Source organism: Dermochelys coriacea, chromosome 1 (genome assembly GCF_009764565.3).
Source record: "Dermochelys coriacea isolate rDerCor1 chromosome 1, rDerCor1.pri.v4, whole genome shotgun sequence".
In the NCBI taxonomy this organism is placed as follows: Eukaryota; Metazoa; Chordata; order Testudines; family Dermochelyidae; genus Dermochelys; species Dermochelys coriacea.
The window spans coordinates 295943339-296087517 of record NC_050068.2 but is presented as its reverse complement, the minus strand read 5'-3'; the positions used below and the strand labels follow the sequence as shown (position 1 = coordinate 296087517).

Genomic DNA, 144179 nt, shown 5'->3' with positions numbered 1-144179 from the left:
CCTTTAATCATTCTTGTGGCTCTTCTCTGAACCCTCTCTAATTTATCAATGTCCTTCTTAAATTGTGGGCACCAGAACTGGATACAGTATTCCAGCAATGGTTGTACCCAGTGCCAAGTAGATTTAAAATAACCACTCTACTCCTACTTGAGATTCTCCTTTTTATGCATCTCCAGATCACGTTAGCTCTTTTGGCCACAGCATCAAACTGAGAGCTCCTGTTCAGCTGATTATCCACTATAAGCCCCAAATCTTCTTCAGAGTCACAGCTTCCCAGAACAGAGTCCCCCATCCTGTAAGTATGGCCTACATTCATTGTTCCTATACGCATATATTTACATATAGCTGTATTAAAATATAATATTTGCATGCGTCCATTTTACCAAGTGATCCAGATCGCTCTGAATCGGAGACCTGTCCTTTTTATTATTTACCACTCCTCCAATTTTTGAGTCATCTGCAAACTATATCAATGAACATTTTATGTTTTCTTCCAGGTCATTGATAAAAATGTTAAATAGCATAGGCCAAGAACGAATCCCTGTAGGACTCCACTGGAAACACACTGGCTTGATGGCGATTTCCTTTTTACAATTACGTTTTGAGACCTATCAGCCAGTTTTTAATCCATTTAATGTGTGTCATGTTTGTTTTATGTCATTCTAGTTTTTTAATCAAAATGTCATGTAGTACCAAGTCAAATGGCTTACAGAAGTCTATTATGTCCACGCTTTTACCTTTATTAGCCAAACTTGTAATTTCATCAAAATAAGATATCAAGTTAGTTTGACAGGATCTTTTTTCTCTAAACCCATATTGATTTGCATTCATTACCTTACCCTCCTTTACTTTATTAAATTTTATTCAGTCCCTATGTGATTCTGATCCTCACAGTTTGCATAGCATAAGAATTTGCTGCGGATGTAGAGACAAAGTCACATCCAGCATTTTGGGCCTTGCAGAATTGGTCCCTAATACTCTAAGAAGGTCACAAGATTCTTAGTTATGTGTGCCCAACAGATTACCTCATTTTAACATTATTATATTATTTGTTGAGTGCCAATAGTTAAGTGCATGGTGCTTTACAAGATGTAAAAAAAGACACAGTTCTTGCCACAAGGGGCTTATGGACTAAAAATACACCTACAGTAATTGCACACACAAGACACTGAGAATTGTGCTAATTTGGGGAATTTTTTGATTTGTTTAAAATGGAGTGGTGACAGCAATTACTGGTTTGGGTTAGTATTTGTCAGCCTTGTAGAAGAAGCAAGGTTTAGTCCATATCTGCGCTACAAGAACCCGGCTAGTTATACTGTTATCTGAACTGTTAACAGCAAACATAAAGTTGTGCTATTCAGCAGCTTTTTTTTACAACACAACCATCTCATGCATTTTTGTCCATGTTTCCTGTGTTTGAATCAGTTAATTTTGGGTAGCTTTTTCCATACTGTCTCAGTAGGAGTGAAGGAGCTCAGAGGACACGCCTGCTGAGTGGTAGAAACAGCACACATAGGGCAATGCACTCTGATGTAGCACAGAGAGCTGGGAGTTAGGCCTGGCTATCCTAATTATAGAGACATGGTTAGGGTTCTGCCCCACCCAAAATGACTGTTACAACTATGGGCAGTGGGTATAATAGGCCAGGGGAGGCTAAGCCTCCCCAAACTGCTTCGACGCGCTGCCTTTGAGAGTACAGACGCCTGGACCGGGGCCCCTCCTGCACTCCGTCCCAAAGCTGTGCTCCTGCTCTTCCTTTGTGGCCCCACCCATGCTGTGTCTCTTCCTGCCCACGCTACTTCTCTTTCTCCCCTATGTGGAACAGGGGCGGGCCCTGGGATGGAGCAGAGGTGGAGCATGGGGTAGAGCGGGGCCATGGGCCAGCCTTCTGGTGTTCAGGCCAGCCTCCCCAAATGCCAGAGCCACACACTGCCCACGGTTACAACCTGGTTAAATAAGACAACTATGTGCCAGCCTTGGCTGCTGGCAAGGGCAATGATACACGATAAGTAGCCATGATTATTAATAGAGTATTAACTTGAGGCGTTTGGATACAAGCAGTTGTAACTGACCCCACTGTAGGGTGTTGCTGTGAGTAAGACTGGCACTTTTCAACTTGGAAAAGAGATTACTAAGGAGAGATATGATAGAGGTCTATAAATTGACTAGTGTGGAGAAAGTAAATAAGGAAGTATTATTTACTCTATAACACAAGAAGTATGTGTCAAGGTTTCTTCCCCACTCTGAACTCTAGGGTACAGATGTGGGGACCTGCATGAAAGATCCCCTAAGCCCCTGGCACGACACTCACCCAAGCCCCCCCAGACAGCTGCTCAGGAGGTCCCGCCAGGATAAGCCCCCCCCGTCCCCGGAGTCAACTCAGTCACCTGCCGCGGGAGAGAGGCTGCCATGCACAACCTCCTCCTACTTCCTCCGCAGATGCAGCAGCTGCCTTAGACTGCCCCGGCACCACACCCTTGTAGCCAGCAGCAGTTGGCGAGGGACCGCAGTGCAAACTGCATGGGGCAGCCACTCACTGGCCAGGGCGGGCAGGGATGCTCTGGGGAAGGCATGCGGGTCCAAGGGAGAGATCTGGCCCCAAACGTTGGTGGAGCCAGGCAGAGAGGGCCCATATAACTTGCCACCCCGAGAAGGGGATATGGAGATAGGAGAACATGTTCCTGAAATCATAGGAAAGGGGCAGGATAATGCTAAAGGAAGGAGGACAAAATAACAGCCTTTCCTGCCTCAGAGGTTAGGATAGTTCCAACTTTAAGCTCTGAGCAGTTGAGAGTGAAGGGATGGGGAAGCCCTTTTGTCTGTGCATTTAAACGTGAATCATCAGCCTGAATTTATCACACTCAAATTGGGGTGGAGCTTCCCCAGAAAGGTCAACAAAAATTTTGGAGACTGACAAAAACTGACAAAAAATTATTTTTTTTTAAATGTCATGATTTCAGGGATCTAAATCATGATTTTTGGACCCTTGAGGTTGGCAGTATTGCACTGTCTCTTTTATGAAGATACAGAAAAATATGCTTCAGATACTGGGTAGTGCTTCTTAGAATGACAGTCGTGGAGTTGAGTGATGTTGACCACCAATGTATCCATCAGCCAGTGAACAAAGGCACCATTCATTAATTATTTTTTTCTCCAATTTTTGCTACTTATTTAAGCGATGAACAATTTATTTTTGCTGTCGGCGTTTCTAATAGTCCTGTTTCAGAGTAGCAGCCGTGTTAGTCTGTATTCGCAAAAAGAAAAGGAGTACTTGTGGCACCTTAGAGACTAACAAATTTATTAGAGCATAAGCTTTCATGAGCTACAGCTCACTTCATCGGATGCATCCGATGAAGTGAGCTGTAGCTCACGAAAACTTATGCTCTAATAAATTTGTTAGTCTCTAAGGTGCCACAAGTACTCCTTTTCTAATAGTCCTGAATGTCTTCTACTTCAAAATAATTTAAATGTATTGGCAATGAACGCTTTCAGGTTCAGCTTTGGCTTGTGTGTACATTTTAGGGAAAAATTGAAACTTGTTCTATATAATATTTTGTTTATAGCTATAGATATAAAGATCTGAGACCTGATTTCTGCGGAATTTGTGTCAGCATAGCTTTTTAGACTGTTTTGAAGACCTAAAAGTTGTTTGCAAACTCATGAGTAACCAAATAAATAGTCCTAGAGTCCATGTGTACTTTATATTCCAACAAAACACATCTTGCACCACACTAGTCAAATTATTTTAGAGTTACAGCATTTTCTATCGGCTCCTTCTTTCATAAGTCCTTTGGTTGATTAAGAGATCATGGTATTTTATTTTTGTGCAGCATATCTTTGCTTGCATAATTAAATAATGAATCACTCAAAATTACTGATTATATATGTTTGAATAAAAGGAAGTAGAGATGCTAAGTCTGAGTCAACAGATATTCAAATGATGAGGAACACTAGCATTGTGCTATTTAGAGGCAGGCTAAGACCTGCATACAAGAATTTTGGTAAAAACCTGTGCAAAATGTATTCCAAGACTAGAACCCCCTCAGTGAACTGGTTTCTTCAAAATATTCACAAGAACTGATATGTGCTAATAGCTATGTTTTTAAAATGTTTAGTTGTAAGTTGACCGGTTTCCTCTGCTTTGTCTCAGTGCTTTGTAATAGCCCTCTCCAATCTCACATCTTTTTTTTGTCTTATGTACAAGATGACTTTTTTCCAGCAGAAACACTTCATTTTTATTTTTTTCCTTGTGACTTATAAAAACACACTAGAAGATTCTCAGCTGCTACTTTGGGTACCTTGATGTTTTTTTAAACAACAGTACAATAGAAGAAGAAGAGCCTGGGGGGAGGAAAGGGGGGAGCCGGGAAAGCATCAGCAAAGCTCCAACTCAATAAAGCTGAATGGATTGGACCTTTTCCACCAAAATTAGATCCCTTATAAATAGTTGCTTCCCTCCGTTTCCAACCTCTTCACTACCCTGGTGAAAAAATTGGCTTTTTCTGGTCTCTAAAATTGCTTCTGTATGTAGTACAGATATTAACAAGCCAAGGGAAAAATGTTGAGAGAAGGAGTAAGGAAAACAAAGAGCTGTATTAAATATATACAGAATGGCATCTAAAAGTACTGTCAGCACCAATTCATGCTATAAGCTAAGTTGTGTCCAGGAATCGGATCTTTGTTACATTATTACTAAAACAAGGAAATAATTATATTTTTCTATCTGGGGAGCCAACAAATACTTAAGCGTGATCTACTATTTCTCTCTTCTTTTGGAACACTGTCATTCCTATTCTCTTGATTCTCTCTCCACACATTGTTTGACAATTTTCCTCTAGCTGGGAGGATGAAAGGCCAGTTTCCGTTCCGGTGTCTCCCTTTAGTGCTGCAGATGAATTCAGCCTTACCTCCGTCCTGACTCCACTAGTCAGAGGCAACACAAGCACTCCCCTCTAGGCCTCTGCAGGCTCTGCTGTCTCTCTACAGGCGCACTCCAACCTCTGCGTCCTCCAAGCATCCCTCTGGAGTGTCCAGCTGCTGATCCGCTGAACGCGCCCAAAGGAACAACACACCCCAGCTTACCAGTTACATCGCAGATCACTGCTCTGCTTAACTCACAGCCCTCAGATATGTTTATATTGAAATTATGTATAAGATTATTTCACAAAGTATGGAGATGCAAGTGGAAATATTGGAAACAAATGGTTACATATAACTAAAACCATAACACTCATTCTGGCACTGAGACTTAACTAGTTCCTGTCGTGTCTTATAAAAAGCAAATCTGACCCCAAATCCTTCCCGTGTTTTATAGCCATGCCTGGGTGTGATTTTTCTGTTCGTGAGACAAGTCACGCTGTCAGTTTGCTCCATCAGTGAAAAGATCCTGGATGTACCTCTGCATGCAGTTATGCCGCCCTCCCTCACCCCCCGCAAACATCCATTGTCTTTACTTCTGAACAGGATCCCCTCCTACTGTTTACAATGTGCAGCGGCAGTCAAAAAAGCTAACAATGTTGGGAATCATTAGGAAAAGGATAGATAATAAGACAGAGGCAATATGATATTGTCTATATAAATCCATGGTATGCCCACATCTTGAATACTGCGTACAGATGTCACCCCTTCTCACAAAAGAGAGATTCTGTAAAGGTACAGAAAAGGGCAACAAAAATTATTGGGGATATGGTACAGCTGCCATATGAAGAGAGAGTCATAAAACTGAGTTTTTTTTTTTAAGGGTAGAAAAGAGATGATTAAGGGGGGAATATGATGGAGTTCTATAAAATCATGACTGGTGTGGAAAAAGTAAATAAGGAAGTGTTATTTACTCCTTCTCATAACACAAGAACTAGGAGTCACCAAATAAAATTAATAGGCAGCAGGTTTAAAACAAAAGGAAATATTTCTTCACACAAGTCTTTTAGAAAGACTAAACCCGCAAGGTACACTAGGCCATAATAGCTCTGGTCTTACGCGTAGGGATACTTACCTGCACGCAAGGATAGCAGCCCATTGGCTGTCCTTAAGATCCGCAGTGCATGTGCTACACACACACGACACCAGAGTGGGAGAAGACTGATATATCTGTTCGGAGCAATTGTCTTCATGAGGAAGGCCAGCCAGGGAAAGAGCAGCTACCTGTTTGTAGTCCCATCTACAGGATCCTGTTGCCTCCTGTCCTGCTGTGTCTGCGAGCATCCATGGTTCCTGTCATCTGAGATGGTATAGTGACATTTTAGTAATCCTTTACTCTAATAATTTTAGTAATCCTTAGTTTGGTTTAATAAATCTTTTCAACTGTTTTTCATTTTACTCCCATTGTATGTTTTCATTTGGGACTGTAACAACCCAATGATAGATGCAGGATTAGGTGAACACCCTCAGCTGGCCCGCCCTCTGCCGGGACCCAAGAGCAGCAACATTTGAATTTTTAGGCGTCCCTAGAATGCTTGTGCCCCTAGGCCTGTGCCTAAGGGGGGAGCTGACCCTGCATAACATGATTGTTCTGGGTTTCAGGGAGGAACCTTTTCATTCTGTCCACCATAGAAAGGCATAGTTGTCAAGGTCCTTGCATTATAACCTTTTTTAACCTTTGAAGCATCAGCCTATTAGTCTGAAATAGAACTCTCACATCAGAAACAATAGGCAGCCTCATTCCAGCCTATACATGAAAATTTTGGGTTGCAGAACGGAAATAATTGAGCACTCAACTGTCCAGTTTGCACCTGCAAATAACTTGTTTCAAAGTCCATTTTCTTTCCCAATTAGGAAAAGTATAGGTATAACACCATTTGTTTTGGCCTAATCTATCCATAAGCAAAGGTTTCCCAAATGGCAAGTCAAAAGGTTAGCTTTAAAATTCACTTAGGCTGTCACTCAGTGAAGCACCCTTGTTTAGTCATTCAGTCAGGGTTAATGTCAGCTGCATTTTTATACATCAGAATCTACTTCCCACTGTTATTTAAGAGGACATATGTACAATTTAACTACAGTGCAGCCCCTTGATTGTAGATTTCAAAAAGGCAATGTGGGAATTTGCTTCAGTAGTAGGCTATTACCTCAAATTCAAAACCGCTATCTTAGATAATATAGTGATGGGTGCCTAAATGCTAATGGGGCTTCACAGATATAACTGAGAGAAGGTTATGGTCTACGAGACTTTTTTTTTTTTTACTGATGATAATGCCTGAGAGAGAGAGAATCCCGCTTGACTGTCAGTTTCTTGGGTGAGTTTGCAGGAGATGGCAGTAGTAAAAAAATGTTTTGCCTTGCGAGCTGAATAAATTTGACGTGAGGTAATGGAAAAACAATAAGGCTGAAGTAAACCCCACAATACTCTTTTACAGTGTTACTTTTTCAGAGGATATACAACTGCATTTTAATGGACAATGTTTGAATGAGCAATCAGATCAGAGATAGGGTTGCCAACCGTCCTGGTTTGGCCAGGAGTCTCCTGGAATCAGTCTCGATTCCTGGAGGCTATTGAAGCCAATCTGTGAGATTTTAGGCTTCTAAAAGTCCAGTGGGGCTAAGGCAGGCTCCTCATCTGCCCTGGCTTCGTGCTGCTCCCAGAAGTGGCCAGTATGTCCGACAGTGGCTACTAGGCAGAGGCACGGCCAGAGGGTTTCCACGTGTGGCCCCCCGCCCAGAGCACCGACTCTGCAGCACCCATTGGCTGGCAAGGGGGAGCTGCAGGAGCAGTGCCTGCAGGGAGGGGCAGCATGCAGAGCCACCTGGCTTCCCTGGAGACTGAGCTGCTGCCGGACATGCCGCTGCTTCTGGGAGCCACCCAAGATAAGCGCTGCCTTGCTGGAGCCTGCACCCAAACCCCCTCCCAGAGCCTAAGCCCCTACCCCAGATCTGAGCTCCCTCCCAGAGCCTGCACCCCCTCCTGCACCCTAACCCCCTGTCCCAGCCCAGTGAAAATGAGTGAGGGTGGAGGAGAGCAAGTGATGGAGGGAAGGGAGCTAGAGTGAGCCGGGACTGGGCTTCAGAGAAGGGCAGGGCAAGGGTGTTTTTGGGTTTGTGTGATTAGACCGTTCACAACTGTAGTCAGAGAAGAGAAATTTCAGGTTCATAACATCTAGATATCCTGGAACTACAATATCAATTCCTCGCAATCCTTCGTATATTCAAAGTAGACAAACTGTGTGGCCGGCTCTTGGATAAGACCATCAAAAATGGGACTCCCTCTGCTCTTTGTGAGTAGCAAAGATCCTTTATATAATCTTTTCGTATGATCAGGGGGCTTACGTAGTGGCCTTGGACAACATTTCTTTTTTTTCCTAACCAGGCTAGTTAGAGGCTGCATTTCAGTTGTGCTGAATGAATATAGTTCTGACTCCTTCGGAATGAAAGGCACTATAGAAATCAAAGACGTTATTAATAACAAGGTTGAATATCGTGGAGAAGAAAAGGTTTCCTGTCGTTAGAACACAGCGGAAACAGGATGTGAGATAATGAGCCATAATTTGTATTATACAGTATAACCATGTTGTCTCCTCAGGAAGAAATGGGATGGTTTCACCCCTTCATGGAGACACCATTCCCCAGTTATTTCTACAGAAGTTCCCATTAACACTTTATTATTATCCTAGCACTAAGCTATGAGATATTACATTAATTTGAGTATACTAAAATTACAGGTACTAAAGGGGAAATGCTCTGAGCTTTTAACACTGATGGCCAGAATGCGCATAGTATGCAAATACTGAATACAAAAGCGCTGGTTTCCTAAGTTGGAATACTCTGCACTCCTTTTTCCCCATTTTCATATATTTATCTATTTTATATTTATTTTCACTTATAAATATGCTCCTTGGTGAGACCCAACCTTTGATGTCTCAATTTCACTCCATTGAAAATGTTTTTTTTGTTTGTTTTTTCTTTTCATTTTTTTATCCAATCATAACTTATGCCTGTTGGCTGATTTAGTGAACTCTGGACTGAAATGAAACATTAGTTCATTAACGTTCTTCTTGGTGGCACCACTGAAAAGCAGTGCTTGAATAATAGCAAACTGTGACATTAGCAGAATATGGACATGGCAGGAAAATTGCTTCCTCCTGGTGTATGTAAGTGAAAATAATTTACATTTTTCACCCATGACCCCAATGAAAATACTATTTAAAAATGGCATGCCAGTGTTTAAATGGCTGGTCCCTACAACAGTTAATTTAAAAAAAATCATAGAAGATTAGGGTTGGAAGAGACCTCAGGAGGTCATCTAGTCCAACTCCCTGCTCAAAGCAGGATCAACCCCAATTAAATCATCCCAGCCAGGGCTTTGTCCAGCCAGGTCTTAAAAACCTGTAAGGATGGAGATTCCACTCCCCTGCCCCCTAGGTAACCCATTCCAATGCTTCACCACCCTCCTCATGAAAAAGTTTTTCCTAATATCCAACTTAGACCTCCCCACTGCAACTTGAGACCACTGCTCCTTGTTCTGTCATCTGCCACCACTGAGAACAGCCTAGCTCCATCCTCTTTGGAACCCCCCTTCAGGTAGATGAAGACTGCTATCAAATTCCCCCCTCACACTTCTTTTCTGCAGACTAAGCTCAGTTCCCTCAGCCTCTCCTCACAAGTCATTTGCTTGACTCCTAATCATTTCCGTTGCCCTCCGATGGACTCTCTCCAATTTGTCTGCATATTTTCTGTAGTGGGGGGGACCCAAAACTGGATGCAAGACTCCAGATGTGGCCTCACAATGCCAAATAGAGGGGAATAATCACTTCCCTCGATCTGCTGACAATGTTCCTACTAATGCAGCCCAATATGCCTTTAGCTTTCTTGGCAACAAGGGCACGCTGTTGACTCATATCCAGCTTCTTGTCCACTGTAATCCCTAGGTCCTTTTCTGCAGAACTGCTGCTTAGCCAGTCGGTCCCCAGTATGGGATTCTTCCATCCAAAGTGCAGGACTCTGCACTTGTCCTTGTTGAACCTGATCAGATTTCTTTTGGCCCAATCCTCCAATTTGTCTATGTCACTCTGGACCCTATCCCTACCTTCCAGCGTATCTACCTCTCCCCCCAGCTTAGTGTCATCTGAAAACTTGCTGAGGGTGCAATCCATCTCACCATCCAGATCATTAATAAAGTTGTTGAACAAAACCGGCCCCAGGACCGACCCTTGGGGCACTCTGCTTGATATCGGCTGCCAACTAGACATTGAGCCGTTGATCACTACCCATTAAGCCCGACAAAGAAGTTGTGTTGTTTTTGACATAGCAATACACCTGTTTCAGTTTGGGCACTACTTGGTCAATGGTAGATAGGTAGATTTCCACTTACTGATCTATTTTAAAGTAATTCAATTGGACAAAGCAGTTATTCTCTCACCCATGTGTCTATTACAGATATGGTAGAGATAATTAGGTATGTCCAGAGGTTATAGTGGAAACGATGAAGTCCTGTGCAATTAATCCTTTATGAGGCCAGCTGGATTATAATAGTAGGTAAGATGTTGACTACAAACAAACTTTTTTTGGGTGGGGGATGTGACAGGAGTTATATCAGCCTGAGTCTCTGACTTTCACCGCTGTTTTGATCCTTGTGGGATGGAACTGCTAGAAAAATTAGAATGCAGCAGCCTCCTATATGAATATACTTTTAAAATAGAAATAATCTCTTGTTTATCAAACATAAGTCTTTTTTTTTTAAAGCGATGGACCAAAACATAACAGCTTACAGCGGTTTTACATTACAGTATTACAATATTCTACTCTAATGGCATTTTGAACCGTTAGTGTAGAATATTGTAATACTGTAATGTAACTTAATATCTTTTGAATCAATATTGGTTTTTTCATCTGAGTGTCTAAAACAGCAGCTCTCAAACTTTGGGTAGGGACCCCAAAGTGGGTTGCTACTCCATTTTAATTGGGTCACATGGGCTGGTTTAGACTTGCTGGGGCCCAGAGCTGAAGCCTGAGCCCACTATGCAGGGCCGAAGTCCTGGGCAGCGGAGTTCAGGTTACAGGCCCCCTCCTTGGGGCTGAAGCCCTTGGGCTTTGGGCCCCCCACCCAGGGTGGTGGATCTCTGGCTTTGGCTTTGCCCCCCCCGGGCTGATGGGGCGCAGGCAGGCTCAGGCTTCGGTCCCCCCCCTCCCCAGGTTCGTGTAGTAATTTTGTTGGCAGGAGGGGTTGCGGTGCAATGAAGTTTGAGAACCCCAAGAATGACTTTGTACGGATCACTGCAGACTATGTGGCTCTGGGAAGAAGGATAAAGGAGTTTGAGGCACAAGTGGTGTTCTCGTCCATCCTCCCCATGGAAGGAAAAGGCCTGGGTAGAGATCGTTGAATCATGGAAGTCAACGAATGGCTATGCAGGTGGTGTCAGAGAGAAGGCTTTGGCTTCTTTGACCATGGGATGGTGTTCCAAGAAGGAGGCGTGCTAGGCAGAGACGGGCTGCACCTAACGAAGAGAGGGAAGAGCATCTTCGCAAGGAGGCTGGCTAACCTAGTGAGGAGGGCTTTAAACTAGGTTCACTGGGGGGAAGGAGACCAAAGCCCTGAGGTAAGTGGGGACGTGGGATACCGGGAGGAAGCATGAGCAGAGGAACGCGAAAGGGGAGGGCTCCTGTCTCATACTAAGAAAGCAGGACAAACAGCAAGTTATCTCAAGTGCCTATAAACAAATACAAGAAGCCTGGGAAACAAGCAGGGAGAACTGGAAGTCCTGGCACAATCAAGGAATTATGATGTGATTGGAATAACAGAGACTTGGTGGGATAACTCGCATGACTGGAGTACTGTCATGGATGGATATAAACTGTTCAGGAAGGACAGGCAGGGCAGAAAAGGTGGGGGATTTGCATTGTATGTAAGAGAGCAGTATGACTGCTCAGAGCTCTGGTATGAAACTGCAGGAAAAACCTGAGTGTCTCTGGATTTAGTTTAGAAGCATGAGCAACAAGGGTGATGTTGTGGTGGGAGTCTGCTATAGACCACCGGACCAGGGGAATGAGATGGACGAGGTTTTCTTCCAGCAACTAACAGAAGCTACTAAATCGCAGGCCCTGGTTCTTATGGGAGACTTCAATCACCCTGATATCTGCTGGGAAAGCAATACAGTGGTGCACAGACAATCCAGGAAGTTTTTGGAAAGTGTAAGGGACAATTTCCTGGTGCAAGTGCTGGAGGAACCAACTAGAGGCAGAGCTTTTCTTGACCTGCTGCTCACAAACCGGGAAGAATTAGTAGGGGAAGCAAAAGTGGATGGGAACCTGGGAGGCAGTGACCATGAGATGGTCGAGTTCAGGATCGTGACACAGGGAAGAAAGGAGAACAGCAGAATACGGACCCTGGACTTCAGAAAAGCAGATTTTGACAACCTCCGGGAACTGATGGGCAGGATCCCCTGGGAGAATAACATGATGGGGAAAGGAGTCCAGGAGAGCAGGCTGTATTTTAAAGAATCCTTATTGAGGTTACAGGGACAAACCATCCCGATGTGTAGAAAGAATAGTAAATATGGCAGGCGACCAGCTTGGCTTAACAGTGAAATCCGTGCTGATCTTAAACACAAAAAGAAGCTTACAAGAAGTGGAAGACTGGACAAATGACCAGGGAAGAGTATAAAAATATTGCTCGGGCATACAGAAGTGAAATTAGGAAGGCCAAATCACACCTGGAGGTGCAACTAGCAAGAGATGTTAAGAGTAACAAGAAGGGTTTCTTCAGGTATGTTAGCAACGAGAAGAAAGTCAAGGAAAGTGTGGGCTTTTTACTGAATGAGGGAGGCAACCTAGTGACAGAGAATGTGGAAAAAGCTAATGTACTCAGTGCTTTTTTTGCCTCTGTCTTCATGAACAAGGTCAGCTCCCAGACTGCTGCACTGGGCAGCACAGCATGGGGAGGATGTAATCAGCCCTCTGAAGAAAGAAGTTGTTCGGGACTATTTAGAAAAGCTGGACGAGCACAAGCCCATGGGGCCGGATGCCCTGCATCCGAGAGAGCTAAAGGAGTTGGTGGATGTGATTGCAGAGCCATTGACCATTATCTTTGAAAACTCATGGCAATTGGGGGAGGTCCCGACTGGACGGAAAAAGGACAACTGGAAAAAGACTAATGTAGTGCCCATCTTTAAAAAAGGGAAGAAGGAGGATCCTGGGACCTACAGGCCAGTCAGCCTCACCTCAGTCCCTGGAAAAATCATGGAACAGGTCCTCAAGGAATCAATTCTGAAGCACTTAGAGGAGAGGAAAGTGATCAGGAACAGTCAGCATGGATTCACTAAGGGCAAGTCATGCCTGACTAATCTAATTGCCTTCTATGACGAGATAACTGGCTCTGTGGATGAGGGGAAAGCAGTGGACATGTTGTTCCTTGACTTTAGCAAAGCTTTTGACACGGTCTCCCACAGTATTCTTGCCAGCAAGTTAAAGTAGTATGGGCTGGATGAATGGATGATAAGGTGGATAGAAATCTGGCTAGATTGTCGGGCTCAACGGGTAGTGATCAATGGCTCCATGTCTAGCTGGCAGCCGGTATCAAGCGGAGTGCTCCAAGGGTCGGTCCTTGGGCTGATTTTGTTCAATATCTTCATTAATGATCTGGAGGATGGCATGGACTGCACCCTCAGCAAGTTTGCAGATGACACTAAACTGGGAGGAGAGGTAGATATGCTGGAGGGTAGGGATAGGATACAGAGGGCCCTAGACAAATTAGAGGATTGGATCAAAAGAAATCTGATGCAGTTCAACAAGGACAAGTGCAGGATCCTGCACTTAGGACAGAAGAATCCCATGCACCACTACAGAATAGGGACTGAATGGCTAGGCAGCAGTTCTTCAGAAAAGGACCTAGGGGTTACAGTGGACGAGAAGCTGGATGTGAGTCAACAGTGTGCCCTTGTTGCCAAGAAGGCATTTTGGGCTGTATAAGTAGGGGTATTGCCAGCAGATCGAGGGACATGATCGTTCCCCTCTATTCGACATCGGTGACGCCTCATCTGGAGTACTGTGTCCAGTTTTGGTCCCTACAATACAAGAAGGATGTGGAAAAATTGGAAAACGTCCAGTAGAGGGCAACAAAAATGATTAGGGGACTGGAACACATGACTTATGAGGAGAGGCTGAGGGACCTGGGTTTGTTTAGTCTGCGGAAGAGAAGAATGAGGGGGGATTTGATAGCTGCTTTCAACTACCTGAAAGGGGGTTCCAAAGAGGATGGATCTAGACTGTTCTCAGTGGTAGCAGATGACAGAACAAGGAGTAATGGTCTCAAGTTGCAGTGGGGGAGGTTTAGGTTGTATATTAGGAAAAACATTTTCACTAGGAGGGTGGTGAAACACTGGAATGCGTTGCCTATGGAGGTGGTGGAATCTCCTTCCTTAGAAGTTTTTAAGGTCAGGCTTGACAAAGCCCTGGCTGGGTTGATTTAATTGAGGATTGGTCCTGCTTTGAGCAGGAAGTTGGACTAGATGACCTTCTGAGGTCCCTTCCAACCCTGATAATCTATGATTCTAACCCATGGTCTGAAAGTTGATGTGTAGTGGATTTTTTAAAATTAGGTTTATGCTCCTTTTTGCTTCTTTATGACTTATAAAGTAGGCCAGAATGTTTTTTCTTTTTTTTCCAGAATTTTATTTCCTTAAAAATAATGGGAATATAAAATTTGGCCTTCCCTGGTTTTGCTCTAGGGATGTCTCTCGCACCTTATTTGAAGTGCTGGGAAGGCTGGATCTTTACAAGACATCTTTTTTTCCAAAACGTTATTTAGTCATTGCAGTTAAATGGTATTAACAAAAAATGAAGTTTTAAGCAGTCTAACTAAAAATCGCTCCCCATCTCCATTGATCAACATTCACTCTCTTGTTTCTTTTGAAGTCGTCATCTCATGAGTTCTCCACTTACTAGACCCTTGTCTATACTATACTTTTTTCTCAAATTTTTGTGCTTTTGTAATTCCATCACCAGCTGTGAAACTTTACTTCTAACTCCATCAGTTATAAATAGTAGGAGCTTGAGTGCAAATAGGAGTCGCTGCCATTTTAACTCCCTTATCATGTAGACCTATTCTGAACCAGGTTACACAACTTGGTAGTTAAGACATCAGGAGTGGATCCACTTTCAATGTTGATAGCACTGATGGAGCTGCAGAAGTGATGATAACTGAGATTCTACTAGAGAATTTCTCTACTTTTTTTTAGTTTATGTATTTTGACAGGCCTATTTTTATCTAGTCAGTTTGACTGTTTCCGCTGTACAGTCAGTTTCTTCTGTTTCTGTGAATATATTGTTCCACTCTTGTGTTAAAGAGTTTTAAAAGGGAAAACCCAAACAACAGGAAAATGTGATTGCTGATGTACAGCCACTATCTGGGAGACTCAACAGGAGGTGTAGTACCTGAAAGTACTTTTAACTTGCATTTCTTTAAATGAATTAGATTTCAAATTAAGAAGGCCACTTTAGATAAATATATAACAATAATTTCAGCACCTATAGGGCCAAATCCCTGTTACAATGAGCAAAACTCCTAAAGATTAGAGTGGAGCCAAAAATTGGCCATATTGTTAGATAAAAAATTGTTAAGGTCACACATCAACATGTTTGCATAAGAGTTCATGTGAGTTGCATCAAAGCCAAATTTTCCCCCCTTTTGTAGACAGTTTCTTCTATATTGTATTGTATTTGAATATAAAAGTACAAGTTTAGATTGATGATGAACTTTGGATATCAACAAATTTACTGCAGCAAATCTTGGTTGCATTATTATAGTTCCTTGGCAATAATCCCTAAACAACCACAAAATAATAGCTTTATAGTCAACAGTGAGGTTGTTAGCTAATGGTCCAATGCAAAGTAAGTGCTGTTAGCAATCTAACAAACTAATTTTCATAGTAGTAATGGCAGATTTACATGAGGGCATCACTGACACAAACATTCATCAGTGATTTATATAATCAATAGTGTGTTTTTAATGGCTAATAATCAGTCTCCTCTTTAACAAGAACTAAATATCCACTCCATTAAATTTAAGTGTAATCCATTTAATATACTTTAAGAATTGCAATACGTTGTCTGTGTATTTGTCTGGTTAGTAAATAATTGTTGGCACAGACTCAAAAATGTCATTTCAAGATGCCTCCTAAATTCATAAAAATACATTTGTCTCCTTGTTTGTATTTGTGTTGGCTTTATGGAGAGTGCATGTGGGTAAAAGGATTGGAAATGAAACATGGTATTCATCCTGAATGTGGGCCCAATCCAAAAAAGACTTGTGCATGTCGGGGAGGGATAGCTCAGTGGTTTGAGCATTGGCCTGCTAATCCCAGGGTTGTGAGTTCAATCCCTGAGGGGGCCATTTAGGGATCGGGGCAAAAATTGGGGATTGGTCCTGCTTTGAGCAGGGGGTTGGGCTAGATGACCTCCTAAGGTCCCTTCCATAAGGGATTTTACACACCATGAGTTCCAATGAAGCCACTGGGACTACTTGCAGTGCATGATAATGAAGCATGTAAATAACTGTTTCCCGTATCGGGGCTTATATTTGTGGGACTCGAGGCTTTTCTTGATGGTTTTGTTTTATTTTGTTCTCTCATGGGTAAATAATAATAAAAATCCCATTCAAGTGGATAATCAAGAATACTTTCCAATAGAGGCTCATAATTTTTCATTGTTTAAATTTTACCAGTACTGCTGAAAATTATTAATACTATTTGATTTATTTAGATTTAAAATAATAAAAAGGACATCTATCCAATGTTCTAGGTGCCCTATCACATTAATTAATTATACAATACAGTGAAATCCCAGCGACATTAAAATAATCATTCCAGCGGGAACTCAGCCAGCGATAAGCCTACAGAAACTCTTTTTTCCCACCCTTTCATTGGTTTGGGAACTGTACTCTCAGCTCTCTCCAAAAACCCCATCAAACAAATGTATTATGCAGCAGCCCAGAATTCAGCAGCTAATGCACCATCACCAAATTCAGGCTATTTCTGACGCAGGGGAGCAACACCTTGCCAGCCAGCTTCTCTGTTTTGTAGTGAGGGAATCAAGCTCAGTCTGCCCTGCTGACTGCAGCTTTGGCAGTATGGCACAGGGTGAGAGGCAGCCCCTCAGGCAGGCCAGTCCCAGGTCATTTAGAGCTTTATAGATTATAAACCAACACCTTAAACTCTACCTGGAAACCAGTGGGCAGCCAGTGCAGACCCAGGAGCACTCGAGTTATATGCTCCCAGAAGATGTCCTGCTCACAGTGGTGGATTATCCAATGGGCCAATGGGGCCCATGTGCAGGGGCCCTGGCCAATTGGGGAGCCCCGAAAAAATGGGTGCCCTGTCCCCAGCAGAAATCGGAAACAGGGCGGTGGAATAAGATTGCAAGACTTCTGGTTTTCGACTGGAATGTCCAGTCAAAAAGGGACCCTGACAAGTGGCAGCATCAGTCAGCACCACTGACTGGGCCATTAAAAGTCCAGTCGGTGGTGCATTGGAGCTAAGGCAGGCTCCCTGCCTACCCTGGCTCTGCGTGGCTCCTGGAAGTGGCCGGCATGCCCAGCTCCTAGGTGCGGGGGCAGCCACAGGCTCCATGCACTGCCCCTGCCCCGAGCACTAGCGCTGCCCCCACAGCTCCCATTGGTAGGGAACCACAGAAAATAAGAGTTGCAGGGGCAGCGCCTGCAGATGGGGGCAGCGCGCAAAGCCACCTGGCCACACCTCTGGCTAGGAGCCGCCTGGAGGGACATGCCAGCTGCTTCCGGGAGCTGCCTGAGGTAAGTGCTGTCTGGCTGTAGCCCGCACCCTCAACCCCCTCCTGCACCCCAACCCCCTGCACCAGGTCAGAAGCCCCTCCTGCACCTCAAACCCCTAATTCCCAGCCCCACCTCAGAGCCTGCACCCCCAGCTGGAGCCCTCATCCCCTCCCGCACCCCAATACCCTGCTCCAACCTGGAGCCCACATCCTCAGCTAGAGCCCTCATCCCCTCCTGCACCCCAACCCTCTGTCTCAGCCTGGTGAAAGTAAATGAGGGTGGGAGAGAGTGAGTGACGGAGGGATGGGGGATGGAGGGGTTGGGGGAGAAGGTCTCAGAGAAGGGTCGGGGCAAGGGTGTTTGGTTTTGTGCAATTAGAAAGTTGGCAACCCTATGGCGGAAGTCCCTGCACACTAACCCCGGTCCCCAGCAGAAGCGCCAGGCAGCAGGGGAAGCCCCAGCACCCAGACTGCTGCTGCAGCTCCGGGACTGGAGGAGCTCTCACTCCCTATTGCAGCCTCAGGGCTGGTGGTCACAACGAGGGGACAGAGCTTCTCTCGTCTTAAGGCCGCAGTCAGGGGCTGGAATGGGGTGGGGCCAGGGGGGTAGAGGCAGAGTAGGGTGGGGCCGTGGTTGGGGCTGCAGGCAGAAGGGGTGGGGAGGAGCCCCCCACTTGCTCAGGGCCCTAGGAAACCTTAATCTGCCTCTTCCTGCTCAATAAGTGAGCTGCAGCATTCTGCACCAGTTTCAGTCTCTGAATGGTTGTAAGGCATAGCTCCATGTAAAGCACATTGCACAGTCTAATCTTGAGATAGCAAAAGCATGGATAATAATGGCAAGGTCCACATCCCAAGGAAAGTCTGCAACTTCCAAGCCAGATACAAGTGGTAAAAAGCTGACTGAGTCACTGTAATATGATTGTCAAACAGCATCTGGGGCTCTAAAATCACCTGTGAGTTGTGAATCCAAATAACAAATGGTGGACATACTCCCTCAATCAAAGGGACTGATATAACCTCCACCATCTCTGATTGCTTCCCCCACTCCCACCATCATCAGTCTTGTCTGGGTTGAACTTCAGCCAGCTCGCTCTCATCCATACCCCAGTCTTAACTAGACATTGGCTCAGGCACTAAAGTAGGTAGGACGAGATGGAGACATCCAGTTGATTGTCATCAGCATACTCTAAACATTGCACCCCATGCCTCCTTACTAACCCTCCTAACAGCCCCATAAGCACATTAAACAGGCAGGGTGATAGAATGGCTATGACATCATTTGTTGTACAGAATTAGAGTACGCAATAAAGGGAAAAGAAAATAATAGGTGCGTCGCTCTATAAAGTCCACAGCTGTAAGATGGAGAGATGGGTAGATAATATAAATGTCTCCCCCATAAATTAAGTAGAAAATATAAAGCTTTAATAAAATATAAAGCTGTGTTTCTGCGGAGTGAACATATATAGTCATTATTAATCACAGGCACTGATTTTTGGTTTTGCCTATTCATCCTGGCCTTCATTTTGAGAAAATGCTATTGAAATGCTTTTCCAAGAGCTATGGGGTTTGATACCTTTCCTCCCCAATTCCATTGGATTCCTAATAATTAAAACTGGTCGTATGCAAAATAGTTTTAGAAAAAATTTACATTTTTAATCTATACTTTTAATTTTCCAAAAATTTCAACTGCTCGTTGACTGAAAAACAGCAATTATTTTTGTGACATCCAGTTTTGATTTTAAAATTGTCAGTGATGGAGAATCCACCACGACTGTTGGTAAATTGTTCCCATAGTTAAACAGAAAAGATTCAGCAGGCTATAAATGATTAAAATGAGGGGGTTAAAATGCAAGCACTTGTTTCACCTTAACTGTTGGTGGTTGCGATTGTTCCAACTGGAACAAAACATAACGAACAATCTTAATTTTCTGCCTTGGCAGACATTTTAATTTAGTGGCATATTTCAGTACAGAAAAATTATTGCAACCGAGTTAGGAAAGCCTAAATATAAGACTATCATAAAATCTGATGTATAATAATAATTATATAAATAAAGAATATGGTTAAACTGCACTACTGTGTTGTTTTTATCTAAAGTGATTGCTAAATAACTCTTCTGTAATAACATTCATTTTCATTATGATAAAACTAGCTAAAACAGGTGTGAATTAGCAGAATTAGATGAAGGACTGGTATACTCTTATGACTCAATGTTTTCATCCAGGTGAACTGATTAAAAAAATCCTATAGATTGTAGAGGAATTTTAATGGTTTGTTTTACCAATATTTCCTACAAATAGAAAGTATACACCCAGTCCTGCGGTCCTTACTCAGTCAAGCTTCCCATTGATTTTAGGGCTCCAAAAATCAGTCCTGTATGAATGACTTTTGAAAACCACAGTCCAGCGGTATTATATGTAACCAATAGATGGCAGCACATCATTCTTTGATACAATAGGGATAGGCGTTTTTGATACAGATTGCTCTTCAAGTGCAGTATTTAGATAAATTGGTAAATTGACCCCTTATGGTCCAACTCTGCATTAAAATCAATGTGTTTGCACAGGGTATAAATCACTACAGAACCTGGAAATGTTTAACTGTTTATTACTAATATTTTTTTCTAAATTACAGTAACATTTAATATAGAATAGAAAAATAATACTTTTTCCTTTTAAAATTACTGTAGCAGCATGAAACGGTTGTCTGCTATTCATATTGTAGTTTCATTCTGTTTGCTGAAGGCAGACCCATTGTACATTACCATTTTTGTACCATTTTGATTGGTAGCTGTCCTTTGCTTTTGAATCAGTTACATGTTGATTTTAAGTAGCTTTACTTTACATGGTGCCATGTCTAAATAGACATAAGTGAGTTTGTAATTGGATGTTAGCAATCAAAGTTTCTTCCATTACAGAATAATTCTAGCCTCTTAAAATATTTACATAGGAAGCATCTATATGTTACAGGCATGAGGACTGTAGAAAACCTGAAAATAGTCAGGCAAACATAAATTCAATAGAAGTGCCTTTAATTCCCAATAAGAGTTGGGGGTGCTGTGCTCATAACCTTGCAGGATTGAGCTCACTGTGACCCTATGTATTTAACATAAGTATCATCAATTAGGATGTGCATATTTTCCAACAATTGTAAAACAGTTGGTGGAACTTTTGGCATGTGACTAACAGTCTGTTATAGTTTACACCCTCTGAAACACAAAAGCATAATTAACGTCCCACCCACAAGGGACAGTTGCTTCTGACTGACTATGGCCTTAATAAAGACAAGAGACTCAGTTTACTTCAACAATGGCTTGTTTGCAATGTGAGGTCACTGAATTTCTGGTCTTTGAGGAAGGTGCCATGTTACTATGCCAGGCATATAGTTTTGCTGTTGCAGAAGGAAAAAGAAGTAGACCACAAACAGAATTTAAGAGACGTTATCAAAATATATACAAACAAACCAACCAACCAACCTTGGGCCAGATCCTCAGCTGATACAAATCAGCCTAGCTCCACTGAAGTCAATTGAACCATGTCAATTACCCCCACTGAGGGTGGTGAGGCCTTACTTGTTTAAAAAAATAGATCAATTTCCTTTACTTGTACAGTACTAATAATACTTTATATTATTAAAACAGAATTTTTAATCTAATACGTTTTTACTAATATATGTTCTTTGCTTAATTTATCAATTTCAATCAGTTTAGACCAAGAAACTAGATTGCTAACAGTTTTACTATCTGGATTTCTTGTAGAAACACAGTACTGTTCCACTGTATATCTGTTTCCAATACTGTATTGGAACATTTAAAGGAATATTATAAGATGAAAAAAAATAACTGAATTCTTCTACTACTATTATTATAAATAGCACCAAAGGTTTCTATTACTGAAAGAGATCATAGAAAAAAGTAATCTTTCTATTTTTATTCTTTTTGTTTTATGCATTTGACAATCCTTTGGGTATAATCCGTTTCTCTGTTTTTCCTGTATAATCAGTTCTGGATCTTAAGCGTGTGCATAACTTTACTCATGTGAATAGTCTCATTAACGTCACACTCTTAAAAACAATCTCTCATATTTTCACTGAAATTAAAAATATTAAGAAATGCATGAAAAGTGGACTGATACTATCTAGACATCTGGTATTCAAAGCAAAATGTGTCAGTCACATTCCTAGTGTATAGGTTTCTACATTGCTGTTCACAATAATGGGAATGTTTTTTGGTGCTTCCAAAGAAGCCAGAAAAACTGAGTACACAGGGACAATGAACTCGCCAAGATTTAATTCCTCCAGGCCAAGGGTGAGGCACATTGCCAGGGCAGGTTGAGGAAGCTGATATTGCTCTCCTCATGCCATGTGTGTTGTGTAGACAGATGGTTTTTAAAGTCGTCTTCAGTTCTGTCAATCCATCACTTTTTTTTTTTTTTTAAAACCACTGAAATTAACCATAAAATGGACTTTCTCCAAAAATACAACTGGAAAGAACTGATATATCACTGCGTAGAACTGATCAAAAAATCAACAGCAAAAAAATCTTAGGCTTCATTCTGGATCTTCCATTATGTCTAATTTGTGTTGTCATTTCATTCACACTGTACATATTACTCCTGAGGCATTATGTGCCAAAAAATTAAGTTATGCACACTATTTTAAAATTCTGCAAATTTTATTTGTCAAATAAATGTGGATGCTCCAGAATGGCATTGGGGAGCACAGACCACTTGCTGCACAGAGGTGGGAGATCGCTGTGCAGCTCCCCCTGTCTCCTCCCTGCTCCCCAACACCTGCCGGACATGGACTCAGTGGTGAGGCTCAAGGACCAGGCCTGCCCCAGAAACACCCCAGGGCCCTGCTCCTCTCTGCCAGGTGTGAGCAGGCAGGCAGGCTCAGCAAGGCAAGATCCAAGTGTGGAGGGGTTTAGTGTGGGGGTTCCGGATGTGGGTTGAGAGGTTTCTGTGTGGGGCAGTCTGGGTGCAGGCAAGCTCCGTGGGGGATCCAGGCATGTGGGGATTTGGACGCACAGGGGCTGGGGGGGGTTCTGGGAGCAATGGTAATGGGACTCTGCAGGGGGCATCCAGATGAAGATGGGTGGGGCTCAGTGTGTGTGTGTGGGGGGGTCTGGGTTGGGGGGGATAGAGTTCAGCAGGAGGATCTCGGTATGGGGCACTCAGCGAGGGGTCCAGATGCTGGGGGAGTGGGGCTTAGTGAGGTGATGATGATCGAGGTGCAGCTGGTTGGGGCTAGGTGTGGGGGGGGGGGGAGATCTGGGTGCGGGGGGCTCATTGGGGTGGTGCTGGGGCTTATCGGGGGGAGTTCTGGGTGTAGGGGGAGTGAGGCTCTGTGGAAGAGTTTGGGTATGAGTGGATCTGGATGCACAGGGGTTGGGCAGATGGGGAAGCCTGTACAATAATTCCCTCCCCCGCCCCCCACAATGATCTCTCTCTTCTTCTCTCCCTTTCTTTAAGGTGTGTTTTTTGACTCTGTCAGTTGCTACTGTAAATATACAACAGGCCATATGGTACCCATTTTGACTAAAAATGCACAGAAGGAGCTGAAAAAAAATCTGCAAAAGAGAGGCATAGTAAATTGATACGTCCCATACCATCTGCTTCCATGAGAAACTGATGTTATAATAAACTGCAGGAGGCCTGGCTAAAAAACTCATTGTAAAGAGCCAAACCCCATTAGCAAAAGATCTCCAAACAGCACAATCTTCTGCATGGTACCAATTTTCTATTGTATTTTTCTGTGGCAATATACCAAGTAGGACATATTGGCCAGCTTATAGGGCTTTTAATAACTAGCAATGATTTTCTCTTTGTATTACCATCCAGTGAGCACTCCTGTATTTGGCTCCAGGTGCTCTGATCTTGCTAGACTTATGAATCATTCTTTCAAAAAAAAAAAAACCCTAAAAAAGGGTGGCCAGACTAAAATTGAAATGCCATTGACACCATTCCTCTTGTAGAACAAGTAAAACAGTGAGAAACTGCTGCAGAACTTGTTCTCATTAGCTAAAATATTTTCTGTATTTGCCCAAAACCTGTAACAGCTTTGCTTGAGCAGATATTTGATTGGTACTTACGTTAGTTCTTGGTGGAGAAGAGAAGTTATTAAATAACCATTTAATATCAATTGCAAGTACATGTATAATTCAGTTGTCTTATTTATTAATAGGAACATGCCACATTACATACTGGGTTTCAGATGTCTTACACTAATCCTTCAAAGATACAAAGGAAATGACTGAAAAATTCCCTTTAAAAGCCCAGTTTTATTGTGACAAAGTCTACACCGGGGATTAGATTGACTTAACTATGTTGCCCTGGGGTGTGGATTTTTCACACCCCATGTGAAGTAGCTAGGTCAACATAACCTTTTAGTGTAGACCAGGCCTTATTTATTGCTACTGATTTTATGTGGAAGGTGCTCAGATAGTACAGTGATAGGCAGAAGTATAAAACCCTAAGACAGATAGGTAGCAGCTCGTTACTAAAAACAAAAGCGCAACTAATCAGAGGGTCCATATTTTAATATAAGTAGCTTTATGACCTACCTTCAGTCTTTACTCCAGCTAATATTAGCTGATCTCCTAGATCTGTTCTCTTTGATCTCCTTTTGTTCATACTATGAAAGATGCTATGTGTGTTGTTCTGACAGAGCTCGCTTGTAAACCTTCATTACTGGAAAAGACTAATTTTTTCCATTTATCATTAAAGCTTACAGTGTGAAGTAACATGAAAGGGTCTAAAGTGTGCAGATGTGAAATGATACATAAGGAGGAAATATTGACCTGGTTTTATCACAGCAACTCCCCCTGTGAATCTGTGGGGCTTACTTTAGTGCAAAAACTCTGGCGCCTTTGACAAAAGCCCCATGTTGACATGTTTGAATTGCCCTTTCATCTCAGGAAGGACAGTTAATTTGTGTCCGGGATTAGATGTACAACAAGCGTGGAAGAGAAGGTCACATGGTGGGTTTTGTTGTTTTTGCCTGACAGATCAAAGAGAAGAAAGAAGAAGTGACAACAAAAATGGCACTTAGAAACATGGGATACACTTGAGATAATGTTAACTAAAGACCATAAAAACCTATGAGGCCCAATCTTGTAATTCCCATGCACTTCAATGGGTGTTTTGCCTACAGCATAGGTAGTTATATTCAAACCATCCCTTCACATTTCTGTCAATACTGATCTGGGGAACTTTATGCTCAGTCATTTCCTGGCCTCTCTTCTCAGTCTGCCAGAATGACTGACTGTCCGCTATAGGGGAGTTTTTGTATTGCAGACACACAAAATTAAACTAAGGTCACAAGACTTTTTCACACCATCTCCTAAATAGTCATCAGTACCTACTTGTTACTACTTACCTGGGCTTGAATTTAATTTAATTTTTCCCCAGTTTGAGCTTTGGTGGGGAAATAGATATAAACAACCCAGAACTACTGTGGAAGTTTTTTCTTTGCTATAACCACAAAGCAGCATTGTTTGTGGTTTTTGCACTAAATCAAGCCACACAGATTCACAAGGGGAGTTGCTGTCAAATAGTCCATGCTAGATAATGTAGATCTATATCTGGCTCTGATAAAACCAGGTCACACAAACAATATTTTTCCTTATGTTTTCCATACTAGAGTAATCTTCCTCTTCGTTGCTTTTTATGTCCCTGCTTGCTTGTTGATTCTCCATGTCTGTTGCAAAGGCAGCTTAGTTAATTTTTCATTTCTTTCAAAGGCTTGCACCAGTGAAGTACTAATTCTCTAGTAATGATAAAATGGAGCAAGAGTTGAAAGCTTCAAGATATTGCCTTCAAAATAATTCACAAAGGAAATCCTGAGTAGGTTTGCTGTTTCATTTCAAACACATAGGCCAGATCCTCAGGTAGTATGAATAAAGTTATTAAATAGAACTATGCCAATTTGCACCAGCTGAGGATCTGGCCCTTCAGCTTTTCCATAGATCATTCCATTCCTGCATTAAAAAGTTTGAAGCACTGCATAGTGCTTTTACCCCCCAATGCTTTTAGGGCTTGGAGACTTTGGGGGACTGCTAACTGGTACTAGCATTTTACCTTCGATTCACTAGTTTATCTCTTGTGCAGGCCAGTAAGGCCTGAAAGTTCTAACTAGTTGATGGCTGTTTAGTGTCCTATGTGAAATAAGTTAGTTGTCCAAGTCGTTCCTGGATAATTTTCCACACTTAAAAAAATCCAACACCTCACCTGGTACCCTTGTTAGCTGTGGGTTAGTCCGTGTGTCTTCAAATGCAGCATATTTTTATACGAACACATGCTTAGCTAATCTGGTTTACAGTTACAGGGCTAGATTTGTAGAAAGTGTATAATGGTTTCTGCTGGACATAGAAGGCCCCCAAGAAAGAAAATTTGCTAGGGAGAGGTTTCAGTGGCACACAGCCACTGAAATCTTCTTTGCACCTGGATGTGATAGGGGGTGGGTGCACCCCCCAAAAGCAGGATTCTGACCAGGAAGGGTGGCTTGGGGTGCAGTGGTTGTGTGTCTGTGCATGGAACTTTGATGGACCTCTGAGGAGAGTCACAGCTGCTGCCCTCGGGGATCTCCAAGGAGAGGTGGTGGCGGAATCACTGGCCATCTTCTGGGTAAATGCCCCTGTGCTGCAAGGAGCCTCACTGGCACAGGATGGTGTAATGTTCACCTCTCTGTGGCTGCTTCAGTGAATATTGTTGGATTGCACTGACCACAGTGTATTCACAGCTGTCGAAAAAGTATAAAGAAAAACATTATGGCCAAAGCTGTTTTCTAGTTCTGTTAGGAACGATTTTGTTTACTAGGTCTGAATTATTTCATAAAATACCTATAGCCAAGATTCTTCCCTTCTTATATAATTGTCCTGAGTCTAGTTGGCATCCAGATTCCCTGAAGGGAAGTGCAGGTTATTTCTAACCCTGGCAAACAGGGCTGACTCTGTGTCCCGTACAGAGAGCATTGAACCAACACACAGATGTGGACCTGTTTGAAGAGGTTTAATGTTTTCCATAGGATGATTAAAGAATCTACAGAATAGAGTCTTCCTGTTCTACACAGATCCAACATTTGTCTGGTTCATTTTGGTTCCACACAACTAGTACAGTAGTTTTGTTGCCTCACTGGGTTTGGCCGTCCCTTTAGGACGTCTCCTTAGTTGTGCAGAGTTCATGCTCTGTGTGGTTGAGAAGAGGTGAGACGGAGAGATGGCTCTAAGCTTCCTTTTGGTTCACTGGTCCTGCAGCTGGCCAGCAGCTGAAACAGCCCCCGCTGTAGCTTAGCCTGAGCTAAAATAGAAAATTAGGTTGTCTTAACTATGTCAGTCAGAAGTGTGAAAAGTCCACGCTCCTGAGTGGCTTAGTTAAACCAACTGAAATCCCCAGTGTAGATCTGCCCCCCCCCCAACTCCATCAACCTAGCTACCGCTTCTTGGGGAGGTAGATTATCTATGCTGATAGGAAAACCCCTCCTGTTGGTGCGTCTACACTGAAGTGGTACAGGAGTGAAGCTGCCCGCTGTAGCATTTTAAATGTAGATTATACTCTTAGAATAGGCAAAATTAAGCTGAAGCACTGTACAAAAGAAAGATGGACAGGTTGCATAGATCCCTCTATGTCAGCTTTATGCTGTCCAAGGATTCCTCTACATCAGGGATATGCTTAACTGTCCCTGCAGGGCAATTTTCAAGTTGTTTTGTGCTGCTTGACGTTGATGAGAATCCATTCCTGTCTATAACAAACAGATTTTTAAAATGATACTCTAGGTTATTGGCTCCCACGTGAATGTGACAGCTCTGTTCTGAGTAATAGGGGCAGTGTGCTGGGAGAGAAGCTGAGCCCTGATTAGGGGGTGGGGCCTGTCAGACTAGGGGTCTTATTAAAGGTAGCCAGCCAGTCAGGCAGCGGCACAGACAGCTGCAGCGGCACAGGAGCCAGCAAACCGAGCTGTAAATGGGAGTTTGGGGGGAAGAATAATAGCCAGGCCAAGGAACAGACGGGTTAGTGAAGGGAGTGTGTGGTGATCTGGCAGTGTTTTGGTGCTTGTTGGGGGTTTGTTTTGCTGTGGGGGTGGTTTGGTTTGGTTTGGTTTGGTTTTGTGTTTCCCGGACTAACAGGACTTAAGTGAGAAGGCTGTCACAGACACAGAGGCAGCAGTGATAGTGACCCAAGCAGTGGAAGACGCAATGAAGATGACTGGATGTAGAAGCTGTACATGATCCTGGAGGGGGTACCTGAAAAGAGTTTCGTCTGCCTGATAGAGCTGATGGAAGAGAAGATGCAGATGGAGAATCTGGTTGAGTTTAAAATGGGGTTTGAGTGGGTGATGGAGCAAAGACATGAGGAGGCTGAAGAGAAAAGCTCAGACTTGCAGATGGAAGCAGGACCAAAGAACTCTGAGGGGATACTGCTGGGTGAGGAAAGTGGACAGTGGAAGCAGGTGACTAAGAGAACCAGGCAGAGTAAAAGACAGGCCAGTGAAGGAGAAATAGAGCTCAGAAACAGGTTTGCGGAGTTGGAAAATGAAGACGGGGCACAGCAGGTAGTCACCAAAGGTGAGAGGGCAAGGAAGAAGAGAAGAGCAGATAGTCTTATAGGAAGAGGGCAAGAGTCAATGGAGAGAACACCAAATATGAGCCCCAGGAGAATACGGGATGGGTTGCAGAGGACTGCAAGGGACAATAGGAATCGAGAGGACTTGCGGCCAGAGGGAACAGGAGATAGACTGGAGAATCGCACCATCGCCAGGAGAAGGCTGGGCTATGTGACTGGGGACTCCTTACTGAGAAGAATAGACAGGCCTGAAACAAGAACTGATCCAGAGAACAGAAGGGTGTTCTGTCTGCTGGGTGCTAAGATATGGGATGTGGACCTGAGGCTGAAGAGGATCCTAATGGGAGCGGGAAAGAATCCATTGATTATCCTTCATGTGGGAACAAAGGATACGGCTAGATTCTCGCTGGAACGTATCAAGGGAGACTATGCCAGGCTGGGGAAGACGCTTAAGGAAATCAAGGCTCAGGTGATCTTCAGTGGGATTCTGCCTGTTCCTAGAGAAGAGCCACAAAGGTGTGACAAGATTGACTATCAACAGATGGCTCAGGCAGTGGTGCTATAAGGAGGGCTTTGGGATGTATGGCCATTGGGAGGCATTCATGGACAGAGGACAGTTCTCTCGGGATGGACTTCATCTGAGTAGGGAAGGAAATAGACTTCTAGGATGGAGGCTGGCACAACTGATTAAGAAAGTTTTAAACTTGGTATTCGGGGGAGATGGTTGGGAGATGTCCAGGTAGTCTCCACGCCAGATTTTTCTCTTTGAGAGGGAAGAAAATGAAGTAAGAAAGGATACAGCCATGGGTAGGAGAATGGACATAAGGAGGAAGGGCAGTGTGGATACCAATCTAATAGGTAATATTGGCGGTAGAATGTCTGTGCCTAATCAGGTAAAGACTGTGAATGAAGCCAAACAGCAAAAATTAAGATGTTTGTACACTAATGCGAGGAGCCTAGGTAACAAAATGGAGGAACTAGAGCTGCTGGTGCAAGTGGTGATCCCAGATATTATAGTGATAACAGAAACGTGGAATAGTAGTCATAACTGGATTACGGGTATTGAAGGGTATGTGCTGTTTAGGAAAGACAGAAATAAAGGCAAAGGTGGTGGAGTAGCATTGTATATCAATGATGAGGTAGACCATAAAGAAATACAAAGTGATTGAATGGATAAGACAGAGTCTGTCTGGGCAAAAATCACATTGGGGAAGAAAACTACTAGAACCTCCCCTGGGATAGTGCTTGGGGTGTGCTGTAGACCGCTGGGATCCGATTTGGATATGGATAGAGACCTCTTCAGTGTTTTTAAAGAAGTAAATACTAATGGGAATTGTGTGATCATGGGAGACTTTAACTTCCCAGATATAGACTGTGTTACCTGTGTTCTTTCACCCCAAAGCTCTTGGTAACCTTTACTCTGTTCGAGGTGGTGTCAGGAAATAAATCGGGAGACACAGCCATCCAACCGATAGATGGCTGACACAAACAGGACAACACGAGTGCTTTCACTTAAAGCTAAATTTTACTTAGTCTCAAGCACTTATACACATGTCTGCACCAGGTTAGTAAAACACCCCCAACCCTTGATAATTACCAAAGCTGAGTGTGGCTCTTGAGTGGCACAGCGGCAGCCCGTCTGCTAGTGGAGAACACAGGATGCATCCAGAGGCAGAGTCCAGTCCTGAAGAGTCCCCCTACCTCAAACTTTCCCCCCATATTTATACATTAGTAATAGAATGACATGTCCCTTAAAGAAAACTTGTTAAGCAAGCAGTTCCAATGGGCAAGCAAGAGGCTTCTTCTGATTATTGATTAACCAGGGGTGGGTTTTTCCAGAGTTTGCAGCCTTGAGGCCCCAATAGACATTCCTGGGGCACATCCTGCTCTTCTAAGATGCATGTATCAGCAACTTCAACACAAGTCTTATCAGGAAGGGACGCAGGGTCAAGTTGCCCTTTCTGTGGCACCCAAAACTTCCCCTCCCCTCCTGCCTTGGCTGACTAAGCCTGCTGACTTGGCTGCTTTTAGCAATAAACCACAGTGGTTTCAGGCACTTTACTGGTTTGCCAAAGTCTCCCCATACAACTGGAGGACAAGTGCTAGTAATAATAATAATAGGGCTCAGATTTTCCTGGATATGATAGCTGATGGATTCCTTCACCAAGTAGTTGCTGAACCGACAAGATGGGGAGATGCCATTTTAGATTTGGTTTTGGTGAGCAATGAGGACCTCATAGAAGAAATGGTTGTAGGGGACAACCTTGGTTCAAGCGATCATGAGCTAATTCAGTTCAAACTAAATGGAAGGATAAACAAAAATAGATCTGTGACTAGGGTTTTTGATTTCAAAAAGGCTAACTTTAAAAAATTAAGGAAATTAGGGAAGTGGATTGGACTGAAACTTGTGACTCTAGAGGCGGAGAAAGCATGGAAGTCAAAGTTGCAGAAACTATCAGAAGCTTGCATCCCAAGAAAGGGGACAAAATTCATAGGCAGGAGTTGTAGACCAAGCTGGATGAGCAAGCATCTCAGAGAGGTGATTAAGAAAAAGTAGAAAGCCTACAAGGAGTGGAAGATTGGAGGGATTAGCAAAGAAAACTACCTTACTGAAGTCAGAACGTGTAGGGATAAAGTGAGAAAGGCCAAAAGCCATGTAGAGTTGGACCTTGCAAAGGGAATTGAAAGCAATAGTAAAAGGTTCTGTAGCCATATAAATGAGAAGAAAACAAAGGAAGAAGAAGTGGGACTGTTTAACACTGAGGATGGAGTAGAGGTTAAGGATAATCTAGGCATAGCCCAGTATCTAAACAAATATGTTGCCTCAGTCTTTAGTGAGGCTAATGAGGAGCTTAGGGATAATGGTAGGACAACAAATGGGAATGAGGATATGGAGGTAGATATTACCACATCTAAGATAGAAGCCAAACTCGAACAGCTTAATGGAACTAAATCGGGGGTCCCGGATAATCTTCATCCAAGAACATGACTGGAGAATTGCTAACATAGTTCCTATTTAGCAATTTTAGCAAAGAAAGGTAAAAAAAAAATTATCCGGGTAACTACAAGCCTGTTAGTTGACATCTGTAGTATGCAAAGTCTTGGAAAAAAAATTTGAAGGAGTATGTAGTTAAGGACATGGAGGCCAATGGTAATTGGGACAAAATAGAACATGGCTTTACAAAAGGTAGATCGTGTCAAACCAACTTGATCTCCTTCTTTGAGAAGGTAACAGATTTTTTTAGACAAAGGGAACTCAGTGGATCTAATTTACCTCGATTTCAGTAGTGTGTGTGATACAGTTCCACATGGAGAATTATTAGCTAAATTGGAAAAGATGGGGATCAATATGAAAATTGAAAGGTGGATAAGGAATTGTGGGTCACGCTGAAAGGTGAACTGTCAGGCTGGAAGGAGGTTACTAGTGCAGTTCCTCAGGGATTGTTTTTTGGGACCAGTCTTATTTAATCTTATTACTGACCTTGGCACAAAAAACGGGAATGTGCTAATAAAGTTTGCGGATGACACAAAGCTGGGAGATATTGCCAATACAGAGAAGGTCCAGGATATCATACAGGAAGATCTGGATGACCTTGTAAACTGGAGTAATAGTAATAGGATGAAATTAAACAGTGAAAAGTGCAAGGTCATGCATTTAGGGATTAATAACAAGAATTTCTGTTATAAACTGGGCACGCATCACTTGGAAGCAACAGAGGAGGAGAGAGACCTCAGAGTATTGGTTGATCTCAGGATGACTATGAGCTACCAATGTGATATGGCCATGAAAAAAGCTAATGCGGTCTTGGGATGCATCAGGTGAGGTATTTCCAGTAGAGATGATGATGTGTTAGTATGGTTATTCAAGGAACTGGTGAGACCTCATCTGAAATATTGTGTGCAATTCTGGTCTCCCATGTTTAAGAAGGATGAATTCAAACTGGAACAGGTACAGAGAAGGGCTACTAGGTTGATCTGAGGAATGGAAAACCTGTCTTATGAAAGGAGACTCAAAGAGCTTGGCTTGTTTAGCCTAACCAAAAGAAGGCTGAGAGGAGATATGATTGCTCTTTATAAATATATCAGAGGGATAAATACCTGAGAGGGAGAGGAATTATTTAAGCTCAGTACCAATGTGGACACAAGAACAAATGGCTATAAACTGGCCATCAGGAAGTTTAGACTTGAAATTAGATGAAGGTTTCTAACCATCAGAGGAGTGAAGTTCTGGAACAGCCTTCCAAGGGGAGCACTGGGGGCAAAGGACCTATTTGGCTTCAAAACTAAGCTTGATAAGTTTATGGAGAAGATGATATAGCCTAATTTTGGCAATTAATTGATCTTTGCCTATTAGCGGTAGATATGCCAATGGCCTGTGATGGGATGCTAGATGGGGTGGGATCTGAGTTACTACAGAGAATTCTTTCCTGGGTGTCTGGCTGGTGAGTCTTGCTCACGTGCTCAGGGTTTAGCTGATCGCCATATTTGGGGGCGGGAAGGAATTTTCCTCCAGGGCAGATTGGCAGAGGCCTTGGGCGGTTTTCGCCTTCCTCTGCAGCATGGGGCCCAGGTCACCTGCTGGAGGATTCTCTGCTCCTTGAAGTCTTTAAACCACGATTTGAGGACTTCAATAGCTCAGACATAAATTAGGGGTTTGTTATAGGAGTTGATGGGTGAGATTCTGTGGCCTGCGTTGTGCAGGTCAGACTAGACAATCATAATGGTTCCTTTGTACCTTAAAGTCTATGATTCTAATAGCAATGCTGCGGTGAAACCAAAAACTAAAACAGACCCAATTGCTAAAGATTTTCCAGGAACAAAGTTTGATTGTTATAGTAACCAGAAGGCTGTAATAAAGCAAATAATGTTTGCCTCTCAATGTCCCTATTCCTGGACTTTGTTGCATTAACTTTGATGATTGTAGATTCTGATTAAAATAATCTGCCTATGTGAAGTGAGGAATTTGACCCTTTTCTGTTAATACCGGAAAGATGCCAGTTAACTCTCTACTGTAGCCAAAATTTAACAAAGATGAGTTAAGCCTGAATGTTCCTGTGCTTGTTGCTCAATAAGATTATTTATCAATTTACATCAGGGCCACACTGCCTTTTGAAAGTGCTGCTGGAAGTCTGCCAGGAGTAATAAAAAGGAACTGCTTTTATTGTCTAAATGCCACTGAATACAAGAACGATATAGACTGATGCTTGTTTTCCTTTTATTTTATGATGATCTAATTGCAAAAGATATATAATTCCTTGTTATGCCTGTGAAACCATTTCCTCAGCATCTGGTATTTTCCGATTTATCTAGACACAGAATTGGAGAATTACTAGGAGCATCAGTTTTAACGTAAAAATACTACTGGGAACCACTGCATACATCGATCTACAAAAGACTCTGTGCTCTGCAAAAGCCAGCTCCATCAGTGAACATATAATTTTCTTGCATCACAGCAAATTACAATTTGATTATGGTTTCAAAAAATGTGTTCTACAAATGTCATGACATCCGCATTCTGCTACTTTTACTGTGGTCCATGTGCAAGTCATTAATCTGATCTGACATCGTAAAAATCTCTGCATTCTCTTTATAAGTTTCTTTGTTATTGTAACACTTTGCAGTATTTTGGCCCCTGACTGCATCACACTCCTTTTTAATTGCTGTAGATAAAACAACAACTTTGTGCTATTTAACATGCTTGGTTCTCTCAAATGGTATTATAGATATCCTATTCTTCCCATTTCGGTGGTAAATTAAACAGCCAGTAACACAACTGGGAATTTTAGAGAGTTCGTATTGGAGACAGGTAAAACATTCGGCTAACAGACTCTTTGCTCTTGACTTGGTTTGAAATCTTGGTAGCACAGAAGTCTGTTCCTACTGAGAAAAAGACAGTTACCTTTTCCGTAACTGGTGTTCTTCGAGATGTGTTGCTCATGTCTATTCCACAATAGGTGTGCATGCTCGCCATGTGTACCGGTGCCAGAAGTTTTTCCCCCAGCAGTACCCGTAGGGGCGTGCCCCTAGTGACCTCTGGAGTTGTGCCTCCATGGCGTGGTATAAGGGGCACTGCGTGCTCCCTCCACCCTCCGTTTCTTCTTGCCAGACAACTCCGACAGAGGGGAAGGAGGGCGGGATGTGGAATAGACATAAGCAACAAATCTCGAAGAACACCAGTTATGGAAAAGGTAACTGTCTTTTTCTTCTTCAAGTGATTGCTCATGTGTATTCCACAATAGATGATTCCAAGCTATATCTGTTGGAGGTGGGTAGGAGTTCACAAACTCTCGGGACGGAGGACAGCCCTGCCGAACCCGGCATCCTCCCTGGTTTGAGAGACGATCGCATAATGCGAGGTGAATGTGTGAACTGAAGACCAGGTGGCAGCCCTACATATGTCCTGAATGGGGACGTGGGCCAAAAAGGCAGCCAACGAGGCCTATGCCCTAGTCGAGTGTGCCCTCACAATTGGTGGCGGAGGGAGTCCCGCCAGGTCATAACAGGTACAGATGCACAAAGTGAACTAGTTGGAAAGCCGCTGAGTGGAGATCGGCCGACCTTTCATGTGCTCGGCCGAGGTGATGAACAGCTGCGAGGACTTCCTGAATGGCTTAGTCTGCTCCAGGTAAAAAGCCAGAGCCCGTCTCACATCCAGCATGTGGAGGCGGCGCTCCTCACTGGATGTATGGGGCATGGGGCAGAGGACCGGCAGAAAGATGTCCTGACCCATGTGATAGGCGGAAACCGCCTTCAGGAGGAACGAAGGGTGTGGGTGGAGCTGGATCTTATCTTTATGAAACACCGTGTACGGGGGCTCAGAAGTCAGGGCCCTGAGCTCTAAGACTTGCCTAGCCGACATCGCAATCAGGAAGCCACAAAAGCTAGGAGCATGTGGCTAGTGGCTCAAACGGGGGCCCCATGAGACAGGCCAACACCAGGTTTAGGTCCCACTGTGGGACTGGGGGCCTAATATATGGGAAGAGATGATTGAACCCCTTAAGGAATTGGCCAGTCATAGCATGGCAGAATACCGAGTGGCCCTGCACGGGCAGATGGAAGAGCCGATATGGCTGCCAGGTGCACCTTGACTGATGGGGGCACCAGACCCTGGGTTCTAAGGTGAAGAATAAATTGGATTGGGGCAGCCACCGAGGAAACTCCTCGCTCATCCACCCATCTGGAAAACTGAGACCACTTTGCCAAGTAGGCTCGGCGTGTGGAGGGTTGCCGGCTTTCCAGGAGGGTGTGCTGAACCCCTTCCAAGTACATTCTTTCCTCCCTACTTAACCATTGAGCAGCCACGCCATGAGGTGGAGTGCCGCTAGGTTGGGGTGGAGGAGGTGGCCCTAGGGTGGAGGAGGCGGCCCCGGGAGAGCTGGTCCGGGCAGGACGGCAATGGCCACAGCAGGGCGACTGCCAGACTTGTGAGAGTCCCATACCAATGCTGCCTGGGCCATGTCAGGGCAATCAGAAGGACCTGGGCCTTGTCCATCTTTCTTTTCCAGGACCCTGCCTATCAGCGGGAACAGGGCATAGAGGAGCTGGCTTGACCAGGACAGGAGGAAGGTATCGGAGATAGCGCCCTGTCCCAGCCCCCGCCCCAGAACAGAACCGGGTACAGCTACGGTTCTGCAGTGGGATTGTGAACAGGTCCACCTGGGGAGTTCCCCACATATGAAAGTCTGTGCAACACCTCTGGGTGGAGAGATCACTCGTGCTGAGAGGAGAAGTCCCCGCTCAAGCGATCCGCCCGCACGTTCTGGGTGCTCGGCAGATGGAAGTCCTGTAGGCAGATGTAGTGGGTTAGACAAAAGTCCCCCAGCCTCAGGGCTTCACAGCGGAGGCTCTGGCCTGCCTTGCCTGTTGATGTAGAACATTGAGGCCGTGTTGTCTTTGAGGACCCTGACTATCTGGCCCTCCAGGTGCGAGTGGAAGGCAATGCATGCCAGCCATACTGAACTCCTTGACATTTATGTGGAGGGTCAAATCCTGAGCCAGCCACAGACCTTGGGTCTGAACGCTCCCCACATGGCCCCCCCCATCCAGGTCCGACGCGTCAGACACCAGTTCCAGCGATGGGGCCCTCCCCCTGAACGGGACCGCTTAGAGCATATTTCTCAGGGAGGACCACCACCTTAGGGAGGTGATCACTGACTTGGGCACTGAGAGAACTTTGTCCACCCTGTCCCTGGCCTGGGAGAACTCCAAGACCAACCAGAGCTGGAGGCTCCTCATCCTGAGTCTGGCGTGACGGACCACATACATGCATACCAACATGTGACCCAAAAGCTGGAGGCATGCTCTGGCTTTTGTCACCGGAAATCTTGTGACCATGTCAATGAGCGCCTTCAGGGTCTCGAACCTGTCCGGTGGGAAGGAGGTTCTGGCCGACGAGGCATCCAGGACCGCCCCGATAAACCCTATGCGTGTACCATGACTAACGTGGACTTGGTGGTGGTAACCAACAGGCCCAAAATGGTGCACGTGGACAGAAGGAGCACCACGTGATCCCGCACTTGCGTCTGGGAGCTGCCCTTGACCAACCAGTTGTCCAGATAGGGGAAGATCTGGACCCCCCTACGTCTGAGGTTGGCCACCATCACCGATATACATTTCATGAATATCCTGGGGGCAGTGGACAGGCCAAATGGGAGGACCGTAAATTGGTAGTGCTCCTGCCCCACCGTGAAACGGAGGAGGCATCTGTGCCCCTCAAATATATGAATGTGGAAATATGCGTCCTGCAGATCGAGGGCGGTGTACCAGTCCCAGGATCCAGGGAGGGGATGATGGAGGCCAAGGAGACCATGCGGAACTTGAGCTTCACCATGTACTGGTTCAGGCCTTGCACGTCTAAGATCAGCCTGAGCCCCCCTTTGGCCTTCGGGATAAGGAAATAGCGGGAGTAGTACCCCTTGCCTTTGAACTCCCCCGGTACCGCTTCCACCACTCCTAGGCCCAGGAGCTGCCCCACCTCATGGTCGAATAGAGCCTTATGTGAGGGGTCCCCCAGCAGGGATGGGGGCGAGGGATGGTTGGGCAGGTAGGAAGTAAACTGGAGGATGTAGCCCTGGGAGATGGTGTTGAGGACCCAAGGTCAGCCGCGACCACTCCGGGAGGAAAGTACACAACCGATTGGAGAAAGGAAGCTTTATTGAGGGTGGATCCCTAATGAGAACTGGCAGGGCACCCTGGGCATCCCGTCAAAACCGCCTTTTCCCCGCCTGCTTGCCTTTGAGGACCCAGGCTGGCGGGGCAGGCTGAGACTGCCTCTGCGGGCGCCTCTTATAGTCCCGTGACTTCTTATAAGCAGTCTTGTATTTTGAATGGGTGGCCTGAGTGGTAGTCTGCTGCAGCTTGAACTTAGTTTTAACCAAAGACGGAACATAGAGACCCAGAGTCTGGAGGGTCGTGCGGGAATCTTTCAGGCCATGCAGCTTTGTATCCATTTGTTCTGCAAACAGAGCTTTGCCGTCAAACGGGAGGCCCTGCAGGGAGGTCTGCGCCTTGCTGGATAGCCCCGAGAACAGGACCCATGATGACCATCTCATGAACACCGCAGAGGCCATGGACTGCGCAGCCGTGTCCGCTGCATCCGAACCCTGCCTGCAGGGTTGTCCTGGCAGCCGCTGTGCCCTCTTGCACCAGCACTTCGAACTCCTTCCTGTTGCGATCCTGGAGGGAGTCCTCGAACTTGGGCAGGGAGCCCCACAGATTGAAGTCATACCGGCCTAGGAGAGCCTGGTGGTTCGCCACCCGTAATTGGAAGCTCGAGGACGAATGCATTTTCCTTCCAAATGAGTCCAGCCTCCTTGAATCTTTATTTTTCTGGGTAGGAGCCGTTCCCTGTGGTTGACCTACTCAATCACCAGGAGTTAGGAGCAGGGTGGGTGTATAAGTATTCATGCTTGTTGGAAGGAACAAAATACTTGCATTCTGCTCTCTTAGAGACGGGGGCCAATGAGGCCGGGGTTTGCCACAGGGCATTTGAAATTTTCTCCATCCCGTGGAGAAGTAAGGCCACCCTGCCCGGTGCCAACGAGGACAGCACATTAAACAGGGAGTTGGAGGGCTCCTCTATCTTCTCTGCTTGGAGGTGGAGGCTTGATGCCACCCTTTTTAAGAGTTCTTGGTGAGCCCTAAAGTCCTCCTCTGGGACAGAGGGAGGAGGGGCCATAATCGCCTCATCCGAGGAGGGCGAGGAGGCCAGCGTGGTACTTTGTGTGTCCACCGGCACCGGAGGGTCCACCACCTGGACAGTCTCTGGGCATGGTGCCGAGGATGTACGTCCCACCGACTCCTTCCTTGGGGTCTGGAGAGACAGAGGCCTATGGTCCTTCTGAGGGTCCGGCCACCGAGTGAGCACCAGCTGCATCGGGTGCCACGGTGCCTACTGGTACCATTGGGCTGGCCATGGGGCCTGGTGCCAATGCTCCTGCTGCAGCACAGGCGGAGCCGGCTGATTGGCCTGACTGGCGTGGCCCTCAATGGACAACTACAAAGGGAGCTGGGCTGACATATGACCTGCCGCTGTCCCTGGACCGGGAGAAGCGGCGGTGCCGACTGCGAACCCGACGTGGAGGACCAGTACCACTGGTAACAGCTGCACCACAATCTGCTCCAGCGGGCGGACCTGCGATGGCAAGACACCAGCGATGGAGGCCCGGGGCTGCAGAGGCAGTGCCAAGATGGGGCCCTGGAGCGGGACGACAAATGGGAATGATGTCAACGTCTGTGCCATGACCAGCTGCGATAGCCCCTCCTAGACAAGATGATCTTAGATGATCAGAGTGGTCCCTTCTGACCTTAGTATCTATGAATCTATGAATCTACAAGGACCTTTGGCATTGTCTGCCTCGGTCCCGCTGGTGTTCGCTTCAAGGCAGAGCAGTGCTAAGAGTCCTGATGGGACGGAACCCAACCAGACAGCCTGGTGGGGGTCGAGGGTGATCCATGTGGACTTTGCCCTGAACGGTCGCTGGGCGGCAAACAGCATCGGGAACGTTCCCTCGACTGAGACCAGTACTGAGCTGGGGGCAACTGCGGAGATCCCAGCTGAGGCTTGCCTCTGGAGCGCAGGGCCGACATCGGCGGTCCTCCTGGTACTGGCATGGATATAACATCCCGGGCCGCTTGCAGGGCCTCCGGTGTGGAGGGCATCCAGACATCCGGGGAGGCCTGCTCCGAATGGGCCGGGCTACTCCACTCGACTTGAGTCAGAGGCCTAGAGGCCAGTGGGGATCAAGGCTGCCCGACATGGGTCTAGACTCTGTCCCAGGTTTACTCCAGTGCCGCAGCAAAGAAGGCCTCTTCCTAACCGCCTTGGTGCGACACGGGGACGGGGAGCGGTGCCGACTAGTTGATGGCGCCCAAGGGTCGCCACACACCGACACTATGGTGCCCGGTGCCGACTTGGAGTGGCACACCGCAGCCGGGGTTAGTGCCGACTCCATCAGGATAGCCTGGAGGCTAATGTCCTTTTCTCTCTTGGTCCGAGGCTTAAATGACTTGCAAATCTTGCAGCGATCACTGAGATGGGTTTTCCCCAAACAGCGTGGAATACACATGAGCAATCGCTCAAAGAAGAATGGAGATTTCCTATGTGTGGTCATTCTATTAATCATTCATGGAAAAATAAGGGCTATAGACATACATACAAAAGGCCTCCTTGGAGTTATTCTGTGACATCCGATGAAGTGAGCTGTAGCTCACAAAACCTTATGCTCAAATAAATTTGTTAGTCTCTAAGGTGCCACAAGTCCTCCTTTTCTTTTTTGCGAATACAGACTAACATGGCAGCTACTCTGAAACCTGTGACATTAGTGTAACTGAGAGCAGCATTTGGCTCTGCAAAGAGTTGTACTTAAGTTTTTCTTCAGCTACCATTGTATCAGACATAACCAGAATGGCAAGAGTGAGCTAAGGATCCCTTAGATGAGCATATACAAAATACACTTCTATTCATTTACTGTTACCAAACTTTCATGTGCTATTTAAATAGCATCAGTTGCATATGTTCAGATTCCCAGTGTGCTGTATAGGAATAATGCTGTTAGTGGTCATTCTAACATGCCCTCATCCCTACTCAGCAAGGTGCTCAGCAAGGGTCATGAAACTGCTGATTTTCATTAGGACGGGGAGCACATGACGCACAAGACAGTAATGTACTGACACCGTATAGAGGTATTGGGTTTTGTCCGCCATTGCCTTTGGTAGCTTTGTGTCCTGGCACCCAAGAAAAAGATGCAAACTTACTGGACTAGACCATGTGGAAGCTGCCCCCAATAATCAGTGCATGCAGAGAACTGTTCACAGAAAATATGGCGTGTCCAGGGTATGGGTCTTCAGAGATTATATAAAGTTATTTCCTTATGTCTTATCCAGATGCAGCCACCAATTCCTTGAATGGTTAAAAATTGCTCCTGCTATGATTCTGAGTGGAGTGTTCACACAGTTCCATTATGGCTTGGAATTGCATTGTATTTACTTTAAGGTACTCCTCTTGAACTGTATTAAAACCCATTTCAGTTTGTGTTCTATCTGCTCATGCCTTCCACACTACAGCTTAGTTGAGCTCTCATGCTAGCCTCCTTGCATGGCAGTACCTTCTGTCACCTCTTTGGAATGCTGTCTCACAGGTGATGATTTGCTTGTGATTTTGGCTGCCTTGGTGTTTGGATTCCTGACTTGAAACACTCAGTAAGATTCGATTTTCAGAAAGAGCCTCTGAAAAATCAGACCCCTATGGGTGCCTCAAGTTAGCACCCAAAACACTGAGGTAGCCAAAGTCACAGATTGCTTTTGAAAATCTTGGCCTGTTTTCCTAGCTCATTAAATATTTTACAAGCCTGTGAATTGTATAGAAAGTGACATGTAAGGTGTGAAGACCATGAACTAAATTGTTCTCTCTGTTCAGCCCCACTGAAGTCATATGTTTAAACTATAAAGTTGTTTTCTGTCAGGAGGGTGGGGGGAGGGAAGGGAGGCCTCATTCATTTTGCAGCGGTTCAGTGTCACTTCCTGCAGCAAAACTGACAAGCTTGTGGGAGATTTTATCTGAAGTTTTCGCTGTTTCTTTGGCATTTGTAAGAGGCACCCATAAAATGCACAATTGGCTGCAGTATTCCTAAGAGCCTGGAAACATTCTATGCATGTTACATAGGGAATACAGAATGGTGTGCTGTAAAGGTTCTTTCAGCATAAATTTGAGCTGGATGCATTATCCATCAATGGCAAAACCACTAATGAGTTGTAGAGGTCATGGCCAATGAGTCCCAGTGGACCCTTCATGCCAGGCCACACCATTGGGACTATTCTCTGTATCCCTCTACCAATAAAGCTAGTACCAAGCCTTAGTACTATGGCCAAAATTTTCTAAAGCTTTAGTGGCAAAACATGCTGGCAAAATCGCAGGGACACATTTGGGACACATTTTCAAAAAGGGTCTATTAGCTGAACGCAAGTCCCCTGCGAGAGAGGGAATCTGATGGGTAGGGGCAAGTGTAGCCTAGAGCCCTCAAGCTAGATTTTTTCACAAAGGCACAAAACCTGTCCACCCACCTGACCAGGTGCTGCTCTAGTCATGACCAGGCCATGACTAACTCACCAGACTGAAATTAACGTGCACTAGCAAATCACTGTCTGAGATGGATGATGGACACTAGGGGAACACACTCCTAAATGAAGAGTCAAGAGAGAGTTGGAGACCGATAGACAGGTAGAGTTAGCTCTTTCCTACTGGGCTTGGGATATAGGGTTGAGCAGAGAAAAGTGGCAGGGCATAATGCAGGAGGGAGGAGGTTCTTGGGGCTATATAATCTAGGAATATTCTGTTTCTGCAGTATGAGACTTTCAAGTTTTATTTTCTAATGGAGTGAAGATGTCATGGTTGTGGAAGAAGGGGTGGTCTTTCTAGTAGCTGGGCCAATAGCCTGCAGGTCTTAGAAAATCAGTTCAGTGGAGATCTGAAGTGGACTTTGATCAGTAAGGAATCAAGTCAAGCCTATAAAGCTACCTTACTCCATGGCCTGGGTTGCACAGTGGCCTTCCGCAGGAGCAGCTCTTACTCCTGCCACTTCCAATTCATTTTGTTGCCATATTATCTAAATCTAACTCCAGCAACACCTTTTCCTGAGCAGTCTAGTAACCCCCCTATTTTTTAAGCAATAAACCCTGATGAGCAAATACCTTGGCAAAGCCAAGGACCATTAAACCAATAAGAAGACTGCTGTTCCTAGCCAAAGCTATGGCATTTACAAATTTAATATGAACGGCTTTAGTAAGACTTTATTTTCTCTAAGTTGAAACAGAAAGAGATGGTGTTTGATTTTAATGCTTGTGATGAATGCCAGACTAAAAGCTTCTATTTAACAATTCTGTAGCCCATGATACATACCCTTCAGGGGCATCTGCTTTTGTCACAAAGCACTCTAGCACAAATCCCAAGTGGGGACTGCTGGCAGCTTTGAATTATGCAACCAATTGATGCTGCTCCACTGCATGGCAATGCGGGAGAGGACAGGTTATAGGACAACAAGGAGTCAAAATCCTGTGTCATGGAGCTGTGCTTGGAAGTGCTTGTCACTCCTCCTTATTGCTCCCAATCTCCAGCACCTCTTGCAGTGGTCTTAACATATGCTACAGCCTGAGGAGCAAGAGTGAATATGTTCCTACCCTGATTTCTCCAAATGAGGAAAGAAAAGGGGTGGGAGAGAGATGGAGAGAAAATGTCTTCTCTGTTTAAATTTTCAGTTTCACCAGTTCACACTCCCCTACCCAATAATGTATGGAGCAAAGATGGTAATTCAGAATGCCCTCTGAAAGTGGACATGGTGCAGTTCTGCCAAACAAGGGGGGCTGGGTTAGCAGAGGCTGAATAGAGGCATATATGTTGCATGGAGCCCTGCTCCATGAGGGCTCCCTGGGCTACTGTGCATGGAGAGGGCTTGGAGACAGGGCAGAGGTTGGTCAAGGAACTTTTTAATGCACGGCTCCTCTGGTCCTTTTCCCTCCCTCCTGAGGTGGATGGATGGGTGCTAGGAAAAGATTCCTTTTTATTTTAAACCTCCTCACATAGTTCTCTTTCATTCAGTTGAGTTATTCAGGGAGAAGATTTTAGCCTGAGGGTGGGATTGTAGCCACCAATTCATTCCACAAGCACTGTTCACTGTGACCAGAGCTATAGTTATACTAGTGACTTAAAGGTGAAAAAGAATTTTTCCAAAGCACCTAGGTGTCATTGGAGGTCAGTGGGATTCAGTTGACTTTGATTTGTTATCCAATCCCACTTATCAATTCCCTGAGAGTCTAGTACAACCGGGTACCTAGGGCTACAAGCCTTGAGTTCATTGGGATTACTTGCATAAGTACTACTCAACATGAATAACAGTTGCTAGCTCATGCTGTTTAACAGATTGTAACAAATAAATATTTGTCCCCTTGAAAGAATGAATGTAACATTGTCGTCCTTTTAGATCACGTTTTTAATGTTTAAAAACGATATTGGTAATAGGTTATAGAACTTACTATTTTTATTTATTTACACACAAACTGGGAAACAATGTAATCTATTTACTTATGTTTAATATGAACAGCACAAAGTATAGTGACGTTAGCAGGAGCAAAATATCACCCATGAATCATGACTCATTTGAACACCCCATTGGAAACTACCTGGCATCAAGTGTACATCACACTGTGTAGTGTTTGTACTGCAGCTAGGTGAACCTTAACTTACATAGGGACTCTAGAAAATGGATTTAGTATAAACAATCTGAAGTTCAAGCCTTATGAAAAAATACCTTTTACAGTCTGTGTCTTGGCTGAAACACTGTAAACATGCAGCAGTTTGAAAAGCTCTGTAAAAGCAACTAATACATTTTCATTCAAATTTGTGCTCATGTTGAAAACAAATATTACTTCAAGACATGTCCTTATCCTAGGCTACAAAGCAAGCTTGGAAAATAAATATTTATTTTTAGACCCGTTTCTCAACTTCTATTTTTCATAAATACTGAATACTATATTGTACAGAGTTAACATGGTATGGAATATACTTGATCACTTTGTCTCTAGCACCTGTTTCTAAAGCATGATTATTTCAGTGGGTGAAATTCACCTGGTGCAGCAATATTCACAAGTCCTGTTCAAGATATTAGTTCCACTTGATCCCTATTAACAACCTAGGAGCTGACTAGGCATTGTATGGGCCTTTTGCACAGGGACTAATTTCACTCATTGTGAGCATTGTTTGAATAATTCACTATTGAGAAAATATGAATACAGGCATTAGAACTGAATTCTAGCAAATTCATTGAACTATATTGGAAAAAATGCAGCTATTTTCTTGCTACATTCATCAATATAATTATAGTTTTAGGTTTAACGTTTACTTGAGGCAACAATGATAAAGGGTAGAGGGGAGGGGATGTACATTTTGCTACGTGAGAAGCTAAGGTATTCATGTTTCTGTTGAAATTTGGATATAAACACCTATTTTTGTTAATACGCAGTGACTAACACATCTGTTTCATAGGGGATAAACAATAGCAAAAATATACAGCATCCTATTTATTTACAATATATATACATAAGAATGAAACATTTCATACAATACCACACAACTGCATAGATTCTTCTTTAGAAACAAATATATGCACAGTATGTGAATGTTCAGACCATTTCAGCCCTGTATTTATTAATTTGCTACCATTTTCACAGTTTGTAACAGAAAGCCTTACGTTTTGATACAAATAAAACATTCTTTGTATATGTTACAGGAAAAAGGTTTTCCTGATGCAAAGTGCTCTTGGGAACTTTTGAGTGAGCTTGTTGGTAGCAGGAAATAAGAGCCATTTATTGGTATTGTTGATGGAATAGAATACATACTGTTGTGGGTTGGTCCTAAGGATACCAGTGACAGGATTGTGGAACTGGATTGGGGTCATTCAAAATTGGAAGGCTTTTTGCCAAGATGCTCTTTAGTCTTAATATAAGATTAAAGCAGTTAGTTTTTGCTGATTTAGGATGGGCTATAGATACCATTATATATAATTAATTATTCGTACAGCACCATAAATACGTATGGTGCTTTGTGTCATGAGACAGACGTACAGACGAATCCCATGCTGTCCCCAAACATGTTTTCAAAGTTTTGTTTAGATGTGTGACCGATCAAAATAGAACACACACGCATCCTTATTAAGCTCACAAAATCAACCTTCTGGAATGGACAGATATCCTGAAGGGTAGGAATTACCCTTCTGCAAGGGGCCAGTACAAGGGCTGTGCACCACTGAGATCCCACTTACATCCTCAAATTAGGGCTTATGAGGCACATAGGTCTTGTGCAGGCCCATCTGTACACTTCATCCCAAAACAGTGTTACTTCCAAGATTCTAGGTCCTAAATTGAAATGTATTTTATTTATTTATGTTTATAAATGGGCAGGAGAGAGAGCTTCTTCATTTCTCTCCACAGATCACTGTAAATGAAATGCTAGTCAAGATCAAAAGCCAAAAGTAAAGGATTTTATGGGCCAGATCTGTAGCTGGTGTCAGTCAACATAACACTAGCTCATGATCTATTCCTAAAACCTTATTAGGAACTCCTGCTTGGAACTACTCCCCTCATTTCTCCCACCAGTTTCCAATAACTATAACAGAATAGTTTAACTAGTTTCACGTCCAGTCTATGAATTTGCAGTGTCCACAATAGTGACAAGCTCTCTAGAACAGGAAAGCATGCTGCCACCTACTAAGTAGATACAGTACTCTGGATCCTACTTATTTAACAGAGGAACTCCTATAGCATTTTACAGTGCTCTTAAAAGCCTAGCTGAAATGTGAGACTTTTGATAGCTACAAGTTCACTATTCCAAACAAACTGAATAATAGCAGTACATTTTACAGATAACCTCATACAGTGATCTGACAGTTACAGCAGGGTCTATTGCATTCTGTTAAGAATGTATAAACCTGATGAGAAAATAAAAAAAAACATTATTTCACAGTCTGTACTACAGACATCAACATACATATTATTCCTTTGCATAAATAGCTATATATATGATGCCAGTAAATTAGTCTGAGTAAAATCCTCCCCCCACCCTGTGTACAGGACCAGCACACAGTCTGTTTAAGGACTGAACTTATCTTACACTCTTTCAGGAAAGAAATGATGATGGTCCTATGCCTAGGGGAAATTGCACTCAGTGCATAAATCCCACTAATTCATTTTATTTTATCCAGTAAGACTGCAGTATGTAAATTGAAGAAGGGGACAAAGTGGGTGAGGAAGAAGTAAAGAGGGAGAGTGCCCAACTCCCATTGATATTCAATGGGAGTTGGGCACCTAATTCATTTGTGCCTTTGAAAGTCCCCCTCAATATCTCCTGTCACACTCCCATCAACTCAGTAATCTATACTGTCAGTAGTAGAAGAGGGAAGGAGGAGGACAACCTCAGAGTACTTGTAGGATAACACAGTCACCTATGAAATTTTCACAGGTTAAAGTTAGTCTTTTAGGGTGTCTACACTACAAACCAAAGTCGACCTATATTAGGTCAACTTACAGCCACCACAGTAATTAATGTGGTAGTGCAAGTCCACACTACCCTCTTTGGGTTGGTGGTGCATGTCCTCGTGAGGAGCATTTCTGCTGACCTAATGGGGCAGTGTGGGGAGCTGAAATCCTACTCTCTGAGCTCCTCTGACAGCTCCCTGCCTGGAGCCCAGCTGCCCCACAGGCTCCCAGCGGGTTGTCCCCATCTTTACTCCCTAGTCCTCACTGGGAGCAGGACAAAGCAGTTTGAGGCTTTTTGCCCCCACATTCTCCACAGGGAGTCAGGGGAAGCCACCTGGAGCTTCTGACCCCTCCCCCTGCTGGCAGCTGGCACAGGGCCGCTTGGGCTTCTCACCCTGACTCCCAGCAGGGCTCCTGTTGTGAAATTAACAAGAAAGCTAATGTAAGAGATGCAGTGTCTACACAAACACTGCATTGCACTAACTACACCGACACAAGCCTTATGGCTCTCATGGAGATGGAGCTACTATGTCAGCGTAGTGTGGCACTTATATCTGCGGGACAATCGGCGTGTACACTGACATAATTAGGTCGACATAAGCTGCCTTATGTTAAGGCCAGAACCTTACAGGTCCTGAGTACCTCCTGGAAGTTACTAAGTGACCTCAACTCCCAGTGACTTCAAGCAATGTAAGTACAAGGCAATAGGAGTGAAGACAATGCAGCAGTTCACAGGAAATTCAGTATCTTGAAGTATTGGGTCTGCAAAAAGAAAAAGCTGTAGTGACACATAATATCCATACATATGATTGCTAATCCTAGTCTTTTTCCTTAGTTATAGTGTGTGTGTGTGTGTGTGTGTGTGTGTAAAATGAATCAGCCACTGAAAATGGGAGTCCTCACAAATTGGCAGGTACACTTGAACTTATGAAGGGCATCGTTCAACCCCTGACTGTGCACCTGGACTCCTGTTAGCCATTAGTTCCATTGCTAGTGTAACCCTTCTGCCAGGTGGAGTAAGCAGCAGCAAGGGCCAGGTTCAGTATCTAGTGGTTCCTTTGCAACAATACAACACAAAACTGGCTTGAGCCCCCACCCAGTGACCTCGGACAATTACACACAACCCCCCTGGGTGCCTCTAAGAGGCAATACTTCCCCTCTCACAAGCACAGAGTCTGAGTGTAGTAAAATCTTTTTAATAAAAAGAGGGAACTCAGAATTAATTTGGGAAAACACTGCAACTAGAGTTCATAAACATAAACCATGAGCAAAAGACCCATGCCTAAGTAAGTTGAGCAGTGTCCTTTTCACCTCAGATTCTTAAGTCCAGAAACCCAAGTCCCTTTAACGTGCCCATCCCTTCTCTGTACCCCACTCATAGTTGCTGTCCTTGGCCAGTGCAGCCCCAGAGTTCAGAGGTTCATTTGCAGAGTTCACCTCCCACGCTGTGAGGAAGAGGGGGGTGTGGTGTAAGGAGGCACCTTACACACTCTGCTGCTCGGGCACTTGCTTGTTACCCCAACGGCCAAGTGCTGCGCCTCTCTGTGGGCTCTGCTCTAGCCCTCTCCCCCAGCCACCCTGCTCGCCACTCACCAAGATGTCTCTCAGTGATTTCAACTGTTAGCTGGGGAGCCGCACTGCTGGTGCACACTGGGCAGTGTCTTGCAATAGAGACACTGTCCTAAACTAGATCTAATACTTAGACCTAGGTATCAGTGATTTCAGCTCTGCAGCATGTAACAAGATTCTCAATTGAATCTAAATTAGCTCTTTTATTATACTATGGGGAGAGGAAGAGTCAAACAGTATCTAGAACCCTTAAACAAGGCCCATCCTCTCTCAAGTCATTAAGCTTTGGAACCCATGTCCCCTGCCTAGCAAGTGCTGTTCAGTTGAGGGTAAGTCCCTCCATCGGGGAATACCAGGTACAGTTCTGCTGCCCTCTGTTCACACAACAAGGATAACAACCCTTTATTACTCCTGCCCCAAAACAAGGAGACTGGGGATCCAACACCAACCACAAGTGATCATTTGGGCAAGCAATCCCATCATGCTGAGCACCTAGACAGAGTGGGTGTGTCCATGCAAACGAGATCAGCTTCTGATGTCTTTTTCCACAGCTCACCACTAGATGTCGGGAGAGCTCATTCAGACTCTGCTTACGCTAGGACAGGGATCAGCAACCTTTTGCAGGCGGCCCACCAGCTCCCACGCCGCTTCCCGCCACCCCCATTAGCCTGGAGTGGCGAACCACGGCCAGTGGGAGCTGCGATTGGCTGAACCTGTGGACGCGACAGGTAAACAAACCAGCCCGGCCTGCCAGGGGGCTTACCCTGGTGAGCTGTGTGCCAAAGGTTGCCGATCCCTAGCACACATTTGACAGCAGAATTCAGACTCTAATTCATACATCAAGAACAATACAACATGAACAAATGTGTTCCCCTGGCAGTATATTATTATTAAAAATGATTCGGTATTTGATGATAAAGATCACCTGCTTAGTACCCGAATTTCTAACCTGAGCCATTCTCCAAACTGACAATATGCCACAATATAAATGCAAAGTTAGAGTGCCTCTGCAAATAATTTATAGCTATTTTTGTTTGATCCTGAAGAAACAGAAATAGGCTTTTTAAATATAAAAAAATGTTCTATTTAAAGAGGTGTTAAAAATAAAAATCTGGCTTGATTCCAATTAAGAATCCAGTTTTGCATAAGGGCCTGATCCTGTTCCCACTGGAAGCAAAACTCAAACTGACTTCAATCAGAGGAGGGCTGACCCTAAAAGAGTAAGTTAACTTCTTTACAAGGTCAGCCTTAGGTATATGCAAAACTATCCTAGGATGGAAAAGGCATTAAGTATGACTAAAGGTGATGGTTTTTGATGTAACTGGAATTTTTCATTTTTTCTTGAAAAGTGTAGATGTATTTAGTAAATATTGGTTTATATGGAAGAAAATGCATATTTCTGAATCTTTCCTTTCACACAGAAATCAGATCTGCCTTCTCCTGGTTGGTTTCAAATGTTTAGTGCTCTATACCAAGTCTTACTGGTACTGGTCAGTTTCAAAAGGGTTAGTGCTATTTGATAATTCCTCTTGGTCTAAGGTGACTCATGGTTGAGTATGTGTCTCTGCATGGTGGTTTGATGTGCTATCAGCTCAACCATTTGGGCTGGCTGCTCCAATAACTTTTTTTTTTTTTTAAACAAAGAGCACACCAAGTGTAGGACATACTCTTATCTAACACCAACTGATGCTTTCTTGGTGCCCTTCATGTAAACACTCCAGAATGCTACACTTACTAAATGAGGGGAAGTGGTTTACAAAATAGTAATGAAAAGCCAGATCAAATGTATGCAATTTAAGAGAAGAGTTTTGGTTAAAAAAGAGATGGTGAGAACTGAACATCATTTGTGGAAACTATTCTAGAATCTGTTTGTAAAACAAAACAAAAATAAATACAGTGCTTGCTCCAAAGGACTAAATATTATGGTTTGGAAATTTTAAGACTAGTACTAGAACAATATAATTCATGGCCAGAAGAGTAAAAATTAATTATGATTGGAACCAAGTGGCAAAGCCATGTAAACCCTTACAGACAGTCCACACAACTTTAACATTGATTTGATAACACAATGGAATTGGAGAAACTGATATTGCTATTGGGGAAAAGGGGCATTTTCTGCAAGAAAATACATCTATATCAGTATTTCATTATTTGGATTTGATTTGAGTAAACTCATAACGGATGAGATAGATAACAAAACAGAATGGTGGTGATTCTGATGAGTAGCAAACAAGGATGTATCCTTTTCAGCATGATGTTGACTTCAGTTGCCTTCAGCATTGTCTCCTGAGTGCACCCAGTCATAGATGACCAAAGGAATGCTCACTAGGGAAAACAATATTCCCAATGCCATGAAAAGAGAAGCCTGAAAGAAAAAAGGAAAGGAGTCTTTCAACTAAGGTAACTTTTTTCCTTACAGAGACTTAAAAATTGATACCAGGTTTCAAAATTACAAATGAAAACAAAGCTCTGAATTCCTTGTTAAGTACTGAGAATGAAATTTTCCTCTATCCTCCGTTCACAACCTCTGCCTTAAGTGCTCATTTCAGTGACTATCTGAAGAGGACTGAATGGGTTCTCCTTTGGTACCCATCAGCGCTGCTCTTTAACTAGCTAAAGGTCTCATTGCAGAATGAAATAAAGCACATGCACTGGGTCATCCCATGAGGGTTTACTTGCACAGTATTTCAGCCATTGTCATCTTATGGAGCTAATGAATTAACCCACATATGTTACATAAGATTTTTGCATGCCAGTGCAGAGAAATAACTACGGAATCACGAGCCTGGCCCAAATGAAGTTCTTGATTATGGAGGAATTCAATAAAATTAATCCAAATCACTACTGTAATATGAACAAAACCAAAGGCATGATAACAGAAGGGCTGGTTCTGGTAGTGCACTGAGTGCACTCAGCAAACCACAGGGACTATTCAGAATCTTACATGACTCTATTCACAGCTGAGAAATTAGCAGGCTCCTTGACATGGAGAAGGGCTAGTTCAGTGGTTTGAGCATTGGCCTTCTAAACCCAGGGTTGTGAGTTCAATCCTTGAGGGGGCCATTTAGGGATCTGGGTTAAAAATTGGAGATTGGCCCTGCTTTGAGCAGGGGGTTAGACAAGATGATCTCCTGAGGTCCCTTCCAACCCTGATAGTCTATGATTTACCAAAGAAGTTTTTTATTCTAATCTTGGTATGGGAAGGATTGTGGACTGCAAACCTCCCTTGACATCCAGTAAAAACTTGTAAGGTCCTGCTGAGATCAAGTTGTTACAGTCCTCTATGCTTACAAATGGTGAAGAGCTGGCTCCTTTTGCAGGGGGCTCCCAAAATTTGACTGTGATCCCTTAAAACAAATGTGAAGTGCTGCAAACATGACACACTGCAGGCTCTTTCCGGTAATATGTTGCAGTGGAAAATAAGTTGTGGCTATGGGGGCAGTTCCTTTGCTACCAAACTTCAAGGGACTCAGAACCTTGCTAGGGATTATTACTATTTAAACTGTGGTACTTCCGGAAGGCCCCAATCAGATCAAGGCCTCAATGTGCTAGGTGCTGTACAAACACAAAAGAAGGTAAGTGTCCCCGCACCAAAAGTCTTACAATCTAATTTAAGACAAAACACTGCATAGGAGTGTGACAGAGGGAGGGAGGACAAGGGTAACAGCAGCAGGTTCACGTATGTTCAGACAACCATATTAGATCTGTTCTCAACCTAATACATTTTAATGAGTAACACGCAAAGCACTACATTGATCTACAGAAAAACATACCCAAATCTTCTGAGTAAATTTTCCTGTATCCTGATGTGTGATTTTTAAATACAGCGATGAAGGAAGAATGAAAATCAACATATTGGCAGAAGTTACTCCTGTAACATTCAAATAAATATGTTAGTTATTGTAGAATTTCACATCTGCCAACAGCTATTTATTATTATTATATAAAACCAGAATACTGTACCTACAACTCCAAAAATATCCTTCATTGAGGGGATAAAAATTACTAACAGGTTGATGATAACCAGGAGGACAAGAGTAACCACAACATGATGACATAAGTCATATTTTGTTTTTTTAGCCAGCTCAAATAAAGAAGAACGCACCTGTAGGAAAAGGAAGAGTTCTCTATTAGGAGGAGCATACAACGTTCAAGCCCATATACTAATTTTTATTGATTCTGTGCATGACAATGAGATTTGCATAGATGCCCCAGTGATTCTGGAGGACTCAAATGTACTACCTTTGGAATAAGGATTCTATTTAATTCAAAATCTGAGAACTGGATTTCTATGTGTCTGTACGAGTGTATTTTTCCCCAGATTATATTTCTTGACAGAGGTGGGGGAGTATGTTGACATGTACATTTTAGTTCAAAATTAACTGCTGTTCTGCTAGGTTGAAAGCTCATGTAATTGGCTTTGTGTGTGGAATTAAACGGCGAAGGGAAGGAATGGGATTCACCTACATCCAATGCTGCAACACAGCCACTCTGTGGCTGCCATTCCAGCCCACACAGTAGATTGGAATAATGTCACCCATGTGGGCGGGGAAGTATTGAATCCACTGGATCTGCTAATTGCAGAGTCAGTGACTCCTCCCCCATCCTGCCCACAATGCCCCTTTCTGTGTCAGACTCTTCAGATGTTGTACAGAGTTCCTTGATCCCTGCAACACACCGGGAAGTGGAGGCTGCCCTCATGGTCAGTCCATCCCACCCTCTCATGAAGAGCCCTACTACAACAGGGTTACTGAAAGGGATTTCTGTGGTTCCTCTGTTCTTAGATGAATTTCATCCTTGATTCTGCCCCTGAGATCAATAGGGTAGGATAAGGCCCTTATGTATTTTCATTTTAAATCAACTTAACACCTTCCAGTTCCAAGAGAGAATAATTTATTTTAACTGTATCATAGTTTCTTATTCTCCCATCCAAACTCCCAATCAAGCCAATGGGAGTTTAATATGTAGAAAGACTGACTGCAGGATCAAGTACTCGCTGTAGTCTGCCACTGATTCAGAAACCAGGCCCCACACACAAGCCAGCCTTGCTTTGGGAGAGTGCACCTACTACAGATCTTAGCTGTTTCCAAATTGCAAGGAGCCTTATACTTACAGTGAAAAACAGCACTGGCACTGTGAGTATGACTGCAAAAATGACAGCCACACGCACTGTCAGGATAAGGATGTCATCTCTACTCTGGTAGTTGTGAAGAAGATCTGAGTGCACATTGTCTGCAGAGAACACAATAATGTAAGTGTTCCTGCAAATAAGCAATTAATTTATAGAAACTGTCACTTAACAATGGCCTTCTTGCGCAATAAGTGATGTATCAGCAAACAAAAGGGCAGGAAATGAAACATTCTTGAGTTAAAATAGGTTTTAAACCATACTCTAGTGATTATGAAAAGATTAACTCTTTGGGGCCCTGTTTCAGAAAAGCATCCCTAGTCATGAAAGCACAAGGTTAACTCTAAGCTAAAGTCCATTGCAAGAAGACTACAGGGAGGCATAGCATAGCTACTGGGGATTTTTTGGCAGCTTAAACTTATATAAAAATAAACACATGCACTGTCCCTGCTGAATTTATACTAAATTATTAGGTTGCACTAAAGTCCAAATAGCAAATAGAGTGCTAGAAGAAAACAGAGCATCTTCTCTTGAAGAACAAACCCCGTTTTAGATCAACCTTTTCCCCACGCAACATGAGGTTTCTCCAACCACGCAAACTGCCATCCAGCTACTTCTGGTGGCTACCCCACACCCCCATTTTCTCCCTTGAACTTACCCTCCTTTCTCAGCAACACTCACAGCCCCTGCATCTCAGTGACCACCTCCTGGAGGAAGTGATCCATTCTAAATGCTGCTGATATGGGTCACTGGGAGTGCCACGTGCTGGTGTACTGACAATATTTTAACAAGGCCTCCCACAAAAGCATCTCCCTTAACCAGTGAGAAATGCTGTGGACTAGGTGTACACACGCTGGCAGACAGGAAGAACATAGAATTTATTTGTTTGTTTCTGCACCTTTAAAAAATTCTCATAACTGTAACCAAAGGAAGCAAATGCACTGGGCACAAAAAAGTATATTAATTTGCCCTTTTCTGGAGGTGTTCAGACTTTGTTTCTGAAAGGTGTCCTGAAAAAACTGATAGCACAGAACAGTGGTCAGCCTGTGTAATCTGAAATGGGGAGGCAGGAGGGTAAAGACCTTGCAGGGGGCTCATTGGGGATATATAGTTTTAAAATACCTGCCATTTGGTGCAATCTGGTCTATTCCTAAAGGCAAAAATATTGCTTGTCAGAAAGATTTGACCCTAAAGGATAAACCCTCTCTGGCAAGAATCACTTATCAATATACAGAAAAAGCCTGAAATCATCCCAAACTTCTTCAGTTTGAGGGTGCAACTTTAAAAGGGGGCTGGCATAGGCTCTTCTCGTACCTGTCTTATAACACGAGGCACATTCTGCCATTACAAGCCCAGGTTGCTGCCCCTGTACCTCTGGTCTCCCACTCAGTCTGACCACAAAATACCACACAGCCCAAGCAAGTGACCTTTAGCAACACCTAATTTTTGTAACTGTACTTTTGTAACTGTAATATGTACTCATATGTCAATAATGTACACCCTGAGCAAATAGACAAGTGTGTTGGTTTAAAAAAGAGAAGGCCAAAATAAACATGCTATTCTGGTCTATGAAAGGATGGTGGAAAGGGTTACAGAAAAAAAAGTGCATTTAAAAAAGGCATGTTCCTGTCAGTCTCAAATAATGATCCATGGGGAAGAAGAAAAGTAGTGCTGCCCTTTCACGCCCCGATTCTGCAACTGACAGTGTGCAGGCAAACATCGGGGTGGGGGGCTCTCACAGATCATAGAATCATAGAATATCAGGGTTGGAAGGGACCCCAGAAGGTCATCTAGTCCAACCCCCTGCTCAAAGCAGGACCAAGTCCCAGTTAAATCATCCTAGCCAGGGCTTTGTCAAGCCTGACCTTAAAAACCTCTAAGGAAGGAGATTCTACCACCTCCCTAGGTAACGCATTCCAGTGTTTCACCACCCTCTTAGTGAAAAAGTTTTTCCTAATATCCAATCTAAACCTCCCCCATTGCAACTTGAGACCATTACTCCTCGTTCTGTCATCTGCTACCATTGAGAACAGTCTAGAGCCATCCTCTTTGAAACCCCCTTTCAGGTAGTTGAAAGCAGCTATCAAATCCCCCCTCATTCTTCTCTTCTGCAGACTAAACAATCCCAGCTCCCTCAGCCTCTCCTCATAAGTCATGTGCTCTAGACCCCTAATCATTTTTGTTGCCCTTCGCTGTACTCTTTCCAATTTATCCACATCCTTCTTGTAGTGTGGGGCCCAAAACTGGACACAGTACTCCAGATGAGGCCTCACCAGTGTCGAATAGAGGGGAACGATCACGTCCCTCGATCTGCTCGCTATGCCCCTACTTATACATCCCAAAATGCCATTGGCCTTCTTGGCAACAAGGGCACACTGCTGACTCATATCCAGCTTCTCGTCCACTGTCACCCCTAGGTCCTTTTCCGCAGAACTGCTGCCGAGCCATTCGGTCCCTAGTCTGTAGCGGTGCATTGGATTCTTCCATCCTAAGTGCAGGACCCTGCACTTATCCTTATTGAACCTCATTAGATTTCTTTTGGCCCAATCCTCCAATTTGTCTAGGTCCTTCTGTATCCTATCCCTCCCCTCCAGCGTATCTACCACTCCTCCCAGTTTAGTATCATCCGCAAATTTGCTGAGAGTGCAATCCACACCATCCTCCAGATCATTTATGAAGATATTGAACAAAACGGGCCCCAGGACCGACCCCTGGGGCACTCCACTTGACACCGGCTGCCAACTAGACATGGAGCCATTGATCACTACCCGTTGAGCCCGACAATCTAGCCAGCTTTCTACCCACCTTATAGTGCATTCATCCAGCCCATACTTCCTTAACTTGCTGACAAGAATGCTGTGGGAGACCGTGTCAAAAGCTTTGCTAAAGTCAAGAAACAATACATCCACTGCTTTCCCTTCATCCACAGAACCAGTAATCTCATCATAAAAGGCGATTAGATTAGTCAGGCATGACCTTCCCTTGGTGAATCCATGCTGACTGTTCCTGATCACTTTCCTCTCCTCTAAGTGCTTCAGGATTGATTCTTTGAGGACCTGCTCCATGATTTTTCCAGGGACTGAGGTGAGGCTGACCGGCCTGTAGTTCCCAGGATCCTCCTTCTTCCCTTTTTTAAAGATGGGCACTACATTAGCCTTTTTCCAGTCATCCGGGACTTCCCCTGTTCGCCACGAGTTTTCAAAGATAATGGCCAAGGGCTCTGCAATCACAGCCGCCAATTCCCTCAGCACTCTCGGATGCAATTCGTCCGGCCCCATGGACTTGTGCACGTCCAGCTTTTCTAAATAGTCCCTAACCACCTCTATCTCTACAGAGGGCTGGCCATCTCTTCCCCATTTTGTGATGCCCAGCACAGCAGTCTGGGAGCTGACCTTGTTAGTGAAAACAGAGGCAAAAAAAGCATTGAGTACATTAGCTTTTTCCACATCCTCTGTCACTAGCTTGCCTCCCTCATTCAGTAAGGGGCCCACACTTTCCTTGGCTTTCTTCTTGTTGCCAACATACCTGAAGAAACCCTTCTTGTTACTCTTGACATCTCTTGCTAGCTGCAGCTCCAGGTGCGATTTGGCCCTCCTGATATCTTTCCTACATGCCCGAGCAATATTTTTATACTCTTCCCTGGTCATATGTCCAACCTTCCACTTCTTGTAAGCTTCTTTTTTATGTTTAAGATCCGCTAGGATTTCACCATTAAGCCAAGCTGGTCGCCTGCCATATTTACTATTCTTTCGACTCATCGGGATGGTTTGTCCCTGTAACCTCAACAGGGATTCCTTGAAATACAGCCAGCTCTCCTGGACTCCCAGCCTTATCCACACCACTATAAGATGCAGCCTTATCCACACCACTATTAATATTCAGGCACATGGTAAAGTAGAAAAGAATTGGGTTTCCTTTCCTCACAGATTCACACAATCTGTAGGGTTAGATTTGCCTCCTGTGTGGATTTTGCCTCCTCTGTGGACTTGTCTCCAGGGTTTCTGCTCCAGGTCGCCCCCTGGACCCAGTCCCAACACTTAGCCAGATATCTGTTCTGTGGTGTCTGGGAGTTTTGGTGCATTAGTTTAGTCTTAAGAGGCTCAGATCCTTCAGCTGAGCCCCAGATAGTCCAACCCTTCCAGGGTTTGTCAATAAACCCAAATGAAGTAACCACAAATGAAACATCCCATGTGTGGGGTCAGAGTCCTCTTCCCTCTTCATCTTTTGTAAAGCAGCAGGCCCCAAGTAGGCTCACAGGCTAGTGTCAAAGATTAGTCCCATCATAAGTGGATCCACAACAGGTCCTCCCTTCCGTTGAGGAGAGGTTTCCAGGCAGTAATCAGCTAAGGTGTTCTAGCCTTTAGTCAGAACTTGGTCCAGTAGCTAAAACTGAAGATTTGCTCTCCTGATTGGTCTGCCCCCCAATTCAGCTGGGTTTTTCTCTTTTAAGCTCCTCCCTCCAATTCTGATATCACCTACAGGTGTAGCAAGGCATAGCCAAGTGAGTCCACAGTAGTTCATTAACCCTGTACTATTTGGAATACTGGGGCCGGCAGGTCTAGCCCTGCCCAAAACTAAAAGGCCTGCCCCCCTCAATTAATCAGAGTAACCACTAAGCCCAGACCACAACTGATTTCTGAGGACAACAAATGGAAAAAAAGAAAAAAGAAAAAACAAGAAACAGGACCAGGAGTGACGTCATAGGTTGAAAATCAGGGATCTGGAGCACGACACTGAACCGATAACCCCAGATAACACCGACTGCTCCTCAAAGGTGTCTAGGGAGTCAGTGGACACTGCTCAGAGGAACTCTGCCTGGAGGCATGATCATACGAGGGAGCAGAAGTAGGCCCCACAGTTACAGAACACAGTCCTCTTCAGCTTCTTCCTCCTGGTATAGTGGATGGAAATCTTGGGCCAGCACCAGCAGGAGATTAACAAGGAGGCCTCATGACTTTCTGGAGCCACTGATGAGGTGTGCCACGATCAGGAAATGTGAGCAAAAATGCAGCCAGATGCTCAGTAAGAGGTTCTGGAGGAACCGGAAGAGGGGCTGCAAGTGTGCTAGGCTCATTAACCCTGTGTTGCTGAGGACTCAGGACTCCAAACTCCTCCTACATGAGGTGGGAATTTCAAAGAAGTTCCAGGAAATGAATCTTGGGGAGTTTATTCGCCTCCTCAAACTTTTTGGGGAATCAGATCTGCAGCTGGTATAAATCTGCCTGGCGCTCTTGAAGTCAATATGATCTACTGATTTATACCAGCTGAAGATCTGGCCCGTTGTGGCTATTTCTTCACGACCGTACAACTGGATCATTAATTCTCATATTTTGTTTGTCGTTTTCTATGAAAACTTACTGGCTAGCAGCAGCCCAACTGTTGGATGAGTGGCCACCAGTCTTCGCACCTGCAGCCTTCCTCAGTTTTCTTGGCAAAAGCCATTAAACAGAAATGGTGAATTCAAATTATCTTAATTTCTGAAAATTGGAGGCTTCATACCCACCATGACAGCCTCATGGTAGAAACTAATATATTTTTTGTAAGTTGTTAGGTCACCAAAAGTTCATCTGTCTATGACAGAAATGTAAAATTTCAAATTTGCTTCCCCTACCTATCAGTATCCCATTATGCATTGGTTACCAACCTTTCCAGACTACTGTATCCCCTTCAGGAGTCTGATTTGTCTTGTGTACCCCAAGTTTCACCTCACTTAAAAACTACTTGCTTACAAAATCAGACATAAAAAAATAAGAGTGTCACAACATACTATTACTGACAAATTGCTTATGTTCTCATTTTACCATATAATTATAAAATAAATTGATTAGAATAGAAAAACTGTACTTATAGTTCAGTGTACCTGAAGCCTGAGTTCCACTGCCCGGAGCCGAAGACTATAACTTAGCTTCATGGGGCCCCCTGTGGTTTGGGGCCCTAGGCAATTGCCGTGCTTGCCATCCCCTAATGCCAGCTCTGCACTTGTGACCCCCCTAAACCCATCCCGCAAACCCATTGGGGGTTGCAACCTCCAAGTAAAGAAACACTGAACTAGGTGAATATCTAGATAAGTTGACGTACCCCCTGGAAGACCTTTGTGTACCCCCAGAGGTATGTGTCCCCGTGGTTGAGAGCCACTGCCATAATGAATGACTGTAACAAACATGAAGGCTGTAGCTTGACAGGGCACTTGAAATCTAATAAGAAAGACTGATGACCTTTTGGTGCCCCTGATGGAAAACTCACAGGTCAAATCTGTGATCTTCCTCTGATTGACTTAGTGGCCTGTAACGAACAAATGTACCAAATTTCAAGACTCAAACTGCTTTAGAACATTAGCTCTCAATCATCCTGCCAGTGTAAGGGTCTCTGTGTTCTCTGATTTTTATTTATTCTGCATATTCCTTTTAAAAAGGAAAAAAAATCAGATTTGCTTGTTTTTTGTATTTTTGAAGTGAATTAGTGTTCATGAAAGGAGGCGGGTTGAAAATCTTGGACACTGAAGTATTCAGAACTGCGAAAGTATTTCAAGCAGCAGCATTCCAAGCTTACCTAAACTGCATCACCAATGTATTTAACTTGAATGGATAGGGACCAGTTCTTGCTAACAGAGGGAGTACAGGCTCCACATCCATTGCCTCTGTGCCGAGAATGGCAATAAGGCTGCCAATTATTGTGGTGATGATTTTGACACCTATTCACTAAGCGCTATCCTAAGATCACAATCTCATTTTACACAGGCAATTGAATAACCGATTAGATATCACTTAATCACTTTCGGTCATTACTGATCTGACACTGCTAAGCTCCATGACAGGTTTCAGAGTAGCAGCCATGTTAGTCTGTATTCGCAAAAAGAAAAGGAGTACTTGTGGCACCTTAGAGACTAACAAATTTATTAGAGCATAAGCTTTCGTGAGCTACAGCTCAATCTCCCCTCTGTTTTTTCCACCAAATGCATCCGATGAAGTGAGCTGTAGCTCTAATAAGTTTGTTAGTCTCTAAGGCGCCACAAGTACTCCTTTTCTTTTTGCTAAGCTCCAGTTACCCAAAATAAAACTAGTTTACGTTAAACTTATGCCTTTGCTCATTTCTCTTTCATTTTTGAAGTTAAATTAGCAAATGCTGCATATAGCTACTGTGTGTAGCCACTCAGAGCACCGGTAAAGAAGAGATTTGTATCTTTATGGATAAATTTAGGGAAATTGTTTTGAAAATTCTAGTAAGATGAGTGGGATTCTCCTTTTTCAGTGGGTAAATGTTATTGATTTCACCTGGATTCTTTCTGACAGATATGTTAGATCAGCAAAAACTGCTTACTTACCATAGAAAGTTAAATAGCCAAAAATGGCAGTCAGGAGGTACATAACGAACATGGCAAAAAATGAGGTATTTGAAACCATTTGCATTCTCTTCTGTGTGCGACTGGAAAAAGAAGGAAAAATAATAAATGGCTGTATAAATCTTTGCACAAACAAAATTAACTAGCATCGGAGAGACTCCAGAGTGTGTCTTTTCTTCATTTAAATCAGTGATCCCCAATAGCTGTACTGAAGGAGGAGAATGACTGGGCGACTAAGTCTCCCAAAAGCCATTGCTAGCCTCCCAGTTTTGCTAGGATTTTAAGTCAAGGGAACATAATGACCATTCTGTGAATACTGCCCTCTCCAAATCCCAACGGGTGGCTATGCCCCAGCAGTAGCCTCTGTAACAGAGAAGGGGTCAGCTTGGAACTGCTTCTGTGTGCAAATTAAAGGACCAGTAAAACAACAGACTGTTAACATCCTAAATGTTTGCAAAAAATGGTCTATGTCCTCTGGTAAGGAGAACTGCTGTAGTTTTAAAAAAAAATTGGTTAAACATATACTTTTCATTTTTGACGCTTATTTTGAAATGCTTAAACTGGGTGCCTAAAGTTGGGCTCTTAATCCATATTTTGATACCAAAATAGAAACACCCAGATTTCTAGAAGAGCTGAGCACCCAAAAATCCCACTGAAGTCAATGGAAGCTGAAAGTGCCCAACAGCTCCCATTTAGACACCTTATTAAGTGGCCAGAATTTCAACAACAGCAGATCCTTTGACAAGAATGGGAACTGCAGCAGGCTGAGCACTGCTGAAATTCCAGTAACTTCTTTTAGGTACTTAAATAGGAGCTGAACTCTTGGCTTTGAAGAACTAATGCAAATACATTAATATAGAATAAAGAGAGAAAATGGCACACAGACATTTAGGAGCAGATTTTGCTTCATGGCAAAAAATGTTTTCATCTAAGGTCTAAAAATATCAGCCCTGATTCTCCACTGGATCTGAGCTATGCTGGAGGGAGCAGCTGCAAGGAGCCAGCTGCAGCTCCCTGATCATTGGCTGCTCAGCCTTGAGGGATGTTAGAGCAGCAGGGGGGCTACTGTAACTTGCACCAGTGCAAATCAAGTCACCACACCTACTACCTGCTCATGCCCCTTTGCTCCCCTTATGCTAGGGACAGAGGTACAGTGGCTGGTGTGGGAGGCTCCTCTTCATCTTTATTACATAAAGAAAAGTTATTTGTGCCAGTCACATCATTTAACTATACTAGATGTGGTTTAAAAACACATTGGGGTGAAAGCCTGTACATAAAAAGCATAACTTGTTACTGTCACAGGCTTTTTGCTACATTGGAATCAATGGCATTAGCTGAAGTACAAGACTATCTTGTAAACTATAATAATTTGCACTGCTTGGCTCTTCAAAATAGCTGTGTCATTCTAAAGAAAACCCCATGGATGTCATGTTACCCCATAGGGAACCCAGATTTACCTAGCTTCAAGCAGTGCTCCTTTGTTTTCTGATTTTATTAAACTACCTTTCCTTTGAATTACAAGGGTGATGGAGCAACTCTGCACTAACATTTTACACTCTAAACAGTCCATTTTAAACAATCAAACAATAAAAAACATCTTACTCTTTAAGTTCACTGTAGATTGGAAGGACCGATGGGTGGCACACAAATGCAAATGCAAGGGTGGGCAAAGCATAAACAGTCTGAACATAATTGAAGAAAAGCCAGTTAGGAAAAATACATATTAAGAAATCATCAGTGTTTCAACTACTTCATCTCCCAACTTTCTGAACTCTTCAACTGAACATTGAGAGTCCTTGCAGGGAAGGCAGAGTGCCTGTCAAATAACGTATTTAACAAAACATCAGGAACAATAATTTTTCAATGTGAGGACACAATCTATGCATTTTTCTTGCTACTATTTTAGACTCAGTTCAGAAACAGCAGTTGTGTAGCTGCTGCTACCACCCAGGGCCACCTGGGAGGAAGAGGGAGGGGAAGTGTGGCAATTTGCCCCAGGCCCTGGGCCCCACAGGGGCCCCAATGAGAGTTTTTGGTGGCACTTCGGCGGCGGGTCCTTCAGTGCTGTCGAACACACCCAGAGTGAAGGACCCGCCGCTGCTTCTTCCGCTCCGGGTCTTCGGCAAAGAGCCCCAAAGACCCGGAGTGGAAGGACCCCTGCCACCGAAGACCCCAGGTCCCCTGAATCCTCTGTGCAGCCCTGCTACCACCAGGTTTGTTCCCTTGAACAAGACATTTTCACATCCTCTACTATTGCTACCAAACACACTCTTGTGTGAGAGGGACAAATGTTTGATCTTTACGTGCCATGAGAAGTAAAATTATTTCAGTGCCATAGAATGGATGCTCAGAGGTGTCTGATCATGATAGATAAGAGCTGGATTGTGATATTTAGGCTCAGCCCATAGTAAGGAGCAGTGCAGAGGGTCACTGCCCTAGAGGGAGTACTGGGACACATTCTGTTTCAGGGAGGCAAATGCCTGCTGGAGTTCCCAGGCATTACAACCTCTGTGTATTGACTGATAGTGCAGTTCATTACCTCTTTGAAGCTGGCCAGATCTGCTGCCTGGTGCAAAGAGAGGCAGAGCCTCAACTCTTTGAAGTCCAATGGAACCTTACACAAACTGAGGGAGAAGGTTCATTATGTCCTCCCCATCACAGCGCATCTGTGCAAGGGCCACGGAGACTGGATCCAAATGATGTGTCTAATTGACTAGGAATATGGAGTATGATATCAAATTATCTGAATTAAAAATAAATATCGTAGAAAGAAACATACCTTGGAATTAAAGGTAACATACTTTGGTTGACACATATCTTCGTGTGCTGAGCTAACATTTGATATGATAGGTGATGTTGCATTTGGCTCCAGTACTGGGCAGGAAAGTTGAAATTTCTTGTAGATAACCTGGAATAAAGTGTCACATGGTAAACTGTAAAAATTGTTATTAAAATAAAAATGTATACTGAAGACACTATAGGGGCAACTCTAATCCAACCAAAACAGCAAGCAGAACTTACCACTATGAGGAAAAAAACCATGCAACCAAGGGAAAATCCACTAGTATATCCAAGATACCCTAAAAGAAATACAAAAGAAATATAATCAATAACTTATTTAATGGTCACATTTATTTGTTTTTGTTCTTTTTATAGCTTGTTACTTTATAACATAGTTAAAGTTATTACATATAACATGCACCATGAACTTCAGGATAGTATAAAAGTGCTTCTCATTTTTCTGTAAATCTGTCATTTCACAAGGTTGCTACATTTCAGAAAGTTACTATGGATTAGATTTTCCAAAGGATTATTATTTTTATTTCAAAGGCAGTTAGGTGCCTAACCTCCTTAGGTGCTTTTGAAAATTCCAACAGATGCCTATCAGCAACGTTAGGCACCTAAATACCTTTGAAAATCTGGCCATATAGGGTGAGAGGTGCCTAGTGGAATCTAAGGAATATCCATATCCATATACACATATTACCTAGACCAGGGGTGGGCAAACATTTTGGCCCAAGGGCCACATGGGGGTTGCGAAACAGTATGGAGGGCCAGGTAGGGAAGGCTGTGCCTCCCCAAACAGCCTGGCCCTTGCCCCCTTCTACTTCCCGCCCCCCTCAGAACCCTTGCCCCATCCAACCCACCCTGCTCCTTGTCCTGTGACCACCCCCTCCCAGGAACCCCGCCCCTAACCGCCCCCCCACCCCCTATCCAATCCCCCCTGCTCCCTGACTGCCCCGCCCCCATCCACGCCCCCGCCCCCTGACAGGCCCCCCAAGACCCCTGACCCATCAACCCCCCCAACTCCTTGTCCCCTGATGGCCCCCTCCCAGGAACCCCATCCCTAACTGCCCCCCAGGACCCCACCCCCATCCAACCCCCCTGCTCCCTATCCCCCCCATCCTGGGACGCCCCCAAGTCCCTCACCCCTTATCCAACCCCCCCCCGCTCCCTGTCTCCTGACCACCACCCCCAAAACCTCTGCCCCATCCAAACACCCCCTGTCCCCTGACTGCCCCTGGGACCTCCTGCCCCTTATCCAACCCCCCCATCCCCTTACCGTGCTGCTCAGAGCAGCAGGCCAGCCTTATTGGAAAGCCTGGGAGGTGGCGGGTGCAGTTGTGCTACCCATGCGGCAGCGTCACTATGGGGGAGGGGGACAGTGGGGGAGGAGCCAGGGGCGAGCTTCCCCAGCCGGGAGCTCAGAGGCCAGGCAGGACAGTCCCACGGGCCGTAGTTTTCCCACCTCTGACCTAGACAGAACTAGTCAAAAATTTTCAATGAGAATTGTTATTGAAATTTTGAATTTTGATGGAAAAAACATTTTTTGACAATTCTGTTGCAATTAAAAAAATTACTAATTCTATGTAATATTAATTTACCTAATGGAATAAACACCCAGGTGGTCATAAAAACTGTAATCAGTTGCCACCAGCAAATGGAAGAGATAACGAACACATTATTTTGAATCAATTTAGTTATATTGTGCTCATTTGTCATGTTACTAGCTTTTAATTTAGCCTGGCTTGTTTCAGGATGCCTAATACATAGCTTATTCCTGTGCTAAGGCCACTTTATTCATGACTGAGCACAGCCCTCTACATTATATCTGAATGGCCAATATGACCTAGAGGGGAGCAAAATTTGAGAACCCCCACTTTATTCTAACAATATTTGAGTCTTACCTAAGTTCTTAAGAAGACACAAGGGGAGGATTATAGTAAATGTTACGGCTACAACAAGAATTCGCCCATCCACATACCATGCCCTGTAAAACATTTCAAAGATACAATGAAATCTCTTCTTGAAGCACTATCACTGTTTTTTTACATTGGATCAGCCATCCAGAATTACAGCATTTTCTCTGGCTTCCATATGTTGTAAGCTCAAGTACAAGCAAAGACTGGGACAATTTCTGAACTTCCTAGGGTACTGATTACATGTGGTAGTAAAATGAATATTTTATCAGTAATTGCTTAAAAAGTGGCACTTTTTGGAATCTAAGCCACAACACATTTTCATAGTTAGAGGGCAAAATGTTGCCCTTACTGGTAGGAGTGGTGGTATGGGTGAAGGCATGGAGCAATACCAGCTGGCATTAGATAGAAGCTATCCTGCCAGCACAGGAAAAGACAGATCAAGCGGTCAGACATGTAGTGCAGTGTAGCATATGCTGCACACAGCAGTATACCTGCTTAACCTACTGAGGGCCTGGCCACATGCCCTAAATGACAGACCATGCTACTGAGGGCTGGGATGCACCAGCCCCCAGTCACTTGACCCCTTCCCATAGTCTGTGGTTAGAATACTCTCCTGGCGGTCTGCAGGGAAAGGGGAGAAATGCAGGATTGTTCTCTACAACATATTTTAAAGTGTTCTGTCCAGTCTTGTATGAAACATCTTCAGGATGATGTTTCCACTTTTTAGCTAAGTTACAAGACATCATATAACCTGATATAAGAAACAAGACATGTACCAGTGTAAAGAAATATCCTTTTTGTTTTGTTTAAGGTGACGGTAGATGCCATCAAGCAGTAACAAGTGGCAGAAATCTATCCTAGGTATTCCACTCCTGTCATGTTTTAGTATTGGGGCACTATGGCAGGAGTGGCCAAACTAGCTCGTGAGCCACATGTGGTTCTTTTATGGTTAAAGTGCAGCTCGCTGAGCGCCCAACACCCCCCTCCATTCTCCACCTACCAGACAAGGGTGTGGGGGTGAGAGCTCAGGACTTCTGCCTTGCAGTGGGGTGGTGGGGTAGGGGCTTCTCCCCAGTGGGGAAGGGGGTTTCAGGGCTTCAGCCTCGTGGAGTGCATCTGCCAGGGCTGGGGGCTTCAGCAGGAGCAGGGCTGAAGCCCCAAGCACCATCAGGCGCCTCCCATGGGGCTGAAGCCCCAACCCCAGCAGGTGCATCCCGGCCCTCGAACTTCTGAAGATTATCATATGTGGCTTGGAAGATCAGTAAGTTTGGCCTCCCCTGCAGTATGGGGAGTTCTTTACAGATTGACTCCTACAAGGTGATCAGAACTCCTGGAGGTGCTCAGTGCCTTCAATGCCCATTGGTTTCAATAGGTGTTGAAGGTGTTTAATAGCCCGAGGTATTGCTCAGGATGTTGTATGATCAGACCCTAAGATAAAAATGTTGTAGAAATCATTCTTCTGAAGGAAAATCTAGACAGCGATCACTAAAGGCTCATTTATTTTTTTTCTCTTCCCCTCCCACGATTTACAATCCATTAGGAACCCTGCTGTGAAGATCTGACACTAGCATAAGGAACAGCCAATAATTAGTGCTTTTATAAACCCATGTTGTAGTTTATCTACATGAAATTTAGACTCTGAAGTCAAATAAGCAAAACAGTATTAAACTTACGAAAATGCTTCTTCTTTTCCCATAAGAAACTTTATGGCAGAAGGCAGCTCATTTTTTACTAGGAAGAGATAGCTCAGCATTGCTGGGGAAAAATTAGATAATTTTAGAAAGTAGACATGATATCTTGTGGAATGAGCACATAGAAGGATACTGGACCTGTTCTCATGCCAACCCTAAGTAAATACAAGCTGATCTAAGGCAAAGAAGTTTAATTGATTCTTAGATACTGATTCAAGCTGGGTTTTCCCTGGTATGTCATTTCAACAGACTACACAGAGAATATTAGTTTGAACTGCACAACAGAATACAAGGGCCCCCAAAACATCATTGGGAGAATGACAAATCTGACAGGCATAAATGTATGTGCATTCCTTTGTTTGCTCTTGTCTTTTATACTCCCTTTACCTCCAGTATTCTGGAGAGAAGTGGATCCAAAAACAATCATTTTTCCTGGGGTGCCAAAGACCTGCTCGCCAAGCTTTTCATACACCATGCAGCCTGCATAAACCAAATTGGAGGAGAAATCAGAAATCAGGGATGACAAGCAACTGTCAAGTCAAAACATTTAAGATTCTTCTTCATTCAGCTAATTTCCCCATCCATGCTGCTATTTCTTCCCTTTTCACACAAATATGGGTCTCTATTGTAATTGACAGGAGTCAAGCAAGCTTAATTGGAAATATCCTCCTCACATTTTTAAATGTCAGGAGTGGCTACCAATCACTTTTTGAAAGTTGGAACTCACAATGAGACTATTATATTCCTTTAAAGTAAGTGTCTTCTTGACATTTACAAACCTGGCATCCTGACGTCTTAAATTTGCTCTCTCAGTAGGAATTATATAAGATTTAAGGGAAGATAATATTCAACACAGCAGGGATCTGCAAGCCAAGGCTCTGGCAGACAAGCTAGAGAGACACAACACTGCAATGCTCTAATTTTATACAGTTTGACTAGATTAATATAGAGAGGCCAGACTGTTCATTTAAATTATTATTTTTATTTCCTTATGATAATATATTAATTTGAGTTCTCATACTCCTATACTTCCTGTGAAAGAAAAAAAGTATGAGAACTATAATTAAATATTCTTTGTTTAAAGTCTGTCAAATTCAACTAGTAGCTAGGTTGTCTATTAATTACAAGATGTTCCAGTTGAATTTAGCAATTTTTTTCCCCAGTTGTGGCTTGGGCTGACAGAAAAAGTATAGCATTAAGAACACAAGAGGGTATGCAGTGAGAATGAAAGATAGATATTTCAGGTGTTACAGTGCACAGATTATCCAAAAGAGGTGTCTCTCAGTTTGGGTTCCCCACATTCTCTCCTGGTTGACATTTTCTCTTTAAAACTCACATAAACAAGAAGCAAAATGCAGTTTGAGTTATAATGCAATGTCTTTCTTAACAGCCTAAAGCCCAGGACCCAAATTTTTTGCGTTTCAAGGACACAAATGTGTGTGCATCTGCATGCCTGATTTGAATATGCAATTGCTGCCATTGTATACATAGTCATGATAATTGTGTACACAAATTAGGTGTTCAAATGTGGAAGCATTCTCATGCATGGGTAATTTTGAAAGTTTGGACTAAAAGGTTATAACCTCAGGACATTATTCTTAGCCTATGGAACAGTGAAGGGTTTAACATTACAATGGCACCCTTTTATATATGTATTTAGAGTTATATATTGGGGCTTGGGGCTTCTTCCCTATATGGAAAGTACCTATTATTATACCATGGGTACTGTTGGGAACATCAACTCTATTTTAGTGATGTCATCTTATCCCAGATAAGCTTCACTTTACAGAAAGAAAAGGAGCATTTTTGGCACCTTAGAGACTAACAAATCTAAGGTGCCACAAGTACTCCTTTTCTTTTTGCGAATACAGACTAACACGGCTGCTACTCTGAAACCTGTCACTTTACAGAGTTTCATTATACCTCGAATTGCAATCTGCAGATTGTAATGCAATAAAACAGTTTGAGTCTTTCCTTCTACTTCACTAAATGGAATTTCACCGTATCAGAATTCTCTGTGAATTGGTTTGACTATATCTTTTCTTTATAGCAATGGGCCAGATTCTGGTCTCAGTTATATCAGTATAAATCTAGAGTAACTTTGATGGCTTCTGGACCAGTTTCTCTTTTCTTTTTCAAACTGATGAGAAAAAACCCCAGCCATCTTGCTTTATTCTGAACATCTTTCACATCTTGTCCTTTTCCCTCCTACTAAATTGATACATTATCATCTCAAATTACCTGTTTCCTTTGAACATATCAACAGGAGATTTATTGAATAAATAGACAGCAATGTCACTGAAGATAACAGAAACCTAGAAGAGAGTGAAAAATAAAATGTATTATAATAAAATAATTCCTTGGTGTTACAATTTTGTACATATTGGGACAGATTCTCGTTTACACTAAGCCACCTTCATAATTTCTGGCAGTGCAAAGGGGCCCTAAAGTAAGTATAAATATAACTGACACATGCTTTATGGCTTCTTTACATTGCTAGAGTGTAAAAAGGGGGCCTAGTATAAATGAGGCTCTGGCCCATTAAGTCTTATATTGAAGGCCTGCAGAGATCGACTTATAGTGCTCAAAGTTTATAGCCTATTAATTAGTAACCCCTCCCATTTTTAATCTAACCCAAAATAAAAATCTCCTACCATCAAAGCAAGAAGATCTAGTCAGAGCAGCTGTGAGCCCTATGCTCCCGACTACTTAGTCTAATGATCTTTCTAAAATCTGAGGCACAGAATTTTATCTGTTTATCTAAGGACATGAGGGCCACATCCCAATGTTCTTTCCCAAGCCAAGTTCCAGTGGATATTAATGGTATCTCCTGATATTGTTGTGCCTGACTCTGACAGTGCCACTGGGAAAGCAGGGCAGCACTGCCCCAAGTAGCCCAGCCAGTCTACTGTAGAGGATGCAGAGTGATCTTCCCTCAACCTGTGCACCATTCCAGCTCTGCTCTGGAGCGGAAGGAGATGTGGTTCTTTGCTCTGACACTAGCATCCTTGTTGACACTAGCCTCACACTGTGTGCTCCCCAGATTGGTGGTCTCTGAGCTACAGATGTTGAGCATGGGAGACAGCAGAGACACCCCTCCTCTGAGGTACTGCATGGCACTGGCAACTCCAGTCCCTGTCATTGCACTGACAGAAGCAGAGGCTGAAGGGTTAGCGGCATCCTGCATTACAGTTGGTGCTTCCTGCGATGGGACATCCATCATTTGGTCCCTGCACTGTAATCACTAGTTTGCAGAAAAATTCGGGAATTAAAGTGGGAATGAATGCTTAGTCAATACTTGCAAAGGGCTGAGCAGCATGCCTGATAACTAGGCAGTACCATGGGCCAAGTGCACAACACTACCTTTGCTCAATGATCCATCTCCTGTAGACCAGGGAACAATTCAAGCACTATGTGTTCTTTTTCTCCATGTACAGTTACACAGGCTGATTGACAACACATTTTCATGATATGTGTAAGGAGTATTAAAACAATCTGTTGGCATTTCTATCATGACAAAATGTCTTTGGACACCATCTAAACAAATCTAAAATTAAACAGAAAACAAGCAGCTACAATAGATGGGCAGTTTAAAATGACAAAAACAAGTCTTTTCACTGAAAGAAACATGCGGGAATGACAGTTTGAGAACAATGTTTTCTTCCTTGACTAGATATATTTGGGGGCCAAAATTATGGCTGCTCTTGCCATGATTGCATGGCCTGGGGGGTGGGGTAGCGTGGAAGAGGGCACAACAAGCCTCATTCTTCTCAGTATAACTGTACAGAACATGCCACAATGATACAGACAGCATTACTTGATCTTAAAGGGGCATCAAACAACAGCTGACAATGGCACTGCACTTCCCAAAGGAACTTGTCCACCTTGCCTGCATTGTACATTGTTATGCCTGGAAGGCAGTGGTGGGAGAGCCCACACTGAACCTTTTCATAAGGTGGAGTAAGTGCTGCTGCTGAGCATGCTCCCACCAGAGACATCATGCATGTTTTTGCACTATGTGGGCATAATGTCTCCAGTCATTATTGCTTGGCTGTTGAAGGTAGTCACTTGGCTAGTCATTGCTTGGCTGTTGAAGCAAGCCGTAACTGAGCCCTTAACATTAAACTCCTAATTTGCTGACACCAAGCAAAGGGCGTTTTCATGGAGGTAAAAATAACAGCTGCAAGCCAGCCAGGTGGTGATCTGATCTGTTTCCTTACTTTCCCTCGGGAGTCTCACAAGTTGCTAAGAGAAACATGTCCTTTTTTAGTAAAGCCATATGAAAAGCCTCTTTGTGTGAGGGCTGTGATTTAGACAGACTAGTCCTAGTAGCATCCCATAGAATGGAATGAAAATATTAGTTCCCCTCACTCTTTGCAAACTCAAAACATAAGCAGTGAAGCTTTGGCAACCCTGTAGTATCAAAATTGTTCTCATGTTTCACATTTTGTCCAGTTTAAAAAAGTGCTGGCAACCACATAAGAAATCTGGGAAAAATTCTCATCCCTAGTCCAAGCCAAGCATATAGCTATCTGTAAAGGACTGACGCAGAGCTAGGAGGAACAGAATCCTACCTCCCACCCTGGGAAGTTATGCTGTCTGTCCACAGCTGCTTCCTTCACTCATCAACTGTAGCAACTACTGTGGCGCATTGCACTGCAGAGGCCTGGGCTTTGTGACCAGAGAATCTGTGAAGTTGGTGGATTAACAGGCCACACATCTGCCACTCCCTAGCACCGCCACACAAACCCCCTTGGCATTTCACTGGGGATCAGGACACAGCGAGCTCAGCTCAACCAGTGCCAAAGTCTGCAGAATCTTCCTCCTAAGGTCTCTCTGTGGCCTGGCTCATGTGCAGCCTTCCAAACATTCTGCAGCCATGAGGATTTTCTCCCCTATTGCTGATATAGAAGAATCTTTCTATGGAGTCTTTTCTAAAGAGTCTTTTTCATAGTTATTAGCCATATTAGACAGTAAGCACCTATGGACTCTCATCTTATTTTACACCTGCAAAGCATCATACCTACCTATGGCATTAAGTTACACAAATAATACATAACAATAGTGTTTTTGTTGTTTTGTGTATTTTGAATTCGGTCATACAGCAAAGACTGTATGATCCTGATTCTGACCTCAGTTGTGCAGGGGGTAAATCAGGTTTGATTCTACTGGAGTCAGTGGAGTCATGCTGGTGGAAAAGCAGGCCTTCATTTGCTTAATTAGCTTTTTAACACACAGGTTTCCTTTTCCATCTTTGCTTTTTACTTTTAGATCACAGTGCATGGTTCTCTTCGGTAACCAAAGTTTACCCAGATCAAAGCAGGCTTAGAAACATTTTAGACCTGTGTAATTTACAAGTAATGAATACAGCAAGGCCCTCTGTTCAAAATGCAAAAATAATAATACTTGGTCTCTGTCTTTAATCATTTGTAAAGCAACGTGTGATAAAGATAGCACTATATATTTGTTGGAAAGATTCATTTGATCAAGTTGTGAGGAAAAAAATGTATTCTTGATCAATTGGATTCAACTCTCTGCATTGCAGGACATAGGAACATTTTAAACAGTGCTCTTTATTTGCCACAGAGCTCCAGAAGTCACATTAGGGTTTTATATCTCAAAGACTGGTTTGATGGCTCATTCCCTGCTAACTTGCCTCTCACTCTCTAACTTGTTACTAGCTACTTCATCTTTGGTCTTGATGGCTTTGTCTATGACAGTGCTAACATGACTGAAAACCATTACAAAGCTAACAAATGCATGGATATTAAAATAAATATCTGCTATTAAATCTGCACAGTTAATTAAGTAGAGAATAATTCTGTTCTTTATAGTACAAAAAATGTACTCAGCATTCACCTTAGCTAAATACTTTGTTCAACATGGGTAACTCCATAGATCTACCCAGTATTTGATTCACAAGTCCAAATGCTATCAAAGATCATTATAAGCCTCTCTAGGGTTCAGTATCATGTATGTGATCTACTTCTGATAAAACTGCTTTTATCTCGTTTAAAGAAATGTAAGCATTCAGGAGATACACATCTCTCAACTGCCCCTGGAAACAGAATGCTTTACAGAATGTGGTGTTAGCTTCTTGTTAGTGCTAATGAGTTCAATAGCAGTATGTTGATGAGAGGAGCAGAGAAGGCTGTGAGAGTTTACAAAGAACTAAAGTTTCAGTGGAATCAGAATGTAATTAGACTAATGCTTTGGACTGTTCCAGGGTTTTAACCCAATCACTGTGACACAGATAGTTCCCATCTATACTAACTTCTAAAGTGTAACTGGACCAGAAGCTGATTCCTGATTTGGTTACAGCTGTAGGGTAAACAGGACCCTGAACTCTCCAAAGCAAATCAATTCCCAGAGTGAAAGTCAGAACGATTTTCTCTTTTCAGTGGGTTTCAGATTACAGGGCAATCTTATACTGCACAGACATAAGACAGATATTTGCAAATTCATATAAAAATTTGAAGCATTCTATAATTTTAATTAGAAATCACTGATGTAGCAATAGCTCTGTCCACTTCCATTTTTAATTTGACATATAAGCTAGTGAGTTTATTTTTAATGAAATGTTTGTCAGTGCTGCAGTAGCAAAGCAGTTCAAAATATCCTGAACTGATTTGTATCTTTTCATATTTTAAGTTTCAGATCTACCTCTTGGTACCATGTGCTAGATCTCAGAAAGGAAAATTGAGGATATAAATCTCATGTGCCTCCTACCCATCATTTTTCCCTCCCAGTTGTGCACAAAAAAGTATGAGGGCTTGTACGCACTAGTGATTACTTCAGCATAACTTAAATCACTCAGGGTGTGGAAAAGCCATCCCCTGGAGTGATGTAAGTTACACTGACTTAAGAGCTGGTGTGGACAGTGCTATATCAACTGAAGAAGCTCTTCCACCAAAATAGCTACCACCACTCAGAGAGGGGGAGTAATTATGCCAATGGGAAAGCTCTCTCGCGTCAGCATAGATCAGTAGTTTTCCAACTTTTTTTTCTGGCGACCCAGTTGAAGAAAATTCTTGATGCCTATGACCCAATGGAGCTGGGGATGAGGGGTTTGAGGTGTGGGAGGGGGCTCAGGGCTGGGGCAGAGGGTTGGAATGATGGGGTGAGGGCTGTGGAATGGGGCCGGGAATCAGGGGTTCAGGGTGTGGGAGGGGCTCTGGGCTGGGGGTTGAGGTGCAAAAGGGGGGTCAGGGCTTTGGGCTGGGGGTACAGGCTCTAGGTGGGGCTGTGGATAAGGGGTTTGGGGTGCAGGAGGGGGCTCTAGTTTTGGGAGTTGCTCGGGGCTGGGGAAAGGGATTGGGACATGGGCTTGCCTCCGGCGGCTCCTGGTCAGGGGTGCAGCCAGGGTGCAGAGGCAGGCTTCCCCACTGTCCTGGCACCGTGGACCGCTGCTGGCCGCTTCTGGAGCGCAACGTGATGTCAAAACAGGTAGGGACTATTAGTTTTTACTGGCCGGCCACCAGGGTCCCTGGGTGCTGAGCAAGGCGACCCAGCGTCTTGCATTCCATGATGCAGCACTGGATCGTGATCCGAAGTTTGAAATCCACTGGCATAGAGCATCTGCACTAGCAGTGCTACATTGGTGCAGCTACATCAGTACAGCTACGCCGCGGTAGCGATTCTAATGTAGACTTGCCCTCAGAAGAATCCTTCAACATTGAAAAATATCTCATTTTGTATGATGCTGTATCTTAGTCACCCCTTGATCATATGGCCTCAAATGTTCACAACAAATTCGGCTCTGGTCCTTTACCTGAGCTACCACATTTCAGGCCAATCTGATGGCTTTTGTAGATTTTAGATTTTGCAAAACGCAGCTCTGAAAACTATGAGAACAGTGACTTCTACCAGTCCAGCTAATCCCAGAAGTATGGGTATAGCTACATTGGTACAAAAATCTACAATGTAGGCAAGACCTTACATGAAACCTTCACTATGGAGCAGTTAGATTCCATTCCATATACAGAGTTCCTTTTAAATACTTAAAATGAAAAAGAACAACCAATTCCAAAATGTAGTCAAGGTCAAACCAAGTCGCCTTAGAATGAGTTGCCAATTGGTGGAATGCATCCGATGAAGTGAGCTGTAACTCACGAAAGCTTATGCTCTAATAAATTTGTTAGTCTCTAAGGTGCCACAAGTACTCCTTTTCTTTTTACCTCAGATCTCTTTTTCAACTGAAGTCCTGGCCATATTTTTTTGGCATTTTAGTACTCTAATCATAGAATCATAGAATCATAGAATATCAGGGTTGGAAGGGACCCCAGAAGGTCATCTAGTCCAACCCCCTGCTCAAAGCAGGACCAAGTCCCAGTTAAATCATCCCAGCCAGGGCTTTGTCAAGCCTGACCTTAAAAACCTCTAAGGAAGGAGATTCTACCACCTCCCTAGGTAACGCATTCCAGTGTTTCACCACCCTCTTAGTGAAAAAGTTTTTCCTAATATCCAATCTAAACCTCCCCCATTGCAACTTGAGACCATTACTCCTCGTTCTGTCATCTGCTACCATTGAGAACAGTCTAGAGCCATCCTCTTTGAAACCCCCTTTCAGGTAGTTGAAAGCAGCTATCAAATCCCCCCTCATTCTTCTCTTCTGCAGACTAAACAATCCCAGCTCCCTCAGCCTCTCCTCATAAGTCATGTGCTCTAGACCCCTAATCATTTTTGTTGCCCTTCGTTGTACTCTTTCCAATTTATCCACATCCTTCCTGTAGTGTGGGGCCCAAAACTGGACACAGTACTCCAGATGAGGCCTCACCAGTGTCGAATAGAGGGGAACGATCACGTCCCTCGATCTGCTCGCTATGCCCCTACTTATACAACCCAAAATGCCATTGGCCTTCTTGGCAACAAGGGCACACTGCTGACTCATATCCAGCTTCTCGTCCACTGTCACCCCTAGGTCCTTTTCCGCAGAACTGCTGCCGAGCCATTCGGTCCCTAGTCTGTAGCGGTGCATTGGATTCTTCCATCCTAAGTGCAGGACCCTGCATTTATCCTTATTGAACCTCATTAGATTTCTTTTGGCCCAATCCTCCAATTTGTCTAGGTCCTTCTGTATCCTATCCCTCCCCTCCAGCGTATCTACCACTCCTCCCAGTTTAGTATCATCAGCAAATTTGCTGAGAGTGCAATCCACACCATCCTCCAGATCATTTATGAAGATATTGAACAAAACGGGCCCCAGGACCGACCCCTGGGGCACTCCACTTGACACCGGCTGCCAACTAGACATGGAGCCATTGATCACTACCCGTTGAGCCCGACAATCTAGCCAGCTTTCTACCCACCTTATAGTGCATTCATCCAGCCCATACTTCCTTAACTTGCTGACAAGAATGCTGTGGGAGACCGTGTCAAAAGCTTTGCTAAAGTCAAGAAACAATACATCCACTGCTTTCCCTTCATCCACAGAACCAGTAATCTCATCATAAAAGGCGATTAGATTAGTCAGGCATGACCTTCCCTTGGTGAATCCATGCTGACTGTTCCTGATCACTTTCCTCTCCTCTAAGTGCTTCAGGATTGATTCTTTGAGGACCTGCTCCATGATTTTTCCAGGGACTGAGGTGAGGCTGACCGGCCTGTAGTTCCCAGGATCCTCCTTCTTCCCTTTTTTAAAGATGGGCACTACATTAGCCTTTTTCCAGTCATCCGGGACTTCCCCCGTTCGCCACGAGTTTTCAAAGATAATGGCCAAGGGCTCTGCAATCACAGCCGCCAATTCCTTCAGCACTCTCGGATGCAATTCGTCCGGCCCCATGGACTTGTGCACGTCCAGCTTTTCTAAATAGTCCCTAACCACCTCTATCTCTACAGAGGGCTGGCCATCTCTTCCCCATTTTGTGTTGCCCAGCACAGCAGTCTGGGAGCTGACCTTGTTAGTGAAAACAGAGGCAAAAAAAGCATTGAGTACATTAGCTTTTTCCACATCCTCTGTCACTAGCTTGCCTCCCTCATTCAGTAAGGGGCCCACACCTTCCTTGGCTTTCTTCTTGTTGCCAACATACCTGAAGAAACCCTTCTTGTTACTCTTGACATCTCTTGCTAGCTGCAGCTCCAGGTGCGATTTGGCCCTCCTGATATCTTTCCTACATGCCCGAGCAATATTTTTATACTCTTCCCTGGTCATATGTCCAACCTTCCACTTCTTGTAAGCTTCTTTTTTATGTTTAAGATCCGCTAGGATTTCACCATTAAGCCAAGCTGGTCGCCTGCCATATTTACTATTCTTTCGACTCATCGGGATGGTTTGTCCCTGTAACCTCAACAGGGATTCCTTGAAATACAGCCAGCTCTCCTGGACTCCCTTCCCTTTCATGTTAGTCCCCCAGGGGATCCTGGCCATCTGTTCCCTGAGGGAGTCAAAGTCTGCTTTCCTGAAGTCCAGGGTCCGTATCCTGCTGCTTACCTTTCTTCCCTGCGTCAGGATCCTGAACTCAACCAACTCATGGTCACTGCCTCCCAGATTCCCATCCACTTTTGCTTCCCCCACTAATTCTACCCGGTTTGTGAGCAGCAGGTCAAGAAAAGCGCTCCCCCTAGTTGGCTCCCCTAGCACTTGCACCAGGAAATTGTCCCCTACGCTTTCCAAAAACTTCCTGGATTGTCTATGCACCGCTGTATTGCTCTCCCAGCAGATATCAGGAAAATTAAAGTCACCCATGAGAATCAGGGCATGCGATCTAGTAGCTTCCGTGAGTTGCCGGAAGAAAGCCTCATCCACCTCATCCCCCTGGTCCGGTGGTCTATAGCAGACTCCCACCATGACATCACTCTTGTTGCACACACTTCTAAACTTAATCCAGAGACACTCAGGTTTTTCCACAGTTTCGTACCGGAGCTCTGAGCAGTCATACTGCTCCCTTACATACAGTGCTACTCCCCCACCTTTTCTGCCCTGCCTGTCCTTCCTGAACAGTTTATAACCATCCATGACTGTACTCCAGTCATGTGAGTTATCCCACCAAGTCTCTGTTATTCCAATCACGTCATAATTCCTTGACATCACCAGGACCTCCAGTTCTCCCTGCTGAATGTGACGGGCTGAAAAGAACTGTATTTTAACTGTATAAAAATTAAACATCCAAGTCTTCGGATTGCATTGTATGCATTTGAACAACTGGAACTCTTCAGCTTTGTCTGTCCAACTGTTCCCTATCCTGGTTTTAGGGCAAATACTGAAGGAGCCAGGGATCTGGGGCCAAATTGTGATCTGCCTTGCCACTGAGGGTTATGCCTTGTGTGATCCACCTGAAGAATAGGCACAATAATGGTCTCTAAGAGCAGGGACTACTTACTCCCTCAACACTGCAGAAAATAAATCACCTTAAAGGAAGTAGGGACCAGGAGAAACCATGGTCATGCTTCTCGTCACACCAGCCAGTGGGACCTTATAGATAGAGCCCTATCAAATTCATAGCCATGAAAAATGCATCACAGACCGTGAAATCTGGTCTTTTGTGTGCTTTTACCCTATATTATACAGATTTCACAAAGGAGACCAGTGTTTTTCAAACTGGAGGTCCTGACCCAAAAGGGAGCGGCAGGGCACAAGGTTATTTTGGGGGGGGGTCACGGTAGTGCAGCCCTTACCTCTGCGCTGACTTCAGAGCTGGGCGGCGGGAGAGCAGTGGCTGTTGGCTGGGCATCCAGCTCTGCAGGCAGCAGTGCAGAAGTAAGGGTGGCAATACCGTAACATGCCATTCTGTGCTGTTGCTGGTAGCAGCGCTGCCTTCTGAGGTGGGCTCCTGGCCAGCAGCCATTGCTCTCTGGCCACCCAGCTCTCTGGCCGCCCAACTCTGAAGTCAGCACTGCTGCCAGCAGCAGCGCAGAAGTAAGAGTAGCAGTACTGCAAACCCCCTACAATATCCTTGCAACACCCCCCACCCACAACTCCTTTTTGGGTCATGGCACCCCCCTACAATAACACTGTGAAATTTCAGATTTAATTAGCTGAAATAATAAAATTTACTATCTTATGACCGTGAAATTGACCAAAATGGACCATGAATTTGGTAGGGCCCTACTTATAGACAATGTCATGTGTAAATCCCTATACACGCCAGGCAGTTTTGAGAGAGATACAATTTGTCTTAGTGCTTCCCCCTGGGTGGAAAGGCTCTACACTGCCTCCAACAAGTTGTGCAAACTGCATAGCCTAGCCCATTCTTTGTAAGTTACCATTATTATATTACATAGAATGCTTCTGCTGAAGGATTTTAATTTGCTTTGCTTTTCAGAAGTAGTTTCACACTATGTAATCACTAAAATAATAAGTGTTTGGATTTGTGATTTGCTCCCAGTGAAGGCACTGGCAAAACTCTCATTGATTCTTGGAGAACAGAATGGATCCTTAATCACTGACATTTAGCTGCTCACATATTAAAAATACCTAAATGTAGCCTGCTATTTGTGTCTTAATAGAAAACTACCCGTCTGGGCATCTTACCCAGGGAATGGGTAGAGAAAAGGAGTGAAATTCTGGACCTGGACATAGAAGATTCACCCAACGGTGTGTGATTCTTTAAATTTTGTTTTTTAGGCTCTGGGAGAAGTAGGATAACAAATTAGTGATTAAAATATAAATTGGGTAGACTATTTTCTTGTTTATAAACTAACATTTCTTGTACCATTTCTTGTCCAAAAATGCTCTTTCCAATACTTATACAGCTTGGAGACTCCAAGTGAAATCCTGGCCTCATTGAAGCCAATGGCTAAACTTGTATTGAATTCAATGGGTCCAAGATTACACCTCAAGTCTTTTTTACTAATTGTTGTGATACATTCATATCTGAAACCCATGATCCCAACCCAAAATGATCAAACTTAAATATCCAAGTCCATATTTAGTTACCTAATCATTGGTCTGGGCATTAGCTGCTGCTACTGAAGCCAGCACCTGTGAAATCCAAGCTACATATGTATGCAGCCTACTTCATTTAGTAAAACTGCCAACTGTGTTTTGAATGGTCTATAAACAACCACATTCTCTCTAAATGCAAACATTTTAAAATCAAAATGAAAGTGTGCCCAGTCCTGCTATTTACTGAGTGGATACTTACACAAAAAGGATGATTCCTGTGTTGGCTAATGCAAAGGCAAGGCCTAAAATTCCACTACCGATAATGGCGTTGCTGAGATTAAAGACAGACATTCGCAATGAGGTTGTTCCTGGAATCTGGACACAGGAAAAATGGACATATAAATAGTTTAGAGTTCATTGTACAATGCACATATACTGTGAATTCCAAGATTCACATTATAGGAAATAAAAGTAATTACTGCTACAGCAAAGATACAGTAGAAAAATACAAAGCAAGATTTGAAAGAGAATAAATCCTAGTGAACCTTTTCACATGGACATTCCAATTATTGCCTTATGGAAGGGATAAATGCACTTATAAAACAGAAATAGCGTGGGCAATATATATATTGCTTTAAACATTTTCAGTATTTTTAAAAATGCCTTCCATTAACCACAGGAGCTGATTTTCAGAGGTGCTGAGAACATGCAGCTCCCTCTGGCTTAGCTGGAGTTGTAGGTGCTCAGAACCTCTGAAGAGAAGATCTAAGGGTTGTATAGTTCACAATCGACAGTATATTGAGAGAGAGAGAGAGACAGACGGACTTACATATTCATCACATTTCTTTTTTTCCAAGTGACTGTTTGTGAGACTTCTTCGGCTCTCCCGATCTGAAATAAACTTGCTGAAAAGAAGTCAGAGAATACATTTTCTATCATGAGAACATATAGAATATGAATATACACTTTAATGCTGTAAACACAGCATGATTTGATACCTGCAAAAAGGGGTCAAACTTAGCTATTTAAAGGGCTATAATGAGCCTGATTATGTTTCATTTACACTTGTGTAAATCAGGAGTCAGTGGAGTTACAGTAGTGTGAGAACAGAACCAGACCTAACAAATATAGAAAGCTATTCCTGGATTTTTAGTAAAAGAGAAGTACTGCTTCTGTAGACAGGATGGTAATTAATCTGCATACACATTAACAGAACATATTAGTCCAGATCCTCTGGAATGATGTGCCTGCTGGTAGATTTTAGACATAAAGACAACAAATCCAGTCATGTGAGGCTCATCCCACTGTAGGGGATCTTCTAGTGTTGTATAGCTACCCAATTTCTCTGCTCCTGGCGTAAGGGGTATAGCTGAGGGAAATGAGCATGACTGGGATATTCCTATGCCCTGTAGATCCTAGGCTGCCATACAGAAGCCAACAGCAGCTGGAGTTAAACTGTGGGATTAGCCTTGAATTCAGACAGCCCAGGATGGGGGAGAGCACATCCACCTCCTGAGCTGCATCGGGTTCTCCATGGGTGTATCCAAGAATCTGGGCTTTAGTATTTCCATCAAAGCAATCTTCTAAGGCCCTGGCAAAGCCAATGATTTAGCTCATTGTCCTGTAAAGTTCAGTTTAGTTTAGCTTAGGAAAGCACTAACAGAAGAGCTGCTCTTTAGAGTGATATAGCTGTCTTCCTCCATACTCTTCACATGTGCTGTTTTGCTTTGTCATCACAATGTGCACATTAGAAATCTATTGTCTCTAGGACAGCAAAAGCATCCTGCTATTTTTCTGTCCATCCCCTGCCTTTGTGCTTCACCATCTTGGAGTATATTTCTTGCATTTATTTTCTCCCACTTCTTTTCTTTGCTGAAATCTTTTAGATTGTGTAACCCTTGGCCCGGTTGTTTAGTTTTTGCAGTGTCCCTGATTTCCTTGTTAACTTACACATGGATCTCTGGACCCTAGCTATTGCATCAATCATTATGCAAATTTAATTCCTAACCATGTGTTGCTACACCTTTTCAAAGATTGCTTTAGACAATTTTAGGCGATTCTTTTAACAAACACCAAACCAAAACCAAAAACACCCTGGGTGGCTTTACTTAAAAAATATCATCCACAACAGTTCCCTGCATTTCAAGGCATTCAATGAGCTAACATCCTCAGGTCAGGGACATACAGTTCTAATTTAACTGTAAATACGTAATAAACTCTGAATCAAACCATGTATTATATTAATACATCAAAAAGTATTGTGGGCTATCTTTAGGGCTTTTATCTTTTTGGGGGTCATTTTTGGGAGTTATTTTTAATAGTTTTTGAGTTCTATGTAGATGTCCAAAAATCCAGGGTTTTGGGGCTCTTTTTGACACTGTAATGAGAAGCTTTTTCAGGTACTTCCCAAAGGATCTATTTTCATTTTTATTATATGTATAAAAATGAATTACATGTTAGATTAACCTTTGCATCCTTGTTATTGAACCTCTGGTTTAGCATTTAGTGTTTGTTTCCTGGTGCATTTTAACATAGTACTTTTTAAGCAGCACTACATTAGAGCACACTAGGGAACCTTTAGTGCACACCAGCAGAGTCTACACAAACCAACTAATGTGCGCTTTAGAAATCACACCCCATGGTTTGCATTACTGCTCCACATAGGTAGGCCCTTAAATACAAGCCAGGGAGCAGGGAAACTGCCTATATAAAACAAACTGCACATAGGGTGAAATCAGCATGAATTGAGTAACCGTTTCTGGGGGTTTTCTGGTATCATTGGATAAACACTGATTTCCTTTACTTATTCATTTTATTTATCTTTTTAGTACCCGGATGTGTGGGAGTGCGGGGGGTGAGTTAATCAGTGTTTATTGGTTAAAATCTTAAATCAGACGCCTTAGGTATAATTTGCACCTTTCAATGTAAAGTTCTATTAAACTTCTCGCTACCCTGGCTATGACGTTCTTACTGGCAATACATGATGAGACTGTGGTGTTGTTTTAACTATGGGCCATATTCAGATAGTTGTATATCCACTGACTTCAGTGGTGTTAAATGGAGGATGCATTTAGTCTACTAACTTTACATTCTCTTTAAAAATGTTTTTCTGTGCTCTGTCTGTGGTTTCTAAAGGATATACCTCTGATGGAAAATATCTTGAAAAGTCTTAGTTATCATCTCTCCTGTATAAATCCCTTTTAAGTCTACCCCTTAAACCCAGACAAATTTAGACACATATATTGCTATTAAAATGTATTTAATCCCATTGCTAGTTTTACAGATTTGACTCACATCTATCAGATTGGTCTGACTTGGCTTATCTACATCTGAATCAACTATTTCATTTCCCATACATTTTAAAAACTATCCATTTTCAGAAAGTTACAGCAAGTGAAGATAGAAAAACAGTTGCAGTGTCAATGCCAAGAGTCCTGAGATCTGTTGGGGGTAGATAGCTGATTCCCCTGCCAGTTATATACAAGGTGCAAATCAGCCACCCTCTTTCTGAGGGAGAACCCACATTTTATTGCTCAATATACAGATATTTTTTATTCATTTAAAATAGAATTTGGCCCTGGGCTTCTAGTGAGTTGGAACTTGTATACTTTCGATGTATTTTTTAAGCCACATTGCTGAATGTAGGCTGTTGAATGGCAAGAGTTTACATGGCACTCAGATGCTCTCACTGAAAAACCCTACATGTGGTGTAATAAGGATCACAGAGAGGAGCTTTGTTTCCTCTGGACGTGTTGCTAGGAATGTCTGAGGGGTGTGCTTGCTTCTGCCAGTTAGAGATTCTGCCTTTTTTCAGACTTGGAGTTAAGACAGAGACAATATTTCCTACAATATCATCTTTTTCCTCCCCCTTTGCTCAATTCTAGCGATTAGTCCATTTAATAATTATAGAAATAAAAATCCTGTCGTTTATAGGTTTATTATCATCCTTTATATTAAGACTCCATTAAAATAATTTATAAAGGGTTAATAAATGAATAATAAATATTTTAAGATTGTTACAGACCTGAAGAGTATGCATAATAGATGGTTATAGGCATATCACCTGAAGATGTTACTGATAGTTATAAGCAGAACTGCTGGGTGGGAATTTTCCATATAAAAGATTTTTTTTTGGATGGAAGATACAGTTCCCACAAAACTGAAATCCTCCACATGCAAATTTCAGTTTTACCAAAATTTTGCAAATTTTAATTGGGAAAAATCAAAATTAATGATTTTGTTTAAGGTCTGTTGGACCACAACAGAAATATTTTTGGTCTGGTGAATTGGCTCAAAATGTTTTGTTTAGAGTCAGTTCTACAATATCTTCATTTTTCTCCTGTGCCACATTGCCTCAAGGGAGTTGAAGTGCAGGTCCCAATTCTTCCTCATAGGCTGGGCTCCTGGCCTGGCCTACATCTCCCATGATGTAACACAGACTCCTCTAAGACTCTGACCAAGCTGTTTGTACATCATGGGATCACATGACAGTAGGTGCATCATGGGAGTAGTAGTCAGGCCAGGGAGCCTGACCCTTAGGGCAGAATGAGGGCATCAAGTTTCCGAACTACAACTCCGACGAGGCAATGTGGCACCATCAGAAAATGTAGTTTAATGTTGAACTGACTTGAAATGAAGCACTTTGGGTCAGTTCAACAAACTGATTCGAAATTTTTCAGAATATTTCATTCTGTGAAAAAAATTGGTAGTTCAATTTTTTTGTCCCAATTTTGGATGAAAACAAACGTTGAAATACTGGAATTTCCCACTGGATGAAAATTCCCATTTGTCCTCAGTGCTAACTATGAGCCATAGTTATAAGAAACTGACCTTTTGGATTTTATAACAATTGAGTATTCATTTCTTAAGACATCTATTAGTCTTTTATTAACCCTTTATAACTAGAAACTTTATAAATAGAACCATAACATAAAGTGTGATAATTAGCTCCCACAGAGAGTGGAGACCATAGTGCAAAGTGCTACACAAACACATAGTAAGACAGTCCATGTCCTTAATGCCTTTGTGACTTGTTAACCTGTTTGGAATTCTTTGTTTCAAGCAGTTTGTTCATTGTCAAAAGACACCATTGATTCCTGTATATTCCTGCTCCTCTTTCATTCTTCATTTTAACACTTAGTGCATCACAACTGCACATGAACAGATTTTATAAAACTCTATATATTTACAAAAGAATCTGTCAACTTAAAATTAATCAGTTCATACTGGTAATAGGTCCATATTTGTATCTGGCTCACAAAGGTGGTCTTAACCTATTTTTTTCTATCACTGTGCTAAAGCTTAGGCTCCGTCCATTTTGGGGCTCAAACGAAGTTTAAAGGGACCACATTTAAACATGGTCTTCACTTGGAGTTTTAAAAACAGCTTAGATGGTGGTCATTTGGTAAAAGTGATGTCCCTTTAACTGAATTAGTGCTTGCCTACATGGTTCAGCAGCGTGTATTACAGGGCTGTGATTTCTAAAGTGCACTAATATGTTGCCATGAATTGGTCCATGTAGACCCTGCTGGTGTGCACTAAAGGTTCTCTAGTGTATTTTAGTGTAGGGAACCTTTAGTGTGCACCAGTAAGGTTTACAAGGGCCAATTAATGAGCAACACATTAGTGCATATTGCCTCACCATGTAGACAAGCCCTTAGCCAAACTGGTTTTAAAGCCTGCTTAAACAAAAGGGCTGACTCCTCTGTGTTAAACCTAATTAGTCAGAAGTGTTTTTAGACAGTGCCTGAATTGCTTGGTAAGAGTTTCTAATTTATACGAAGGTGACAAATCCTGTATCATGCTGCATCCTCCTAAATTGATGTCTAGCATAGACACTGATAAAGATCTCCAATGTGAGTAGAGACAAGAATGCATAAGACTCTTTGTGCTGGCTCCCTCTACAAAACAACCATGTCTGAGCACAACTATCATGTTAGCTGGCCCGTGGATGACCATGGTTTATTGGTTGGCGTAGACCAGGACAAACTGCATTCAGCATTGTGTCAGCTAACCCAGCTATCTCATTGAGGGTTTAATCACAGTTAGTGATAAGAGGCGAAACACAACTTTTTCTTGTCTACACAGCCCAAACTGTGTTCAACATCATGCCAACTAACACACTGGCTAGCAACTGTGTTCAGACACAGTAATGTGCTGTAATACAGATCACATGCATGGTTAATGGAGCACCAATAAGGGGATGACTGGAAGTGGGGATAGTTGGCAGTGATGAATATTCTGTACAGATCTTTCACTAGGAAACGCAGGGCTTGTCTACACATGGAGTTGTTCCTGATTAACTTCTGGTGGGTTACGCTAAACAAGTACTTGGCACTCTTATTTCAGAACAAGAATGTCCACACATGGAGTTAATGAGAACCAGGAACAACTTAATTTGTAGACAAGCTCTCAGAGTCATAACACAGGTGGTCAGTTTCAAGTTCAAACACAGAATAAACCCATCCAAGTTTATATGAGATTTTATTTTTAGGCATACAAACCTTTAGTTGAAGCCCAAAGCAATGTTTGGCCGTGTCTGGAGAATTTTTCAAGTGGAATTTTGTGATATTGTTTTGGTTTAAAAACAGACACTAGTGTCTGTTGCCTCTCAGGCAGATCTTCTCTCAAAAATCCTTGCAAACCTTGCTTTGTGTTGAACCCTCATGAAAACATATACCCCGCAAAGAGCTGTAAGTAACTCAGGCATAATGTGAAATGTAGGGTGCAAAGCCAAAACAACCAAAAAAAAACCCCAAAACCAAAAACAAAAAAATTGTGGAAAATGATAGGTCTGATCCGAAGCCTGTTAAAGTCAATGGAAAAACACCCACTGACTTCCATGGGCTTTAGAGATTCACTTAGCCCTAGGTGACATGTGAGATGGCACCAAAGGTGGCACCAGATATAGCCATCAACCTGCTAGTATATAGGAGAAATGCATGAGTCATAATGGTGATTGGAAGGGACAAACAGCCTCACCTCAGTCCCTGGAAAAATCATGGAGCAGGTCCTCAAGGAATCAATTCTGAAGCACTCAGAGGAGAGGAAAGTGATCAGGAACAGTCAGCATGGATTCCCCAAGGGCAAGTCATGCCTGATTAATCTAATTGCCTTCTATGATGAGATAACCGGCTCTGTGGATGACGGGAAAGCAGTGGACGTGTTGTTCCTTGACTTTAGCAAAGCTTTTGACACGGTCTTCCACAGTATTTTTGCCAGTAAGTTAAAGAGGTATGAGCTGGATGAATGGACGATAAGATGGATAGAAAGCTGGCTAGACTGTCGGGCTCAATGGGTAGTGATCAATGGCTCCATGTCTAGTTGAGAGCCGGTATCAAGGGTCGGTCCTCAGGCCGGTTTTGTTCAATATCTTCATTAATGATCTGGAGGATGGTGTGGATTGCACCCTCAGGAAGTTTGCAGATGATACTAATCTGGGAGGAGAGGTAGATACGCTGGAGGGTAGGGATAGGATACAGAGGGACCTAGACAAATTAGAGGATTGGACCAAAAGAAATCTGATGCAGTTCAACAAGGACAAGTGCAGAGTCCTGCACTTAGGACGGAAGAATCCCATGCACCGCTACAGACTACGGATTGAATGGCCAGGCAGCAGTTCTGCAGAAAAGGACCTAGGGGTTACAGTGAACAATATGAGTCAACAGTGTGCCGTTGTTGCCAAGAAGGCCAATGGCATTTTGGGATGTATAAGTAGGGGCATTGCCAGCAGATCGAGGGACGTGAGGCCTCATCTGGAGTACTGTGTCCAGTTTGGGGCCCCACGCTACAAGAAGGATGTGGAAAAATTGGAAAACGTCCAGCGGAGGGCAACAAAAATGATTAGGGGACTGGAACACATGACTTATGAGGAGAGGCTGAAGGAACTGTAATTGTTTAGTCTGCAGAAGAGAAGAATGAGGGGGGATTTGATAGCTGCTTTCAACTACCTGAAAGGGTATTCCAAGGAGGATGGATCTAGAATGTTCTCAGTGGTAGCAGATGACAGAATGAGGAGTAATGGTCTCAAGTTGCAGTGGGGAGGTTTAGGTTGGATATTAGGAAAAACATTTTCACCAGGAGGGTGGTGAAACACTGGAATGCGTTGCCTATGGAGGTGGTGGAATCTCCTTCCTTAGAAGTTTTTAAGGTCAGGCTTGACAAAGCCCTGGCTGGGTTGATTTAATTGGGGATCGGTCCTGCTTTGAGCAGGAAGTTGGACTAGATGACCTCCTGAGGTCCCTTCCAACTCTGATAATCTATGATTCTATGAAACAGAAGGGGAATGACTCCTATATCAAGAAGCATGAAAACAGCATTGCTGAATGGAATGCTATCTACATTTCATTTATATAAATAGAAACTAATAAACCACCCTTATAGGGTGGGGCCCAATCCCGCTTCCACTGAAGTCAGAGGGAGTTTTGCCACTGACTCCAGCAGGAGCAGGCTGGGGTTGTAGTGTCAATGTGGTAGGCCAACATTTGTTAAGAGTGGAACTCTTGGAAACTCACGCTCTTCGAAGAGGTGAGGGATGCAAGCACTGTAGTGATACGGTAGCATCCGTCTTCTGTTAGGGCCTCTCTGGATATCAGTCTACAAATGCATCCCCTGGATGATCTTATAGCCATGCATCTCCATGCATCTGAAGAAGTGGGTGTTTTACCCATGAAAACTTATGCCCAAATAAATCTGTTAGTCTTTAAGGTGCCACCAGACTCCTCGTTGTTTTTGTGGATACTGACTAACACGGCTACCCCTCTGAGCCATGGCTCAAAGATTTTTCATTTTAGAACCCTCCCCCACCCACGCCTGGTGAGCTGGTTTCTGGAATGCTTCAATCTATGAGAGGCAGGAGAAAGCTGTGAAAAGTAGGGGAAATCTTTTCTGTTCCTAATTACATTTTTTTTTGTTAATTTGCCCCCACTCTGACCCAACTATTCTTTTTTCCCCTCAGGCACCCTGCATCATTTGAACTCCTCCTTCCCACCTCCCTCCCCACCCTGAGCTTTGCTGCCCTTCCAGCTGCAGCATATGCTTTGATGGTCAATGTCAGCTCTCACTACTATTTCTGTTTAAAACATGTATAAGATTCTCTTCACAGAGACTTCCCCCACCATTGGTAGAGGAGTTTGCACCACACTGTGGAACAGTTGTGGGCCCAAGAACCCCAGGGAATAAGTGGGAGGGCAGGAGGGACTTCTGTATGGAGACTCTGGATCACTTGTATCTCGCATGACTGCACTGGAGAAGTCACATTGACAGAGCCTTCACAGCTGGCAGCTGCTGCTCCAAGCACTTCCCCTTAAAGGGGTATATCCACTGTGGTGGTGGATGGCACACAAAGATAACACACCCAGGACAGCATTGTCTTTGCACCCTGAGCTTCACAGGAAGGGCTGGCTGACAGTGTGCATCACCCACTAGCCTGCCCACTCTTCCCCCAGCCTGATCCCTCCTCCTCCATTGATCTCAGCACTGGGAAGGCTTTTGGCAAGGTATGGGGAAAGAAAAAACTCTCTCTTCCACAGAGGCAGCTGACACCCTTTTCACACCGGGGTCAATATCCTCCTCATGCAGATCTAAGCAGTACAATCAGCCTCTAAGTGCCTGTTCCTGCAAACATTTGCTACCTATTGTCTGTCAGTAGGGTGGCAGAATAAGGCAGTTTTTGGTCCAGATCCTTAAGTAGATCCATGAAAGTGGACACCTGAAAGTACTCCAGCAAAGTCCCATTACAGTCAACAGGACTGTATGTGGGCACAGGGGTCCACACTAATCTACTTACTTGGCAAATTTGGGAACCTTCAACTGCTCCTTTTCTTTCTCCCACACCACCTTTGTTCTGCAAAATTTGAATGACGTTTCAGAGGAAGAGGGTAACTTCTTGTTTCCAGTTCAAAAACCCCACAGAAACAGCCAGCCACTCTAGTCCAACAGCAGATCCTTACCATAAATATGAAGGCTATTCAGAACCTGAAAATTTAACTCTTTACCTGGCAATAAGCTTGGAAGGGTTTATTATGATGGAAACAATATTGTTCTATTTTACTAAATTAACAAAAAGTTTATACAAAAATAAATGCTATAATAATTTTTAAGTAATCATGTAATAATAGTATTTTACTTTAATTGCTGAGCAGAGAATATTTTTTTCACATTTAAATTTGAACATTAGTTATAAATCGGTCACTTTTTCTAAAAATGCATTTTCTATTAGGTTTTTGTATTGCTATTGACATAGGAGCAAAGGTTTGATATACATTCTCATTTGCAGAGAGTTTTAAACATAGACAGGAAGATATGATCTACATTTCTTGTTAACAGCATGAGTTATAAATTCACAGAAGCCTAAAGAACATTTTTGTGGCCATTGTGGTTACATACATCAGATTGTGGAACAACCTTTATTGAAAATCCTATATCTTTGCCCAAAATGTTTCCGTCAGTCTAACATTTTTATTTTTTGTATTGTATATGCAGATATTTTGAAATTTTAACATTTTGCAACTCTATATGTTTATGCATTTTATTAGTCTCATTTGAAAAATTCAAAACGATGAATAAATTGCTACTCTGTTTGCTTTACCTGCTATTGCAACCTATGCCCAACAGATGTCACATAAGAAATTCAAATTACATCTTCAAATGGAGCATGACTCGGTAATGAATAATTCAAGAGATACTGAAAATTAGAATGCTGTTTTTAAACAGTGTGTTTCACAGGATAGACAGCATCAGTGGAAAAATACTCACCTATTTATCTGGCCATTTTCTACCTCTGTAAAATCATTTGAATCATTGCTGATGTTATCATCCTCAGGGATAGTCATATTCTGCAACTCAGTTAATTCTAATCTGCTTTTGAAAGGCATCGTGAGCTAGTAAGTATAAGTATCCAAATGTTTATCCAAATAATAGTGTATATTTTGTAGGTAGACAGTAGCCACAACGTGAGCTTGACAAACCTAAAATGCAGTAAGAAAAACAAGATGTATGCAGCATTCTAATAAGATTAGAGTGAAATCTATACAAAAAAATGCCTTTATCAAGCAACCTCATGTCCAAAGGAACCAACCCAGATTATATCTCAAATGTATTGTACAGGTGGAGTAAAAGGTTCCTCCAGCTTAATTAGACGTACACCTCCATTGCTTAATTTGTCCCAAGGCTCAGCCCAAGCACCTGGCAGTTCACAGCCTCAGCACCTCTGGACTTGCCACATCAGTTATGAAAGTAAAAATTTTGCTTGAGCCCCAGCACCTAATTGCTTGAGCCCTAACACCTCTTTCATTACAAATTAAGCACTGAACACCTCTGTTTAAGTAACAATATTTCGTCAATCCCATGATTAGCTGCTTATGACAGGTTTGGCTGTGTTTGCATTTATAAAATAGTGAACAAATTAGTAACACACAACTTCACAAAATAGGTGCAACAACCTAGTAGTCAAGGAAAAAATTCTAGTGTGCTAGTTCGAGCCCCAGCTAGTTGTCACGCCTTTGTATTTTTCTCATGTTGTCTCTCTCCTGCTTTTAATATACATATAAAATGTCCCATTCAATACAATTTTCATTATTAGTGTCCACATTAGTACCAAATGAAGGCAACACAGGGATATCATCATTGCAGTTTTCTTTCCATGAAATAGCTTCATTCCAGTTATTTGAGTACGCTACTATCTGGAGATAAAGATTCAGACCACAAATACTCCTCTGACTGAAAAAAAGAAAAGGAGTACTTGTGGCACCTTAGAGATTAACAAATTTATTTGATCATAAGCTACAGCTCATTTCATTCATATTTGAGCTTATGCTCAAATAAATTTGTTAGTCTCTAAGGTGCCACAAGTCCTCCTTTTCTTTTTTGCGAATATAGACTAACACGGCTGCTACTCTGAATCCTCTGATTGAGAAATCGAATCCCTACATTCATGGACAGTCTGAAGGGAGAATAATCTGTGTCTTGTATCCAGCAACTGTTAAGCTATCAACTGAGAGAAATAAATCAGTCTCTCCACTGGGAGAAGATGCAGCACCTGAGGCAACTAAAAATAACACCTGTGTGGAATTGGTTTAATCCACTACAATAAAATACATTTCCTCTTCAGAAATGTGGATAATTTGAAAGACCATACTTTCGCCACTATGATTACAATTCATCACCCCAGGACCATATGTATTTGAGAATCAAAGAACTCTGGAACTCAACTGCCCCACAATCCCAACAAGCTTTTGGAGATGAAGTGTCATTAAGAAACAGTTCCAGCAAATGGCTGATATGTCGTGCAACTTCTCTAAACCCAGCAATTTTTCTGTAATGAGAGGTTTTCAAAACTTTAGGATTACTGACCATACCAGACTAACCTCAGGATATTGGGGGGATCTCTGAAGCCGTCAGAGCTACCTCAAAAAAAAAGAAAGAAAGAAAGAAAAAGCAACCCTCAGAATATTCAGGCATAACTAAGGAATCAGGGCTGTCCCTAGTTTTTGCAGGACCCTACATGAATAAGTGAGGCCCTATTTCAATTCCAGTCCACCTATGACTGCCTCCTATCTATATCAAATAAACAGAATCCAAGGCTGCTGCTTCCCCGCATCCTTATTGTATCTGAAAACACTTAGCAGAAATTGGCAGTTTCACTTTAAATAATCTCTCAAAATCTCTTCAAAGGTATAATAAAATCTTATATTGAGTTTCACAGGTGTCGTTAGACAGATAATTTTCTTATCCCTGGGGTTATGAAAATCTGCCTTTTGAATTTTCAAGAGCAAAGTTTAAGATTAAAAAAACCCAAGGAATCCCCCTAATTCAAACAAATTTCCTTGAAAAAGAGCACTTGAAAAAGTAAACAGGCCCAGCTGAAGTGGCTTTTGCTAATTCTAGAGAAAGACCCATTTATCCCATGACATACAATGACATAGTAAAAACAATTTAAACATGAATTAGGGCTACTTAATAAATACAGTACAATCTACCTATAAAAATTCCTGATAAAAAAGACTAAAGCCAAAAGTTTCAAAAATGGGTGCCTAAAGTTATGCTCCTAAATGCATCTACACACAAAAGTTGTACTGCTTTAATTATTCTGGTATATCAACACCATAGTTAAAGCAGTACAAACCCCTCAGCGTGGACCTAAAGTTATATCAGTACAAGCTACTTTGATACTGGTATAACTATTCCCATACAGAAAGAGGAATAAGCTATATCAGTATGAAAAACTTTTTATGAGTGTAACTACCTCCATGCTACAGGCTGTATTGGTATAACTATCTCAGATTTGAAAAAAAAAAAAATCACACTCCTAAAAATAGTTAGAAAGAAAGCACCTCCGCTCCAGCTGAATTGTTTTTTTAGGCCTGTCTACACTGGGAAATATACCAACATAATTATATCTCTGTAGTTACACAGGTATAACTCACCCTGTGAACACTCTTATAATTATACTTGTATCTATCAAAGGTACTTATATGGACCCTGCCACCACAGTATCTGAGCACCTCACACTCCTTAATGGATTTAACCTCAAAACACCCCTTTGAGGCAGTACTATTACTCCCATTTTACAGATAAGGAACTGAGGTATAGAAAGGCTAAGTGACTTGCCTGTGGTCACCCATGAAGTCAGTGGAATTGAACCAGCATCTCGCAAATCTGAGGGTGGTGCTCTTACCACTGAACCATCCTTCCTCTATTATAAATATGCCAATAAATTTCCATCTGTGTGAGAAAGTTGCATCAGTCACAACCTAAAGTGTGAATTTAAAGTGATTTACTTAAATCCATACAACCATGTGTGGACCCTTTTATTTTGGTTTAAAACAGGCTCTTTTTTTTCTTCTCGCTCCAGTTTCGCTGAAATAGATTGGAAATAGGTTTATGCTAAAATGAAATTAACCACTCTTAAAAGGAGTTATTATTATTCATTGTGTTATCATAGCATGTAGGAGCCCCAGTAATGGCTCAGGGCCCCACTGTGTTAAGAGGTGTACAAAAACATAACAAAAAGAGTATCCTGCCCCAAAGAACTTACAATCTAAGGACCTGTCTACACATGCAAGTTTCTGCGCAGTAAAGCAGCTTTCTGCGTTGTAACTCCTGAGGTGTACACACTGCCAAGCCACTTAGTGTGCAGAAACTGCGCAGTTGCAGCATTGTAACAAAACTACCCTGAAAAGAGGCATACAGCTTTCTGCACCAGGGCTACAGCACCGCAGTGCCAGTGTAGACACCCTGGTCCATTACAGCGCTACGACTGGCCTCCGGGAGGTGTCCCACAATGCCTGTTCTCACCTCTCCGGTCATCAGTTTGAACTCTACTGCCCTGCCCTGAGGTGACCAACCATCATCCCCACCCCTTAAATTCCTTGGGAATTTTGAAAGTCCCCTTCTTGTTTGCTCGGTAACATGTGCAGTGGTCTCAGCGTATCTTTCCAGATGACCATGCCTACTCCATGCACCAGGCGATCCCCCTCTTGGAGCAATACCGACTGCTGGACCTCATCAGCATTTTGGGAGATGAGGCTGTCCAGTCCCAACTGCACTCCAGCCATAGGAATTATGATACCTATGGACAGATTTCATGATGCATGACAGAAAGGGGCCATGACCGGGACACACTGCAGTGCAGGGTCAAAGTGAAGGAGCTGTGGAATGCCTACCACAAGGCACGGGAGGCAAACTGCCGCTCCGGTGCTAAGCCCATGAGCTGCCAGTTCTACAAAGAGCTGGATGCGATACTCAGTGGCAACGCCCCCTCCACTGCGAAGGCGTGCCAGTCGAGAGTGGACCGAGCCAGGAGGAGGAAATCTTGGACAAAGATGTGGAGGAGTGGGACCCAGAGGCAAAAAACAACTCGGAGGCCAGAGATGCATGCAGCCAGACATCTTCTCTATCCTGGAGGAGTATAGCCAGTCATAGCAGTCGGATCTAGGTGAAGCGCAAACAGGAGAGGAGGCCCCTGGCAAATGGCTTTGATTTTGGAAATCGCTGAAGCAAGTTGTTGTGGGCAGGAGGGTGGCAGAAAGCAGGCTTGTGTCTGTATGATGCACGTACCACCACATGCCTAGTCTGAATGGTGGAAGAGGGTGTTGATTGACTCCTTCACTTCACAGGAATCTGCCGCAGAGATCTCCATGAAACTCTGATGGAGATACTGGGCAATCCACTGCCGCAGGTTCTTTGGCAGAGCTGCTTTGTTTCTTGCCCCATTAAGGGAAACTTTCCCGCGTCACTGTGGGGCGGGAGGGAGGAGGGACCCATTGCTGCACACAGGCAAGCCGCATAAGGACCAGGGCGGTAGTCGCAGTCTTGGAGAATACCCTCCCTTCATTCCCTGCTCACCCTCAGCAGCAAGATATCTTCCATAAGTAACACAACCTGTGAAAATGTGGGGACAGGAATGATTATAAGGCCCCTCCTACAGTGCTGGCTCTCCCGAAGAGCCATATGCCCAATGTACAGTACAGTCCTAGAACCCTGATTTCCCCTGCCTCTGTGGTTACTTACCATTTGGGTAGTCTTGTGGCTCATCTGTGCTTGCCTGGGGTCAGTCAGTTAGTGACAGGTATGTGAATAGTGGCTGTGTTTTAAATCACTGAATCAGTGGTCTGTGTGTTGCAAACAATACTGCTTCTGTAAAATGTTGCATTCTGGCTTCACAGATATGACCTTGGGAACCCAGCCTCCCTCTTCGTTATCGCCAGCTGAACGGCTGCGCAGAATTAAAAAGTGGCCACGAAGGACTTTCTGCATGAGGTCATGATGCACTGCGGGGCTGGAAAACAAGAACTGAAGGAGGGGCAGGACAGCAAGAAGAGGGACCGAAAGGAGAACACGGCGCACCAGAGTGAAGCCACAGAGCGGCTCTTAAACGTTATGGAGCATTAAACCGGGTAGAATTAGTGGGGGAAGCAAAAGTGGATGGGAATCTGGGAGGCAGTGACCATGAGTTGGTTGAGTTCAGGATCCTGACGCAGGGAAGAAAGGTAAGCAGCAGGATACGGACCCTGGACTTCAGGAAAGCAGACTTTGACTCCCTCAGGGAACAGATGGCCAGGATCCCCTAGGGGACTAACATGAAAGGGAAGGGAGTCCAGGAGAGCTGGCTGTATTTCAAGGAATCCCTGTTGAGGTTACAGGGACAAACCATCCCGATGAGTCGAAAGAATAGTAAATATGGCAGGCGACCAGCTTGGCTTAATGGTGAAATCCTAGCGGATCTTAAACATCAAAAAGAAGCTTACAAGAAGTGGAAGGTTGGACATATGACCAGGGAAGAGTATAAAAATATTGCTCGGGCATGTAGGAAAGATATCAGGAGGGCCAAATCGCACCTGGAGCTGCAGCTAGCAAGAGATGTCAAGAGTAACAAGAAGGGTTTCTTCAGGTATGTTGGCAACAAGAAGAAAGCCAAGGAAAGTGTGGGCCCCTTACTGAATGAGGGAGGCAAGCTAGTGACAGAGGATGTGGAAAAAGCTAATGTACTCAATGCTTTTTTTGCCTCTGTTTTCACTAACAAGGTCAGCTCCCAGACTGCTGTGCTGGGCATCACAAAATGGGGAAGAGATGGCCAGCCCTCTGTAGAGATAGAGGTGGTTAGGGACTATTTAGAAAAGCTGGACGTGCACAAGTCCATGGGGCCGGACGAATTGCATCCGAGAGTGCTGAAGGAATTGGCGGCTGTGATTGCAGAGCCCTTGGCCATTATCTTTGAAAACTCGTGGCGAACGGGGGAAGTCCCGGATGACTGGAAAAAGGCTAATGTAGTGCCCATCTTTAAAAAAGGGAAGAAGGAGGATCCTGGGAACTACAGGCCAGTCAGCCTCACCTCAGTCCCTGGAAAAATCATGGAGCAGGTCCTCAGGGAATCAATCCTGAAGCACTTAGAGGAGAGGAAAGTGATCAGGAACAGTCAGCATGGATTCACCAAGGGAAGGTCATGCCTGACTAATCTAATCGCCTTTTATGATGAGATTACTGGTTCTGTGGATGAAGGGAAAGCAGTGGATGTATTGTTTCTTGACTTTAGCAAAGCTTTTGACACGGTCTCCCACAGCATTCTTGTCAGCAAGTTAAGGAAGTATGGGCCGGATGAATGCACTATAAGGTGGGTAGAAAGCTGGCTAGATTGTCGGGCTCAACGGGTAGTGATCAATGGCTCCATGTCTAGTTGGCAGCCGGTGTCAAGTGGAGTGCCCCAGGGGTCGGTCCTGGGGCCCGTTTTGTTCAATATCTTCATAAATGATCTGGAGGATGGTGTGGATTGCACTCTCAGCAAATTTGCGGATGATACTAAACTGGGAGGAGTGGTAGATACGCTGGAGGGGAGGGATAGGATACAGAAGGACCTAGACAAATTGGAGGATTGGGCCAAAAGAAATCTAATGAGGTTCAATAAGGATAAGTGCAGGGTCCTGCACTTAGGATGGAAGAATCCAATGCACCGCTACAGACTAGGGACCGAATGGCTCGGCAGCAGTTCTGCGGAAAAGGACCTAGGGGTGACAGTGGACGAGAAGCTGGATATGAGTCAGCAGTGTGCCCTTGTTGCCAAGAAGGCCAATGGCATTTTGGGATGTATAAGTAGGGGCATAGCGAGCAGATCGAGGGACGTGATCGTTCCCCTCTATTCGACACTGGTGAGGCCTCATCTGGAGTACTGTGTCCAGTTTTGGGCCCCACACTACAAGAAGGATGTGGATAAATTGGAAAGAGTACAGCGAAGGGCAACAAAAATGATTAGGGGTCTAGAGCACATGACTTATGAGGAGAGGCTGAGGGAGCTGGGATTGTTTAGTCTGCAGAAGAGAAGAATGAGGGGGGATTTGATAGCTGCTTTCAACTACCTGAAAGGGGGTTTCAAAGAGGATGGCTCTAGACTGTTCTCAATGGTAGCAGATGACAGAACGAGGAGTAATGGTCTCAAGTTGCAATGGGGGAGGTTTAGATTGGATATTAGGAAAAACTTTTTCACTAAGAGGGTGGTGAAACACTGGAATGCGTTACCTAGGGAGGTGGTAGAATCTCCTTCCTTAGAGGTTTTTAAGGTCAGGCTTGACAAAGCCCTGGCTAGGATGATTTAACTGGGACTTGGTCCTGCTTTGAGCAGGGGGTTGGACTAGATGACCTTCTGGGGTCCCTTCCAACCCTGATATTCTATGATTCTATGATTAAGTGGACATAATCCAGGAACTACTAGCACTGCAAATTGAGCAGCTCCACGTCCACCCTCCCCTGCAGCCACTGTTGCAAAACTCTTTCCCATTCACCCACACACATGCTCTTATCAACCTCCTGGTTCCAGTCTGTATCCACTGCATTCCACTCCTCCCCATCACAGTCCAGCCCTGCGGACTCCCAGTACCCACTTCACTCAACACCCCTCCCTCTGCAGTTTAGCCCTGCTCAAGTACAGTATCCACTGTACTGTACTCCAAAGGAGAAGGCTGGATATGATAAGTCGACACACACAAATCTTTAATCATCCCAGGACCCCACCTCCTCCTGAGACCCTCACTTCCCCCATCCCCCTCAGTGCTGATGTTTTTTTGGTTGTCTCTCTCCTCTGGTTGTTGATTTTTAATAAAAGAATTGTTTTGGTTTGAAAGCAATCTTTATTTCATTAATTGAAAGCAAACAGAGCCCTGCAAAGCAACAGGCAATTTTCTTAAACCTTCATAGTGCATTATCTGCACTAATCACAATCACCTCCTAGCATTACAAGCACTGCACTCCCGAGCATAGCAACAAATATTAGTGGCTTTCAGCTTCAAATTGTTACCTCAAGGCATTCCTGATCCTTATGGCCCCGTGCTGTGCCCCTCTAATAACCCTGGTCTCTGGCTGTTCAAATTAAGCCTCCAGGCGCTGAGCCGCAGAGGTCCTGCCCTGATTGAAGCTTTCACCCTTCCCTTCACAAATGTTATGGACCATACAGCACACGGCTATAAGCATAGGAATATTGTCATCAGCCAGGTCCAGCCTCCCATATAGGCAGCGTCAGTGGGCCTTTAAACGGCAAAAGCACACTCCACAGTCATTCTGCACTTACTCAGCCTTTTGTTGAACCGCTCCTTGCTGTTGTCAAGGTGCCCTGTCAAGGTTCCTTCCCCACTCTGAACTCTAGAGTACAGATGTGGGGACCTGCATGAAAGACCCCCTAAGCTTATACTTACCAGCTTAGGTTAAAAACTTCCCCAAGGTACAAACTTTGTCTTGTCGTTGAACAGTACGCTGCCACCACTAAGCATTTTAAACAAAGAACAGGGAAAGAGACCACTTGGAGACGTCTTCCCCCAAAATATCCCCCAAGCCCTACACCCCCTTTCCTGGGGAAGGCTTGATAATAATCCTCACCAATTGGTACAGGTGAACACAGACCCAAACCCTTGGATCTTAAGAAAGTGAAAAATCAATCAGGTTCTTAAAAGAAGAATTTTAATTAAAGAAAAGGTAAAAGAATCACCTCTGTAAAATCAGGATGGTAAATACCTTACAGGATAATCAGATTCAAAACATAGAGAATCCCTCTAGGCAAAACCTTAAGTTACAAAAAGACACAAAAACAGGAATATACATTCCCTCCAGCACAGCTTATTTTACAAGCCATTAAACAAAAGAAAATCTACTGCATTTTCTAGCTAGATTACTTACTAGCTTAACAGGAGTTGGAAGGCTTGCATTTTTGATCTGTTCCCGGCAAAAGCATCACACAGACAGACAGAACTGTTCCCCCCTCCAGATTTGAAAGTATCTTGTCCCCTCATTCGTCATTTTGGGTCAGGTGCTAGTGAGGTTACCTTTACCTCCTTACCCTTTACAGGTGAAAGGGTTTTGCCTCTGGCCAGGAGGGATTTTATAGCACTATATACAGAAAGGTGGTTACCCTTCCCTTTATATTTATGACATGCCCTGTGAATGGCTTCATAAGCCACAGCATTAAGGGGTAGGCAGGGTGTCCCAGGATCGACTTCCCCCTACGGTGATCATCTGGTCCAGGAAGAAAGTTCCTGCTTGCAGTTTCCTGAACAGGCCAGTTTTCCGAAAGATGCATGTGTCATGCACCTTTCCTGACCAGTCTGCATTAATACCCATGAAACGCGCACAGTGATCTACAAGCACCTGGAGAACCATAGAGAAACCCTTTCGATTAATGTATTTGGTGGCTAGGTGGTCTGGTGCCAGAATTGGAATATGCATGCCATCTATCGCCCCTCCGCAGTTAGGGAAGCCCATTTGTGCAAAGCCATCCACAATCTCATGCATGTTGCCCAGAGTCATGGTCTTTCGGAGCAGGATGCAATTAATGGCCCTGCACACTTCCGTCAACACGAGTCAAACGGTCGAATTTCCCACTCCGAACTGGTTAGCGACTGATCGGTAGCAGTCTGGAGTAGCCAGCTTCCACAATGCAATCGCCATGCACTTCTCCAGCGACAGGGCAACTCTCATTCTCGTGTCCTTGTGCTGTAGGGCTGGGGTGAGCTCATCACACAGTCCCATGAATGTGGCTTTCCTCATCCGAAAGTTCTGCAGCCACTGCTCTTCATCCCAGACATGCATGACGATGTGATCCCACCACTCAGTGCTTGTTTCCCAAGCCCAAAAGTGGTGTTCCGCTGTGGTAAGCACATCCATGAATGCCACAAGCAATCTCATGTCATAGCTACTACGTGTGGCAAGATCAATATCACACTCCCCTTGCCTTTGCAGTTTAAGGAATAACTCCACTGGCACTCATGATGTGTTAGTGAGAGCGAGCAGCATATTGGTCAACAGTGCAGGATCCATTCCTGTAGACTGAAGGGGCACAGCATGCAGTACACAAACCATTGAAAGATGGCGCCAAATGCAAACGGAAGAACAGGGATTGTTGGAATGCAAAGCAATGCATTATGGGATATTGGGACAGGATCCAGGATGCCCTGTGACCCCCTCTGCCTTCCCACAACTCTTAGCGGCAGAAGAGGAAGAGATGCCCTGTGGGATAGCTGCCCAGTGTGCACCGCTCCAAATATCGCTGCAAGTGCCACAAGTGTGAACACGCTATTGCGCAGGCAGCTGACAGTGTGAACACACAACAGTGGTTTCCCTTCAGTGCTCTCTGAATGGTGCTGTAACTGCTGGTGATGTAACTCTGCCACTATAGACATACCCTAAGGATAAAATAAAAGGCAACAGATGGAGACAGACGGGGAAGTACAAGGGACCAATGAGTCAGTATTGGTAAGCATGATAGATATTGGTCTCAGCACAACAGAAGCCTAACCATTGTCAGTTTTGGTAGACATCATGGCAAAGAAGAATGTTTAAGTAGGGATTTGAAGGAGAACAGTGAAGTGCTTTGCAGATATTTACAGGGATATTTGTGGGTGGAGCAGCATAGGAGAAAACACAAAGATGCTTGTTTGAAAGTTTGACAAGTGGACAATGGAGGTTGACATCCTTATTCCATGGGCCTACTGGAGGAAGGAGTCAACCTACTGATCCTGAATGAGAGATAACAGGTAGGGTAGGGATAGGCCATGAAGATCTTGAAAGTGAAAAGTGTCCACACAAAGGTTTGCCCAAGTTTGACTAAAATCAATTTAAAAATGGATTTACATTAAATTGGTGCAACATTCTCATGCAGACATGACCTTAAGGCCTGTTCTGCAAATACTTGTTAACCAGTAAAGACCACAGTACCATGAGTAGTCCCACTGAAGCATTTGCAGAATTGCCTTTACATTGCCTGTGCTTTATAAAGTTAGCATTTAATAATCCCAACTAAGTGATGAAATTAAAACTTCACTGAGATGAACAGAGTGCTGGGGAACAGAATTCACAGATCACTGAGGTAAAGCTCACATTCCTTGCTTCTGCTAGTGCTGAGCTAAAGAGCTGCAAATCAGGACTAACAGGGCAGAAGTGCATTGATTGATTTGATTGATTTGTGAAGGTTCTCTTGATAATGAAAAAGCCGAGAACCTTTTAAAAATGAATATTTAGATTATATGAAAAACTGATTTAACAATATAGGGTGAAATTCTGGCCCCAATGAAATCAATTGACTTCAGAGGGGTCAGAATTTCACCAGAGTCCCTAATCCTGCAACACTGTGTATATGGGCATATACTTGCACCTCATGGCGCTCCTCATGGGTGCAGGGTCCACCCCATGCTGTAACTTGCAGGATTGGGGCCATAATGCTTATAAGACCACAGTATCTCATCAAGAAGTTCATTCTTAAATATATAAAAATTCACATTAACATCAACAAAATAATTCAACAGAAATAGAGTCATTCATTCCAACTCAGACAAGGGGCTATTTCTTTCATCAGAACAAACAAATACATGAAATTTCGAACATGAGTTATGAGGCACTATGGACTCTAGAGGACAGATATGAACTGGAAGTCTGGAGACCTGGATTCTTGGCCTGACTGCCATTAACTCATTGTGAGTCTTTGGGCAAGTGACAACTATCTAATCCTTAGTATCTCTATCTGTAAAATGACGATAATACTAACACTTATTCAGCTTTGTAAAGTGCTTTGCGATCCACAGTTGAAAGATGCTATATAAGGGCAAAGTATTATTATTCTCCCAAGCAAACTCCTTGTTTAATAGCCAAGGAAACTTAAGAGTAGTCTATGCTTAAAAATTTTGCTGGTGGTATAGCAATCCCAGTACAGTTATACTAGCAAAATCTTCCTAGGGTAGTCATGGCTTATATCAGCAAAAAAGTGTTTTTGCTGATATATCTTATACTGGTTTGGAAAGTGAAATACTGGCAAAAATACTTTTATGCTAGTATAACTGCATCCACACTCGGACTTTTGCTAGCATACAAATATCCAAAACTCACATAGCTAATCAACATTGCTAAACTGTCTAGTGTAGACCTGGCCTTTTTCTTAACTCTCATTCAAAGTTTCAAGGAAGCAATACAGATATGAACAATAATCCGATTGGTAACTAAGCAATTCCAATTCCCAATTCCAGGCATTACCTATGTTCCCACTCCATGCCTAACCTCCAAAAAAAGTAAAGCAGTGTTCTAATTAGTACTAATGAAAATTAAAAAGAAAAAAGAAAATTAGCCCAAGAAATAAGATTTCTTCCCTTCACATGGCACTCTTCCACCCTGCTGGATAAAACAATCCTCTGTGGTGTGATTGCCCTTGAGAGTAAGCCGTGGTCTACACTAGGAGTTGAGGTCAAATTTAGCAGCGTTAAATCGATTTAACCCTGCACCCGTCCATACGACGAAGCCCTTTTTTTTTTGATTTAAAGGGCTCTTAAAATCGATTTCTTTACTTCACCCCCGACAAGGGGATTAGCGCTGAAATCGGCCTTGCCGGGTCAAATTTGGGGTAGTGTGGGTGCAATTCGACGGGTACTGGCCTCCAGGAGCTATCCCAGAGTGCTCCATTGTGACAGCTCTGGACAGCACTCTCAACTCAGGTGCACTGACCAGGTAGACAGGAAAAGGCCTGTGAACTTTTGAATCTCATTTCCTGTTTGGCCAGCGTGGCAAGCTGCAGGTGAGTGCAGAGCTCATCAGCAGAGGTGGCCACGCAGAGCTCATCAGCAGAGGTGACCATGATGGAGTCCCAGAATCGCAAAAGAGCTCCAGCATGGACCGAATGAGAGGTACAGGATCTGATCGCTGTATGGGGAGAGGAATCCGTGCTATCAGAACTCCGTTCCAGTTTTCGAAATGCCAAAACATTTGTGAAAATCTCCCAGGGCATGAAGGACAGAAGCCATAACAGGGACCCGAAGCAGTGCCATGTGAAACTTTAGGAGCTGAGGCAAGCCTACCAGAAAACCAGAGAGGCAAATGGCCGCTCCAGGTCAGAGCCCCAAACATGCCGCTTCTATGATGAGCTGCATGCCATTTTAGGGGGTTCAGCCACCACTACCCGACCTGTGTGCTTTGACTCCTTCAATGGAGAGGGAGGCAACACAGAAGCAGGTTTTGGGGATGAGGAAAATAATGATGAGGAGGTGGTAGATAGCTCACAGCCAGCAAACAGAAACCAATTTTCCCGACAGCCAGGAACTGTTTCTCACCCTGGACCTGCTGCCAGGACCCCCTGAACCCACCCAAGGCTGCCTCCCAGACCCGCAGGCGGAGAAGGGACCTCTGGTGAGTGTACCTTTTTAAATAGTATACATGGTTTAAAAGCTAGCGTGTTTAATGATTAATTTGCCCTGGCATTTGCAGCCAGTACAGCTACTGGAAAAGTCTATTAACGTGTCTGGGGATGGAGTGGAAATCCTCCAAGGACATCTCCATAAAGCTCCCCCGGAGGGACTCCCAAAGCCTTATCAAAAGGTTTCTGGGGAGGACAGCCTTATTCCGTCAACCATGGTAGGACACTTTACCACGCCAGGCCAGTAGCAGGTAGTCAGGAATCACTGCGGAACAAACCATTGCAGCGTATGTTTGCTGGCATTCAAACAACATCCGTTCTTTATTTCTCTGTGTTATCCTCAGGAGAGTGATATCATTCATGGTCACCTGGTTGAAATAGGGTGCTTTTCTTAAGGGGACATTCAGAGGTGCCCATTCCTGCTGGGCTGTTTGCCTGTGGCTGAACAGAAATGTTCCTCGCTATTAGCCATCTGATGGGGGGAGGGGTTAGCCATGCGGAGGGAGGTGGGGGCAAAATGTGACCTTGTAACGAAAGCAAATGTGCTATGTATGTAATATTAACAGCAAGGTTTACCATGAAAGAATGTACCCATTGTTCTATAAAATGTATCTTTTTAAATACCACTGTCCCTTTTTTACCCTCCACCAGCTGCATGTGTTTCCAGGATTATAGGATCTTCTCCTTCTCAGAGGCTAGCGAAGATTAGAAGGCGAAAAAAACACACTCGCGATGAAATGTTCTCTAACCTCATGCTGTCCTCCCACACTGACAGAGCACAGACGAATGCGTGGAGGCAGACAATGTCAGAGTGCAGGAAAGCACAAAATGAGTGCGAGGAGAGGTGGCGGGCGGAAGAGAGTAAGTGGCGGGCTGAAGATGATAGGTGGCGGCAGAGTGATGAGAGGAGGCAGGATTCAATGCTGAGGCTGCTGGAGGATCAAACTAATATGCCCCAGTGTATGGTTGAGCTGCAGGAAAGGCAGCTGGAGCACAGACCGCCGCTACAGCCCCTGTGTAACCAACCGCCCTCCTCCCCAAGTTCCATAGCCTCCTCACCCAGACGCCCAAGAACGCAGTGGGGGGCCTCTGGCCACCCAGTCACTCCACCCCAGAGGATTGCCCAAGCAACAGAAGGCTGGCATTCAATAAGTTTTAAAGTTTAAAAGTGCTGTGTGGCCTTGTCCTTCCCTCCTCCACCACCCCACCCGGTGCTTCCCTCCTCCACCACCCCTCCCGGGCAACCTTGACAGTTATCCCCCTATTTGTGTGATGAATTAATAAAGAATGCATGAATGTGAAGCAACAATGACTTTATTGCCTCTGCAAGCGGTGATCGAAGGGGGGAGAGGAGGGTGGCTAGCTTACAGGGAAGTAGAGTGAACCAAGGGAAGGGGGGTTTCCATCAAGGAGAAACAAACAGAACTGTTACACCGTAGCCTGGCCAGTCATGAAACTGATTTTCAAAGCTTCTCTGATGCGCACCGCGCCCTCCTGTGTTCTTCTAACAGCCCTGGAGTCTGGCTGCGCGTAACCAGAGGCCAGGCGATTTGACTCAACCTCCCACCCCTTCATAAACATCTCCCCCTTGCTCTCACAGATATTGTGGAGCGCACAGCAAGCAGTAATAACAATGGGAATATTGGTTACGCTGAGGTCAAAGCGAGTCAGTAAACTGCGCCAGCGCACTTTTAAACATCCAAATACACATTCTACCACCATTCTGCACGTGCTCAGCCTGTACTTGAACAGCTCCTGACTACTCTCCAGGCTGCCTGTGTATGGCTTCATGAGCCATGGCATTAAGGGGTAGGCTGAGTCCCCAAGGATAACTATAGGCATTTCAACACACCCAACGGTTATTTTCTGGTCTGGAAAGAAAGTCCCTTCCTGCAGCTTTTGAAACAGACCAGAATTCCTGAAGATGCGAGCATCATGTATCTTTCCCGGCCATCCCACGTTGATGTTGGTGAAACATCCCTCGTGATCCACCAGTGCTTGCAGCACCATTGAAAAGTACCCCTTGCGGTTTATGTACTCTCCAGCTTGGTGCTCCGGTGCCAAGATAGGGATATGGGTTCCGTCTATGGCCCCACCACAGTTAGGGAATCCCATTGCAGCAAAACCATCCACTATGACCTGCACATTTCCCAGGGTCACTACCCTTGATATCAGCAGATCTTTGATTGTGTTGGCTACTTGCATCACAGCAGCCCCCACAGTAAATTTGCCCACTCCAAATTGATTCCCGACGGACCGGTAGCTGTCTGGTGTCGAAAGCTTCCACAGGCCTATTGCCACTCACTTCTCAACTGTGAGGGCTGCTCTCATCTTGGTATTCTGGCACTTCAGGGCAGGGGAAAGCAATTCACAAAGTTCCATGAAAGTGCCCTTATGCATGCGAAAGTTTCACAGCCATTGGGAATCGTCCCAGACCTGCAACACTATGCGATCCCACCAGTCTGTGCTTGTTTCCCAGGCCCAGAATTGGCGTTCCACGGCATGAATCTGCCCCATTAGCACCATGATGCCTACATTGCCAGGGCCTGTGCTTTGAGAGACATCTGTGTCCATGTCCTCATCACTCTTGTCACCGCACTGACGTTGCCTACTTGCCCAGTTTCACTTTGGCAGGTTCTAGTACTGCATATACTGCTGGATAATCGGTGTGGTGTTTAATGTGCTCCTAATTCCCAAAGTGATCCCAAAGGGCTCCATGCTTGGCGTGATATGGCGTCTGCAAGGAAAAAAGGCGCAGAACGATTGTCTGCCATTGCTCTGATGGAGGGAGGGGCGACTGACGACATGGCTTACAGGATTGGCTTACAGGGAATTAAAATCAACAAAGGGGGTGGCTTTACATCAAAGAGAAACAAAAATAACTGTCACACAGAATGGCCCCCTCAAGGATTGAACTCAAAACCCTGGGTTTAGCAGGCCAATGCTCAACCCACTGAGCTATCCCTCTCCCCTGTATTCCAGGCAGGACTGAGTCTCCATTGAATGTTCAAGGTGCCTCTGACAGACCTCACCGAAATGATTTTCGGCCGTTGATTTCACGGAGGGAAGGAGGGGAGAGCAAATGAATACAAAACAAATCTGGTCTATTTCTTGTTTTGATCCACTCCATCTATCTTTTACATCTTTGGCTGGCAGCAGACGGTGCAGTAGGACTGCTAGCCATCCTCATCTCCTGGCTGCTCATGAGAAGACAGTGCAATAGGACTATTAGCCATCCTCATCTCCTGGCTGCTCTCCAGAAGACTGTGCAATAGGACGGCCGGCAGGACTAAAGAGAATGACCTGGTCGAGTCACTCCTATTTCAGTTCCTGCGCCTATGTCTGCCCAGGCGCTCCTGACTGACCTTACCAAGGCGGCCAAAAGCACCTAGGACATGATGATGATGGTTATCAGGTCTATTGCACCATCTGCTGCCACACGGCAATGAGCTCCTGCTGTGTTGCAATGCAGGACCGCGTCTGCCAGCACCCAGGAGACGTATGGTGACAGTGAGCTGAGCGGACTCCATGCTTGCCATGGTATGGCGTCTGCACAGGTAACCCAGGGAAAAAGGCACGAAACGATTGTCAGCCGTTGCTTTCATAGAGGGAGGGAGGGAGGGAGGGACGGCCTGACGACATGTACCCAGAACTACCCGTGACAATGTTTTTGCCCCACTAGTCATTAGGATCTCAACCCAGAATTCTAATGGACGGCGGAGACTGCGGGATAGCTACCCACAATGCAACGCTCTGGAAGTTGACGCTAGCCTCGGTACTGTGAAAGCACTCAGCTGAGTTAATGCACATAGAGCATTTTGTGTGGGGACACACAAAATCGACTATATAAAAACGATTTCTAAAAAACTGACCTAAAATTTGACCTAATTTCATAGTGTAGACATATCCTTAGTGTGAAAGGATTGGGTTGACTGGAGAAAGAATTTCAAAAGTATGTGTTTAGTAGCTAATCTAGATCCTCAGTCCAGAAGAGCAAGCAGAGAGCACTCTCGTATCCTGAAGTCTCTATGTGATTGGACTGGAAGCTTGCCTTTGTCTTTAGACATCCCATGACACATCTTGAAAAACCTATTATGGATAATTTGCTTACACTTTGCTGCTCACAGAAGAGCACCATTGCCTTGAAAATTATAGAAAAGAATTATAATTTGTCAGATTTTAAAAGTAGGATTGACAGATGAAAATGAGTGGCTATGCCCTTCTTTTTCTCAAGGATATTGAGAACCTCACAGACTGTCAAAATCTGTCAGGCAAAGAATCCAAGCCATTTTCTTTACTGTCTTCTAACAGAATCCCTGCAACTCCAGTTTTCTGGATTGTCTAAATATCATAACACTAGAGATGGGTTTAACTCATCTGAAAAGTCTAGGTATTTGGAAAAACAAAAGCCAATGTAAACAGTCCCATTGTATCTCATTACCCAATGGAAGCATGAATCAGCTCTGGTGGTACTTCTAAATTATGTATTTCAAAAAATACCTCTCCTGAAAGTTTTCAGAGTAGCAGCCATGTTAGTCTGTATTTGCAAAAAGAAAAAGGAGTACTTGTGGCACCTTAGAGACTAACAAATTTATTTGAGCATCAGCTTTCGTGAGCTACAGCTCATGTAGCTCACGAAAGCTGATGCTTAAATAAATTTGTTAGTCTCTAAGGTGCCACAAGTACTCCTTTTTCTTTCTCCTGAAAGTGGCACTTTTGGCATTAATGTCACCACAGCAAGAGATAAAAGTGATTGCTTGATGCTGTGGCATCATTCACTGAAATACTCCTTTAACTGACAGTCCTTCCTCAAATAACATCATTCAAAATGGTGATCTCAGAGCCTACCTCCTGAGAAGCAGGCGAGGTATTTGAGAGGTATTTGCAGCTGAGTGGCTTGTGTGCTTTCACCTCTGGACAGGACTTCTTCACAGACACATGGTCTTGCACAGATTCATTGTGGAGTTCCCAGTAATCAAATTGTCCTTTAGTGTTGTGATAGGATATTAAGCCTCTAAGATACAATTAGTAGTTTTAACTACAGAACTCAAGATAATTTGCTTGAAAGCTGAAATTTGATTCACCTTTCTGTTCATAGATATGGTTGGTAATCTTGTGAAGAATTCCTCTGTGAAGTTTACTAAAGCTATCAGAATCCAGAGCTTCAGTTTCACACAAATTGCTTCCTGTACAAAAAGACTGAGATATGATATGCGTTTTTCCTTTTGCCCCTACCTTTGGGTGTTCTTTGAAAGAAACAGCAATATGACCAGTAAGAGTCCAAGGATATAAATAATAAAACAATGAGTTTTAAGTTGTGTGTATGGAGGACATGATAACTAAGTTTGGAAAGAGATGCTATAATGAGGAACAGAGGTATAGACTATTCTTTGCCTGTGGCACATAATCGTCTAGACTCCCATGGACTGTAATATCTTGGTCTAATTTCAATTGTTGGGTTTAGTGTGGGGGTGCTGGTGGTATAGGTAACTTGTGATATACAGGTCAGACTAGGTGATCTGGTGGTCCTTTCTGGGCCTAAACTCTATGACTAGTGCAGTGGTTCTCAACCTTTGCCATATTGTGACCTTGTGTTACAACAGGAAAAACTTTCAGGTTCCCCTGCTCCATAATTTTTGGGATGCCTCCTCCTCATCCAGCAATAAAAAAAAAGGAGGATGGTCATGACTCCCTTAAGTCTGGTTGCAACCTTCCCCCACCAAACTGAGAAACCATGGTCTGCAGATTTGAGTACAGGACTGTAACTAAAAAATCACCAAGTTCTATTTCTGACTCTCTCACTGACTTATGGCTTGGCCTGAGGCAACTCACTGAAAGATAAAGCAAAAAAGGGAAAACAGATTTAAGTACAGATTAGTTCTGAGCCCTCAGCAATCAAGCTATAAGGAGCACTCAGCACAGAAATACATTTTAACTTTTTTCTCATTATTGTTTCCTGTGAAATCCTCTTAATATTTCCCATTTTGCTGAAGAGATCTCAGAATGCAACCTCACAAATCTCTAAAATCTCATTTCAAATCATGGATTCCATAATAATTGTGAAATTACAGAACGATAAATTGTGGAATACCACCAATAAAATATGAAGTAAGTATCAAGAGGATTCACAAAGGGGAAAAAGTTATTTAAAACTTAATTTGCTGCTAAATGTGCTGATAGACTCTTTAGTAAGGATATGTCTGCACAGAAATCTGTTCTTAATTCAATTTTTTGTTTTGTTTTTGTAGTACACCTGTAACTTCTTTCCATCAGTTTCCTCATCTGTAACATAGGAAAAATAATTTTTACATGCCAATCTCACAGAGCTAGTGTGAGGGTTAATTGGAAAATGCCTGGAAGGCATTTTGAAAATGAAAAAATCATTACAAAGAAGATCAGCTGTTCAAACTTCTTGTATTGGATTTAGATTATAACAATACAAGATATGTAAGAAAATGTAACTTTAGCTTTTCATTTAGATTTAGAATCTTTAAATCTTTCCACACCACACAGGGTTCTACTAGCTGACCCAAAAGTAGGGTTGTCAACTTTCTAATTGCACAAAACCAAACACCCTTGTCCCGGCCCTGCCCCGAGGCCCCGCCCATGCTCACTCCATCCGCTCTCCCTCTGTCACTTGCTTTCCCCCACCCTCACTCATTTTCACTGGACTGGGGCAGGGGGTTGGGCTGCGGGAGGAGGTGAGGGCTCCAACTGGGGGTGCAGGCTCTGGAGTGGAGCCAGAAAAGGGCTCTGGGCTGGGGCCGAGGAATTTCAGAGTGTGGGAGGGGGCTCAGGGATGGGGCATGGGGTTGGGCTCCAGCTGGGGGTATGGGCCCTGGGATGGGGCTGGGGATGAGGGGTTTGGGGTGTAAGAGAGGGCTCTGGGCTAGAGCCGAAGGGTTCAGAATGTGGAAGGGAACTCTGGGCTGGGGAAGGGGTGCGAGCTCTGGTTGGGGTGTGGGGTGCTGGAGGGGGCTCAGGGCTGGGGGTTAGGGTGCAGGATGGGATGCGGGCTCCAGGAGGAAGTTTGGGTGTGGGAGGGGGCTCAGGGCTGGGGCAGGGAGTTGGGGTGCAGGACGGGGTTTGGAGTGCAGGCTCTGGCCAGAAGGTGCTTACCTCAGGAGGCTCCTGGAAGCAGCCGGCATGTCCAGCTCCAAGGTGGAGGGGCCAATGGGCTCTGTGTACTGCCTGCACCTGCAGGCGCCACCCCTGCAGCTCCCATTGGCCATGGTTCCTAGCCAATGGGAGCTGTGGAGCCAGCACTGGCGCTTGGGGTGGGGGCAGTGTGCGGAGCCCCCATGGCCACCTCTGCACCTAGGAGCCAAACATGCCTGCCACTTCCAGGAGCTACATGAAGCCAGGGCAGGAAAGGAGCTTGCCTTAGCCCTGTTGACCAGACTTTTAGCAACCTGGTCAGCAGTGCTGACCAGAGCTGCTGGGGGCTCTTTTCGACCTGGTGTTCTGGTTGAAAACCAGATGCCTGGCAACCCTACTCAACAGACCAAAGTTGCTTTCCATCCAGCTGATTCTTTGGTTCACAATACTATTTTAGGTAAACTGGACTGAAGGTCAATCATGTGCAAGAGAGTCCCTTAAAAATAAATTAAAACACTTTTTACTTAAAATAATGTTTTCCTGCATAATGTATATTTTAAAAGATCATATTTACTTAGGCTTATATGCTAGCTTCTGCTGTGAAGGGATGAGTAAAACCAACTTAGAACTGCAAAAATGCAGTGAAAATGTGGTAACACAGGACAATCCCACTGTCTGCTCAGTCACCACTTTTCCCTATGGGAAAAAAGGGGAGTGGCAAGGACATAGAATAGAGGAGTCAAGGAGCAACCTCTGTAAATGACCTGTTCCGCCTCCTATGTGCATTAATGTCCTTGTAAAAAATAGGATTAGGTAATAAAACATAGATCATCCTCCACGCTCTATGACATCCAGGAGAAAGGGTTCTGAGAGGCACTGGGATGATGGTTTTCTGCACTTCTTCTCAGGGGTTTATGGGGTCTTGCCTTTGGCTACCCACAGATCCCCGGGTGCTATTCAGTCTTGAGTCCCCTTTGTCCACTGTACAGGAGAGAAAATTTACTTGTTTCAGCCACCCTCCTTGGTGTGTAATGGTTCGGGTGAGTGTTCCTTTCTCACATGTTTTTACACAGGAATGTTTGAGTCAAATCAGAACTACTTAGTGGAACTACACCACTTTACATCAAGGGTCCATTGCTCCAACTGAAGTGATTCCTGGGATGTAATGAAGTTCTCTCATTCTATTTTAGTGAGAGGAACAAGCCCCAGGTCTGAATCTGATCCCTTTTGATTATTACTTACTTATTTTTCATTGACAGATGATACTTCTTCCCAGATTGTTTTTAAGTTGGTAAAAGTTTGGATTTATAGTACAATGTTCTTTTTGCAAAAACATTTTTTAAATTAAAAAACACTTCTGAGTTAAAAGGATTAATTAAGGGTGTCTCTTATTCTGACCAGTGCTTTAACTTCAGACCAATGATAGGTTCATTTTATGTTGCCTTTCAAGTAATACTACCCCTCACAAAAAATGAATAAGCACCATAAAGCAGCAGTCACTATATTTTGAAATATAGGTTAGTAGAAATGCCTAAGAGCAATATGAGCACAGTGGGAAATTGAATAATCTAATTATATCTGGCAGGTTCATACTGTATGACTATCATGCTAGCAGCTGCCAAGGATGGATTTTATTTCAGTTGTCCTTCTAATATCAGATAAACAAAGCACAGGTTTTTACATATACCACCTCTCTTTTTTCATGAAGGTGATAAATTATAATTACAGTTTGCTTTAATTTACAACCTCAACTTTAAAAACAAATGGAACAAAAACCTTTGGTCTAGAGGAAACCAATTATGTGATAAGAGAAACTTAGGCCAACAAAACAGCCCAAACAATATCAACTAAGCTTCTCCTTTTTAATGGTGATAAAAGCAAAGGTGCTAGATATATTTACATATAGTGGGCTCAGCCTACATTTCTTGCCTACACAAGAAACTCTCACTGAAATTAATAAGACTATTGGGCATTACTGAAATGCAGGATTAGACAAAAAGCCAGCAATTGTGGGTTTTGATTTATGCATATGAGCGTGTTTCAGGTATACCAGACACGCACACATTCACATCATATTTTTAGTTTCTTCCCCAGATGATTGATACTCGTTTTTCCCCCAAGACTTAATTTTAAAATGTTACTGCTGCAATCTACCAGCAGGATTATTAATCAATGCCATATTTAAAAACAAACACAAAGGCTGGTTTATTGTCAAAGCAACATCCCTACCAGGGCATTACACTCTACTGCAATGGCTGTAACCAAAAGATAAAATCAACCCCTCCCATCCCAATATTTCATTCAAAATGAACATCTGGCAGAATTAAAATGCAAATACTCACATTCCAACTGTCCCTGTCCCGGCAGAGATGTCTCTGCTTTTCAGGAGAATACTCAGATTATGTTTTTGCTCCAAAATCTCCCCTAGCCCAATTAATTTCAATAAGAGTTAAAAGATGTATCCCTATTTTACTACCCCAATGTCCCTACTTAGCGCTTTCAAACGTTGGCGGGAGTGATAGAAACTGAAATCAGAAGTCAAATTACAGCTGAAAGGGAGTGGGGGTGCGGGCAAGGGCCGTTCGGGGGGGGCAGCCTTTGTGCAGTGACAGTGAGCGACGAAGAATGTCTCTCCCCAAAGGGCCCCTTCCCCCGGACTGCATCTCTTCTCCCCAGGGTTGTTCTTTTCATGTAAAAGCTACAGCCCGACCCGCGGGCGGGAAGGGAAAGGAAACGGAGAGTGAGCGCGAAAAGTGCCCGTGGCACGTTCGCCTCCTACCCGCCCGTTCAGACATCCTGGGGAGAGCCAGGGGGGGTGGGAAACGTGCTGCTCCTCTCTACTCCCTGCCTGCGACCAGCCCCGCCAGGGACCGCAGCAAAGCCCAGCCCCGCCACCCGCGGGGGCCACGCTGCCTCGCTCCGCCCGCAGGGGCTCCCCTCGGCGGCGGCGCCATCGGCAGCGCAGGGCCCCGAGTCCCAGCCACCCTCAGGTCCGGTGACCCCAGATGTCCCGGTTTTACCGGGATGGTTCCGATTCGGGGGCCCACCCCTACCCGCCCAGCCGTGCGCGCCTCTCACCTCCCCAGCCTGGGTGGGCTTCGCCTGCAAGGTGGCCCCGCCGGTGTCCTTCGTGGAAGGCGCGAGCCACCTCGGGCGCCGCCGCGCGCGCGCGCGGAGAAGGCCCCGTGGGTTGCGTCCCGCTCGGGGGGCGGCGGTGGGGGGCGGGAGAGAGAGGGTCAAAGCGGCGCCTTTTCCTCGCAGCGAGGCGGGCAGGGAGCTGCGGAGACGCGACCTTCAGCTGCAGCGTGGACCGGCGAAAGCCGCTTCCCCGCCTCTTCCTCCTGTGTGCAGTAGCGCGGCGGAGCGGCTTGCATCAGAGCTACGAGCCACGCACCAGATAACCCAGCCGCGCGGCCGAGCTGCGCGCGTCTGTGTACATCCTATTACACGCCCGGCCCCTCCGGACTCCCGCCGCCTTCAGACAGGAGCCAGGGCACCGGCTCCTCTCCCCCTTGGTGCGCACGTCACTGCGGCTCAGAGGCAGCTACCGCCGCCTCCTGCGAGCTGCTGCGGGCCCAGCCAAGCGCATCTCCTGGCCTGCCCCGGGGGCCACGCCAAGAGAGCCGCGGCGGCGGGCTGTCTGAACGGCGAGGCAGCCTTTGTGTCTGTGCGCTCCCAGCCCCCAGGCGGTGTTAATTGCCGCCAGCAGCTGCAGGTCTCAGAGGCAGAGCGAGCCCACCCGCCAGCCCTACCCCTCCGGGGGGGGGGAACAATGACACAGGTGGAACTGCATTGTGGGATGATGATGGGGATGGGAGGAACGGCCGGGCCTTGGAGCGAATTCAGGCTGCCTTTGTCTGCCCCTGCAACAAGGAGTGAGTATATGGGCTGGATCTGTGCTTGTAGGGCTGCACCCGCAGGTGGGCTCTGTGGCTTAGCCTAGAGATGTAGCCCGTTGTCCTCGCTACAGAAGCACCCAGTCATGTTCTGAAAAACAGACAAACCCTTTGTCTGGTTTCCATATCTTGGGCCTTAATAATTGTAGCCCTTCCTGCTCCGCTATAGAATTGATCCCACTGTACACCAGGGATGATACACAGAGATAAAGACAGAAAGAAAAGGAGTACCCGTGGCACCTTAGAGACTAGCAAATTTATTAGAGCATAAGCTTTCGTGAGCTACAGCTCACTTCATCGGATGCAGTGAGCTGTAGCTCACGAAAGCTTATGCTCTAATAAATTTGTTAGTCTCTAAGGTGCCAGGGGTACTCCTTTTCTTTTTGCGAATACAGACTAACACGGCTGCTACTCTGAAACCAGAGATAAAGACAGGTTTCAGAGTAGCAGCCGTGTTAGTCTGTATTCGCAAAAAGAACAGGAGGACTTGTGGCACCTTACAGACTAACACATTTATTTGAGGATAAGCATCTGATGAAGTGAGCTGTAGCTCATGAAAGCTTATGCTCAAATAAATGTGTTAGTCTCTAAGGTGCCACAAGCACTCCTTTTCTTTTTTGCGAATACAGACTAACACGGCTGCTGCTTTGAAACCATTTAATCTGTGTATGTTATCTGGTTTCATTGACCTAGCTCTTCAGTAAATACTAACTGTAAAGTAACATCTTAAGTGAAAGCACTTCTTCCCTATTTGTTTTATGCTTTCTTTGCTTTTCTTGAATTTTTGGTGCTGATAGTTTTGTTTCAAGAGGAACCCCTTGCTGCAAGAAGAAACTTATATAAAGATTAGTTTAAAGTCCCCAAAATAGCTACAGAAAATTCAACATGTGCTGAAACCAATTCCCCAACTCATTATACCAAACTACATACTAAAAGTTTCCATTTTCTTGAAATGCTAACACATTTAGGAGAAATAATGTGTATATTAATTATACAATTGGCATGACATACTTTGATACCTCACAGATGCTCTCTGTAAACTATTGTATCCACTTATTTCAGTAGTTTCTCAGCCTGGAAAAAACATTAGGAATAAAGCAGAAATAAAATTTTATCACCATTAACAAATTTAGTCCCAGATCCTATATTCACTACAACCATGCATAACTTTAGGCATGTAGTCCCACTGATTTCAGTGTGACCACTCACAGGCGGGAAGTTAAGCTTATGTGTAAGAGTGTTCATATGTAACCCATACACATTACAGGTCCATCTCCACTGCCTGCTGTGCGGTTCCACAGAGCATCTGAGTTATTACAGCTACAGGTTTCAGAGTGGTAGCTGTGTTAGTCTGTATCAACAAAAACAATGAAGAGTCCTTGTCGCACTTTAGAGACTAACAAATTTATTTGGGCATACGTTTTCAAGGCTAGAACCCACTTCAACAGATGCATGGAGTGGAAAATACAGGAGCAGGTATAAATACAATTTCAACAATTTCTACCCCACTATCAACCTCAGCCTGGACCAGTCCACACAAGCAGTCCACTTCCTAGACAATACAGTGCTAATAAGTGATGGTCACATAAACACCACCCTATATTGGAAACCTGCTATACTTACCTACATGCCTCCAGCTTTCATCCAGACCACATCACACGATCCATTGTCTACAGCCAAGCTCTAAGATACAACTGCATTTGCTCCGATCCCTCAGACAGAGACAAACATCAACAGGATCTCTATCAAGCATTCTTAAAACTACAATACCCACCTGGTGAAGTGAAGAAACAGATTGACAGAGCCAGATGGGTACCCAGAAGTCATCTACTACTAAGACAGGCCCAACAAAGAAAATAACAGAACGCCACTAGCCATCACTTACAGCCCCCAATTAAAACCTCTCCAGCTCATCGTCAAGGATCTACAACCTATCCTGAAGGATGGTCCCTCACTCTCACAGACCTTGAGGGACAGGCCAGTACTCACTTACAGACAGCCCCCCAATCTGAAGCAAATACTCACCAGCAACTACACACCACCCAACAAAAACACCAGCCTAGGAACGAAACCCTGCAACAAACCCCAGTGCCAACTCTGTCCACATATCTATTCAAGGGACACCATCATAGGACCTAACCACATCAGCCACACCATCAGGGGCTCGTTCACCTGCACATCTACCAATGTGATTTATGTCTTCATGTGCCAGCAATGCCCCTCTGCCATGTACATTGGTCAAACTGGACAGTCTCTACCAAAAGAATAAATGGACACAAATCTGACATCAGGAACCATAACATTCAAACACCAGTAGGAGAGCACTTCAATTTCCCTAGTCACTCAATAACAGATCTAAAAGTGGTAATTCTTCAACAAAAAAACTTCAGAAACAGACTCCAGCGTGAAACTGCAGAAATGGAATTAATTTGCAAACTGGATACCATCAGATTAGGCCTGAATAAAGACTGGGAGTGGTTGGGTCATTACAAAACCTAAACCTAATTTCCCCAATACTAATTTCTCCCTACTGTTATCCACATCTTCTTGTCAACTGTCTGAAATGGGCCACTCTCATTACCGCTTCAGAAGTTATTTTTCCTCCCCTGGTATCCTGCTGTCAATTGAATTGTCTTATTAGACTGACTTCACACTTGGTAAGGCAACTCACATCTTTTCATGTATTTATACCTGCTCCTGTATTTTCCACTCCATGCATCTGATGAAGTGGGTTCTAGTCCATGAAAGCTTATGTCCAAATAAATTGGTTAGTCTCTAAGATGCCACAAGGACTCCTCGTTGTTATTACAGCTACAGAGGCTTTGGCTCTTTAGCTCAGGCTGTAGCACCTCATACTTTTAGTTCTGGACGTTCCCAGTTTAACCCTGTGCGTGTCAGCTAAGATGGTGGCTGTCAAACTTGCAGGACTGTGGCTTTAAAATAATAATATTTTGTATGCATGTAACATTTTTTGTCAATGGGGCCCAAACTACTTTATACAAATTAAAAATAACACTTACTACTTTACCTCTGCAATGTGCTTTACAAACATTCACTAATTAAGCCTCACAGTATCCTCTGAGGCAGATACACATTATGGTCCCCATTTTATAGATAGGGAAACTGAGGTTAGAGAATAAGTGGCTTGCCCAAAGTCACAAAACAAGGGGGCAGTCTAGAAACCCTTATGTGAGTAACCTCACTCGCTACTGTGATGACCTGCTGGAGTTCCCAGAATTGTGAGTTACTATATTACCCCTCAAACTCAGCAAGTGAAAATTTTTCTACTGCTGAGCTATGTGACAGCTCCTTGACACGCCAACTTGTCTGCTTTACCAACAAACTCATCAGGACTCTTCCAGTCCAAACCTAGTCTTGCAGGTAAGAAATAGTGAACTCTAACTCCCAAATTCCCTAGAGACGTTTCCCTGCAGTGTCCAGCTTCTTTTCTGAACACTGACATAAGTTGTTTACTGCTCCTATAAAGAGACAGTAAACAGCAGCTCATTGATGTAATTGTGGTTTGAAAAACATTCTTATTTCAATCACAGCAATGTGTTGGTTATTATTAAAAGTAAAGCAAGCTTATTAATCAAAAAGGCATAGATTTAAGTGATACCAAGTATAAGGAAGAAAGACAGAAAGGGTTACAAACAAACAAAAGTAAAAATACATTTCTAATACTAAAACTTAATTTCAGTCAGTTATAATTTTTGACTAAGCAGGTTTTTCATTATTGTCAGTTCTCAGAGACTTCAACCCCCTTGGTTGAAGGATCCAAATAATGTTCTTTGATTTCAAGAGCTCTGGCCTCTTTAGTTCCCCCAGTGATGGATGCCAAAATGGCCTTTTCTCTCTTCTTCTGTCTTCCCAAAATTCATTGACTCTGCTTCAACAGGCAGGAAGGCTTCCTGGGGGTGTAGTCTTCATCCCCCATCGAGACAGTTAACTTCCCCACTTGTTAGTTTGATGGCTTTGTTTACATTTTATGTAAATATACCTTCCTTGTTCTCTGGCTGATGGCCAGGCTGGTCAGACAAGTAAATACACATTCTTTTGTCTAGGACAGACTGGCCTTATGTATTGCTTGCCAAACACATTTTAGAAACATAATTTTAGCACATATTTATAACTGTATACACACTGTATATACACCACACAATGATTTTCAGGACCAGCGTGTTACCGGTTTGTATATGATACCTTACATCAGTGGTTCCCAACCTTTTCTCTGCCATAGCACACCTTGATACCTTTAATTATTTTGAGGAACACCACCAAATTGTCTCCAAATGAACTCACCCTCTTATCGCCTCGGTTTAATCTGTTTACTGCTCTTGCCATTCACTGTGACAAGTATTTTCAGTCAATTCACCTATTCACCAAATTTTATTATATCATGAACAACAAATAATACAGAAATTGTACCAATCAAGAAACATAAACTAACAATATTATTATGTATCAAGACTTATCATATTACCTTTTCATCTTTGAGGCAGTTCTTTTTTGTATGGCTTTGGAAGTGAGCAACATCAAACGCCAAACTCCAATTCTGAGATCCAAACCTATCACTGAATCTGAAAGGAGAAGTTTTTCAATTTCATTGACTTTGTGTGCACCTAACATTACTCTCATGATTTCTATGCATGCTGGTAAAATTAATGTTCCTAAGATTGTAGGTGGCTTTTTTGCCTTTGTTACAAGCTCAGCGACCACGTCGCTTACCTCCAGTGCTTTGTCAGAAACAGTTGCACAGTCTATCGTCAGTCAGACTTGCTTTTCATTCTGATCCCTCAGATGCTTAAAAAAATTATGTCCTTCTTAGAAGGGATGAATGTTTGCTTGTAAAGTGTCATTTTAACTTACTTGGCACCATGGCATGGTTTGAAAGTTTCTCCCCACACATGGGACATTGTGGAAGAGGGCAAGATGGTTCCCCGTAGATGAATATCCATATTGCAGATAGCTCTCACAGAAGTGTCGGTTCACCGCTTTTACTTTCTTAATTTTATGTTCAGCTTCACCACTACAAGTTCATGTGGAACTGCAAACATCTTTTTTCTTCAAATATTTGTCAATTTTTGGATCATAAATTTGAAATTCACTGCTGTAACTTTTGAGATTTGTAAGATTTGGAAAATACAGTGACCACCACATGACTCCCGTAACGTCAAGTTCATTTGAGCGTAGTGTAGTGTTGCGTCTTTCACAGGCCACTTTTAATTTTGTCTCATGAATATTCAGGAGCCAATCCAGAAGGAAGCTGGTAGGGTTAAAATCAAAACAACCATGGTGGCTAACATTAGATCATGATCTATCTTTTGTGTTAGAATTAACATTTTCAACAGTGGAAACTAACATTAAAGCTAAATATAAGAACTCTGGACAAAAGCATGCTCAGTGGAGAAAGTGGCACACACTTGAGAATAATATTTTGGGATAACAAGCAATTAATAATTAATAATTTTTTCTCATTCCCAAAATAGTTTTTCCAAATGTGTATAACTTTCTCCGCTGCTTTTAAATGCAATATAATTAATTATAATGTCATTCCAGGTCCGGCTTGTTCTGGCTTTTATCCCAAATCAAATGTAAATATAAAACTTAGGCTTGAATTCTATGTCTTTTTTATGTACATCATCATCAAAGGCTCATTGCAGCACATTGCATTCATCAGGGCACATCATCTTTGTTTCCTTTTTATCACTCTTAGCATTGCTTTGGGGAATGGAATGTGACACGTGCATAATATTTGAAAGGAGCTTCATCCTGAGAACAAAAGTACAGAATGCAGTCTGGCTCTGACACTAATTAAAATACAAGGGAAATATTAGTTCTCGCATGTAGTTTTTTAAAAAATTATGCAGCACACCAGTTGGGAAACACTGCCTTACATGACACCATTTCGATACAGATTATTACAACAGTGTCCTTAGGTGTAGAGAGTATGTCAGGCCTGACAAGTTGTTGAAACAGAGTGCTAAACCACCAGTAGACCTCTTTATCACAACTATTCCCATGGGTAATGTATGTATCCCCATTGAAATCTCATGATGAGGGGCCAGGTTCCAAGTCATGGGCAGAACTCCTGACTCAGTCTTGTGCTAAAAGTACCAGACAATGATCCCTGCCAAAAGCAGAAAAGAAAATATTTTTAATTTATTCTTTTATTTAATTAGACTTTAATCCATGTTTCTTTTAAAATGTGAATTGAAAAGAACTTCAAGGAAGTAAGAAATCTACTCAACAGAAACACAGATTACACAGTGTGCACGATCAGATCCAACTGATATTGTGAAGAATAAGAATGCTTTACTTCATTTCTATAAATGAAAACTCAGACATATCAGGTTAGGTATCAGGTATCAGGTTACTGTTTTATATCATTGTGCTACCAAACATGTAAGTTATGTGGAGAAGGCAACTATAATTTTTAAAAAATTGAGTCTTAAATTTTCAGAGCTATTCTTAGACTCAAGGTGATTAATTTTTATAAAGTTTGGCAAAATTCTGTTCATCATATCTTAACGCAGCTGGGCAAAAATAATAATAATTTTTACCAATTAAGACATTTTTCATATGAATTTTTGGGACAAGGCTAACATGTTTTATCCTAGGAGAACAACTTCTTTATAAAACCTCACCTCAGCTTTGCCACAGACGCAGTTCCTTTCATGAGGTCAAGAAAACTAGGTTATAAATGTCAGAATTCTTCCCATTAACCTTTAAACAACATAATCAGGTTTTGAGTTCCAGATACACATATCCACATGCAAGCCAAGATATATGTAGTATGCTTGTTTGAATGCCTGATCTCATATCAAGCCATAAATAGGGCCTCAGGGTCTCCATTCTATTCTTATTCTACTTAGGGTGGCCAGGTGCCCAGTTTTTGACTGGAAAGTCCCGTCAAAAAGGGGACCTGACAGTGCCCAGTCATATCTACTGACCGGACACCCAAAGTCTGGTTACTGTGGGTGAGGGATGCAGGGAGGCACTGGGTCATGACCCGCACCAGCCCCTACTCAGCTGGGGCTGCCTTCTACCTGAATTGGGTGGCTGCAGTTCCAAGCTCCCAGCCCTAGCTCCTGATCCAGGACAGGGAAGGGAAAGGGGAGGAAAAAAGCAGCAAGCGACTGGGGGAGAGGGAAAGAGGAGTGGATGGGGCAGGGCCTTGGGAGTAGCGGTGGGACCACGGGGGAAGAAGCATGATAAGGGCGAAGCCTCAGGGGAAGAGTTAGGACAGGGGAGGTTCCAGAATTCCTGTTGGAATGTCTGGTTTTTAAATATTACCAAGTTGTCCACCCTAACCCTACTTAATCTCTCTCATGTTTTTGACATTGTTAATCATATGCTCCTTGATATTGTGTTAACCTTGTCTTTTGTGACCAAATCTTCTCCTCGATTTCCTACCTTTTTCTCATTCCTTCAGCTTTTCTTTCAATAAGTCTGCTTCTCTCCCACTCCCTCTTCAGCCCCACTCTTCTCTCTGTCTATATTCCTTTCCTGTATGATCTCATCCTCAAACGTGGCTTCGTTATACTTACGATTCACAAATCTATCTCTCTACTCTAATCCTGTTTTCCTCCCGCCAATTCCATATCTAGGCCTGTCTCTCTCTGAGTCCTCCTCTTGAATTTCAACCATCCATCAGTTTAAACTTACCTAACTGTAACTGAACTTCTCATCTTTCCTCTGAAACATTCCCTACTCGCTCTTCTTTGTCATTAATGACAACACTCCCATCTTTTCTGTTATTGAAGCCCATAATCTGAGGGTTATCTTTAGATCTGCCCTATTTATATTTTATAAATGTGAGAAATTTAGCATCCAAATTAATTTCAGAGTTACATCCTGAAATATAATTGTTTTCCTCACAGCTCCTAAAACTTTCTTTTAAAACTGGTTTTCAAAAATTCACTTCTGTCTATCTTATCTATCTAAAACTATACATGTATAATAAAAACTATACTTTGAAAAATGAAAACATACTTTATATTCTTTTGTTGGCTACGTTATCACAATACATTGCCCTATTATGTAAAACACTCTCATCTGGAAGATCAATTACATTATCAGAAAATCTACAATACTGAGTCTTTAGTTTGAGGTATTGCTCTTTAATATGGAGTATTAAACTAAGAGCTGATAGAACTGGGCTTACGATACTGATGTTAAAACACTGCTGTTGCTACCAGCATTTTAACATGGGTTCCTTGACTTTTATATATAAGGGTATTTGGTCTAACAGTGGAGTTATAAACACATGCTGAATGTGGTAGTCTACAGCATGATTTGGCTAGTATGGTTTTCTGAAAATATCTGCCCACATTCATCAGACAGCTGCAGCGGCACAGGAGCTAGCAAACAGAGCAGTAAACAGGGGAGTCTGAGTGGGAGTTTGTATTGTGATGCTTGTTTGGGGTTTGTTTTTGCTGTGGGTGGTGGTCTTTTTGGTGTGGCTTCTGTTTCCCAGATTCACAGGACTTAGGTGGGAAGGCTATGATGGATACGGAGGCAGCTGTGGGAGTGACTCCTGTAATGGAAGACACAATGAGGATGACTGGATGTGGAAGCTGCGGTATGTACATGATCCTGGAGGGGGGACCTGGTAAGAGTTTTTTCTGCATGAAATGCCGTCTGATAGAGCTGATGGAGGAAAAGATCCAAGGTCTGGAGATGCAGGTGGAAAGTCTGGTTGAGTTTAGGAAGGGGTTTGAGCAGATGATGGAGCAAAGACATGAGGTATCTGAAGGGAAAAGCTCAGACTTACAGATGGAAGCAGGGCTGGGGAATTTTGAGGGGAGACTGGGTGAGGAAAGTGGTCAGTGGAAGCATGTGACTAAAAGGACCAGGCAGAGGAAAAGACGGGCAAGTGAAGGAGAAATAGAGCTTAGGACAGGTTTTCAGAGTTGGAAAATGAAGAAGGGGCTCAGCAGGTAGTAGCTGAAGGTGGAAGGGCAAAGAAGAAGAGAAGAGAGGCTAGTCCTATAGGAAAAGGGGAAGAGTCAAGGGAGACCACCAAATATGAGCCCCAGGAGGATACAGGATGGGTTGAAGAGGATTATAAGGGAAAATAGGAATGGAAAGAACTTGCAGCCAGAGGGAACAGGTGAGAGACTAGAGAATAGCACCGTCACCAGGAAAAGGAGGTCTATGTAATCGGGGAGTCTTTATTGAGAAGAATAGACAGGCCTGTAACTAGAGCTGATCCAGAGAATAGAAGAGTGTGCTGTCTTCCAGGTGCTAAGATACAGGATGTAGACCTGAGGTTGAAAAGGATCCTAAAGGGAGCAGGAAAGAATCCCCTAATTATCCTTCATGTGGGAACAAATGATATGGCTAGATTCTCTCTGGAAAGTATTAAGGGAGACTATGCTAGGCTGGGGAAGACGCTTAAGGAAATCGAGGCTCAGGTGATCTTTAGTGGGATCCTCTCTGTTCCTAGAGAAGGGCAACAAAGGTGTGACGAGATTATGACTGTCAACAGATGGCTTAGGCAGTGGTGCTATAAGGAAGGCTTTGGGATGTATGGCCACTGGGAGGCATTCACGGACAGAGGACAGTTCTCTCGGGATGGACTTCATCTGAGTAGGGAAGGAAATAGACTTCTACGATCGAGGCTGACACAACTGATAAAGAGAGCTTTAAACTAGGAATTTGGGGGAGATGGTTGGGAGATGTCCAAGTAATCTCCACGCCAGATTTTAGCATTGAGAGGGAAGAAGATGAAGTAAGAAAGGATACAGCCGTGGGTAGGAGAATGTATATAAGGAGCAAGGGCAGTGTGGATATCAGTCTAATAAGTTACACTGGCTGTAGAATGACTGTGCCTAATAGGGTACAAAATGTGAGCGAGGCCAAACAGCAAAAATTAAGATGTTTGTACACCAATGCGAGGAGCCTAGGTAACAAAATGGAGGAATTAGAGCTACTGGTGCAGGAAGTGAAACCAGATATTATAGGGATAACAGAAATATGGTGGAATAGTAATCATGACTGGACTACAGGTATTGAAGGGTATGTGCTGTTTAGGAAAGACAGAAATAAAGGTAAAGGTGGTGGAGTAGCATTGTATATCACTGATGAGGTACAATGTAAAGAAACAAGAAGCTATGCAATGGATAAGACAGAATCCGTCTGGGCAGAAATTACATTGGGGAAAATAACTAGTAGAGCCTCTCCTACGATAGTGCTTGGGGTATGCTATAGACCGCCGGTATCTAATTTGGATATGGATAGCGCCCTTTTTAATGTTTTTAATCAAGTAAATACTAATGGAAACTGCATGATCATGGGAGACTTTAACTTCCCAGATATAGACTGGAGGACCAGTGCTAGTAATAATAATAGGGCTCAGATTTTCCTAAATGCGATAGCTGATGGATTCCTTCATCAAGTAGTTGCTGAACCGACTAGAGGGGATGCCATTTTAGATTTGGTTTTGGTGAGTAGTGAGGACCTCATAGAAGAAATGGTTGTAGGGGATAATCTTGGTTCAAGTGATCATGAGCTAATTCAGTTCAAACTGAACGGAAGGATTAACAAAAATAAATCTGCAACTAGGGTTTTTGATTTCAAAAGGGCTGACTTTCAAAAATTAAGGAAATTAGTTAGGGAAGTGGATTGGACTGAAGAATTTATGGATCTAAAGGTAGAGGAGGCCTGGGATTACTTTAAATCAAAGCTGCAGAAGCTATCGGAAGCCTGTATCCCAAGAAAGGGGAAAAAATTCATAGGCAGGAGTTGTAGACCAAGCTGGATGAGCAAACATCTTAGAGAGGTGATTAAGAAGAAGCAGAAAGCATACAGGGAGTGGAAGATGGGAGGGATCAGCAAGGAAAGCTACCTTATTGAGGTCAGAACATGTAGGGATAAAGTGAGACAGGCTAAAAATTGAGTAGAATTGGACCTTGCAAAGGGAATTAAAATCAATAGTAAAAGGTTCTATGGCCATATAAATAAGAAGAAAACTAAGAAAGAAGAAGTGGGGCCGCTAAACACTGAGGATGGAGTGGAGGTTAAAGATAATCTAGGCATGGCCCAATATCTAAACAAATACTTTGCCTCAGTCTTTAATAAGGCTAAAGAGGATCTTAGGGATAATGGTAGCATGACAAATGGGAATGAGGATATGAAGGTAGTTATTACCATATCTGAAGTAGAAGCGAAACTCAAACAGCTTAATGGGACTAAATCTGGGGGCCCAGATAATCTTCATCCAAGAATATTAAAGGAATTGGCAACTGAAATTGCAAGCCCATTAGCAAGAATTTTTAATGAATCTGTAAACTCAGGAGTTGTACTGAATGATTGGAGAATTGCTAATATAGTTCCTATTTTCAAGAAAGGAAAAAAAAGTGATCCGGGTAACTACAGGCCAGTTAGTTTGACGTCTGTAGTATGCAAGGTCCTGGAAAAAATTTTGAAGGAGAAATTAGTTAAGGACATTGAAGTCAATGGTAAATGGGACAAAATACAACATGGTTTTACAAAAGGTAGATCGTGCCAAATCAACCTGATCTCCTTCTTTGAGAAAGTAACAGATTTTTTAGATAAAGGAAACGCAGTGGATCTAATTTACCTAGATTTCAGTAAGGCGTTTGATACCGTGCCACATGGGGAATTATTAGTTAAATTGGAAAAGATGGGAATCAATATGAACATCAAAAGGTGGATAAGGAATTGGTTAAAGGGGAGACTACAATGGGTCCTACTGAAAGGCGAACTGTCAGGCTGGAGGGAGGTTACCAGTGGAGTTCCTTAGGGATCAGTTTTGGGACCAATCTTATTTAATCTTTTTATTACTAACCTTGGCACAAAAAGTGGGAGTGTGCTAATTAAGTTTGCAGATGATGCAAAGCTAGGAAGTATTGCCAATTCAGAGAAGGATCGGGATATTATACAGGAGGATCTGGATGACCTTGTAAACTGGAGTAATAGTAATAGGATGAAATTTAATAGTGAGAAGTGTAAGGTTATGCATTTAGGGATTAATAACAAGAATTTTAGTTATAAGCTGGGGACGTATCAATTAGACGTAACGGAAGAGGAGAAGGACCTTGGAGTATTGGTTGATCATAGGATGACTGTGAGCTGCCAATGTGATATGGCTATGAAAAAAGCTAATGCGGTTTTGGGATGCATCAGGAGAGGTATTTCCAGTAGGGATAAGGAGGTTTTAGTACCGTTATACAAGGCACTGGTGAAACCTCACCTGGAATACTGTGTGCAGTTCTGGTCTCCCATGTTTAAAAAGGATGAATTCAAACTGGAGCAGGTACTACTAGGATGATCCAAGGAATGGAAAACTTGTCTTATGAAAGGAGACTTAAGGAGCTTGGCTTGTTTAGCCTAACTAAAAGAAGGTTGAGGGGAGCTTGGCTTGTTTAGCCTAACTAAAAGAAGGTTGAGGGGAGGTATGATTGCTCTCTATAAATCTTATCAGAGGGATAAATACAGGAGAGGGAGAGGAATTATTTAAGCTCAGCACCAATGTGGACACAAGAACACTTGGGTAGAAACTGGCCACCAGGAAGTTTAGACTTGAAATTAGACGAAGGTTTCTAACCATCAGAGGAGTGAAGTTTTGGAATAGCCTTCCAAGGGAAGCAGTGGGGGCAAAAGATCTACCTGGCTTTAAGATTCTACTCGATAAGTCTATGGAGGAGATGGTATGATGGGATAATGTGATTTTGGTAATTAATTGATCTTTAACTATTCATGGTAAATAGACCCAATGGCCTGTGATGGGATATTAGATGGATGGGATCTGAGTTTTCTGTAGTATCTGGCTGGTGAATCTTGCCCATATGCTCAGGGTTTAGCTGATCGCCATATTTGGGGTCGGGAAGGAATTTTCCTCCAGGGCAGATTGGAAGAGGCCCTGGAGGTTTTTTGCCTTCCTCTGTAGCATGGGGCACAGGTCACTTGAGGGAGGATTCTCTGCTCCTTGAAGTCTTTAAACTACGATTTGAGGACTTCAATAGCTCAGACATAGGTGAGGTTTTTCATAGGAGTGGGTGGGTGAGATTCTGTGGCCTGCGTTGTGCAGGAGGTTGGACTAGATGGTCAGAATGCTCCCTTCTGACCTTAGTATCTATGAATCTATGAATCTGGGAACCCATAAACCCTATGTGACAAAGCTCTGTCCTTGCCTCTGTGGGTCCCGCATTTCCTGGTGGATTTTGCTAGCCTCAGAGGCTCACCGTGACCCTGCACGTAACCCTTCTCTCTCTAGAGACAAGGGTCACAGTCTACTGAGCCATTTTCATCATAAGCCAGCGAGGGAGGTGAGGAGAAGTTATCCTTCCTTGCACAGTCTCTGTTGTCTCCCAGTCTCAGTGATTAATCAGGGGGCAAAGGTCGGGGTGGGGGAGCCCGGGCCCACCCTCTACTCCGGGCTTCAGCCCAGGGACCCTAATAGTATCAGCTGTGGTAGCTGACCTTTTAGAAACATGACATGTACAATTCCCTGGGCTACTTCCCCCACAGCAGCCCTCACTTCCTCAAACTCCACTTCACCCTTACCTCAGGACCTCCTTCCTTGTGCCTGACATGGTGTGTACTACTCAGCCTCTCCAACAGCGCAACTTCCTCCCACAGCTCCTGACATGCACACCCACCTGACTAACTAAGGCTAGTTTCAGCCAGCCCCTGATTGGCTTCAGGTATCCAAATCAACCTAGCATTCTCCCTGCCTTCTGGAAAGTTCTTAATTGACCCCAGGTGTCTTAATTGACCTGGAGCAGCTGCCATTTCACTTATCCTAGTACCAGGGATTTGTTTAGCCTGGAGCTAATATATCTATCTCTCACTACTTTTCTATAGCCATCTGGCCTTTCCCCGTCACACCTGATAACATCAACTGATTAGGCAAGCACTGGTCGATCCCCAGGGATGCTTCACCAGTATCAATGTGGCAGGTTAGAGAAGGTACATGACACTCACATCTTTAAGAACACAGGACTATTCAGAAAGCTTCAAGCAAGGACGTTCTTTTCTGACCAGCAGATTACTGTTGTGATGCTGATATGCCAATAGTGATTCCGTGGGATCCAGCCTACTTCTGGCTCTCCTGGCTCATGAAACCATACACAGGCCACCTTTCAGAGTAGCAGCCGTGTTAGTCTGTATCCGCAAAAAGAAAAGGAGTACTTGTGGCACCTTAGAGACTAACAAATTTATTTGAGCATAAGCTTTTGTGAGCTACAACTCACTTTGTCGGATGCATGCAGTGGAAAATACAGTGGGGAGATTTTATATACACAGAGAATATGAAACAATGGGTGTTACCATACACACTGTAACAAGAGTGATCAGGTAAGGTGAGCTATTAGCAGCAGGAGAGCAAGCGGGGGGGCGGGAAGCCTTTTGTAGTGATAATCAAGGTGTTCCATTTCCAGCAGTTGACAAGAACATGTGAGGAACAGTAGCGGCAGGGTGGGGAAATAAACATGGGGAAATAGTTTTACTTTGTTTAATGACACATCCACTCCCAGTTTTTATTCAAGCCTAAGTTAATTTTATCCAGTTTGCAAATTAATTCCAATTCAGCAGTCTCTCGTTGGAGTCTGTTTTTGAAGTTTTTTTGTTGAAGAATTGCCACTTTTAGGTCTGTAATTGAGTGACCAAAGAGATTGAAGTGTTCTCCAACTGGTTTTTGAATGTTATAATTCTTGACGTCTGATTTGTGTCCATTCTTTTACTTAGAGACTGTCCAGTTTGGCCAATGTACATGGCAGAGGGGCATTGCAGGCACATGATGGCATATATCACATTGGTAGATGTGCAGGTGAACGAGCCTCTGAAAGTGTGGCTGATGTGATTAGGCCCTATGATGGTGTCCCCTGAATAGATTGTGGACAGAGTTGGCAACGGGCTTTGTTGCAAGGATAGGTTCCTAAGTTAGTGGTTTTTTTGTGTGGTTGCTGGTGAGTATTTGCTTCAGGTTGGGGGGCTGTCTGTAAGCAAGGACTGGCCTGTCTCCTCTTGACAGCACCCAGGAAAGATTCAACTGCTGGCCAAGAAGGTGCTAAATGACTGTTGAATGTGCTTTTGGTAGATTGGAGGGATGCTGGTGGTGATTACTCACTAGATGGGATCTGAGTGAGGAAAATACTCCAGTGGTTGTTTTCAGAGGTTAAGGGTGAAAAGCTGCTGCCAGAGTGGAGTGGCTGTCCGCTGATTTTGAACAGCCAGACATGAGGGCCAGTACAAGAGCTCAAGGTGGAGCTATGCAGTTGAGATAGGCTTTGAAAGAGCATTTTAATGTTCAACCACAGTAGTGTTCTGTGCTAGACTGTTCCCTGGGCCTGAAGCTTGGGTGCTGCTAGGTATTGCGTAGTGCTTGTTGTACATTTATAACTATGAGTGGGTGTTTTCTTGAACCTGTGCGTTTTATGTTATTCTACATTTATAAGTACTAGGTGTTTTGAGTACTGCTATGCCTTCTTCAAATAGGTGTTGTGAACTAATGAAGATCATTTTACTTTTAAAAAAATAGAATTTTACTGAGTGGCAAAAACAGTGCAGAAAAACAATGCAAAAAACATCAGGCAATGTAATACAAATTTTAAACATAAATTAACAGAATGGGACTTTGAAATTGGAAAAGCAGCAAACATTTCTGTTCATTTCAGTGCACATATATAGTCTGTTTTGGCTACACATATACAACGTTCAGAGTGGTAGCCATGTTAGTCTTTTTCAGCAAAAACAATGAGGAGTCCTTGTCGCACCTCAGAGACTAACAAATTTATTTGGGCATAAGCTTTCATGGGCTAAAACCCACTTCATCAGATGCATGGTGTGGAAAATACAGTAGGCAGGTATAAGTACACAGCACATGAAAAGATGGGAGTTGCCTTACCAAGTGGAGGGTCAGTGTTAACGAGCCAATTCAATTAAGGTGGAAGTGTCCTATTCTCTACAGTTGAAAAGAAGGGGTGAATACCAAGGGAGGGAAAATCACTTTTGTAGTGCTAATGAGGCCAATGAAATCAAGGTGGCCCATTTCAAACAGTTGACAAGAACGTGAGAGTATCAGCAGAGGGAAATTAGTTTTTGTAGTGACCTATCCATTCCCAGTTTTTATTCAGGCCTAATTTGATGGTGTCCAGTTTGCAAATTAATTCCAGTTCTGCAGTTTCTCATTGGAGTCTGTTTTTGAAGTTTTTTGGTTGAAGAATTGCCACTTTTAAATCTGTTATTGAGTGTCCATGGAGATTGAAGTGTTCTCCTACTGGTTTTTGAATGTTACAATTCTTGATGTCTGATTTGTGTCCATTTATTCTTTTGCATAGAGACTATCCGGTTTGGCCAATGTACATGGCAGAGGGGCATTGCAGGCACATGATGGCATATATCACCATGGTAGATGTGCAGATGAACGAGCCCCTGATGGTGTAGCTGATGTGGTTATGGTGTCCCTTGAATAGATATGCGGACAGAGTTGGGAATAGGCCACTTCCACCTTAATTGGACTGGCTCATTCGCACTGACCCCTCATTTAGTAAGGCAGCTCCCATCTTTTCATGTGCTGTGTATTTAACCTGCCTATTGTATTTTCCACTCCATGCAACTACAACTGCAGCTCTCACAGATCACTTCATGAGAAACTGTAGTCTTCCATGGTGACCCATCTCAGGGAATGGTAGGGGTATTGATGTAGCCCTTGGTGCCACATAGAATATTGGGGACTGCAGGGAGCTGCTACCATGGAGTTCTCTAAGGAGAGCAGAGGGTGGGAAGTCTGGGATTTTTGGACCTGTAGGGCAGCCAGGGTCTGCAGCATTTGCGTTTGCTGCCTGAGAAGACCCACTACGTCATCTTGCATCTCCCTTTCTTTTTCCTGGGCTTTTCTCCTGTCTGATCTTTCCCTCTCCATGCTGTCTGCTATGTTGGCACTTCAGGCAATATATTTGCAGTCTGATGCAGCACAGGCTTGTAAGATCTCAGTGAACATGTCCTCCCTACTCCTTTTCTTTCTCCTCCTCAGCAGAGTTAGACATTCAGCAGGTATGGAGGGTGTAACAGCAGCAGCTGCTGCAAAAAAACAGACAGATGTATCATTGGATTTACAGTCACAACAGAAAGATGTACAACACAAGGTGACTCTCTCCTCCCCTACCTCACTGTTCACAGTAAGGGTCTTCGTCTTAGGGCTCTTCCAAGGTATCCGTGGTGATTTGCAGGATGCTGGTTGGGTGCAGCTTGTAGTAAAAGTGGCAGGTCTGCCTGGCTCAGTTCCTTCACTTTCACGTAGCACTATTGCTGATCCCTGCTGTTTGCCTTTGCTTGCATTCCCATGCAATCTTTTCGTAGATGTCCGTGTTTCTATGACTGGTCTGTAGCTGTGCTTGCACAGCCACTTCTCCTCACAGGCCCAGGAGATCCAATACCTCCCACTTATTCCAGGTAGGAGTATGTTTAGTGCGTGGAGCACAGTTGCCAACTTTCATGTGGTAAATAAGCATCCTGACTTTCATAATAAGCCAAAAATCAAGCTAATCCCATTTCAAAACAAGGCCAAAACAAGCCAATCTCTAAGAACCCCAACACTTGATGTGACTAGTTCCCCCGGCGTGCAGTCTGGGACTGTCATGGGTCTGCTGTGCACCCATGACTCTCTCGCCACCTTGCTCCTTCTTGCTCCCCCTTGCTGGGAGCTGATCAAAAAAAGAAACAACAGGCTACAACAAGCTACAAGCCAAACAAGCAACAAGCTACAAGCCAAAACTAGCCAACAAGCAACTCACAAGCCAATTAAGCCAAAAATAAGCCCAATTTCTGCATTTTTTTTTCAGGTTTGGCATGTCTGCTTTGAACCTAGGCTAGCTGGCATAGCGGGGGGCATGGGTTAGGGTTAGAGCCTGGGTTCTGCTTTCTTTCAGGCTAATATCCTGCCCACTTTGCAGTGAGGATGCAGGCTGAATCATTTGAGTGCTGATAGTCTACAGTGCTTTCCCACATTTCCCCTGCTGTATCCAGAATGATGGACAAATTCTTCCCCAATTCAGAATGAATCATAGAGCAGCTCAGCTATCTGCAGTACAAAGAACCAGGGGATATGCCCCCAGAAGTCCTAGTGACACCCCTGAGTAAGCACCAGTGAAGAGACAGTAACTCAAGTACTGCTTTGCATTGTGACTGCTCACACCTGGGATAGGCTAATCCTGATGCTCAGACCTTTGTGCAGATCACCCAAGTTGCCTCTGCTGTGAAGGCTTACCCTGAGAATGAGGTTTATATTTCCTTTTGTTTGCTGTGGAGAAGCCTCCAGTGGTTTATAGTAGGAGCTGGGAGCTGGGTCTGTCCACATTTGCTTAGATTTTTTCATCACAATCAACTGTACCATTGAGAACAAATATTTACATTGCAATAAAACAAGCTCAGACTGTAATAATGAAACTTACAATAATGATGGCTGACTTTTAGACCTTTTTAATAATCTATGTCCATTACTTCTTCTCTGTGGAAAGTTTAATCAGAGTAGTATCAGTGTTTTATGGGTTTTTTATTGTCACTTCAGGTAGTACTGTAAAATATATGTTATTTTTTAATAAAAATGATTGGAAGTGAAATATGTGTGGTCCAGCTAATGCAAAGATTAGACCATATAGCTACACTTTAGACTAAAAATGCCTCAGAGCGTAGTCCATCTCCACTTTTGTGTCTTGTAAAGTACTGAGCATGCTGCCAACGACGATAGAAATCAATTTCTAAAGTGACACCAATTAATGATTGGAACATAAGAATTGTCATACTGGGTCAGACCAATGGTCTGTCTATCCCAGTCTCCTGTCTCCGACAGTGGCCAGTACCAGAGCTTCATGGAGAGTCTACAGAACAGTAAAATTTTGGAGCGCTCCACTCCTGTCTTCTGTGGCACTCTGTACCTCAAAGCAGCACCCTGTAACCCCTATATTCATCATTCATATATAATTATGATATATTTCATACAAAGCATGCCATGAAGGATATCATGTGAAAGGTCATGATCTGCCGAAACACATTGTTCTGTCAAAATATGTATTTCATTAGTGTATATGAAGTTATGATATTTTGCTATATGGTTTTAGTGAAATATGTTGTAAGTATGAGAGTCTCCATTACAAGGGTGGTGACCCCTGGCCAGAAGGTTGTTAAATCACTGTTAATGAGCAGGGGAGTTGTGCCAATGGGGACTTCTCAACTCTATGACTCAGTTGCACAAGACCACACCAGGGGGATTGCTCAACTGTATGTCTCAGCAAAGCCCACCAGAACATGTCTGGGCTAGTATTTTCCCAGCACATGGACTGAGGGTATAAATTAAAGGACAGTAGCATCATGCCTTTGCCTTTCTCCTCCTTCATCTACACAGGAAGCAACAAGAACGCTGGGAAGACAAAGACTTCAGCTGAGGAGACTTTACTACAGTTTCTACCAGTTTGCCCGGTACTGAAGTTATGTTCACCTGCCATTAATTGCCAGGATTGCTTCTAGAGACATTTTTAAAAATCGGTGTTACGTTAGCTACCCTCCAGTCATCTGGCACAGAGGCGTGTTTCAGCGAGAGGTTACATACTTCGGTTAATAGTTCTTCTTCAAATAGCTTGGCAGACTACCTTCAGATACTGCTTGAAGAGGTCAAGGAATTGCAACACAAGTTATTAGATATCCTCCAATCAGCAACACCAACCAGATTAAACACCATTCCAATTAATGAGGTGATCTTGGATCTCATGAGGATGGTTCAGCAGACCCCAGCTAAAGTGCCACCAACTTGCAAGAGGTCTGATAGAAAAGACTATGTTCCCACCAAAGCTCTGAATTTTTGTTCTCCCATTCCTCTCCTATTCCCTGGTGGTAGAGGCAATAAATGAGCAGAGAAAACTAAAGCATGCCAAGGCAGCTGTATAAAACAAGGACTAGAGGAATCTCCATCTTTTTGGACAGAAGTCCTATTCATCAGTGACTCTACAATTTTGGGACACTACTTATCAGGCCCTTATGTCCAAATACAATCACATGAACTGTATAATTTAATGAGTTTTTTGAGCACCTTCTTCCAGAACAAAGAGAGCAATTCCAAACTATTGTTGCTGGAGGACAATTGTTAGCCTGGACATCCCTCCAAGCATCCTTGGAAGCTGGAGACACAGCAGCCTGTTCCATCTCTACAGCAGTAGTCATGTACAGGTCATTGTGGCTTCTTCCTAAAGAAGCTCCAGAGTACCATGGAGGACCTTCCCTTCAACAGGCATAAGTTGTTTGCAGAGAACATGGGTGAGTCCCTTCATACTCTGAAAAACTACAGAGCCACTCTGTGATTGCTGGGAATCTATATTCCTGCAAGCAAGAGGAGGTTTAATAGATCTCCCACTGCCTAGAGATTCCCACATGATATATTTCTCCATGTTCCAGAGACCTACCGAACCCCAGAAAGAAGCACAGGTTCCAGAGGAAGGGAAACACAGAACTATCTGGTTCAGGTATACAGTTTCATCTTCAAAGCATCAGTTTTGACAGGCTGGTTAAGAGTTTGAAGCCTCTCACTCTTTTTAGCCTGCCAGCTACAACTGTGTGCCTTCTCCTGCCATTTGGAAGCTAGCTCTCCCATTTCCGGCATGCATGAGAGCACGTTACCACAGGCAAATGAATTTTGGAGTTTGTTACACTGGGCTATGTCATTCACTTCACATCCCCCCTCCTTCCCCCTCTTTAGGGACCCCTCTCATGAGCTCCTACTAAGACAGGAGACAAACTCGATTAGAAGTGCTAGAGTTTGTCCCAGCTCTACAAGGGGAGGAAGGGGTTCTTGAGGTACTTTCTCAACCAAAGAAAAACAGAGGGTGGAGACCGATTTTAGATCTAGACCTCCTAAACAAATTTGTGAAGTCCCAAAATTTCAGGATAGTGACTCAGTCAGTGATAATTCCTTCATTGGACCAAGGGGATTATTTTTTAGCCCTCAACCTCCAAGATGCCTATTTCCATATTGTGATACCCTCCCCAACTCCAGGAGTGTTCTCAAAAGTTCTGGCAGAGCTGGCTGCTCCCCTTCACTGAGAGGCAATTGTCATGTTTCCATACCTCAACAACTGGCTGTTCAAGGGTCAGTCTTATAGGGAAGTGCTGTCAGCCACCTAGAGGGCCCTGTTACTATCTGCAGTTAGGCCTCCTGCTCAGTTTCAACAAGTCTGGATTGACCCACACGCAGAAAATTTACTTCATAGGGGTGTCTTTGGATTCACCAACTACTAGGGCCTATCTTGTTATGGAGAGATTCGTAACCTTATTAAACTTCATCAAGACTATTAAAGCAAGCTCTCAAACCTCAGTGAGGTTCTGTTTGCAGCACCTGGGCACATGTTGCTTGCACTTTCATCATAATCATAATCATGCAAGATTATGCCTTTATTGCTTTCAAGCATAGCTCAGAACAGTCTATTCACAAAATGGACCCAGCTTTGACAAATAAGTTTCTGTTTTGCGTCAGGTGGAAGATTCCCTAGACTGATGGAAGGATTACCATAACATTGGGACAGATGTATTGCTGCTTGGATGGGAGAGGGGGTGCATTTCAGTCTTCATGCAGTCCAGCACAGATAGTCACTTCAGGAGACCAGTCTTCACATCAACCTGCTGGAATTAGGGCAGTCAGAAATGCCTGTCTCTACTTTCTACCTCTCATCAGAGGGAAGTCTATCAAGAACCTGATGGACAATGTGGCCTGCATGTTTTATATCAACTGGCAGGGTGGAGCGAGATCCTTCTCTCTGTATGCTGAAGCAATAAAGTTATGGAATTGGTGCACAACCCATCATATTCACATTTTCACACTGTACCTTCCTGGAGTACAAAACACCACAGCTGATGGTCTCAGCAGATGCTTCGCCCAGGACTACAAATGGCACTGGATCCATAGATTCTAGAAGACATATTTTGAATGTGGGAACGTCCAGAGGTGGATCTTTTTGCCTCAGCCACAAATAAAAAGTGTTGCCTCATCTGTTCAAGGGAATGCCTTGGCCTTCAATCCTTGGGAGATGCTTTCTCTTTCCTTAGATGAAGGAGCTGTATTATGTATTTTCCCCCCAAACCTCTAATTCTAGAAGTGATGAACAAGATCAGGCAGGACAAGGACAAGGTTATCCTAATAGTCCCTATGTGGCTAAGACAAGCATGGTATCTTATTTGTTTTGATTGTCTTTGTCTGGCGATCAATCTCCATCCTTCCCTCATCTTCTCTCTCAAGATGCGGGCTGAGTGCTTCATCCCAGACTAAAGATTCTCTGCCTGAAAGCATGGCTCATTGATGGTTCACAGGCTTACAGTACATCTGTTCAGTAGAGATACAGCAGGAAGGAATCTACCCATGTTCTACCTTCAGAAGTGGAAAAGATTTGGCTGTTGGTGTGGCAAATTGTGGCAAATACTGGCAAATTGCACCTGATTCTGCCTTACTTACACTTATGCTGGATTACCTGATACAACAGCAGAAAACAGGTTTATCAAGTTCATCAGCCTTCCATTCTCCAGTGGAAGGATTCTCAGTATTCCTTCACCGCACAACTGTGAAGTTAATTAAAGGACTGGGGAACCTCTTCCTTCAAGTAAAAGCCCCCACTTCAGTCTGGAATCTTAAACTAGTTCTCAGAGCTCTCAGAGGGCCTCCTTTTGAACCTTCGTGACCTGCTCATTATTACACTTATCCATGAAGACAACATTTTTTTAGCCATTACATCGGCTTAAAGAGTTGGGGAAAATCAGGACCTTGATGGTGGGTCCTCCCTTCGCAGTATTTTTCAAAGATAAAGTTTCTACATCCACATCCCAAATTCCTTCCTAAGGTATCATCTGAGTTTCATCTGACTCAGACCATGTGTATACTGCCCTTTTTCTCCAAAACCACATAACTTGGGTCAGGAAACTTCTTTCCCTACCTCAGATCATAGAATCATAGAATCATAGAATCATAGAATATCAGGGTTGGAAGGGACCCCAGAAGGTCATCTAGTCCAACCCCCTGCTCAAAGCAGGACCAAGTCCCAGTTAAATCATCCCAGCCAGGGCTTTGTCAAGCCTGACCTTAAAAACCTCTAAGGAAGGAGATTCTACCACCTCCCTAGGTAACGCATTCCAGTGTTTCACCACCCTCTTAGTGAAAAAGTTTTTCCTAATATCCAATCTAAACCTCCCCCATTGCAACTTGAGACCATTACTCCTCGTTCTGTCATCTGCTACCATTGAGAACAGTCTAGAGCCATCCTCTTTGAAACCCCCTTTCAGGTAGTTGAAAGCAGCTATCAAATCCCCCCTCATTCTTCTCTTCTGCAGACTAAACAATCCCAGCTCCCTCAGCCTCTCCTCATAAGTCATGTGCTCTAGACCCCTAATCATTTTCGTTGCCCTTCGTTGTACTCTTTCCAATTTATCCACATCCTTCCTGTAGTGTGGGGCCCAAAACTGGACACAGTACTCCAGATGAGGCCTCACCAGTGTCGAATAGAGGGGAACGATCACGTCCCTCGATCTGCTCGCTATGCCCCTACTTATACATCCCAAAATGCCATTGGCCTTCTTGGCAACAAGGGCACACTGCTGACTCATATCCAGCTTCTCGTCCACTGTCACCCCTAGGTCCTTTTCCGCAGAACTGCTGCCGAGCCATTCGGTCCCTAGTCTGTAGCGGTGCATTGGATTCTTCCATCCTAAGTGCAGGACCCTGCACTTATCCTTATTGAACCTCATTAGATTTCTTTTGGCCCAATCCTCCAATTTGTCTAGGTCCTTCTGTATCCTATCCCTCCCCTCCAGCGTATCTACCACTCCTCCCAGTTTAGTATCATCCGCAAATTTGCTGAGAGTGCAATCCACACCATCCTCCAGATCATTTATGAAGATATTGAACAAAACGGGCCCCAGGACCGACCCCTGGGGCACTCCACTTGACACCGGCTGCCAACTAGACATGGAGCCATTGATCACTACCCGTTGAGCCCGACAATCTAGCCAGCTTTCTACCCACCTTATAGTGCATTCATCCAGCCCATACTTCCTTAACTTGCTGACAAGAATGCTGTGGGAGACCGTGTCAAAAGCTTTGCTAAAGTCAAGAAACAATACATCCACTGCTTTCCCTTCATCCACAGAACCAGTAATCTCATCATAAAAGGCGATTAGATTAGTCAGGCATGACCTTCCCTTGGTGAATCCATGCTGACTGTTCCTGATCACTTTCCTCTCCTCTAAGTGCTTCAGGATTGATTCTTTGAGGACCTGCTCCATGATTTTTCCAGGGACTGAGGTGAGGCTGACCGGCCTGTAGTTCCCAGGATCCTCCTTCTTCCCTTTTTTAAAGATGGGCACTACATTAGCCTTTTTCCAGTCATCCGGGACTTCCCCCGTTCGCCACGAGTTTTCAAAGATAATGGCCAAGGGCTCTGCAATCACAGCCGCCAATTCCTTCAGCACTCTCGGATGCAATTCGTCCGGCCCCATGGACTTGTGCACGTCCAGCTTTTCTAAATAGTCCCTAACCACCTCTATCTCTACAGAGGGCTGGCCATCTCTTCCCCATTTTGTGTTGCCCAGCACAGCAGTCTGGGAGCTGACCTTGTTAGTGAAAACAGAGGCAAAAAAAGCATTGAGTACATTAGCTTTTTCCACATCCTCTGTCACTAGCTTGCCTCCCTCATTCAGTAAGGGGCCCACACTTTCCTTGGCTTTCTTCTTGTTGCCAACATACCTGAAGAAACCCTTCATGTTGTTAGAAGATGTTACAAGATGTTAGAAGAGCATTGACTTTGTCTCTTGATAGGACCAAATTATTTCAGAAGTCTCCTAGACTATTTGTATCCATTGTAGACAGATCAAAGAGTTCCACCACTTCCACCTGGAGACAATCAAAGTGAATTTTGGGATGTATTATTGCTTGCTATGCGGTTGCCAATGCCCCCAACCTCCTGCTAGAGTTCTGGCCCAGGTTATGTCTACAATACAAAATTAGGTCGATTTTATTTAAGTTGACTTTGAGCCTTCGATTTAAGCAAGTCAATTCTGCATGTCCCCACTATGCACATTGTGTCGGTAGAGCTCATCCTCACTAGCAGGGCTTGCATCGACTCACGGAGAGCTGCACTCTGGGTAGCTATCCCACAGTGCATGGAGGTGAGTGGAGTGTTGGGTTGGGCTTGCAATGCCTCATGGGACCAAAACATTTGCACGGGTGGTTATGGGAACATGGCATTAGCCTTCCTCCTGCCCTCCATCCCTGAAATCAACAGCAAACCAAGCCTTTTTCATGCCCTTTTCCCTAAGCCTGGGTTACCTGTGCAGATGCCATAGCACAGTAAGCATGGACCCTGCTCAGCTGTACACAGTAGTTGTGAGCATTACAAACCCCTCATGCCTTATCCTACTTATTTGCTCAGTTGAAGCAGGAGCCGCCACGTGGAAAATATGATGCCATGCACGCAATCCTGCTGGAAGCCATGCAGCAGAGCAATTCACAGATGTGGACAACAGTTGTGTATCAACTTGACATGGTGGAGTGCCTCTTCTGAGACCAGGAAACGAGCACTGACTGGTGGGACGCATAGTTATGCAGCTATGGGATGACGAGCAGTCACTGCAGAACTTTCAAATGCGCAAGGCCATTTTCATGGAACTGTGTGAAGAGCTTTCCCCAGCCCTGAAGCGCAGTGATGCTAAAATGAGAGCTGCTCTGACAGTTGAGAAGTGAGTGGCGATAGCTCTGTGGAAGCTTGCAACACCAGACTGCTACTGGTCAGTGTGGAATCAATTTGGAGTCGGTAAATCTTCCATGGGGTCTGCTGTGATCCAAGTTGCCAGGGCAATCAATAGACTTCTGCTCAGAAGGGTAGTGACTCTGGGAAATGTGCAGAACATAGTGGATGGTTTTGCCACGATGGGGTTCCCTAACTGCGGTGGGGTGATAGACAGAATGCGTATCCCTAATTTGGTAGCAGACCACCTTGCCAAAGAATACATAAATTGAAAGGGGTACTTCTTAATGGTGTTGCAAGTGCTGGTGGATCACAGGGGCCATTTCACTAACATCAGTGTGGGATGGTCAGGAAAGGTCCATGATGCGCGCATCTTTAGGAACTCTTGTTTGTTCAGAAAGCTGCAAGAAGGAAATTTCTTTCCAGACTGCAAAATAACCCTGGGTGATGTTGAAATGTCAGTTGTGATCCTGAGAGATCCAGCCTACCCCTTGCTCCCATGGCTCATGAAGTGGTACAGAGACATCCTGGACAGCAGGAAGGAGTGGTTCAACCATAGGTTAAGCAAGAATGGTGGTAGAATGGCCTTTGGATGTTTAAAAGCCCACTGGCATAGTTTGCTTACTAGGTTTACTCAGTGAAAGCAATATCCCCATTATTGTTGCTGCGTGCTGTGTGCTCCATAATATCCACGAAACAAAGGGAGAAAAGTTTCTGGCTGTGTGGGGGGTAGAGAGGTTGTGTGGAGGGTAAAAAAGTTTCTGGCTGTGGGGAGGTAGCCAATTTTGAGCAGCCAGACACCAGGGCAGTAAGAAGATCACATTGAGGTGCGCTGCGTCTCTGTGAGGCTTTGAAAACTAGTTTAATCAATGACCCACAGTAATGTGACACTTATGTGTGATGTTCCTTACCTAGCTGTCCCCTTCATTGCATGTACTCCCCCGTAAATTATACCCCCGCTAATCAGAGTGTGCTGAATGAATAAAGAGCCTTTTCTCCTCAATCCATTGATTTTTGTTATGCTCACAAACTTTGAGAAACAGCAAAGAAAAGTAAGACAACCTGGGGCAAAAGGGCTGATAACACTGGCGAGGGGAGGAGGAACAAGGACAGCTTGCTTACAATTGCACTGCAGTAACAATCAAAAGTGTGGGAATGGGCACCTTCTGGTCCTTGCACCCTCCCCTGGAGTTGAGTGCAAGGGATACCGGACTTTCCGCTCCCACATCCTAGGACATCTGAGAGAGGAGGATGTGGAACTTGGTGACAATGGCAGCAGGTTCAGCACAGGCTGCAGAGGGACTCTAGTGTCCAGCTTCCTTTCTTGAACCTCAACCAGATGCCTCAACATGTCTGTTTGCTCCCTCATAATCTGTACCATCTTGTCCTGTGTGTCACGTGTGTGTTTCCTGCATGCTCTTCTGTCCTCACAGTCATTGTGCAGGCTCTCTGACAGCGCAATCCTCCATGCACTGAGCTCCATCTTGTCACTCTGGAAGGCATGCATTAACTCATTGAACATGTCTTCCCGAGTCTTCTTTTCCACCTTCTAATCTGGGAAACTCTGTTCCAGCATGGAGGCTGTGCCTACGGACAAGGTTTCAGCTGCAAAGAATACAAAGCACAAGGGTAACATTGACAGTGCATACATTGTTTCTGGTGCAAGGTTAAATCTTTTTATAAAAGAAAAAATGCTCAATGCACTTCCCTGCAAGCCACAACTTAAGCAGAACCGCTGGCTACTGCAAGAGTCGGTTTGCTGCTACAGCCATGGTGAATCAGGCCACAAGGCCTGGGTGAGAGGTCTTGTGCTGTAGCTTTTGTTAAGACATCCTTGGGATCACTGGTTGCCATCTCAGCACAACTCCCTTTCCCATAGGAACCTGGATGGTGCTTGAAGATAGGCACCAACGTAAAGACCCACAAATAGTTTGATTGTTACAAAAGTGGCACCAGGTTGGGGTGGAAGGGAGATGAACAGGAAGCATTGTGCCTCCCACTCCTGCAATACGCAGTGATCCCTTCCAAGCACAGCCAGGGCACACTCGGAAAAGTGGTTGTTTGACCAGAGTTCACCAAACGGGCAGATTACTTATCCAATTGCTTGCAGTTTAAGGGCTAGCATTTAAAACCTTCCCATTTCGCCGAGGTGACTAAATGCGATATCACTCTCCTGAGGGTGACAGAGGCAGAAAGGGAGCAGATGCTGCAAGCGTCTGGGTACAGACCTGGTCCTTATGCTGCAATGCTGTGCCGCAATGATGCCAGCAGAGTTAATACTGGAGTGGCATGGGAAAGTGTCCTTTCGTGGTGGAAGAAATAAGGCAGCTCTTCCCAGAAACCTTCTGCAAAGGATTGCAGAGTACCTCAACGAAAGCTTCCTAGAGATCTCAAGGGAGGATTCCTGGGCCATCCCAGGCACATAAACAGTCTTTTCCAGAGAGCACCCTCTGTTTACCTGGAGTGGCTGTTAACTTCTATCCAAATTTTTTAATTCAGATTCAACATTAAAAATAATAGCATGTAACCCCTACAGTCTGATTGAAAATGTGTACTTACCAGAGGTGCCTTCCCCGGCATCACACTCGGCCAACAATTGGTCCTGTGAGGGGATGGGCTTCAGAGTTTTTAAAAGTTCTTCAGTTCCCTGGCTGTGAGGAAAAATGGATCCTCTGTTTGCCTGCTGCGCATTCTCCTCCTCCTCCTCCTCCTCTTCACAGTCAACAATGTCCTTCTCATTGTTGCCCGAGGTCGCCTGGGGCTCCTGGGAGGTATCCACCGAGCGTTTTGGGGTAGTGGTGGGGTTGCTGCCTAGAATTGCATGCAGCTCCTCATAGAAGCAGCATGTCTGTGGTTCAGAACCAGAGCGACTGTTCACCTCCCTTGTCTTCTGGTAAGCTTGCCGAAACTCTTTTTTTTTCACGTGGCACTGCTGGTGTAGCCCTTCTCCCCCATGTCCCACGCAATCTTGGCATAGACGTTAGCGTTTCTTCTGCTGGTTCAGAGTTCTGCCTGCACAGACTCTTCTCCCCACACAGAAATAAGATCCACTACCTCCTGTGCGCTCCATGCAGGAGCATGTTTGCGGCCTTGAGCATCCATTGTCAGCTGTGCTGACGAGCTCTCCATGTCGATAAAAAAGGAAATGAAAATTCAAATGTTCCCGGGGCTTTAACAGGGGAGCGGCTGTTTCCTGTGTACCTGGCCGAAGTGCAGTGGAGTTGAAAGTGCTCTCCAGAGCGGTCACAGCAGAGCACT

General features: G+C 43.9%; 1 protein-coding gene and 1 long non-coding RNA gene across 3 annotated transcripts; one reads left to right on the top strand and one right to left on the bottom strand.

Annotated features, from left to right (window-relative positions):
• Positions 1-43737: 43737 nt before the first annotated feature.
• On the bottom strand, positions 43738-115171 carry SLC38A1 (solute carrier family 38 member 1). 2 transcript variants are annotated; one of them, XM_038373722.2, is made up of 16 exons: positions 114365-115171; positions 90796-91007; positions 80870-80945; positions 80300-80415; positions 69459-69532; positions 67605-67697; positions 67200-67281; positions 65512-65594; positions 63845-63903; positions 63603-63731; positions 62426-62505; positions 60806-60906; positions 53470-53588; positions 52320-52461; positions 52130-52227; positions 43738-50721 (listed from the first exon to the last, which is right to left on the bottom strand). In XM_038373722.2, the coding sequence occupies exons 2-16, from the start codon at positions 90912-90914 to the stop codon at positions 50620-50622; spliced, it is 1473 nt and encodes a 490-aa protein (XP_038229650.1). In that variant the 5' UTR covers positions 90915-91007; positions 114365-115171; the 3' UTR covers positions 43738-50619. The 2 variants fall into 2 exon arrangements, with proteins under 2 accessions (XP_038229650.1, XP_043350220.1); XM_043494285.1 differs by lacking the exon at positions 114365-115171 and adding an exon at positions 113629-113918.
• Positions 74594-94653, top strand: LOC122456178. The gene is made up of 3 exons (XR_006274882.1): positions 74594-74729; positions 83029-83031; positions 94643-94653. It is a non-coding gene; the product is annotated as an uncharacterized LOC122456178 (long non-coding RNA).
• Positions 115172-144179: the final 29008 nt, after the last annotated feature.

Excerpts from the sequence above, each read along its gene's own strand:
- SLC38A1 (XM_038373722.2), bottom strand. The coding sequence starts at position 90,914 with ATGCCTTTCAAAAGCAGATTAGAATTAACTGAGTTGCAGAATATGACT. Across the intron at positions 53,589-60,805 it reads TGGCTATTTAACTTTCTATG|ACAATGTGCACTCAGATCTT; the intron begins GTAAGTAAGCAG and ends TGTTCTCTGCAG. Across the intron at positions 52,462-53,469 it reads TGCCAGTGCTGTTTTTCACT|GTGCGTTCTTCTTTATTTGA; the intron begins GTAAGTATAAGG and ends CTTTTCCTACAG.